The sequence below is a fragment of the Mercenaria mercenaria genome, chromosome 4 (assembly GCF_021730395.1).
Source record: "Mercenaria mercenaria strain notata chromosome 4, MADL_Memer_1, whole genome shotgun sequence".
Classification (NCBI taxonomy): domain Eukaryota; kingdom Metazoa; phylum Mollusca; class Bivalvia; order Venerida; family Veneridae; genus Mercenaria; species Mercenaria mercenaria.
In genome coordinates, this window is record NC_069364.1 from 59,331,256 (window position 1) to 59,475,434 (window position 144,179).

Consider the following 144,179-nt stretch of genomic DNA (forward strand, 5'->3'; position numbering starts at 1 on the left):
GGAGGAAGGGGATGTTAACAGTTTGGAGCACAAATGTTTAAGGCTTAGGGGCTTAGGTGGGGAGAAAACTGATTCAAATTGCTTATTAAGGATGTTTGCTTTAGTGACAGGATCAGTATGGGTGAAACCATCTGATTTGAGTGGAGCTATGCCGACATTTTCTTTTTTGTTATGTTTGATGTAGCTATAGAATTTCTTATTTCTACCAGGTTGGGAATCATGGCTAAAGATGACGTTTTCCATGTATGACCAGTAGGAGGCTCTTATTTGCCTTTGTATGTAGGATTTTAGGGACTTCAGTTTCTGGTTCTTAGCTTGATTTGGGGATTTGTTGAGTTTGTGATAGAGTTTATCACGCTTGTGGATAAGCCTGATAATTCTGGGAGTTAACCAAGGCAAGTCGGCACGGGATTTGGATATTTTAGTAGGGATATGCTTGATACAAGATTCATTTAAGCTGTCCTTAAATGAGTTCCAAGCCTCATCAGGGTTTGTATAGGCCTTACTAATAAAACTACTACTAAATGAGCGCATGTCAGATCTGATCGCCTCCCAGTTAGTTTTCCGATATTGTTTTATTAGTCTCTTTGGCTGGATGGGTCGCCCTCTGTTTATTTTGACCTCATGAAATACTATATCATGGTCAGAGGTTGCAAGGCCGGGAAGTGTCTTGACGAGGTGGACATGGGATGGGTGGGAGGTAAGGAAGAGGTCAAGGGTATTGGACAACCTGGTTGGGACTTTTACCATCTGTTCCAAATTTAGGTGGGACAGTTTTTCCATAAAATCTTCATAGAGACTTCTATTTTTACAATTTGGTTTGAGTGTTTCATTGACCCAGTTGATATCAGGCATGTTGAAGTCTCCGAGGAGCCATATTATGCTATCCTTCGGGATTTTACTTAAGGATGACCACAGTTCAGACAATGATAGTTCGTCAAGTTCATGTGGTTTATAGTATGCTCCAACATAAATGTTTTTTATACCAGTTAAAGTTATTTTTGACCATGTTATATTACAGTTAGTTTTAAGGTCAGGTTGTTCTTGACTGAGTAACGCTTTAGAGATGGCAATCATCACTCCCCCGCCCTGTCCACCACACCTATCATCCCTACAGACACTATAGTTTAGGGTATCTGGAAAAATTTCAGCTCCTATTTTGGTCTGTCCTATAGATTCTAGCAAACTGACATTAGGTCATTTACATATTAAATTGAAAAATCAAGTTAAATATCGGCGGAAAATGTACCTGTGTCATCAATTTAAAATGTAACCAGGAAATTTCGTGGAAATTAATGCCAACCATCAAAAATCGGTTTCCTTGGTTTTCTTACACAAATCGTCCAGAGCTATGTTTCAAAAGTTTCGAATTATACTGTTTAGTATATTTTTATATTAAGATTAGTTAACATCTGGTATAAAAATTATTGAAATATTCAATTTGCTGAAAGTCTTTGAGCAAAATAAAAAAAAGCATGTCTAAAGAAAAAATTCGAAAATTTAGGTTAAGGACATTCACTTCCGTTTCCTGGAAATTCAGGAATTTTTGCTAAAGTACGCTTAGATTTGATTTTACATGAATAATGATTAACAGCGTGATTATTTAGTGATGTATTTGTACATGCAAAGTAAGTTTTAGTTAGTTCTTGGTCTTGAATATAGAATAAAATGTAAAATTTTGATTGGATACAGTTTTCGCGATAAAATTTGAGTTTCACTCAGTGACCGTTGTCAGTGTTCTCAGATCCCACTTTTTATATTCCCGCACTATTTGACAGGGTAGATGGCAGCCGTATTATTTTAGAAATTGCAAAAAGCATGGTTGATTTCACAACGCTAATGTAGAGGAGTGGACGGAAAGTAATGTCTCGAGTTGCTAGCCTAGGGCTAATAACCAGGTCTAAGTTTTCGTATCCTAGTTTTTTAAGGACATTCAGTAAATATAAAAGGTGGCTAGGGGTCCAGTAACCAGACCTCAAGACCTGGAGTCTAGAGGTCCGCATCCTGTGTATGGCTGGTAATCCGGTAATCAATATGAATTACTGAGAACGGTAGCTCGGAAGCTTTTATCAAATTTGTATTTTCTTTCGTAATTTTAACATGGATTGTGCTCATAAATTGTTGAATTTTTATTACTACTTGAGTAGATAACGGTGACTACTGGAAAATCGCTGTTAAAATTTCATATTCAGCATGCACCCAACCCGAGTGAGAACTATTTATAAATAAAATATTTACAAAAAACACGTAATATAAGTTTAACGGCAACTTTATTCAGATACTAAAGAAAACATTAAGTTTATTATTTTAATTTATTACTCCTGAGAAAAACAATTTGGTAAAAGCTTCCAATTATGGCATACAAATTGCTCTGCAATGTACTGTTTAAAATGGCGAGAAAAATACAAATTCAAACTTTTGAAATCATCTCCCGTTTTTAAAGATAAAACATAGTCTCCTCTTTGTAAATACTGTTCTCAGTATTCATACTGATTACCAGACCTCTAGACAGCCCTGTACGGGTTGTGTAGAGGTCCGTAAATCTCTAGACTCTGGGTCTAGAGGTCCGGTTACCGGACCCCTAGCCACTGCCGTAAATATATGAAAGTATCTAGCCGTCTACAGGGATCGAATTTTACTTTTTTTCCACACTAGCAATTTTTGCTAGTACCATTTTTTTGCACTAGCAAAATGGTGGGTTCCACTAGCAATTACTTAAAGGCTGTTTACGTGCTAAAATTATCAAGTTGTTTTGTTGTTGTTTGGTTTCATATAAAAGTTTAATATTCAGCTCTGTTTCCCACTTTTTCACGGTTCGAACAGGCCAGGACTTTCTGGTTTCGGAAGAAGGAGCCAAAGTACTCGATGATTCTTTGGATTTTTGGCTGGACTCGGAAGTTTTAGGTTATTTCAGGTCACTGCCTGTGGTATCACTAGCATTTTCTGTCTCCAAGGCCTTTTTCGCCCAAAGAAACTTGTTATTTTCCTCTCCATTTTCGCAGTTGCGAATCACCGACCAAAACGAAAACAAATATCGTCTAGATGCTTACTTAGATATCCGATAATTACATTTGTATAAAGCGACAAGCGTCTACAAGCGGTCACATGATTATAGTGCCATGATTTCTTACTCACATTTTTGAGTCGGCTAAAGGCTGAAAGCCTTTTGACGAGTCCTTGCTGTTCAGCGATTCTCTAAATGGACTGAATAACACGTGAAGGGATGTAGTTCCATTAGATTTCTCAAACTTCAAACAGTTCACTGCATGAATGAAGTTAAGTTGTGTCAATTTCCTTTGCTATGACCAATATACGATGTAATCTGTCATATTTATGACTTGTAATTGTGCAATACTCTAATGTAACTCATTAAGCATAAATGTGCATTTTAAGAATTGCGCAGGCTTACAAAGCTTGGGTAACATCCAGCGAAAGACAAAAAATAGTTCCACAGGGCTCCAGATAAGATGCGTATTAGCGTAAATTACGTATAGAAATAATGCAAATACGCATGTCTAATAATTTCTAAGCGTATAAAAACGTATATAAAATTACAGAAACGCACACAATGCTTTTTTAAAAACAAAATCTGAATCGTTTGGATGCGTTAGGTAACATAGCCGATCAGCCTTAATTCTCCCACATTGAACGTAAACACGCATCGTATGATTTCTATAAACTTTGCGTGGGTTGAATTTTGCATTGTATTAATCACTCCATTGATAGCTCTAATTTCCTCACTATTAAGCAGCCAAGCTCAATGGGCCATTGTCTGTGAAAGCTAAGTTTACAAAAAGCTGAAGGGGCCTTGACCTATTATTTTGGGGGAAAATTGCTTGGAATTCTTCAATACTGCATGATTTGAAATGCATTTTCTGAGGGAAAGGGGTCCCTGCTATAGAGAAAAAATGCTTTGTATGTATAAAATTTATTTAATCTTAAATATGAAAAACGTTAAAAATTTTCTCCAGTCAACTTTGATGCTCTTCTCAGTTAAATGAGTTTCAATTTTTTTTTATCCCTTTGAATACACAGTCATGGGTGCCATAGTTTAGATACAATCAGGTATCTGAAGTGTGGAATTCATAGCAAATCTGTAGTTCACTGGTACAGCTATATAGGCAGGGTTGCAAGTTTTCCGGTTTAATCCCGATTTCCATTTTTCCGAAGGTCCGAAAGATCATTTTTCCAAATTGTGTAAATCCATTGAGAATGGTGGAGGGGGAGGGGGTTTATGGACGCCAGACCCTGAAGATAGAACTCTGACTGATTCGCAGAAGTGCAGGTGCACGCAATTTCAGAAGCAGTGTGAACTATAGTTAAAACCCATTAAGATTTTTATTACACCCCTGTTAAGATTTTTAATACACAAATCCTACCATGTATTTTTCACAGTCATTAATTTATAAATTAAAGAAATGTGTTAATACTTGAATTAATGACATTTCTAAAAAAAAGTAAATAAAAACCTGTGTAATAGATGCATTAGTATTAGAATTTTCAAGACGAAATACTCTATAGTGTGCAACCTACATTTTTGACCAATCAGAGCGAGTTATTTAAAAAAAAAAATGTGGCTTCTTATTCCTTAAGACCAATGTGACTGTGGCAGTAATTTTCGATGAACAGCTCTATACGCTGAAGAGCGTCGACTGAATGCACATGCATTCCAATGACCGCCCCTTCATCGTATTTCAAAGGAAGCCGACACATTTTTGTTAGTCAAAGATAGGCGGGGAGTTCGACATGACTGACTCTGCATTTCTGATTGGTCAGACGTAGATTTCACACTATGTCAGATAGAGTCCATGAAGAGAATTCTTTGAGAAAAAGAAACCTTGGTCGGTCAGTCCGCTAGGCTCCGTTCCCTCCCAATCGGTTTCTTTTTCACGAAGAATTCACTTCATAAACTCTATCTATAGCATGTAGATACACTCCTATAAGAACCTCAAAAAATTATTTGTATGGCTCTGAAATTGCTAGAATTTCACAGCTTTGGAGGCCCCCTGGACCCACCAAGATTTTCAGGTTTTTCAAAATTTTCTACTTGCACCCCTGTGTAGGTATTACCAGTCTGAGTCAGTTTGATGTGCACAGTTTATTGTTATTGCTGAAGTGCAGTTTTCTGTGTAAAAATGGGTATGAATAAAAACTTTCAAAGAAATCAGCTTTGGTATTCCATGAGATGTGTTTTAGGCCTTCTTAAGTTGTACAGACATATGTTCAACATATATTATAGAAATGATTTAACAATATGTTAGTTGGAGCTGTTCTGACCAAATAAATATAATGTGCTGTCTTTATTTTACAGGTTAGCAAGATGTCAGGAAATCCAGATATTGCCAAATTTGTACGTAAGAAAATTGCACAGGACGAAGTTTGTGAATGCATATCCTTTTTGATATACATGCTCATACATTTATTCAGTAGAGTTACAATTGTTCTATGTTCAGAAGTATCAATGAAAGGAAAAAAGGGAAGTATACTAATACAAAAATGTCCTTTTTGCTTAGACCTAAACAACCGGTTGAATTGGGAAAATGTCATTAAATTGAGAAAAATTGAAATTTATCATAATGTATATAAAGATGATTGGGGAAACTTAGAGCTAGAGCTATTAAATATCTTTGAATTATTTTCTGTTCAGAGGTGTAATTTTTTTCACCACTCGCACTGTAGTGTAGGACTTGTAGTCAGTATAATCAGCTTGCCGGCAGTGAACTCTCACTTGGCCAAATAAAATTTCTTGCGTCAGCCCACCTGCTGGGTATCTATGGATCTCAGATGTGACACAGTACGAAATATAAGTATATAGTATTCATTGTAAAGATTAGAACAAAAATACTGACAAGTGAATCACAGTTGTAACAGGCAAACTTATAATGCACACCTGTTAATCATGATTGTTGTACGATTGAATTTTAATGTGTCTACCAACTTGAATATTGTTATCATTTTTCGAGATGTAATTCAGAACATATGACTTGAACATTGTTATCGTTTTTTTGCAAGGTAATTCAGAACATATTTAAATCAATTTTGGAAATGCTGTGTCTCAAAAAAAACCACTCAACCATTCAGTTGTATATGCAAGAAGTTTCTCTCGTCCTAGCACGACTTTAACTGGCCAATGCCAGCGGGCTCGTGGAATTTTACACCTCTAATGTTGAAGGACTTAGTGGGTCTTTATCACACTTGGTTCATAGTGTCTTTATCACACTTGGTTCATAGTGTCCTCATAAGATCTTCTCTCAGAATTGTTCAGATTGGGGCCTCCACCTGTTTTATGGGTTTTTAGCTCGACTATTCATAGAATAGTGAGCTATTGCACTCGCCCATGCGTCGGCGTCGGCGTCTGCGTCCGCGTCCGCGTCCCGATTTTGGTTAAGGTTTTGTATGTAAGCTGGTATCTCAGTAACCACTTGTGGGAATGGATTGAAACTTCACACACTTATTCACTGTGACAAACTGACTTACATTGCACAGGTTCCATAACTCTATTTTGCTTTTTTACAAAATTATGCCCCTTTTTCGACTTAGAAATTTTTGGTTAAGGTTTTGTATGTAAGCTGGTAACTCAGTAACCACTTGTGGGAATGGATTGAAACTTCACACACTTATTCACTGTGATGAACTGATCTACATTGCACAGGTTCCATAACTCTATTTTGCTTTTTTACAAAATTATGCCCCTTTTTCGACTTAGAAATTTTTGGTTAAGGTTTTGTATGTAAGCTGGTATCTCAGTACTTACTAATGGGAATGGATTGAAACTTCACATACTTGTTCACTATCATGATCTGACATGCACTAAGCAAGTCCCATAACTCTACTCTCTTTTTTTTTCAAAATTATGCCCCTTTTTCGACTTAGCAGTTTTTGGTTAAATTTTTGTATGTAATCTGATATCTCAGTATCCACTAATTGGAATGGATTGAAACTTCACACACTTGTTCACTGTCATGATCTAACATGCACTGTGAAGGTCCCATAACTCTACTTGGCATTTTTACAAAATTATGCCCCTTTGACTTAGCAGTTTTTAGCTCATCTGATTTTTTGAAAAAAAATGATGAGTTATTGTCATCACTTGAGCGGTTGTCGGCGTCGGCATCGGCGTCTGCGTCGGCGTTGCCTGGTTAAGTTTTATGTTTAGGTCAGCTTTTCCCCTAAACTATCAAAGCTATTGCTTTGAAACTTGGAATACTTGTTCACCATCATAAGCTGACCCTGTATAGCAAGAAACATAACTCCATCTTGATTTTTGCAAGATTTATGGCCCCTTTTGTACTTAGAAAATATCAGATTTCTTGGTTAAGTTTTATGTTTAGGTCAACTTTTCTCCTAAACTATCAAAGCTATTGCTTTGAAACTTGGAATACTTGTTCACCATCATAAGCAGACCCTGTACATCAAGAAACATAATTCCATCTTGCTTTTTGCAAGAATTATTGCCCCTTTTGGACTTAGAAAATCAGTTTTCTTGGTTAAGTTTTATGTTTAGGTCAGCTTTTCTCCTAAACTGTCAAAGCTATTGCTTTAAAACTTGCAACACTTGTTCACCATCATAAGTTGACCCTGTACAGCAAGAAACATAACTCCATCTTGCTTTTTGCAAGATTTATGGCCCCTTTTGTACTTAGAAAATATCAGATTTCTTGGTTAAGTTTTATGTTTAGGTCAACTTTTTCTCTTAAACTATCAAAGCTATTGCTTTGAAACTTGCAACACTTGTTCACCATCATAAGCTGACCCTGTACAGCAAGCAACATAACTCTATCCTGCTTTTTGCAATAATTATTGCCCCTTTTGGACTTAGAAAATCATTTTCTTGCTTGAGTATTATGTTTAAGTCCACTTTTCTCATAAACTATCAAACCTATTGCTTTAAAATTTGCAACAGTTTTTCACCATCATATGTGGACACTGAACATCAAGAAACATAACTCTATCCTGCTTTTTGCAAGAATGATGCCCCTTTTTAGACTTAGAAAATCATGGGTAGGACAATATTTCTATTACACAAAAAAAAATCAGATGAGCGTCAGCACCCGCAAGGCGGTGCTCTTGTTTGTTAAGTTTTTGTATGTAAGCTGGTATCTCAGTATCCACAAATTGGAAAGGATTGAAACTTCACACACTTGTTCACTGTCATGATATGACATGCAGTACAGAGGTTCAATTCCTCTACTTTGCATTTTACAAAATTATGCCCCTTTTTCAACTTTTGTATTCATTCAATTGACAAGGCTGTTGAATAGTCGAGCGTTGCTGTCCTCCGACAGCTCTTGTTTTTATACTAAACCTATGAATTATTATTCATGATTGTGTCATATACTCAAGGTCAAATAATCGAGGTGAGTTGAACGACCGGGCCAATGTAGCACTCTTGTTAGGTGAATGTTTCGCACATACATGTAAGCTGTATGTCAGGAACTATCATACTAAGTGCTTCCAAACACTTCTTTATTCTTCAACATCGTGACATGATAATTGTGAATCAGGATCCATATCTCTAACTTACAAAATTATGACTTTGTTTCAACATAGAAAAACTTCGGTAAAGCTAGTATTATGTGGAACGGTTTTAAATAATCTTGAGCACTTTCATTAGACAACTCTTGTTGTATTAGTCCTTAACATGACCACTGTATAGAGGGAGTGCTGGTTGTTGACAGTGTTGTGAAGACAAAGAAGTGTATCAGTCTGATAGAGAGACAAGGAGACCATGCGTAAGTTACATTTTTTAGCTTGACTATTGGAAGATTAGTTTTTCTACTCACACTGGCGTTTGTTGGCGTCACACCTTGGTTTAAAGTTTTGCATGCAAGAACATATAGCTATTATTTAAAGGCATTTAGCTTTGAAACTTTTTTTTTTCTAGGTCTATAACCAACCTCAGAGGATCAAGTCCCATAACTCTGACATGCATTTTAGCCTAATTATGCCCCCATTTGGATTTAGAACATCCTGGATTAAGTTTAGCAGGCAAGGTACTATCTCAAAAACTAATGCAAATATTAAACTGAAACTTAACATGTTTCTTCTGGTTAATAAAACTAGGTGATAACTCTGATATGTATTTTGCAAAATTTTGTCCTCTTTTGAACTGAAAAACTTCTGGTTAAAGTTTTGCATGCAAGTTACTATCTCCAAAAACTAATGCAGATACTGGATTGAATCTCTAGGTATTTTAACATTTAGGGTAGTATTCCTGCTTCTAGGACAACAATTCAAATAGTTGAGCATTGCGTGGCTGACAGACAGCTCTTTTTGTCATACATTTGTTTAAGGGAATCATCATTAGAGATTTATGTCAAAATATTATAATTTTGAAAGCATATATATGAGAAAGTGTGTAGATCACAGAAAATCATAGATGAAAATGATTGTAAGTGAATAAAGTGATACATTTTCTGTATGCTGAAAAGTACCAATGAAAGCCTACATGTTACTATTCTCCATGGTGGCAGTTTCAGATACAATGTAAAATTTTATATGTTTTGAATGTTGCCCTAAATATCTTGTCACTTCTTATTGACATGGTTACTATAATTAAAAAGTGTTTTTTTCTGTGTTCAAATCTAGAATGTTCCCATTTGTCTATAAATACTTGACAATGCTTTAAGTTCCAGTAATAGAATCAAAGCTAGTTTGATTGACCCCATATTGTGTGGATAATAATGTCTCTGGGCAAGACATATTGTTTTTTGCCCTGTCTGTCTGTCCGTCCTTCCGTACGTGACACTTCATTTCCGATCAATAACTGGAGAACCATTTGACCTAGAAGCTTCAAAGTTCATAGGGTGGCAGGGCTTGTAGAATAGACGACCCCTATTGTTTTTGGGGTCACTCTGTCAAAGGTCAAGGTCACAAGGGTCTGAACATGGAAAACCATTTCCGATCAATAACTTGAGAACCACTTGACCCAGAATGTTGAAACTTAATAGGATGATTGGACATGCAGAGTAGATGACCCCTATTGTTTTTTGGATCACTCCATTAAAGATCAAGGTCACAGATGCCTGAACATGGAAAACCATTTCAGATCAATAACTTGAGAACCACTTGACCCAGAATGTTAAAACTTCATAGGATGATTGGACATGCAGAGTAGATGACCCTTTTTAGCTCGACTATTCGAAGAATAGGGGAGCTATCCTACTCGCCCCGGCGTCGGCGTGAGCGTTAGCGTCACACAAATGTTAAAGTTTGCGTACCATCCCAAATATTTTCAAAGTCCATTGAGGTATTGCTTTGATATTTTGCATACTTGTTTACCATCATGACCCAAGTCTGTAAAAAGGAGGAGGCAACTCTTTCAAGCATTTTGACTGAATGATGGCCCCTTTTTGACTTAGAATAAATGTTAAAGTTTACCCCAAATATTTTCAAAGTCCATTGAGATATTGCTTTGATATTTTGCATACTTGTTTACCATCATGACCCCAGTCTGTAAAAAGGAGAAGGCAACTCTATCAAGCATTTTGACTGAATTATGGCCCCTTTTTGACTTAGAATAAATGTTAAAGTTTGTGTACCACCCCAAATATTTTCAAAGTGCATTGAGATATTGCTTTCATATTTTGCATACTTGTTTACCATCATGACCCCAGTCTGTAAAAAGGAGGAGGCAACTCTATCAAGCATTTTGACTGAATTATGGCCCCATTTCGACTTAGAATATGCTTATTGTAATGTTAAAGTTTTACTCATTGCTTATATTATACTATCAAGCACTGAGAACAGTTGAGCGTGCTATCCACTGACAGCTCTTGTTGATTTTGGGATCACTCTGTTAAAGGTCAAGGTCACAGGGGATGGACATGGAAAAACATTTCTGGTCAGTAACTTGAGAACCACTTGACCCAGAATGTTGAAACTTCATAGGATGATTGGACATGCAGAGTAGATGACCCTTTTTGATTTTGGGATCATTCTATTAAAGGTCAAGGTCACAGGGACCTGGACATGGAAAACCATTTCAGATCAATAACTTGAGAACCACTTGACCCAGAATGTTAAAACTTCATAGGATGATTGGACATGCAGAGTAGATGACCCTTTTTAGCTCGACTATTCGATGATAGGGGAGCTATCCTCAAATGTTAAAAGTTTGCGTACCATCCCAAATATTTTCAAAGTCCATTGAGGTATTGCTTTGATATTTTGCATACTTGTTTACCATCATGACCCCAGCCTGTAAAAAGGAGGAGGCAACTCTTTCAAGCATTTTGACTGAATTATGGCCCCTTTTGGACTTAGAATAAATGTTAAAGTTTACCCCAAATATTTTCAAAGTCCATTGAGATATTGCTTTGATATTTTGCATACTTGTTTACCATCATGACCCAAGTCTGTAAAATGGAGGAGGCAACTCTATCAAGCATTTTGACTGAATTATGGCCCCTTTTTGACTTAGAATAAATGTTAAAGTTTGTGTACCACCCCAAATATTTTCAAAGTCCATTGAGATATTGCTTTCATATTTTGCACACTTGTTTACCATCATGACCCCAGTCTGTAAAAAGGAGGAGGCAACTCTATCAAGCATTTTGACTTAATTATGGCCCCTTTTCGACTTAGAATATGCTTATTGTAATGTTAAAGTTTTACTCATTGCTTATATTATACTATCAAGCACTGAGAACAGTTGAGCGTGCTATCCACTGACAGCTCTTGTTGATTTTGGGATCACTCTATTAAAGGTCAAGGTCACAGGGGATGGACATGGAAAAACATTTCCGGTCAGTAACTTGAGAACCACTTGACCCAGAATGTTGAAACTTCATAGGATGATTGGACATGCAGAGTAGATGACCCTTTTTGATTTTGGGATCATTCTATTAAAGGTCAAGGTCACAGGGGCCTGGACATGGAAATCCATTTCCAGTCAATAACTTGAGAACCATTTGACCTAGAACCTTCAAATTTCCTAGGGTGATAGGAGTTACAGAGTAGATGACCCCTATTGTTTTTGGGGTCACACTATCAAAATTCAAGGTCACAGGGGGCTGAACATAGAAAAGTCTTTTCTATCAATAACTTGAGAACCACTTGACCCAGAATGTTGAAACTATATAGGATGATTGGACATGCAGAGTAGATGGCCCCTACTGATTTTGGGGTCACTCGATCAAAGGTCAAATCACAGGGGTCTGAACATGGAAAACAGTTTCCAATTCATAACTTGAGAACCACTAAGCCTAGAATGTTGAAACTTTGTGGAATGATTGGACATGCCAAGTAGATGGTTCCTATTGCAGCCAACCATCAGTGTCGCTTTGTCTTTCGCTCCTGTCCCTTATTGACTTCCTGCCTATATGACTATGCATTGGGGGAGACATGTGCTTTTCTACAAAAGTATCTTCTAGTTTTCATTTGTTTATCTGTCTATCTTGGTAAAATATTGCACTTCTTCATATTCTGTTGTCTGCTTTCGGTCTGGTGATAAGCAGGTGATACATTATAATTTGTTTCATAACAGATGTATTATAGTACTTTTATGTATGAGAGTAGATCAGTTAATCTCAGTTCTCACATGACAAAGTTAATGTAAGTAACAACAACAAATTTATATGTAGGAATAGGACTTCATGTATTTAGCTGTTCACAATAAAGAGCAAAGTCATGAAATTGGTTTGTGACGGATTTGCAGATGGTGAACATGAACTGCTAATAGATTGAAACATTTTTTGTTTGTGAAGATATAATGTTAACCTTTAGCCTGATGGCAGCAAGTGATTTTTTCTCTGTGACCAGTGCAGACCAAGATGAGCCAGCAGGTCCATGAAGATGAAATAATTAAGCAAGCCTTACTAAATGATGGCAGACATGTACTGCCAAAAGCATATATCACTAGCAAAAGCAAGACCAGTTTTCACATTATATAGCCCATGTAATCACGAGGAAATAATGACCATATCTCCTTCAAAATCTATACTGCAAACAAACAAAAATATATGAGTACCATATTTACCAAAAATAAAACCCAAGTTATGAAATTGTCATGTTCAAAAGAAGTTGAATAATGCAAGGGAGATAATCTAGATCAAATGAAAGGAATAATTTGGCATTTTTATGTCAATCAATTGTTTGTTATATAAAACTGAATCAGATAACAGTCACATGTTATCCTACTGGAATTTTACAGCTGTATTTGATAGTACTTCCTTGTTTTGTTTTCTTACATGTGTAAACAACAGCATCCAGGAAGAATATTTTATCACATACTATTTACTCTGTACTGCTCAAATTAGATAAATTCTGTTGATATGAATGGACTGTTCATTGAAGTTTACACATAAAGTTTTAATATTTCCTGTAAAGACTTTAAGTTGATTCATTAAATAACTTGGTGGATTAAGATCTGTTCTGGATAACTGCAGCAGTAAGAGTATTTTCTAGCTATAACATTACAGTTTAAAGCTAGATATGCACTTTTTGGGCCATATATGTTTAAAGCGACTGGCCTCCAGGTCGTTCAACAACAAATTTTAAAATTTTTTTTAGATATCTTGAAATAAATGCTATATTTCTTAAGAAAGCTTTAAAACTTAATTACTGACAAACTTTATGTTACGGAAACACATGAGAATTTGCTGTTATTACTACTTTTTACGATGAAAATCGAAAAGCATTTGTCACGCTTTTACTGCAGGTAAACTGTCTCAGTTATAGATATCTATATTTTGAAGTCATTATTCACTACTTCAGCTATAGCGCTATTGGTTACGATGACGGGAAAATGTCTTTATTGCTGCAGCGGTCCAGGGTTTGATTCCCAATGCGATCATCTTTTTTTTTTTATTCAGAATTTTAAAAATATTTTAGAAACAAAAATTCATATTCTAATGTTCATAATATGACCAAACTTCAATTTTAAAGAAAGATTATTTTTTAGCCAAATCTGGAGGTCAGTGCCTTTAAGTTCATTTGAATCTTAAATTATCATTGTTATGTTCTTTTATGTTAAAATTAACTATTTAACACGGTTTCCAATTTTCATTCAAATCCGTCAAAATTTGGTAGAGTTAAAAATGTGGAATCAGAAAATTTGTTGAGTACTATATATGTATCTTGTCTCTAACACTGACTGGCCCTTAACATTACATTTGAACATATATCATGACAAAGGTTTTGGCTTATACTTGGTTTAAATTTCAATTTTAGAATTATGTCTTCCAAATTTCTAAGGAGACTTGTAAATATTTTTGTCCATCTTCAAATCCTGTCTACACCCTGTCATAATCTTTTCCCTCATTTGTATTGCATAAAATGTTTACCATAATTTTTTCGCATGCAGATCTCTCCTTTCAGACAAGTAAGTTCAAGGTTATATGGATATGTAATAGATCAACAGGCAATTTTGTGTTTTGACTAGATCTGATTTAGTCTTTATGCTGTCAGTGACATTGCAGAGCATTTTGTACAGTTTAGATTTTATCTCATTTTGTTAACCACAATACTGAAAATCTGCTGTTGTATTGAATTTTGACACAATTTCATTTCCCTGTTAAATTACCATAACTGTTCCAGCATATTAAACTCCGCCACAGGCGAAACATTTTGGGGCGGGCGAAAAGTTGGAAAAATCTTTGGCAGTATTCCCTGCTGGAGGAAAGCATAATAACAAATTCTTTATGTATTTCCAGTGACAGAGGGTTATACCCCCTTAACTGTACAGAAAAGCTCATCGAATTAGGCCACACCACATGGATCTGTCTTTAGCATCCCCATCATTTTTAGCTTGACTATTCGAAGAATAGTAGAGCTATCCTACTCACCACGGCGTCGGCGTCGGTATCAGCGTCACACCTTGGTTAAGTTTTTCGTACCAGTCCACATTTTGACAAAGTCTTTTGAGATAAAGCTTTGAAACTTTCAACACTTGTTTACCACCATCATGGCCAGTTATAGGCAAGAGCACATAACTCCATCAAGGATTTTGGCTGAATTATGGCCCCCTTTTAACTTAGAAATCATGGTTAAGTTTTTCGTACCAGTTCATTTTTTGACAAAGTCTTTTAAGATAAAGCTTTGAAACTTTCAACACTTGTTTACCATCACCACGGCCAGTTATAGGCAAGAGTACATAACTCCATCAAGGATTTTGGCTGAATTATGGCCCCTTTCAACTTAGAAATCTTGGTTAAGTTTTTCGTACCAGTTCGTATTTTGACAAAGTCTTTTGAGATAAAGCTTTGAAACTTTCAACACTTGTTTACCATCACCATGTCCAGTTATAGGCAAGAGCACATAACTCCATCAAGGATTTTGGCTGAATTATGGCCCTTTTTGACTTAGAAATCTGGGTTAATATTTCGTACCAGTTCATATTTTGACAAAGTCTTTTGAGATAAAGCTTTGAAACTTTCAACACCTGTTTACCATCACCATATCCAGTTGTAGGCAAGAGTACATAACTCCATCAAGGATTTTGGCTGAATTATGGCCCCTTTTTGACTTAGAAATCTGGGTTAATATTTCGTACCAGTTCATATTTTGACAAAGTCTTTTGAGATAAAGCTTTGAAACTTTCAACACCTGTTTACCATCACCATATCCAGTTATAGGCAAGAGTACATAACTCCATCAAGGATTTTGGCTGAATTATGCCCCCTTTTGACTTAGAAATCTTGGTTAAGTTTTTCGTACCAGTTCATATTTTTTGTAAAGTGTTTGACATATGACTTTGAAAGTTTTATCACTTGTTTAGTATAATAGTCTCTATCAGTAGGAAAGAGTACATAACTCTCTGTCATCTATTTTGGCTGAATTATGGCCCTTTTTGGACTTTGAAATTGGTTCTGTTTTCATACAAGTCCATGTTTTGTCAAAACTATTTGAGATATGGCTTTTAAACTTTGAACACTTGTTTATCATTATGATTTCCATTTGTAGGCAAGAGTACATAACTATTTTGACTGAATTATGGCCCTTTTTGGACTTTGAAATTGGTTCATACATTGCCATTTAGTGCAAGACTTATTGAAATCAACAAATACGGGAACATTGTTTGTCTAATGTATTTGTTTCTTTTGTCTGAATATCTGTAGAAATATTTTGACCCCATTCTTCAATCAATTCTTTGAATAGTCGAGCGCGCTGTCATCCGACAGCTCTTGTTCAAAATCTACTTCCGTGGCAGGAAATAACAAACAAAGTGTAAAAAACAAACAAATTTACCAGTACACCTATGAAAAACAATTGCATTAAAATTGTTTGATGCATGTCTCTGTGAAAGTGTTTGATAGCTAAACAAGGGCTAAATAAATACAAATAAATGGGCACATTTGAAGACTGAAGACAAGTTGCACATGTCTACTTGATGTCGATTTTGTTGTTTACTTAGCTTCATTTGAGAAACTATAGGCAGAGTTTAGTGCACAGTGGTCTTATGTAGATGTAATTTTTAGCTCGACTATTCGAAGAATAGGGGAGCTATCCTACTCGCCGCGGCGTTGGCGTTAGCGTGAGTGTGAGCGTCACACAAATGTTAAAGTTTGCGAACCACCCATAATATTTTCAAAGTCCATTGAGATATTGCTTTCATATTTTGCATACTTGTTTACCATCATGACCCCAGTCTGTAAAAAGTAGGAGGCAACTCTATCAAGCATTTTGACTGAATTATGGCCCCTTTTCGACTTAGAATAAATGTTAAAGTTTGCGTACCACCCCAAACATTTTCAAAGTCCATTGAGATATTGCTTTCATATTTTGCATACTTGGTTACCATTATGACCCCAGTCTGTAAAAAGGAGGAGGCAACTCTATCAAGCATTTTGACTGAATTATGGCCCCTTTTCAACTTAGAATAAATGTTGAAGTTTGCGTACCACCCCAAATATTTTCAAAGTCCATGGAGATATTGCTTTCATATTTTGCATACTTGTTTACCATTATGACCCCAGTCTGTAAAAAAGAGGAGGCAACTCTATCAAGCATTTTGACTGAATTATGGCCCCTTTTCGACTTAGAATATGCTTATTGTTATGTTAAAGTTTTACTCATTGCTTATATTATACTGTCAAGCACTGAGAATAGTCAAGCGCGCTGTCCACTGACAGCTCTTGTTTGAAAAAGGAGCTACATCTCCAGAAAAAATTATTGAAAATGAAAGTCCCGATAGCTTTATGTAGATGATATAATACCAAGTATGGAAACTGTAGGAGTTGAAGACACAATGTTCTGATATATTAGTGATAGTCTAAAAAGGGCCTTTTCTCAAAACAAAAATAACTGGACAGTAATATGTGCATGTGCACTTCATGTTGTTGATGAATACCAGGTTCCATTTATATTGGATGGAACCTGTAGGAGGAATGGAGTACACTTAGTTCTGATGTAGTAATGATATTTTAAAATCCACAAAAAGGACCATGACACCTGAAAAAGCAACCAGAAATGGAAGTCCTGACACTAAGCGTGTGTCCACTTCATGTTGATGATGTGTACCAAGTTTCATTTTGAATTGCGTTGAAACTGTAGGAGGGCTTGAGTACACAAGAAAGCGTGATAGACATAGAGACTGACAGACAGACAGTTGTTACAACATATGCCTTCCAGGTCTTCAGTACTGGCACCATTAAAACGTATAGTTTAACAGTAGATGTACTTTAAGCAGTTGAAACATAAAAGTGTAATGCTTAAAAGTAATGCTGTACTTTTTTTGAAGACATTGTTTTCATGAACTGCTTGATGGATTCTTACTAACTTTGGTCAAAAGCATCCTTGTATGGGCCTTTATAAAGTTTATTAGGTTCGGTGAGCTACTAATAGTATGATTTGTCACATGAGCCGTGCCATGAGAAAACCAGCATAGTGGGTTTGCGACCAGCATGGATCCAGACCAGCCTTCGCATCCGCGCAGTCTGGTCAGGATCCATGCTGTTCGCTTTTAAAGCCTATTGCAATTAGGGAAACCATTAGCGAACAGCATGGATCCTGACCAGACTGCACGGATGCGCAGGCTGGTCTGGATCCATGCTGGTCGCAAAGCCACTATGTTGGTTTTCTCATGGCATGGCTCACATATTTTCACAAGGTTAGATATTGTAAGACAGTGGAAACGTAAAGTGTAGCAAAACTTTTAATTAAATATACATTGAAATTACATGTTTCATTATAGATGTAGGGGAAATATCTTGTACTGTGGTATCATGTATACTGTATATTTGTTTCCTGTGATATTTCAGGTTGTTTATATTTTCAAGTCGGACCAGCCCCTGTTTGTCGGAGAGTGATTTAAGGTTAGAGCAGGTGTTTCCGGTTGATTCAGATCTTAGATGTGCCTCAGGTAATATGTTCATATATTGTCGAATTTCCTCACTGTTTTAAGTATTTCAGACTCAAATTTTAATTGCCACTATTGACTGATAATACTGTAAAATCATTAAATTTCGTGGGCAGGAAATTTTGTGGTTTTAGTCAAAATGGCAATTTCATGGGCATCTGAATTCGTGGATTTCAACTTTGAACATAAAATGAAGGGAAATTTTACTTGTTCCTTGGGATTAATTTTTGTGGATTGACTCAACCACGAAATCCACGAAAATTAGTTCCCCACAAATATTAATGATTTCACAGTATATTTTTTTTTTTCATTTTAGAAAATGTATCGTTTTCTGTCTTTTTACTTTTTATATATCTCTCTCTCAGAGACTGAATAGGATGTATATTTTCATGCTGTACTGTGTTGATGTACCTTAAACCCAAAATCAAATAAAAATTGTTGAGATAGGGCAGCATAGTGTATCAGTATGCTATAGCAACATAACATAGCTGTATACCATATGTGTCCAAAGACATGCAAGGTACAGATAAGTAGCCCTTAAACTTATCTCATTACATATATTTAAAGTATACACTCTACATTTCATATTAATTTTCAAAAATGCTTCTTTTGACAGCTTTGAAAGAAATTTAATATTTTGTAGTTTGATCAAACATAATTGAGGGTCAATTCAGTATTACTGGCCCTTACATTAGTTCGTCCATAGCAGTAATTTGTCTGAGCAGTACCGGTAATTCATCATAGCAGTAATTATATGCCCAAAGGGACATATTATATTGAAAAGGGTGTCCGTTCGTCCATCCATCCGTCCATCCGTTAGCAATTTTGCTCTGTAACTCTTGAACCCCTTGAAGGATTTCGAAGAAACTTGACATAAATGTTCACCACATCGACGCAACATGCAGAGTGCATGTTCTGGATGGCTCACATCAAGGTCACACTTAGGGGTCAAAGGTCATATGACTGTTTCTTGTCTGCTCTGTAACTCTTGAACTGCTTGAAGGATTTTATAGAAACTTTGCACAAATGTTAACCACATCAAGATGACACGCATGTTTCGGATGGTTCGCTTTAAGGTCAAGTTCACACTTAGGGGTCAAATGTCATACCTGAACCCCTTGTAGGATTTCGAAGAAACTTGACACAAATGTTCACCACATCGAGATGACATGCAGAGTGCATGTTTCGAATGGCTTGCTTCAAGGTAAAGGTCACACTTAGGGATCATACCTTCCGGCTTATATTGCTCCGCATTGTGGTGCTTTTGATAATCCTAGCAGTAATTTGACCTAGCAGTAACTCATCCTAGCAGTAATTCGTCCTATCAGTAATTTGTCCTAGTACTAATTCATCCTAGCAGTAATTTATCTTAGCAGTGATTCATTTTTGCAGTAAATCTCCCTAGTAGTTACTCTGTTAAACATGATGCAGTCCTTGAAAGAGAAAGAGAATGTAATGCTGTCATGGACAAGAATATTTAAAGTTGGTTTTACACATAGAGAAGTTTTATTGAAATAATTCCTGCTGAAGATAATTATGTTTCTATATGTGGAAGATAATTACCTGTATTGTAATTAGAAATATTTAAGAGCACAGAGACATTAGGCTCAGTCTGCATGCAACATTTGTCAGACCTTTAATGATTTATGATTGACAGGTCCTGATAAATGATCAATTTGTGCATTATGTCTTCAGCAAATATGTCTTTTAACATTTTTTGTGTCTGGTATTGATGAAATTAAAGCAGTCAGAAAGAAGAGGTTGTTAAGTCACTAAATGTTGTGTCTAGGACAGTGCAAAGTTTTATGCTGATTCTTGAAAGCACTATTACTGATATATGAGCCACGCCATGGGAAAACCAACATAGTGGGTATGCGACCAGCATGGATCCAGACCAGCCTGCGCATCTGCGCAGTCTGGTCAGGATCCATGCTGTTCGCTTTTAAAGCCTATTGGAATTGGAGAAACTATTAGCGAACAGCATGGATCCTGACCAGACTGCGCGGATGTGCAGGCTGGTCTGGATCCATGCTGGTCGCATACCCACTATGTTGGTTTTCCCATGGCACGGCTCATATGATGTCTGCTGAAGAATTTGAAGAAAAAATAGACATTAGACAATGCAGAAATATGTGCCCTGCATGGCTGAGTCTAAAAATGGTTCTGTTGACTGGATTTAAATCACTTGCCTGTCATCTCTGTCATGTGAAGGTCGCCAGTTATACTCAGGTGCTTGTCTGTACCTGAAATTATGTTGGGAGGGGCACTTTACATCTGTCTCATTAATAAAAGCTGGAAAGTTAATGTATTACCTGAATTGTGTCAGAGTGGCTTGTTTGTAGTCCATTGATTTTCATTGCCTGTTTTGTTTTTTTACAGAACCTCCACAGAAAGATGGTTCCTCTAATCAAGGTAATGATATTTAATTAAGAAAAGTATATCAAAGCTTTTTTTCTATATTCCTGTTTAGGCAGTGTTCTTTTATTTTGGAATTGTTGGGTAATTTTAATGTGCTGTCTATAAATCATAATTTGAGCTGCGCCATGGGAAAACCAACATAGTGGCTTTGCGACTAGCATGGATCCAGACCAGCCTTCGCATCCGTGCAGTCTAGTCAGGCTCCATGCTGTTCGCTTTTAAAGCCTGTTGGAATTGGAGAAACTGTTAGCGAACAGCATGGATCCTGACCAGACTGCGCGGATGCACAGGCTGGTCTGGATCCATGCTGGTCGCAAACCCACTATGTTGGTTTTCTCATGGCACAGCTCATTTATTGTTGATATTTATATTTCAAAACATTAAAGGGTTTTCACTATCACCTGTTAAAAGATATTTCGCTCTTAAACTGAAACAGACACATATCCTGTACATGCAATCAAGTAACAGTCTAATTACAGTTTATATAAAGGAATATTGATTGAACGAACTGTCGTCACATTATGTAAAATACATTGTTGGGAAAATTTAAAAGGTAGTGAAAATTGTTATAATGGGTAAAGGTCATCATTGATAGAAATAATAGATGTATGTATTAAGTGATTAACTGCATGTATTAGTTAATGAACAGCTGTAGGATTATACAGCCAGATCAATGGTAACATATGCTTTATGTATTGTAACCTTGACCTTTCACCTAATGGGCTTATAAAATACAACTTTGGAAAACGTATTTTTGTTTGAAAAATTGTATTTACTTGGTTATATTGGTCATAGTTGAAATATAACTATTATGTTTACACATTTTTGTGTTAATGTATTACATTTGTGAAATGCTTCAACTTTTGTAGTTTTAAATTGACGCATACACTTTGTTCTTAATATATATGATTGGATATGTCATTTATGACTCTTCTAAGTTTAAACTAAGCACCAGTTGTATGAAATGAATTTCAGATGATTTAATTATTAATAAATGAACGAAATTAACGTTATATAAATGAAGGTTTCATTACATTGTTACAGAAGCGTATCTGTTGTGGCTGCAGGTAAAGGATCAGAAGTTTGTTCTTCAATTTAAGCAGGGAGCAGAGGCTAAAACATTTGTAGCAGAATTACATAAAGCTATAGCACGTAGGTATAATCTTATGGTAATATGGAAGTCGTATCCTGGATTTGAGATTAATGAAAAACTTTGGTAGAAGTTTGTTTTAGACGAAGTCTGTTGTGGTATTTTTTTTGTCCACAACTCATGGGCTTGGTAGATATGTTTTGTGTTAGAGTTTCAGATGCGGTTTCCTTCATCATGAAAATTTGACCCGCAACATTTGCTTTTATCTTAAAGTCAGATAACTCTTTCAAAATTATGTTAAAAGTAGAAAGCAGGTTTCCAAATTCTAGTAGAGTTTGCATAATGACATGGTTAGAAAAGTCCTACTTTCAATACTGCACATGATCCACTATACGATCAGTGCCATAAAGGGAGGTAATCAGAAACAATAGATCCGATAAAATTTCCTACTAATTGAAACAACCATTCAAACCTGTGACAAATATATGAGAAAACAATTTATGAATTATCAATAATAAGATTTAACAAAAAAACGATGTATATTAAAGTAACAAAAATGTGGCAGCCACATTCAAACAAAGTCATTATAAGCCTTTAAGGTGATATATCTTTAAATCAATTACTTTACAGTTTTATGTTGAAATGGAAAACTTGTCCATTATTACCCAAAAAATAGTGCAGTGTTTGAAAAAATAAAGTACTGGTTAGAGAAAAACTTTGAGACTAAAATATTGCACCTGATTTTAAAAGATTTCAGATATATAATGTACAATCAATGTTTTCTTTTACAGTTCAGACACAAAATGCAGGATTTGGTTTGCCGTCCAGTTTCAGTTGGTTGGATAAATATCGGAAACAGACTGTGACATCAAGTACTGCTACTTCAGCGGAGGAGAACAATCCTTTTGCAACGGATGTTTTTGATCCAATTAAACATATGAATCTAGAAAACAACAGCTCCAGACAAACATCTGGTGGTATGTTCAGACAAATACAGAATGTTAAATTTCGAAGTGGGGCCTCCGTGGCCGAGTGTTAAGGTTGCTCACTTTGAATCACTTGCCTCTCACTGATGTGGGTTCTACAGAAGGTTGGTGGTTCTACCCAGGTACCCGCCCGTTCAAAGGGGCACCTGGGATCTTCCTTCACCATCAAAACTTGAATGTCGCCATAATATCATGACCTATAATTGTGTCAGTGCGACCAGACAAAAACAAAACTTAAATTTCTAAGGGTTTGATTTTTAATTTTTCTCAGATTTGTTATGTAAACTCTACAGGTATATCTCATGTGAACAAAAATTAACTTGGGTTGTCTTGATGTATAGAAATTGAAAGAGTTTCATACGAAACATTAGACAGCTTTGGAATTTCGCAGAGATATTATGATTAGTTCTTTAGTTTGATGTTTATGTTTCCAAAATACTGAATTTGTGAAAGTTCTGCTATGGTTCAATAGATTTTAAAAAGATCATGGATTTGAGTTGCAAATTTTAAACCTCAGAATTTAGACAGTTTATGTTACTGCCCTGATACCTGTTGAGTTTTCTGCGACTACCATTTTTTCTTGCGAAATATGGATAAAGGTTCCAAATTCAAGTCAGAAACTATAGCTTTTTATGAAAATTTGAATTAAATGCTAAATATAGCAAAAGTACAATGAATGCAGAATGTTTTTCAGACATATAGTTTCAAGAAGAACTTCCAGCATGGTACTGCAACACTATCGTAGTGCTACTTATTGTTAGAGGTGTTAAACTGAAGTATGTTTGATTGTTATATCAGACACTGATATAATATTTTCAGGCTTTGAAGATGATTTCAGCGCAATGAGCTCGGACATGATCAGTAACAGTTTTATGCTAAAAAAGAAGTCCTCCAGTAGAGACTCGCTGGATGATATTCTTGGCAGGTAAGGTCATGTGACTTGAGTTACTACTGTATATAAGTAGATATATTCCAAAGAAAAAAAATCGCGAATTGCCGATAAAAGGTGCCGATACAAGGTGCCGTTACAAGACGTTTTGTGAGTGGATATATTTGCAAATTACAAGAAGCTAAGTTTGTTTATCTTTACTTGACTATAATGATGTGTGTATGATATTAAGAAATTCGCGAAATTCATGAACATTTCCTCATTGCATTGCAAACTTTTCCACTTACACAGTACAAGCAAGAAATTGGATGATGAAAAGCATTTGTTAGTTTGTAAAATAGTGGAATTGTTTAAAAAAAAATGGAGAATGCTGCCATTAGACAGCTTTTGTTTAGTGGCGTTGTTACTTATTCACCCCATACCTTGAGGCTATCCCTCTCCCCATCCCCACATTACACCCTAAAAAATAAACTTCATTAGCTTCAGCTCCATTGTCTACTGACACGTTAACTCATTTTTAGCTCGACTATTCGAAGAATAGGGGAGCTATCCTACTCGACCCGGCGTCGGCGTGAGCGTTAGCGAGCGTGAGCGTCACACAAATGTTAAAGTTTGCGTACCACCCCAAATATTTTCAAAGTCCATTGAGATATTGCTTTCGTATTTTGCGTAATTGTTTACCATCATGACCCCAGTCTGTAAAAAGGAGGAGGCAACTCTATCAAGCATTTTGACTGAATTATGGCCCCTTTTCGACTTAGAATAAATGTTAAAGTTTGCGTACCACCCCAAATATTTTCAAAGTCTATTGAGATATTGCTTTCATATTTTGCATACTTGTTTACCATCATGACCCCAGTCTGTAAAAAGGAGGAGGCAACTCTATCAAGCATTTTGACTGAATTATGGCCCCTTTTCGACTTAGAATAAATGTTAAAGTTTGCATACCACCCCAAATATTTTCAAAGTCAATTGAGATATTGATTTCAGATTTTGCATACTTGTTTACCATCATGACCCCAGTCTGCAAAAAGGAGGAGGCAACTCTATCAAGCATTTTGGCTGAATTATGGCCCCTTTTCGACTTAGAATAAATGTTAAAGTTTGTGTACCACCCCAAATATTTGCAAAGTCCATTGAGATATTGCTTTGATATTTTGCATACTTGTTTACAATCATGACCCTAGTCTGTAAAAAAGGAGGAGGCAACTCTTTCAAGCATTTTGACTGAATTATGGCCCCTTTTCGACTTAGAATATGCTTATTGTAATGTTAAAGTTTTACTCATTGCTTATATTATACTATCAAGCACTGAGAATAGTTGAGCGCGCTGTCCACTGACAGCTCTTGTTTAGCTCACCAGTCACAAAGTGACAAGGTGAGCTTTTGTGATCGCGTGTCGTCCGTCATCCGTGCGTCCGTAAACTTTTGCTTGTGACCACTCTGGAGGTCACATTATGGTATCTTTATGAAAGTTGGTCAGAACGTTCATCTTGATGATATCTAGGTCAAGTTTGAAACTGGGTCACGTGCGGTCCAAAACTAGGTCAGTAGGTCTAAAAATAGAAAAACCTTGTGACCTCTCTAGAGGCCATATTTTTCAATGGATCTTCATGAAAATTGGTCAGAATGCTCACCTTGATGATATCTAGATCAAGTTTGAAACTGGGTCACGTGCGGTCAAAAACTAGGTCAGTAGGTCAAATAATAGAAAAACCTTGTGACCTCTCTAGAGGCCATATTTTTCATGGGATCTGTATGAAAGTTGGTCTGAATATTCATCTTGATGATATCTAGGTCATGTTCGAAACTGGGTCACGTGCGGTCAAATACTAGGTCAGTAGGTCTAAAAATAGAAAAACCTTTTGACCTCTCTAGAGGCCATATTTGTCAATGGATCTTCATGAAAATTGGTCAGAATGTTCACCTTGATGATATCTAGGTCAAGTTTGAAACTGGGTCACGTGCGGTCAAAAACTAGGTCAGTAGGTCTAAAAATAGGAAAACCTTGTAACCTTAGAGGCCATACTTTTCATGAGATCTTCATGAAAATTGGTGAGAATGTTCACCTTGATGATATCTAGGTCAAGTTCTAAACTGGGTCACGTGCGGTTAAAACTAGGTCAGTAGGTCTAAAAATAGAAAAACCTTGTGACCTCTCTAGAGGCCATATTTTTCATGAGATCTTCATGAAAATTGGTGAGAATGTTCTCCTTGATAAAATCTAGGTGAAGTTCAAAACTGGGTCAAGTGCCTTCAAAAACTATGTCATTAGGTCAAATAATAGAAAAACCTTGTGACCTCTCTAGAGGCCATATTTTTCAATGGATCTTCATGAAAGTTGGTCAGAATTTTTATCTTGATGATATCTAGGTCATGTTTGAAACTGGGTCACATGAGCTCAAAAACTAGGTCACTATGTCAAATAATAGAAAAAACGATGTCATACTCAAAACTGGGTCATGTGGGGACATGTGAGCGATTCAGGACCATGATGGTCCTCTTGTTTTCTGAAGACAACTTTTTACCTTAACTAATGATTAAGGAAGTAAAATATTAAATTTTTTTTCCAGTGAAGCTGGACATACGTTCACTGAATCCTTAGACAAGGTAGCAAAACGTCAGTTAAATCTGAACACAGGAACTGAAATGGCAGCAGGACTGAAACCATTAACTGCGAGAGAAACATTGGTGGAATACTTGCTGAAAGAGAGACAGTCTGAATATGTTGACCTAAATAATTTCAGGTAATATATTTATGTGATTTTCTGTAAGTTAGGTTGTCAGGTAGTATATTCGTTTGATGTTCTGAAGGTTAGGTTGTCAGGTAGTATATTCATGTGATGTTCTGAAGGTTATGTTGAAAGGTTGTATATTTATGTGATTTTCTCTGTAAGTTAGGTTGTCAGGTAGAACGTTTGTGTGATGCTCTGAAGGTTAGGTTGTCTTGTAGTATATTCATGTGATGTTTTGAAGGTAAGGTTGTCAGTTAGTATTTTGTTGTGATATTCTAGTGGTTAAGTTGTCAGGAAGTATATTTATTTGATGTCCTGAAGATTAGGTTGTCATTTGATATATCCACATGATGTTCTTGAAGGAAAGAATGTCGTGGCCTCAACGCGAAACTAGTCTATCTGCTTCTATTTCTATATACACATAGACTAGTTTTGCGTTGAGGCGACGATGTAAGGTAGTATATTTAGGTTTTCAGGAGTATATTCAGGTAGTATATTTAGGTAGTATATTTAGGTTTTCGGGTAGTATATTTAGGTTTTCAGGTAGTATATTAATGTCATGCGCTGAGGGTTAGATTGTTAGGTAACATATTTGTGTTTTTATGCCCCCGAAGGGAGGCATATAGTTTTTGAACCGTCTTGTCAGTCTGTCGGTCTGTCAGTCTGTCTGTCCGCAATTTTCGTGTCCGGTCCATATCTTTGTCATCGATGGATGGATTTTTAAATAACTTGGCATGAATGTGTACCACAGTAAGACGATGTGTCGCGCGCAAGACCCAGGTTCGTAGCTGAAAGGTCAAGGTCACACTTCGACGTTAAAGGTCATTTTTCATGATACTGCATTCGTGTCCGGACCATATCTTTGTCATCGATAGATGGATTTTAAAATAACTTGGCATGAATGTGTACCACAGTAAGGCGACGTGTCGCGCGCAAGACCCTGGTCTGTAGCTCAAAGGTCAAGGTCACACTTAGACGTTAAAGGTCATTTTTCATGATAGTGCATTCGTGTCCGGTCCATATCTTTGTCATCCATGGATGGATTTTCAAATAACTTGGCATGAATGTGTACCACAGTAAGATGACGTGTGGCGCGCAAGACCCAGGTCTGTAGCTCAAAGGTCAAGGTCACACTTAGACGTTAAAGGTCATATTTCATGATAGTGCATTGATGGGCGTGTCCGGTTCATATCTTTGTCATTCATGCATGGATTTTAAAATTATTGGGCATGAATGTGTACCACAGTAAGACGAAGTGTCGCGCGCAAGACCCAGGTCCGTAGGTCAAAGGTCCTCAACTCTAACATCGGCCATAACTATTCATTCAAAGTGCCATCGGGGGCATGTGTCATCCTATGGAGACAGCTCTTGTTTTCTTAATGTCAGGATTTTAGGTAGAACATTTATGTAATTTTCTGAATGTTAGGTCATGTTTTGAGGGTTTTGGTTTTGAATAACTGTAAAATTCAGATACTCTCCACGTGTAATGCAATTGTCTGATATTTATTATCAGTAGATAAATTGCACTTGATATTTACAGGGTATTTGTTGGAACGTGGAATGTGAATGGCCAAAATGCATCTAGTTTAGAAGAATGGCTGGCATGTGATAAAGATCCACCTGATATCTATGCTGTTGGGTAATTTATCTTTTCTTCTGTTTCTGAAGTACTGGAACGATATACCCATGTAGATGTAGCAGATTTTTCATGACCATAATGCAGATTGGCGCTTTTCTTGATATCCACAATTTTAATCAAGCAATTACCAATTTTCATTCAGTACGGATTTGATATTTTAACGGCTAATATGAATATGCCTTGTGTCTTGTGACATAAAATAGATCTTATTGTCAAGACACACAATTTTACCAGATTATCTTTTCTGGCATGATGAGTGAATAACTTCACAGTATGTCATCTAAACTATTGGCATGCGATTGGATGTTTGTTAATAATGTTGTTACTATATATAGATTTCAGGAGTTGGACACTAGCAACCAGGCATATATATTTAGTGATTCTGTAAGAGAAGTGCAATGGCAGGATGCTGTACATAAATACCTTCATCCGAAAGCCAGGTACCAGAAGGTAATTATAAATGTGGTTTTGCTTATTTCTGTAGAAAAAACTGGGCACCAGAAAGTTATGTTGCATTAACCTATACACAAACATTCTATACCAAGTTCTTTAATAGTCTTAGAGTTGATGCATGTGATTCACCACCTTTAAGTCATTTAAATGTCTGTATTTGAAACATCGGTAAATATTTCATGTAAAGTATTTTATTTAGAACTTTTGTGAAAAGTTGATAAGTTCTTTCTTTGTGATGTGATTTTTAGTTGGAAAAAATACCTGTTTGAAAATGTTAAATGTAGGGGAGCTGGAAAATGTAACATACTTTTGCATGGAATTGAATGTCACTCAGCATATTTCATAAAAGAAAGTTTTTACATGACAAAATGACTTATCTTGTTCACAAACTACAGGTTAATCACTACAGGCATGCATAAAATAATTGTATTTACTTGCTTTAATTTTGTTTCAGGTGAAGTCTATAAGACTGGTTGGTGTGTTACTCATTGTTTACATTAAAGAAATCCATGCAGAACATGTGAAACTGATAGATACAGATTATGTTCCCACCGGCATTATGGGAATGTTGGTATGTTCTTACTTTTCTGAAGAAAATTACATATAGCCAAACGTCTGTTCTATGCATTAGATATTTAACATACACTATTAATTAGAATCTGTTAATTTTATTTGACATTGATTGTTACAGTAGTGAAATTTCTTACAACTAATGTGAACTGTGCCTGGACTTTTGATCTGTACTTGCTAAGGTTTGAGATGGTGACAAAGTCCAATGTCACTGACTCATACCTTCATACACAAGGCATAAAAGTTGTGTTGCACATATCTCAAAAAGTATATGACATAGGGTCATGAAACATCCTCCGAATATTAGTCAGCATGTGAAGTTGTGCACATGGGATTTTGTTCTTGAATTTTTATCAGACCTGAGTTATGGCCCATGATTTTCAAAAATATGTGTAAATGGGATACAAGTTTGTGTCATGTGTATCTTATAAAGTATTTGACTTAGAGTCGTCAAACATTAGGGGATTCTTACATAGCATGTGGTGTTCTGTTTGGGATTTCATTCAGCCAGATTGGAGTTAACTGTCCTTGACTTAGTGCTTTTGTTGCATATATCTTAAAAAAAGTTTCACCTAAAGTCATGAAATCATGTAGGAATATTATCCAGCATGTAAATTTGTGCACCTGAGTTTTTTTTTTTTTTTTTTTCACTAAAAGACCAGAGTTATGGCCCTTGACTTAGTCAAGAAATAAAAGTTTGTGCTGCATATATGTCAAAATGTACTTGACTTAAGTCATAAAACATTAGAGGATTGTTTTATAGCCTTTGAAGTTTTGCACTGGGTGTTCTCTTTGAGATTTCACTCAGCTAGGCCAGAGTTATGGTCCTTCACTAAGTGAAAACTTCTCATAAAATTCTTAAAAATTCATGTTGCAAACATTTTAAAAAGTGTTTAACCTTGAGTCATAAAACCATGTACAGTGACAGGAATGGGGGCACCTGTGTCCTATGGACACACATCTAGTTATTATATGAGATATCAGTGATTGACTGTCAACATCACAAGGATGTAAACTTTATATGGTGGCACATTGAATTAGCGGTATTTTGGTATGTTCCCCAGAAATGCTTTGGCTTTCCTGTGCTCTTTGATGCATTTTGGATATACCTAAACCACTTCTAGCAATAGGTTGTGGGGAAAAATGTAGCCATATGCTTTATGTGCTTGTAAGAGGCAAGGCCATTTCTTCAGGTAGAATGTGTGACATACCATACTTACCCTATCTATCATAAGGCAGGTTCTAAATTGACTAAATAAACGGAGGGGCACCTTGGGTCTTCCTCCACCATTAAAGCTGGAAAGTTGCCGTATGACCTATCGTGTGTCGGTGTGACGTTAAATCCAAAAAATGAAAAAAAAAATAAAAAATTGACAGTATTTTACAAAATCGTATATAAATGCTTTAGGTCAGTGACACTCGCTTAAGTCTGATTTTTTTTTTTTTTTTGAAAAACCTTGTCTTATTGGAGACTAGATATAATGCTTTGTAAAAGGAAAGACCCCAGAATTTTAATATCTATATGTAGTTTTTTTTTGTATTCAGGGTAACAAGGGTGGTGTTAGTGTCAGGTTGTCTCTACATGATACTTCATTATGTTTCATCAACTCTCATCTAGCAGCACATCAAGGTGAATTTGAAAGGAGAAATCAGGTTAGTGCAACGTAAAATCAAATAATTTTGTGAGGCTTAAAATTTGTGGCATTTAACCTGGAACTTGTTTACAGGCTACAGTATGTGCAATATATGACCAGACTTGTGAGACATGAATAGCTTATTATAACAAAAAAAAAAAACCAAAAAAACAACATTTTGTGACTGTTTTCACATGGATTTATGGAACATAGAAAAAATAAATCCCTTGCAAAAGTTTCTGATTTTAGGATATACAGAAAAGAAAATAATTAGAATTTTTTGAGGATTTAGGAATTAATTTGCCACAAATTCAGATGTTTGCTAAGTTTGTTTTTTGTCACTGTTTTGCCTTGTCATTTTGACATGTTCATTATACCAGTAGTTTGAATTTTCTGCATTTAAATTTGTGTGTAATTTTATAGTTTTGAGCAAATGGCATATTTTGATGGAAATAAACAAGGAATTGGTTAACATATTTAGAAATAATTTTTTGAACAAAAGAAAGGGAAGAAATATGCTGGTTGATTTTTTAAGGTTGCAAAATTTGTAATGATCTTTATTAAATTTGTGTGGATTAATCTTTTTAGGCTCAGCTATTTAAAACCAACTTTTTTACCAGACAATAAAGACAACAGTTTTATGCCTTAAGCATAAATAATTATATAGCTAAATATCTTCTTTATAGGATACACAAGATATTGAAACCAGAATGAAGTTCAGACAGTTTCTTCCACCACTGACCGTGCAGGATCACGAGTGAGTTAATGTTAATTTTTTTTGTTAAACTGATGTAGTTAGGATATTTGTTCGTTTCAGTGTATCTGAATTTAATAAACAAATTTTTAAGTAGATAATTGAAATATGGGGATGAAATTTTATTGCAGATAGTTAAATACTTCATTACAACATTGTTTTTTGTACAGATAGTTTGAATATTTCATTACAGCATTGTGTTCTGGATTGGAGATCTCAATTATCGTATAGATATGGATATCAATGATGTTAAAGAACTTGTCAGCAGAGGGGCATTACATAAACTTTTACCAAAAGATCAGGTATTTCACCCTTAGTTCTTCCTTCATCCCTTTCAAATGTAACATTAATTGAAAATCAGAATTTGTGAACTATGTGAAAATGTAAAAAAATGGTACTGTGACCATTTTGTTATTTGAAAGCGTATTAATTGTACTTGTAGAATTACAAGGAGATTGTGTCAGATTGTGGGTTTGAAACTCTACATGGGATGTAGAATTCTTTATGAGAGGAAGTCATCCAGTTGACTTATTGATGGTCTTCGGTTCTGCCCAGGTACCTGTCCATGATGAAATATTGCCCACAGGAGCTCCTTGGGTCTTCCTTCTGCACCCAGCACCAAAGAGATTTGTGCAGGATATGACATTGTGGGCTTCCTCATGTAAAATTGTAAAAATCTGATATCATAGGTCAGTTTTGGACAGACCGTGAATACTGGGCAGAAATATATTTTTATACCACACAAGGTGACTGGTCTGTTTGAACAGTATAGTATTACAATAAAGACTGTGAAAAAATCCCTGATTGATAAGACAATTGTTGTACTAATAAAGTTTTAGCATAGCCATTAACAGTAATTAAAAATGTTTATTTTTATATTACCTTTATTATATTTTTGTGTACATGCTTTCCTTAGATTGTGTATCATGTCTGCCAAAAGATGTTTCATGATCCTCTGGAACACAGCCCCCTCATGATTTTATCAGTACATGTTTGAAAAAACACTGTGCTACAGGAAGTAAAACACACCTGATTACACAGATAAATGTCATATATTTCAGCTGTATAGCCAACTAGCCACCAATGTGGTATATAAAACCTACACAGAAGGAGAGATCAACTTCCTACCAACATATAAATATGATCCTGGCACGGATAACTTTGATTCAAGGTGTGTCTTCAGTTATATTTGTATCTTCCACATTTATTGTATGTCTGTGTTCTGTTTATAGCTCGCCTGTCACAAAGTGACAAGGTGAGCTTTTGTGATCTTGCAGCGTCCATCATCCGTCCGTCCGTAAACTTTTGTTTGTGACCACTCTAGAGGTCACATTTTTCATGGGATCTTTATGAAAGTTGGTCTGAATGTTCATCTTGATGGTATCTAGGTCAAGTTTGAAACTGGGTCATGTGCGGTCCAAAACTAGATCAGTAGGTCTAAAAATAGAAAATCCTTTTGACCTCCCTACAGGCCATATTTTTCAATGGATCTTCATGAAAATTGGCCCGCTTAGCTCAGTAGGGAGAGCGTTGGTCTATGGATCGCAGGGTCTTGAGTTCGATCCCTGGGCGGGGCTTAAGTTTTCCGTGACGATTTGATAAAAGACATTGTGTCTGCAATCATTCGTCCTCCACCTCTGATTCATGTGGGGAAGTTGGCAGTTACTTGCGGAGAACAGGTTTGTACTGGTACAGAATCCAGGAACACTGGTTAGGTTAAGTGCCCACCATTACATGACTGAAATACTGTTGTAAAACAGCATGAAACAAAAAAAAAAAAAAAAAAAAAAAAAAAAAAAAAAAAAAAAAAAAAAAAAAAAAAACACCTCCCTAGAGGCCATATTTTTCAATGGATCTTAATGAAAATTGGTCAGAATGTTCACTTTGATGATATCTAGATCAAGTTCGAAACTGGGTCATGTGTGGTCAAAAACTAGGTCAGTAGGTCTAAAAATAGAGAAACCTTGTGACCTCTCTAGAGGCCATACTTTTCAATTGAACTTCATGAAAATTGGTCAGAATGTTCACCTTGATGATATCTAGATCAAGTTCGAAACTAAAAATAGAGAAACCTTATGACCTCGCTAGAGGCCATACTTTTCATTGGATCTTCATGAAAATTGGTCAGAATGTTCACCTTGATGATATCTAGTTCAAGTTCGAAACTGGGTCACATGCCTTCAAAAACTAGGTCATTAGGTCAAATAATAGAAAAACCTTGTGACCTCTCTAGAGGCGATAATTATCATGGGATCTGAATGAAAGTTGGTCTGAATATTCATCTTGATGATGTCTAGGTCAGGTTTGAAACTGGATCAACTGCAGTCAAAAACTAGGTCAGTAGGTCTAAAAATAGAAAAACCTTGTGACCTCCCTAGAGGCCATATTTTTCAATGGATCTTCATGAAAATTGGTCAGAATGTTTACCTTGATGATATCTAGGTCAAGTTCGAAACTGGGACATGTGCGGTCAGAAACTAGGTCAGTAGGTCTAAAAATAGAAAAACCTTGTGACCTCTCTCGAGTCCATAGTTTTCAATGACCATAATTGTGACCTACTGATCTACTTTCTAATATTTTAGCATCAGTTTGCCATTTGAAACATGTGGTTCAATATACTCAGGTGTGCGATTCAGGGTCATTATGACCCTCTTGTATGTATGTTGATACAATGTCATATTGAGTTGTTTGTTATTTAACTGATTTTGCAAAGATGTAGTTTACACGGCCAGCTAGTCTCTAGAATTCAAAATCTTAAATTTGTGTAATTTTTCATAATTATGAGCTATCTAGAGGCACCATTGAGTTTTTACATCTATGAATTGTTGTTTGTCTGTCTATCTTTCTTCTGTTGATTAAGAGTCATTTTGCCCCTCTTTTAAAACTGACAAACTTTATTGATATTACACTGAAAATATTACTTCATTATTTACTCTTTTTAAAACAAGAGTCTTCATTTCAGCTTGGGGTATAATTGCTGTTTGAGTTATCAACAACATTAAAAATCTTAAGCAAAAAATAGTAACCACAGTGAAAGGTAATCGTTATGGCATTTTTTGTCTTTATTTGCAGTGAAAAAAGTCGAATACCTGCATGGTGTGATCGTATATTGTGGAAAGGAAAGGGTTGTCGTCAAATTATCTACAGATCTCATCCAACGTTAAGAATAAGTGACCATAAACCTGTTAGTGCTCTGTTTGATGCTGGGGTATGTATATTATGTTATCCTGTCTCTCTGTAAACATGTAAGGCAGCTGTTTCACTAATAGAGAGTCAAGCAATTCCAGGGGAGTAACTCACAAAACTGGTGTTCTTTTATATTTCCTAGTTACTTCCCCTAGCAAGATAAATGGTTATGCGTATCAGGAAATTAAGCTCAATGAAAATAACCAACTGGGTGTTAAAAACCAAATCAGTGATGATAATCTGTTCAGTGATAATAACCAATCAAGTGATAATAACCAACTCAGTGATAATAACCAACCCAGTGATAATAACCAACCCAGTGATGGTAATCTACTCAGTGATAATAACCAACTTTGTGATAATAACTAACTTAGTGATGATAATCTACACTGTTAATAACCGACCTAAGGATAATAACCAATTCGGTGATAATAACCAACTCAATGATGATAATCTACTCAGTGATAATAACCAACTCAGTGACCCTGTGATAATAACCAACTCAGTGATAATAACCAACTCAGTGATGATAACCTACTTTGTAAAAATAATCAACTCAGTGATAATAACCAGCTCAGTGATGATAATCTACTCAGTGATAATAATCAGCCCAGAGATAATAACCAACACAGTGATGATAACTTACTCAGTGATAATAACCAACTCGGTGATAATAACCAACTCAGTGATAATACAGTAAACCTCGCTTATAAGGAACAGCTTGGGACCTCTAAAAATTGTTCCTTATAACCGAGGTTCCCTATATCCGTATAGCGAACTAATTCCTTGTAACCGATGTTTGTATAACGAACACAATTTGTACAGCGAACACTATTTGACTGACGTTTGAAAAGGGCTCCGGGTCGACCATGAATCTTTATGTGAGAAAGTTGTGAGTCTAGTACCGGTCCTATCCTACAGAGATTGAAATAGTGTTGAAACACAGCGTTTAAACCTAAACTAAGCCAAAATCGGTAAGGATGACGTGATTAGTGATTATTTTTCGTTGGCTATTTCTATCTTCTTTTTTAGGAGAGCACTACATTATGATTAAAAGATATGTTGCAGCCCTTACCTTGCTCGACAGCATTTTATGTGAATGTGCATCAATACTAATATAAAATAAATGTTCAAATAATTAATACAAAATGTCAAATTAGCCTCCAATTCAAATCAAGTAGGGTGTTTATGACATACAGTGCATTACGACTAGACAACGGCGCCATACAAACGGACTAAAATGTAAATTATATCTATAGCTTTGCTATTGTCCATTTTAGCACCTGCTATAATTTTTACAATTGAAAATTGGGTAAACTGGACTGTTTGTCATTGTTAATCATGCGTAATTAACACATTTATTTAGGATAGTATGACATGACCGTGTCCACGACTGATTTTCGTTCACTATTGTTAACATGAAATACCTAATACATGTAGCTCTCAAACATAATCTCGAGTAAATATAAGTTAATTATGATATTTTTTATTTTCCTTTATCATATCCGTAGTACATTGATGGGCGTGTCCGGTCCATATCTTTGTCATTCATGCTGCATTGCATGGATTTTAAAATAACTACGCATGAATGTGTGACACAGTAAGACGAGGTGTCGAGCGCAAGACCCAGCAAGACCCAGTTCCGTAGGTCAAAGGTCGTAAACTCTAACATCGGCCATAACTATATATTCATTCAAAGTGCCATCGGGGGCATGTGTCATCCTATGGAGACAGCTCTTGTTTTTTATCTCTGAGTAATTTCCAATCAATAACTGGAGAACCATTTGACTTAAAACCTTTAAACTTCATAGGATGGTAGGGCTTCTGGAATGACGGCCCCTATAGTTTATGGGGTCTCTCTGCCAAAGGTCAAGGCCACAGGGGCCTGAACATTGAAAACCGTTTCCAATCAATAACTTGAGAACCACTTGACCCAGAATGTTGAAACTTTATAGGATGATTGGACATGTAGAGTAGATGACCCTATTGTTTCTGGGGTTACTCCATTGAAGGTGAAGGTCACAGGGGCAGAATCCATCATGCTTAATTTCCGATCAATAACTAGAGAACCACTTGATCCAGAATGTTGAAACTAAATAGGATGTTAGGGATTAAGGAGTAGACAACCCCTATTGTTTTTGGGGTCATTCCATTGAAGGTCGAGGTCACAGGGGCCTGAACATTGAAAACCATTTCTGATCAATAACTTGAGAACCACTTGACCCAGAATGTTGAAACTTCATAGGATGATTGGACATATAGAGTAGATGACCCTATAGATTTTGGGGTCACTAGATCAAATGCTGATCCCTGTTGCATTTCAGTCACTAAGCCAACCATCGATGTCTCTTTGCTTTTCGCTCCTGTACCTGATTGACTTCTTGCCTATTACTTCTATGCTTTGAGGGAGACATTCCCTTTTCTACAAAAGCATCTTCTAGTTGGCTCATCTGAACCAAAGGTTTAGGGTGAGATATTAGTTTAGGTGGATAGTCAAGCATCCAGCTTCTTGTGTCCGTAGAAAACATTTAACATCTTTACTTAAACATCTTATTCACTGAAACTACTGGCCAGAAGTACACAAGATTTGGTTTGTAGCATCCTGGCAAGGTCCCCTCTCAACTTTGTTCAAATGGGGGCAATTGGCCCCTTTTAGCGGCTACTAAAGGTAAAAATAGAAAAACCTTTATGCAACTTCTTATCATGAACCATTTGTTGGATCTTCATTAAATTTGGTCTGTAGTATCATTACCAGGTCCTTTTTCAAATTTATTTAGACAGTGGCAGGTGGTTCCTTTTACGTGCTACTGAAGGTAAAACTTGAAAAAAAAATTAAATGACTTCTCCTCATGAATCGATTGATGGATCTTCATCAAACTTGGTTTGTAGCATCACTGTAAGGCACTCTCTCAAGTTTGTTCTAATGGGGACACTTGGCCCATTTTACAGAATATTCTTTTGGCAAAGCTATGCCCCTTTTTGGACTTGGAAAATACAGGTTAACATTTTGCATGGAAGTTACTATCTCCAAAACTAATGCAGATACTTGGTTGAGACTTCACACAGATGTTGGGATTGAACATGATCTGTGTTTTGACAATATACCAGTCCTATTCTTAGTTAGAAAATCCATTTTACTGACAAGCCTTCGAATAGTTGAGTATGCTGTCATGAGACAGCTCTGAGATAAGATAAGATAAGTTTTATTTTAAGGACGTATGCTAGAATTTGGTGCGAAAATTTTCCCAATAACAGAATTTCTTCAAACTTTGGATATTGAAGGACAATCATCTAAGAAACAAAAAAATGCAATAAAAATCATAGGTCACCGGTATCGAAAAAGAGTTATCTGCCCTTGAAAACGGCATTTCCCCCCAAAAATGACGTTTTCAATGGTCCTTCCGTCCGTCCTTCCGTCCTTTCGTCCTTCCATCCGTAACTAAATCGTGTCCGGTCTATATCTCCTAAACCCCTTGAAGGATTTTCATGAAACTTGGGTCAAATGATCACCTCATCAAGACGATGTGCAGAACCCATGAATCAGCCTTGTCAGTTCAAGGTCAAGGTCACAACTCAAGGTCAAAGGTTTGAGCCTGCCATTTTGTGTCCGCTCTGTATCTCCTAAACCCCTTGAAGGAATTTTATAAAACTTGGGTCAAATGATCACCTCATCAAGACGATGTGCAGAACCCATGAGTCAGCCATGCCGGCTCAAGGTCAAGGTCACAACTCAAGGTCAAAGGTTTGAGCCTTCCATTTTGTGTCCGCTCTTTATCTCTTAAACCCCTTGAAGGAATTTTATAAAACTTGGGTCAAATGATCACCTCATCAAGACGATGTGCAGAACCCATGAGTCAGCCATGCCGGCTCAAGGTCAAGGTCACAACTTAGGGTCAAAGGTTTGAGCCTTCCATTTTGTGTCCGCTCTATATCTCCTAAACCCCTTGAAGGATTTTCATCAAACTTAGGTCAAACGATAACCTCATCAAGGCGATGTGCAGAACTTATGAGTCAGCCATGTCGGCTCAAGGTCAAGGTCACAACTGAAGGTCAAAGGTTTGAGCCTTCCATTTCGTGTCCGCTCTATATCTCCTAAACCCCTTGAAGGATTTTCATCAAACTTGGGTCAAATGATCACCTCATCAAGAACTCATGAGTCAGCCATGTCAACTCAAGGTCAAGGTCACAAATGAAGGTCAAAGGTTTCAGCTCTGTATCTCCTAAACCCCTTGAAGGATTTTCATGAAACTTTGGTCAAATGATCACCTCATCAAGACGTTGTGCAGAATTCATGAGTCAGCCATGTCAGTTCAAGGTCAAGGTCACAGCTAAAATCAAAGGTTTTACCCTTTCACTATCCATAGCAGTGGCGGGGGATTTAGCTGTCATTCAGACAGCCTTGTTTATTATGGGATCAGTATGTCAAAGGTCAAGGCACAGTGATCTTATACTGGTTAAACCATTTCCAGTCAATAACTTGAGACTGCATTGTCCTGCAGACATCAGAGATTTTTATGTTGTCACTGACCAGTAGATTACCTGGACTAGTTGCGGAAGCAGTATGCCAGGGATATTTTATTTTTACCAGTATAACAATGGTAGAAAGAATAGGGCTTTAGTCCTCAAATTTGGAATATAAATTCAGTGCTTCTTTTGTAAATACACTCTCTTAATGTTTGCACATGTGTTTAACCAATAGCTATTTATCTTCAAAAATATTTGTGGTTATGATAATACAATAAAAGTAATAGAATACAGATGTTTGTAATAAAAACTTGCAGTACAATTTGTTTACATAAACTTTTATCTTAGGCCAAACAATTTTGGCTCTTGGCAAAACTTAATGAAAATTTCTAGAAATATGTATGTAATAGAAGAGATATTCTTGTTTCATTTTATCACTTTTATAATGCTTCGGGAGCCTCTGTGGCTGGGTGGTTAAGGGTACTGACTTCATATCACTTGTTCTTCACTGCTGTGGGTTCAAACCTGGCGTTGGGTGTAGAATTCTTTCATGTGAGGAAGCCATCCAGCTTACTTACAGAAGTTGAGTGGTTCTACCCAGGTACCCACCTGTACATGAAATAATGCCCTTAGGGGCACATGGGGTCATCCTTCACATTCAAAAGTTTGAAAGTTGTCATATGACCAGTAGTTACGAATTTATGTTGTGACATTAAACCCAACAAAAATAGTGTTTGCAGTGCTTAATTATGTTTTATACTTTTAAAAACTGTTTCAGGAATATAATTGGCCTGAAATGGGGTACGAGAAACTAGTTTGTGACTTTATTTTGCCTGTTACATGCAATGATTTATAATGTTGTATTTTGTAACATTTTTTTACTTCCTGTTAGATTAAAGTGGTGGAGAGACATCGCTATAAGAAAGTGTATGAAGATATCATGAAGAAACTGGATAGACTAGAGAATGACTACCTACCTCAAGTAACTCTAGCACAGAAAGAGGTCAGTTATAGTTCTGTATTAATTATTTTAAAAAATGCTTGTTACATGCTAATATATTGACTGAAGTCAGTCTATCTGAATTCATTTTATACTAGATTTTATTGTTATTACACTTTTTACATTATTTTCCCTATTTCCATGATATATTGTGAACACATTTAGGCTCGAGTATACTTTGCTTAAAATAAGCTTACTTGAAAAGATTTGATTTTACATTGATCAGCAATGTATTATTTAATTTCAAATGATTCATTCAAAACAAGGATGAGCTGTTTTCATTATATTAAAATGATTCATATAGCATGATGATTTAAGATAAGAATGTTTGCTTAAGTGTTAAAAATAAATATATAAGTGTCTGTGAGTGCCTTTTCATGATTTTAGCTGACATGTTTCTATATATATTTTCAGTTTGTATTTAAAGATGTGAAGTTTGCTCAACCTCAGGAACAGATTCTGGCAGTCGCTAATATTGGACAGGTATAATTTCATAGTTATCAAATCTTTTACTTTGAGCCATTGTCCTTTGGCACTGCCTTAAAAAATAGCAGTCATCTGTATATAGCTACTTTTAAAGTCGCCATATGTCATATACTGTGAAATCCTTTATATTCCTGATACCTGATTTTCGTAGAAGTAAAGATAAAAATGCTTTCATTCTGTTTGTATTATACAGGTTCCTGTAACATATGAGTTTATCAATAAACTGGATGAAGATTCCCATTGTAAACCATGGTTGAAAGTAAATCCTGTCCAGGCAGTAATACCACCAGGTAAGTGCCAAGCTTACATTGCTGTGGGGTATAGTAGAGGTTTAGCCCTTACCATGCTGGACACAATTGATTCTGCCTTTGCAACCAGTGTAGATCATGATCAGCCTGTATAACCATGCAGTTTGATCAAGATCTGCTTTGTTTGCCATTCAGTCCGTATCTTTTTGGTAAACACCTCTTTTTACAGTTAATTCGGACAGTTTCAATTTGGACAAGTTCATTATAGAAATTTAGCTGGGAAAGGGTTAAAAATGTTGTAATGTTTTTTGCTGATTTTTATCTCCCAACTTTATAAGATAATTGGATTTTATGCTCAGATCCGATCCTTTACTAGACAGTAAATTATATATGTGACCTCACATATGGTTTGTTTACAATCTTTGTACCACTGTTTTGTTCACTAAAATAAAAAAAAAATTCAGTTCGCTTTTATTTTGGTGATGAAATGTAAATTTCTATTACAGTATCAACAGAAGAAATTGCAAGGACACATCTCCATCATCATGGACAATGTGTCCCACTGTTATTTGTCCCTAAATCTGTAACAAGTGAAAAAATTCCTCAATTACCTGCAGACAGGTTTCTCATCCTTAACACAAGGACACAAGCATCTTTCTTTGTATATCTATAAATATTGCTTAAATACAGAATGCTTTATTCTTAACATAAAATTTCACTTGTATCATCCACATGTGATAAATGTGCGTTTTTATATTTACAGGGGATAGTTGTGAGATCAGCCTAGAGGTGACGGTGGATAAAACATTAGCGTACAGATTTAACTGTGGACATGAAAAAATAGAAGATATTCTAGTAATGCATCTACATGGTGGCAAAGACTTCTTCATATCCTTTATCTTAATACAGCATTTCTAAGTACAGTTACTTAAATTACAAGTGATGATTTTACTGAAAATATAGCAAGAATATAGGTCCTGGCCTAGGCAGATGTTCAGTTTTGTTTCATGAGGAGAAACTGAGTTGATGAGGAAAATTGAGAACATGCCAGAACTTATAGTACCGTTGTAGAAAAATAAGTCATATAAATAGCACATATATTTACTACTGAACATTGTTGTTTTTTTTTATTTGGTAAAAACAATTGTAGGTAGTAGACTCTCTCCTCACCCCCCCCCCCCCCCCCCCCCCCCCCAAACCACACACACACACATCTGGCCCATGCTGAAACTGATGGCCTGATTTTAAAATAATTTCACATATTATTAAATGGTCCTTGTTTGGCCTACTACCATGATTGTTAAAATTATTTTGATTTGTCATAAAACATGTCCACCAGGGGGAGTTGTCACTTCCCTATATGTATATATTGGAAACTTTAAAAATGCTATTGTCAGAAACAGCAGGCCCTACCGTATAGCGGGTTATTTCTGCGGTCAAAATATTCTGCGTTTTGGTCCCAAAAATTATGAAAGAAATTTCTGCGTGTTTAATTTCTGCGTTTTCACATAAAAGGAAGTGAAATTTCTGCGTTTTCGATACCAAGGAGGAGGTAGTTCCCCGCATGATCGGACGTCGTGAGAATGATAGCGTATGAAAACAATAAACTAAATTACCGGTAACTGCTGTTAAGTAGATTTTCTTTTAATGAATACATTGTAGAATATAATAACATGTGAATTGGACAAATATAAGTCCAACAACTGCAAACTGCGGTATATCGGCATAACGTTTACATAAGTATAAAGGTTACTAAGGTATAGTTCGGAAGATGTTAATAAGAACAACTCAAGTGAAATTCACTCAATTTATCACATTCACAAAAAAAAAATCAAACAAAAAAAAAAAGAAGAAACGTTTTCTGGGGGATTAACAGTTAGGACTTTGATTGACCATCACACCTTATTATACCATTATCGGTAATTGTTAGATGACGACGGTAATTTCAAATAATTAGACCATGCCATTGTGATCTTCGGATTACCTCGGGTAACATATCGTGAAACAACGTTGATGAAAAAATGCAGTTTTTTTTTGCGTTTTAAATTTTTGCTGGATGAATATTCTGCTGGAAATATTTTTGCGATTCTACTGAGAGACCGCAGAAACGCAGAAATATTGCCCCCGTAGAAATAACCCGCTATACGATATTTTAAAACAATTTTACACAGAATGTTTCTTGGATATTTGGCATGTGATATCGGGGTTTGACTATCTACCATAATTGTTCAAATTATTGCCCTAGCTTCAAAAATGGCCATGCCCATGTGTAAGATATGTATATAATATAGGCTGATATAAAAGAAACCTGAATCCATAATAGCTAGTGCCTTGATATTGCCTTGATATTTATATAAACCTAACTCTGTACTTGTACCATTAGGTTATACAAACACACTTAAAGCCTGTTACACAGGTGAGCGCTTTAGGATCCATTACCCTTTTGTTTTTAATATCTTTTTGGGATTTGTCAGATGTAGTGGGATGTAGGCTGCCATTGTGTAAATGTTGTTTGTTTGTTGTAACAAATTTGATTTAGAGGATATCTTGCCACAGATATAATTTACAGATATTGACACTGCTGTTTCAAAATGGATCCAACAATATATTTAGATACCTTAACAGTACACACATTCCTATAACGGGTAACTATGTTGTGAGTAGTTTTGGTTCCTCTGTAGAAGCACTTGTACAGATGCATGGTCCAATACGAGAGGTTCCCACAGAGCAGCTGGTAGATCTGGTAAGACAGCACTCACAGCTTCTTCTTCCTTTCATATGCAACACTTTAGTATATACAGTGAAACCTGTGTTTAGACCACCCTTTGGAAAATGAAAAAAAAAATGTGGTCTTTGTTAAGAGGTGATTTCTCAACACACATTCATTTACACTATTGTCAAACAGGAAGAGAAAATGATGACCTTTATAAGCAGGTTTTATAGTAGTGGTCTTCATTCAGAGGTGGTCTTTAGTACAGGATTAACTGTTCATGTGTCTTCTTAACCTTTAACCCACTGAATTTCTAAAATGGAATGGTCCATCATTCAACCTGGGCAATACCATTCATTATTTGAAGGGGTGTTCACTGAAAATTTACTGACTGGATAGCGAACAGTGCAGACCATGATCAGCCTGCACAAATGTGCAGGCTGATTTTGGTCTGCACTGGTCGCAAAGGCAAAATTACTTGCTGCCAGCAGGCTAAAGATTAATCTTGGTTGATGGTAAGAAAAGTTATGCTCCTTTTTTCATAACTACATCTTGAGTAAAGTTATTGTGCCCCAGAAGGGAGGCATATAGTTTTTGAACCGTCTGTCTGTCGGTCTGTTCGCAATTTTCGTGTCCGGTCCATATCTTTGTCATCGATGGATGGATTTTCAAATAACTTAGCATGAATGTGTACCACAGTAAGACGATGTGTCGCGCGCAAGACCCAGGTCCGTAGCTCAAAGGTCAAGGTCACACTTAGACATTAAAGGATAGTGCATTGATGGGCATGTTCGGTCCATATCTTTGTCATCGATGGATGGATTTTCAAATAACTTGGCATGAATGTGTACCACAGTAAGACGATGTGTCACGCGCAAGACCCAGGTCCGTAGCTCAAAGGTCAAGGTCACACTTAGACATTAAAGGATAGTGCATTGATGGGCGTGTCCGGTCCATATCTTTGTCATCGATGGATGGATTTCCAAATAACTTGGCATGAATGTGTACCACAGTAAGACGACGTGTCGTGCGCAAGACCCAGGTCCGTAGCTCAAAGGTCAAGGTCACACTTAGACATTAAAGGATAGTGCATTGATGGGCGTGTCCAGTCCATATCTTTGTCATCGATAGATGGATTTTCAAATAACTTGGCATGAATGTGTACCACAGTAAGACGACGTGTCGCGCGCAAGACCCAGGTTAGTAGCTCAAAGGTCAAGGTCACACTTAGACGTTAAAGGATAGTGCATTGATGGGCGTGTCCGGTCCATATCTTTGTCATCGATGGATGGATTTTCAAATAACTTGGCATGAATGTGTACCACAGTAAGACGACGTGTCGCGCGCAAGACCCAGGTCCGTAGCTCAAAGGTCAAGGTCACACTTAGACATTAAAGGATAGTGCATTGATGGGCGTGTCCAGTCCATATCTTTGTCATCGATGGATGGATTTTCAAATAACTTGGCATGAATGTGTACCACAGTAAGACGACGTGTCGCGCGCAAGACCCAGGTTAGTAGCTCAAAGGTCAAGGTCACACTTAGACGTTAAAGGATAGTGCATTGATGGGCGTGTCCGGTCCATATCTTTGTCATCGATGGATGGATTTTCAAATAACTTGGCATGAATGTGTACCACAGTAAGACGACGTGTCGCGCAAGACCCAGGTCCGTAGCTCAAAGGTCAAGGTCACACTTAGACATTAAAGGATAGTGCATTGATGGGCGTGTCCAGTCCATATCTTTGTCATCGATAGATGGATTTTCAAATAACTTGGCATGAATGTGTACCACAGTAAGACGACGTGTCGCGCGCAAGACCCAGGTTAGTAGCTCAAAGGTCAAGGTCACACTTAGACGTTAAAGGATAGTGCATTGATGGGCGTGTCCGGTCCATATCTTTGTCATCGATGGATGGATTTTCAAATAACTTGGCATGAATGTGTACCACAGTAAGATGACGTGTCACACACAAGACCCAGGTCCGTAGCTCAAAGGTCAAGGTCACACTTAGACGTTAAAGGTCATTTTTCATGATAGTGCATTGATGGGCATGTCCGGTCCATATCTTTGGCATTCATGCATGGATTTTAAAATAACTATGCATGAATGTGTGACACAGTAAGACGACATGTCGCACGCAAGACCCAGCTCCGTAGGTCAAAGGTCCTAAACTCTAACATCGGCCATAACTATTCATTCAAAGTGCCATCGGGGGCATGTGTCAGCTCTTGTTTTATTACATGTTTTTCAGTGAGTTATTGTAATATTAGAATGAAATGTATCTGGTATTTTTGCACTGAAATATAATACATTTTTTCCCCAATAAGAAACAACTTAATGGGTATATTATAGTTAAAACTTGAAAAAAGGGTAAATTTGTTATACGTGTTGAATCAAAATATCTTTCACTCATGATCACCATACCTTATAATTTCACCTGTGGTTACTACAAAATGTATAAACAGTATTGATTTGCTGTTATGGTCTCTAGTGTATAATTATCAAATTTCAAACAAGCAGGATAAATACATTTTATATACAAATGGTGAGGTATCGTTTTTACTGAAGGAAGATAAACTTTCACAGAAGACAGATATTAATTTATCTCCTGTGGTTACACATCATTCTGGTGTTCTCTCAGTGAAAAATATTCCAATATTAAATTGAAACAAACAAGTCATATATAAATCTGTAGTGATATTGGTGAATGGTGTAGATCTCATTTATCATGTAAGACCAAGGTAGTATTCAAGTCCAAATCAAGGGTAAGGTGGGATGTAACATGAAAAATTTGTTATTTAGTAAAGATATACATACAAGTAATAAACTGAACGAAAATAATTCATGAAGAATTTTCTTTGTTCTTACAGGAGCGACCTGGTAGCTTAGACAATGTAGACATTTTGAAGGAAGGTGTAAGACTTTATGCTTGTCCTAAAGAGATATTCCGTCTAGTTGACCATATATGGCAATACGGAAGACACCAGGTTTGTTTGTTTATCATTGTAATCCTGTTCAGTGAAGCAGAAAACGTGGATGATGTAACAATACTAGAAAATTTTATCAAGATCATGAAAAGAATCTAATGGAAACCAGAAACCAAATCCTGACACTTTCTTCTTGTTGGAAAGTAAGATTTTTTTTCCCCTTTATTAGAATGGAGCAGAATTTTTTCTCCTCGTAAGTAAGCAGCAGTTAGAATAATGGATAAACATTGGCATTTGTGTCGTCTCAGCTCTGACACCACTCTCAGACTTATGGTGTTTCTTATTTAGTGTAACATTGATAGATTATCATGCCTTGGCTTGAACATTGGCTCCAGTTGCGCTGAAAATGATTACTCAGATATGTTTTCTGGGCTCCACATATTCTTGTTTGGCCTTGTAAGATCCCTTGAGCCACTAAATTGTAATGAAGTAACATGCTCAAAGAAATCTTTTCTCCAAAGTAAATGAGAGGTTTTAGCATATTGTGATGTAGTAACAATTATAATGTATGGGTAAATTGATGTAATTTTATAGAAACAGGACTGAACATTGTGTAATGACATTACAAATATGTCCATAACAGAATTTAATAGACAGATTGTCTGATGCTAGTAACTGAAATACATACCCTTTATGGTGGCAACAGAAAGCTGTCTTGTGAAAATTTTGTCTCTTGTTATGTCAATTTACAAAAGTGTGTAGTCCTAGATTTCTTGCCATTTATTTATCTCTAGGGCACACTGTTACAGATGCATTATTTTGTATTCATGGCCTCATTTCTTTATAATTTGCATCAAGTCTCATAAAAATATATTTAAATAGCATTTATGTCTTATAAAATAGATACAAATGATTTACTGCAACCCTTGTAGACCTATACGGTAGACTTTATGAGATGTATTAAAGCCATTTCAATAAATTTGGTTTACCCTCTGGCCTGTCTGTCTAGACATTTAGTTGCCAGTTTTTATAAAAAACAGATTCCAGATTCAACTTACATTGGTTTTTGTGTTGAATATACTTTGTAATGCAGACCTATAAGAAAGACATTGAATGTCAGTTTCACACAGATATTTGAGAGAACTGGTAGTTTATCCTTCTTTTAATGTCTTTAATCTTATTTCCAAGCACAGACAGGTCAGAAAAATGTGGAAGGAATTTTGTTAAAAATGATACATCTCAAACAGTGATTTCATTGTGGAAAAGGTCATTGATTACAGTTCAGATGCAAAGGAATTACCTCTCTTGGACTGCACCCATGTGATAAAGTAATACACATCTTAATGCCAATGCTTTTTTTCCAAGATAAAACCACTGTTTGGGATATATTATTTCAGTTTTAACATAGTACCAATGATAACTATGTATTTTTTTTTATGACCTCAAAGAATAAGTACCTTTATCTAAAGAAAAATAATCTTTTTTTTTAGCTCACATGAGCCAAAGGCTCAGGGTGAGCTATTGTGATCACTCACCGTCTGTCGTCCATTGTCCGTCTGTAAACTTTTACTTTAAACGACATCTCCTCATAAACCGCTAGGCCAATTTCATCCAAACTTCACAGGAATGTTCCTTGGGTGAAGCTCTACAAAAGTTGTTCAAAGAATTGAATTCTATGCAGAACTCTGGTTGCCATGGCAACCAAAAGGAAAAACTTTAAAAATCTTCTTCTCAAAAACCAGAAGCCCTAGAGCTTAGATATTTGGTGTGAAGCATTGCCTAGTGGACCTCTACCAAATTTGTTCAAATCATGACCCCGGGGTCAAAATTGACGCCACCCAAGGGGTCATATGATTTTACATAGGAAAATTTTAAAAAATCTTCTTCTCAAAAACCAGAAGCCCTAGAGCTTAGATATTTGACATGTAGCATTGCCTATTGGACCTCTAGTAGAGTTGTTGAAATCATGACCTTGGGGTCAAAATTGACCCCGCCCCAGGGGTCACTTGATTTTACATAGATTTCTATAGGAAAATCTTCAAATTAAAAAAACCCCAAAAAACCGGAAGGCCTAGATCTTAGATATTTGACATGTAGCATTGCCTAGTGGACCTCTACAAAATTTGTTCAAATCATGACCCCCGGTGTCAAAATTGACCCCGCTCCAGGGGTCACTTGATTTTACATAGAAAAATCTTCAAAAATTTTCTAAAAATAAACCAGAAGGGCTAGAGCTTAGATATTTGACATATAGCATTGCTTCATGGACCTCTACAAAATTTGTTCAAATCATGACCCCTGGGGTCAAAATTGACTCCGCCCCAGGGGTCACTTGATTTTACATAGGAAAATTTTCAAAAATTTTCTAAAAATAAACCAGAAGGCCTAGACCTTAGATATTTGATGTATAGCATTGTCTAGTAGACTTCTACAAAATTTGTTCAAGTCATGACCCCCGGGGTCAAATTGACCCCGCCCCATGGGGTTACTTCATTGTACATAGAAAAATCTTCAAAATTTACTAAAAATAAACCAGAAGGCCTAGAGCTTAGATGTTTGACATGTAGCATTGCCTAGTGGACCTCTACAAAATTAATTCAAATCTTGACCCCCAGGGTCAAATTGACCCAGCCCCAGGGGTCACTTGATTTAACATAGGAAAATTTTCAAAAATTTTCTAAAAATAAACCAGAAGGCCTAGATCTTAGATATTTGATGTATAGCATTGTCTAGTAGACTTCTACAAAATTTGTTCAAGTCATGACCCCCGGGGTCAAATTGACCCTGCCCCATGGGGTTACTTCATTGTACATAGAAAAATCTTCAAAATTTACTAAAAATAAACCAGAAGGCCTAGAGCTTAGATGTTTGACATGTAGCATTGCCTAGTGGACCTCTACAAAATTAATTCAAATCTTGACCCCCAGGGTCAAATTGACTCAGCCCCAGGGGTTACTTGATTGTACATAGGGAAATCTTCATAAATTTGCGAAAAATAAACCAGAAGGCCTAGGTCTTAGATATTTGATATGTAACATTGCCTGGTAGACTTCTACAAACTTTGTTCAAATCATGACCTCTGGGGTAAAATTGGCCCCGACCCAGGGGTTACTTGATTGTACATCGGAAAATCTTCCAAAAAATTTCTAAAAATCATCAGTTTGACATTTGAAACATGTAGCTAATATTACTCAGGTGAGCAATCCAGGGTCATTATGACCCTCTTGTTTTTGCTTCTTAAGCACTTTCAAGAAATTACTAGTAACTTGGTCTTGTGTAATTTTAATGTAATTTCAGTCAATGAAAATAGTAATACAGATAAAATTTATGGTATGAAAGGATTGTCTGTATCCTTCATTTTACCTTTCTCTGAGAATCATGGGCAGTTGTGCTTCTTTTAATTCGAAATTTATAAGACCTAATGAATATTTTCAGAAATATTATCAAAATTTTTCTTTGTAACTTCTACTGTTACTGTACTAATTTCACTTTCCTTCTGTAGATATAAATACTTACAGTATATTTATATTTGTAATTCCAGGAAGATCTATTTATGCAGCCAGGTCTCAACACGGAGATACATCAAGTCAGGGACTGCCTCGACACTGGAGTACCGGATATGTTGCGTATCCTTTACACACTGTCACAAAATTTCTGTCTCAGTTTATTTTAATCCTTTAATGCAGTTTAGTCACTAAATATTCAAAGAATGGATTTGAAGTTTAAAAAATCAAGTGGCTTTCAAAACAAGAAAAACTACATTGAAACACTGCGTAATTTACCATTGATGACTTGAGCATTTTGTATGGTACCCAGCCATTTTCCTTATATTTTCTGTGTAAGGATTGCTCAAAACCCAGGATAAATCATGCATGTTCCTTATCCACTTGGGACTGGGAGCCATCAATGTTTAACTGTACATCTTTATATATTGTGGTCATATTGAAATATTGCAGGTTAGGATTATTTGAAGCACAGTTTGACCTTAACCTTTATTCAGCTGGAAGTATACATTCAGTGGTAGAGGCCCTTGTTCTGTTCCTTGATGCCCTAGCAGAACCTGTCATTCCATATTGCCTGTATGAAACCTGCTTAGATTGTGCAAATAATTACCTTCTTTGTAAACAGGTAAGCTGCTCGTAGTAAAATTTTCGGTGATATTTACTTGCTACCAAACTGAGAAAAAATGTATGAAGCTCTACTTTGGTGTATAATACATGCCCCTTTGTGAAAATGAAAAAAAAAACTCTAAAAAAGTACGTAATATATTAAAATGTTTATGGTATAAAGTTTGGTGATTTTTAGCTCACCTGTCACAAAGTGACAAGGTGAGCTTTTGTGATCGCGCAGCGTCTGTCGTCCGTCCGTCAGTGCGTCCGTGCGTAAACTTTTGCTTGTGACCACTCTAGAGGTCACATTTTTCATGGGATCTTTATGAAAGTTGGTCAGAATGTTCATCTTGATGATATCTAGGTCAAGTTCGAAACTGGGTCACGTGCCCTCAAAAACTAGGTCAGTAGGTCTAAAAATAGGAAAACCTTGTGACCTCTCTAGAGGCCATATATTTCACAAGATCTTCATGAAAATTGGTCAGAATGTTCACCTTGATGATATCTAGGTCAAGTTCGAAACTGGGTCAACTGCGGTCAAAAACTAGGTCAGTAGGTCTAAAAATAGAAAAACCTTGTGACCTCTCTAGAGGCCATATATTTAACAAGATCTTCATGAAAATTGGTCAGAATGTTTATCTTGATGATATCTAGGTCAAGTTCGAAACTGGGTCACGTGCCATCAAAAACTAGGTCAAATAATAAAAAAACCTTGTGACCTCTCTAAAGGCCATATTTTTCATGGGATCTGTATGAAAGTTGGTCTGAGTGTTCACCTTGATGATATCTAGGTCAAGTTTGAAACTGGGTCACGTGGGGTCAAAAACTAGGTCAGTAGGTCTAAAAATAGAAAAACCTTGTGACCTCTCTAGAGGCCATGTATTTCATGAGATCTTCATGAAAATTGGCCAGAATGTTCATCTTGATGATATCTAGGTCAAATTCGAAAGTGGGTCACGTGCTGTCAAAAACTAGGTCAGTAGGTCAAATAATAGAAAAACCTTGTGACCTCTCTAGAGGCCATATTTTTCATGGGATCTGTATGAAAGTTGGTCTGAATGTTCATCTTGATGATATCTAGGTCAAATTCGAAAGTGGGTCACGTGCCTTCAAAAACTAGGTCAGTAGGTCAAATAATAGAAAAACCTTGTGACCTCTCTAAAGGCCATATTTTTCATGGGATCTGTATGAAAATTGGTCTAAATGTTCATCTTGATGATATCTAGGTCACGTTCGAAACTGGGTCAACTGCGGTCAAAAACTAGGTCAGTAGGTCTAAAAATAGAAAATCCTTGTGACCTCTCTAGAGGCCATACTTGTGAATGGATCTTCATGAAAATTGGTCAGAATGTTCACCTTGATGATATCTAGGTCAAGTTCGAAACTGGGTCATGTGCCTTAAAAAACTAGGTCAGGAGGTCAAATAATAAAAAAAACCTTGTGACCTCTCTAGAGGCCATACTTTTCATGGGATCTGTATGAAAGTTGGTCTGATTGTTCATCTTGATGATATCTAGGTCAAGTTTGAAACTGGGTCAGCTGCGGTAAAAAACTAGGTCAGTAGGTCTAAAATTATTAAAATCTTTTGACCTCTCTAGAGGCCATATTTTTCAATGGATCTTCATGAAAATTGATCTGAATGTTCATCTTGATGATATCTAGGTCAGTTTCGTAACAGGGTCACGTGCGGTCAAAACTAGGCCAGTAGGTATAAAAATAGAAAAACCTTGTGACCTCTCTAGAGGCCATATTTTTCATGAGATCTTCATGAAAATTAGTGAGAATGTTCACCTTGATGATATCTAGTTAAAGTTCAAAACAGGGTCACGTACCTTCGAAAACTAGGTCAATAGGTCAAATAATAGAAAAACCTTGTTACCTCTCTAGAGACCATATTTTTCAATGGATCTTCATGAAAATTGGTCAGAATTTTTATCTTGATAATACCTAGGTCAAGTTCAAAACTAGGTCACTATGTCAAATAAGAGAAAAAACGATGTCATACTCAAAACTGGGTCATGTGGGAAGAGGTGAGCGATTCAGGACCATCATGGTCCTCTTGTTTAGATTTGAATGCCACAAATTAAATTTATACACATTTTTGTATCTATTCTTACGTGTAAGCTATATTTTAGGTGGTATCTAAAGTGCCAGATTGTCACAGGAATGTCTTCAAATATCTCTGTGCATTTCTACGTCAGCTCCTTGAGGAAGCTAAATTTAATAATTTAGATATAAAATACCTAGGTAAGTGATTGCTTCATTATTTATTAGCTGGACGATTCGCCCTATTGATTTGAAACTTCACAATTCTCTTCGGGATTATAAAACTAGGTGATAGCATCCTGTCCCATAACTCTGACATGTATTTTGGCCAAGTTATGTCCCCTTTTGAACTTTAAAACTTCTGGTTAAAGTTTTGCATGCAAGTTACTATCTCCAAAACTAATGCAGATACTGGAATGAAACTCTATAGACATTTAGGGTAATATTTCTGCTTCTGGGACAACAATTTGGATAGTCCATTACTGGCTGTAAAGGACAGCTCTTGTCATCCATATTTTACTGAACTGTGTAGCTGGGTACCAGCTGAATTATATTTAACAGTCTGACAGTGAAAGTATGAGGATATTATCTGCTGTTTCATTGAAAAACTGGAATTGAATTTTTTTTTATCACTGAATATGCAAATAACTCTTAAAATTCTATGCAGAAAGTACTTTAAATTAGTGTTATATCTTACCATTTATCACCCAACACTCAAAAACCTTTCCATTTATCCCCAGCACATAATACTGTAAATAATTTGTAAAAAGTAGAATTACCAGTTAATGCCTTTATGTCTTACCCAAATTTATAATGAAGTTTGTTAAAATCTTGTTGGAATTTGAATGTGACTTGTCTCAACATTGTTAGTAGATTATGGTTTGAATCATTACAGACTGTTGTCAAGTGTGCTAATCTTTACTTTTTAGAGATAATTAAAAGTAATCTTTTATCATAATTGTTTACATGCCTTTTTTGTTCGGTTTTATGAATAACAAATGCATATAAAATAGAAGTATTCAAGCCCATAAAGGAGAAGTAACTGCAGTTTAAATATCTTTGTTGTAGATGTAGTTCTGTCCCTTGAATAGTTGAATTCTGATAGCCTTTGCACAACTCTACAGCTGTATTCTTTGGTGAAATCCTTTCCTAAGCGCCACATTTTCTAAATTGGATATTTATAATGAATTTTATTATTTCCAAGGAAGTTTATGTAAAATAAACCCATCGTTATCTCTATTTTCTTGAATAATAAAATCATCAAGGGATTTGGATTTATATGCTGTTTTATAGAAGTTCTACTAAAAAAGACTGACAGTTTATAACCTTTGCCTATAGTCTGTCTGCATTCCCTGCCTATATATTGCATTAAATGCTCTTTTCCAATCATAAATTCCCATGTTAATATGCTAATTTTGTCTCCAATGAATAAATAGATCAGATTTGTTCCGCATGATATTTTATAGCAGACATATTGCCCATGTTATATATGTAAACTAGCATTTTATAACATTGAATTTACATAATTTACATAAAACCAGTAAATATGCCTGCATTTCAATGTATTTTATATGTTTTTATAATGCTGCTGCTTTAATTGCATCTAGTAACAGCTCATTCTTATCCATCAGAGGTTTGTCATAGTCCATAAATGAATCTTTGATTTATTTCTTTTTTAATTTGATGAGGATGCTCGTAATAGTCCAGCAGGAGTGGTTTCAGCCAGTCAGTGTTTACCTATATTCAGCCAACAGAATTGGAATTCGAGCAGCATCTAAGAAAAATACTTGCAAATAATGAATGAAGATGAGATCAATAAAAAAATTCCATTAAACTAACTATATTGTGAAAAAATCACCTCGAGAAATAAAAGTATTCATCATAATTAGGTGTTGGCGGTAATGCTTTTCAGTGAATCAGATGATTTTGTTTGGTTCATGTAGATCTTGTCTCGAAATGCTTCTGATTGGCTGAAACCTTTATCCTGTCAAAAAGACTAGGAATTTAGTCGAAATGTGCCAGAGGTTCAACCATGGTAGACCTCTGATATGGGAAAACGGTAACAGCTGTATTTAACGAAATATAAATACTGCAGTTTTGTTATAAACAGTTGTGAAGATGACCCATTTGACAGTGTTTTTAAATCATGGTTTGCGCAAGACTTTCATTTAAGTGGTTGTAGGTTCATTTTATAGGGGAGGTGTACATTCCCTGTGATTCTGTTTCTCAGGGAGGGGTATATTCCTTATGGTTCAGTTTCTTGGGGTAGGATATGTATTTTGTATTGGTCAGTTTCTGGGGAAGGGGTATGTTACCAGTCTTCAGTTTATTTTGGGATGGATATGTTCCCTGTGATAACTGATTGAGGGCAAAATGTCTCGGGTGTCATTCGTCTTCTAACTCTGATTCATGGAGAGAAGTTGTGAGTTACAGTGTTACAGTTTGATACTGGGAATGGAATCAAGGAACACTTGCATGTGACTGAATAGTTGAACTGACTGCCTTTATATATCTATTCTGCTGAAAACAGGTGCTCAGTCATGCATAACAATCGAAGTGAAAAAAGTGTAATATATTGCTCCTTTCTTTATCAGTCATTGATGAAATTTTCAGATGTAAGTTCTCATGAAAAAACATGTATCCTGTCCTCAAATTTGATTTGACATTGTCTAGATGTCTAACAAATCTTGTGATATGATTTCAGCCCAGATGTTCGGGGATGTATTTTTACGGCCTCCGCCAGTGAGGATGTCTAATGTATCAAAAAATGTCCGGCGGCAGCAAGCTAGATCTGAGGAGATGAAGAAGGCAGCATTTCTCTATCATTTCCTCGCACATGAGTATGATGAATAAACAAACACTATGTGACCTTGACCTTATCAGAGCTGTGTATGAAAGCTGGGAAAACAAAGCTGTGATGCCAAAGCTGGGATATCAAAGCCGGGATATCAACCATTGAGAGATGAGAACTTCCATTGAGCTGGCAACTAGTAGATCTAAACTGACATCTGAGTGGAAATATTTCTTTTTGATTTCTGTGAAATTTCTGTCATTTTATCTTTTGTTTTGGCATATCCGCTCAGGAGTAACGTGATATGATAAGATGTTGTCTAGCAGGAAGAGTAACTTGCTGTGTGCCTAGATGCAAAACTTGAGACATTATGTGTTTAAGGCTTCAGTATCTTGCAAAGCTGAAAGTTGTACTGCGTGCTGTAATCTCTAAATTGTAGAAATCTGTGGGTTGTACCTCACAGCAAAATGGTTTAGAAAGGGTCTATTTTGCCTGACATTAAAGCAGAAAACATGATGAACATAGATTTTAAATTGTCAGTAAAAAGAAAAATGTTTGTGATTTCAAGTGTTATATTATTCAGCATGTTGTTGTGATTTCCAGTATAATTCAGTTATATCATCTGACGTACTGGATAGCTTGTGGTGCTTTTGGAATGGTCATCTATTGTTAAAAAGTTACACCAGTTAAAATTATAAATTTTTGTAATTGGCTTTTACCCTGTATGTGTAGATTAACAAACAGTGATTTATGTCAACATTTTAGAATAATTAGAAAATATTCATAGTACATGTATAGTAGGGATTGTAAATGGCTTATGTACAGTCTAATATATATACAGTCCAAGTTTGTTTGCCAAAATACCTCCCTTTGCACTAACTTATTTTTAGGTCCTGGAATATTCTCACCTTAGATCACTTAAACACATAAGACAGGGAATGTAGAACCATATCATTTGTCCCAGCAAGTATATTGCAGTGTAGATCACACCTTTTTGCTTGAACAATCCACAGGGATGAGTTGAATCTATATTTTTAGCTCATCATACATGAAAGGTTATGAACAGAACCTACTTTAAGTTTGTTATATTGTGCTTTTTAAAAAGATATTGCTGTTACATGGTGTGCATCAGGATTACAAAATGTTCAATGAGAAATGGTTGTTAAAATGGTGTATGAAATTTACATCAATTTTTAATCAAGACTGGTATAAGATGCATTATAAAATCAGGAATTGCAACATAATTTTATGTGTAGAAAATAAAAGTTTTTACATTAAAGTATTAATGATTGGCGATGCTTCTCGGACTCTGGTGAGCTTGATCCAATGACATATTGAAAACCAGCATACGGCGTATAACTAAACTACTGATCATTCTGTGATTCAAATAAATGTTTATGAGCCTTTCGAGTTTGAGACACGGAAGTTGGACTGTTATAGCAAACCACAAGCACTTGGAGAATAAATATCCCATAAACTATTTTACAACATATATGATGAGATTATATAATTGTTTCATAACATTCCAACTTCAAATGTAAGTTCAAGGTTACTGTGTATCCATACATGTCTGTGTTTTTAGATGCAGGAATTCCATATCAGTTTGTGATGTTATTTTGGTGTTGTCTTTTGTTATTGTGTAACAGTCTAATAGTTCAGTGGAACAAGTATGAGGAACTTAACCTTTAGCCTGCTGGCGGCAAGTGATTTTGGCTTTGCGAGCAGTGCAGACCAAGATCAGCCTGCACAACTATAAGTAAATTTTTAGTGAACACCCCTTCGAATAATTAATGGTACTGCCCAAATTGAATGATAGAACAGTCCATTCTAAAAATTTAGCAGGTTAAATGTTAAAGAGGGTCCAAGGTTATAAAACCAGTCTCAGAACTCCGGCATCTGATTGGTTGTTTCTAAGCAGTTTTTGAAATTGACCAATGGCAAAGCAGCAGTCTTGGACTGGTCTTCAGTCTGAAGTTTAACCTGACCCTGCTAAATTTTTAAAATAGACTGATCTATCATTCAATTTTGACAGTACCTTTTATTATTCAAAGGGGTGTTCACTAAAAATTTACAGACTGAAGAGCGAACAGTGCAGACCATGATCAGCCTGCAGGCTGATCTTGGTCTGCACTTGTCGCAAAGGCACAATCACTTGCCACCAACAGACTAAAGGTTAATAACCTTGGATCCAGATGTTCTTGTGATTATCATCTTTGTGAAATGTGGGTCAGGGAGAATATCACCTCTGACTGGTATTTTTTTTCTGAAGAACATATTATCTAGATTGTATGTTGAGTATGATTGTGCTAAGAATGATTGAGATGATTGTGTAGAGTGATTTCAATCATGATAATATAATCTGTAGTGATTAAAACCAGTGTAATGTGTTTACACTTCTATGATAAGGCCATGATAAATTAATTCCTAGATTATCATCCAAATTTTAGATAAAAAGGGGGCGGTGTGGGGGGGGGGGGGGGGAATTTTATTTTTTATTAGCTCACCTGTCACAAAGTGACAAGGTGAGCTTTTGTGATCGCGCGGTGTCCGTCGTCCGTGCGTGCGTCCGTAAACTTTTGCTTGTGACCACTCTAGAGGTCACATTTTTCAGGGGATCTTTATGAAAGTTGGTCAGAATGTTCATCTTGATGATATCTAGGTCAAGTTCGAAACTGGGTCACGTGCCGTCAAAAACTAGGTCAGTAGGTCTAAAAATAGAAAAACCTTGTGACCTCTCTAGAGGCCATATATTTCACAAGATCTTCATGAAAATTGGTCAGAATGTTCACCTTGATGATATCTAGGTCAAGTTCGAAACTGGATCACGTGCCGTCAAAAACTAGGTCAGTAGGTCTAAAAATAGAAAAACCTTGTGACCTCTCTAAAGGCCATATTTTTCATGGGATCTGTATGAAAGTTGGTCTGAATGTTCATCTTGATGATATCTAGGTCAAGATCGAAACTGGGTCACGTGCGGTCAAAAACTAGGTCAGTAGGTCTAAAAATAGAAAAACTTTGTGACCTCTCTAGAGGCCATATATTTCATGAGATCTTCATGAAAATTGGTCAGAATGTTCATCTTGATGATATCTAGGTCAAGTTCGAAAGTGGGTCACGTGCCGTCAAAAACTAGGTCAGTAGGTCAAATAATAGAAAAACCTTGTGACCTCTCTAGAGGCCATATTTTTCATGGGATCTGTATGAAAGTTGGTCTGGATGTTCATCTTGATGATATCTAGGTCAAGTTCGAAAGTGGGTCACGTGCCATCAAAAACTAGGTCAGTAGGTCAAATAATAGAAAAACCTTGTGACCTCTCTAAAGGCCATATTTTTCATTGAATCTGTATGAAAATTGGTCTGAATGTTCATCTTGATGATATCTAGGTCAAGTTCGAAACGAGGTCATGTGCGGTCAAAAACTAGGTCAGTAGGTCTAAAAATAGAAAAACCTTGTGACCTCTCTAGAGGCCATACTTGTGAATGGATCTCCATAAAAATTGGTCAGAATGTTCACCTTGATGATATCTAGGTCAAGTTTGAAACTGGGTCACGTGCTTCAAAAAAACTAGGTCAGTAGGTCAAATAATAAAAAACCTTGTGACCTCTCTAGAGGCCATATTTTTCATGGGATCTGTATGAAAGTTGGTCTGAATGTTCAGCTTGATGATATCTAGGTCAGGTTTGAAACTGGGTCAACTGCGGTCAAAAACTAGGTCAGTAGGTCTAAAATTGTTAAAATATTTTGACCTCTGTAGAGGCCATATTTTTCAATGGATCTTCATGAAAATTGATCTGAATGTTCACCTTGATGATATCTAGGTCAGTTTCGAAAGTGGGTCACGTGCGGTCAAAAACTAGGCCAGTAGGTATAAAAATAGAAAAACCTTGTGACCTCTCTAGAGGCCATATTTTTCATGAGATCTTCATGAAAATTAGTGAGAATGTTCACCTTGATGATATCTAGGTAAAGTTCAAAACAGGGTCACGTACTTTTGAAAACTAGGTCAATAGGTCAAATAATAGAAAAAACGACGTCATACTCAAAACTGGGTCATGTGGGAAGAGGTGAGCGATTCAGGACCATCATGGTCCTCTTGTTTTTAAAACAACTGTACGCAGGGGTTCCATTTGACCCGGACTTGAGATTTTGACTCTTGAAATAAGCAAAAGTGTACATACAGACTCTTAGGATTTCAGCTGAAGGGTTCTTTTCATCAACATGAGATTTATTTCAGTTTAAACTCACAAAATGAAGCCTTATATATTCAAAATGACAGCTATTTATACATAAATTGAACCCCCAGAGTACAAGTCAAGACAAATGGCAAAAACAGAATAAAGTAAAAACAGACTTGTAGACTTTCATTTTTACTCTCATATTACCTTTATCAACAATTCAACATTCTATTTAGGAGCTGGATCGACCTGCGTCTTTGATGGGCCCACTTAGTTTCCTCGAAAATAAAACTAGTAAAATTATTTTATAATCTGGATATCCAAAATTGTCTGTCCGGATACTGTTACGCATTTGTAAACATTGCCCATATCTCCAATTTAAAGGATGTGTTTGACAAACTATGATGATGTAAAGACAGTTAAACAGCATTTAACAGTTAATATTAATATTTACCTTGACATCTTCTCTTGCTAAAATTATTTAAGAGAAATGTTTATCAAAATCGGCACTGCGGTAATCTACTTTCAATTTCAAAAACTTATAGAAAAAGGCAGGGCCAATATATTTTCTGATCTAAATTTGATTGTAATTGATTTTTATTGATATTAGATACATGTTTCAGTTGTGACACATTAATCAACACCTGGCTTTGTTATATCATGCAATAAACAACAATCAGCAGGGGCAAATAGGTGTGAAAATATCCGAAAACTGTTGTTTACAGATTATTAGCAAAGATTAATTAATGTCAAGGATTGAATCTTTTTTTTCCCGTTGTTTGATTTTTTTAAATCTGGAGATTTGGACTTCTTACCAGGGTGATCGGGTTTTACATCTAGAATCGGGAGAAACCCGACGGCACTGGGAGAGGTGGTACGACTAAAAATATTGTTATATATACTTCTTTTATTAAATATTTTTAATAAATAGAAAGCAACTGTTTCAATATTTCGGAATCGTATCGTTCAAAATGACATAAGCTTCTCAATTCAAACCGATAACAAAAGGTGTGATAGTCTTTTTGTTATGATAAAAAAAACCCAGTAACTATCGTCAATTAGCTTGTCACCTGTGTCAATTTTGTTGTTCACAGTTTGATCTTGGTTAAAATATTCTCCATTTTTTTATAAGTATCCTAATATTTGTAATTTTTAATATCTCTTTCATCAAGGTACTTATAAATTTATTTGAAATTAATTTTGTTTGAAAAAAAAAAAAAAGTTTAAACTACTCGATGTTTTACGGGAACGTAACGGCAGTCTTAGATTTTAGCGCAGACAGTAAGCGCAGAGAGTAATTTCCCTTTATCAATAGGCGAATTTGTTTTGGTTTGAAGTTGGAAAGTCGTCTATACCTGTGTGTCGGGGCTGGTCCCAGGGGTGAAAAAAATGCATTATTTATGGTATTTTGCGGCAGCATTAAAACAAATATACGGGACCCTATCGTGGTTCGTACATTTTTGTTTTGTTGTTATTTCTTCGTTTTTTTAGAGAGAGAGAGAAATAAAAAAGGTCGGAGCGGCTTAAAAAAGAAGGGGCGGGCGGGGATGATAATCTAGGAATTAATTTGTTATGGCCTAATATAAATTTGGATTAACCTTTACCATGCTGGACATGATTGATTCTGCTTTTGCGACCAGTGTAGATCATGATCGATCTGCAGTGTACGCTATTCAGCCAGTATCTTTTTGGTAAGCACATGGTACTGTCCAAATTGAAAGATGGACAAGTTCATTATAGAAATTAACCAGGTTAAGGAAGAAAGGTTATTTCAAATGATCACTGTTAAGTTTTATTTTTTAATGGTATTGCTAACCTCTAGTGAAAATGGTGTTAATATTTTTAGCCCTGATTTCTGTACAGTTAAGCTTTATCTGTGATATACTTTATTTTGCCTACAGTACTCCTTGCATTTCCTATTGAACGTGTATATAGGTGGTCATATTATAAATTATTATAGTGCTATAAGTGTTATGAGATAATATGAGATTTTGCTTGAGGTCAAAGTTCTGATTGGAAAAGTAACAGAATCTGTCTCGATACTTTAATTCTTTGTGAGATGGTTTCATGTTGAGGATATACAGCTTATGTTTGACTGTTTTTATTACACGAAATAGTGTTGAAACAACAAAAAGCATATATGATGAACTATAGACACCCAGTACTTGCTTGCAAAAATCTGTCAAAATAGAAATAAGAAAGTTGTTTTTGCTTGCATGCTTGTTTGGCTAACTTTGAGAGATCTAGAACACTACTAGAATTTTATTAAACTCCATACTCAAAGGAATCCGTACTCAAATGAATTATATTTGTGTTTGTAATGCCAAGTTGATCACTGTGTAATATGAGGGCATTGCAGTACTTTTCAATAAAGTAAACACATGAATTTTGATCTTGACTTTTTATGAAGACAAGTTTATTCAAGAAGCGAGCTGTATAATACATAACTTGGTTAGCTAGCAGCAAATTCAGATGCTGTTCCAAGTTTATTGCGCAAAAGTTTAGTACAATATCTGATCTTACCAGAGGTTTAAATGGAGTTATTTGTAATTATAGAATTTAACATCATGAGAGTCTGACAGTGATAACCGCAATTATGTATATATTCAATTAATCAGTATTGTGACTGATTCTTTTAAATCATTCTTTTTCTTTGAACAATTTTCCTCTCACCACTGGGAGCCCAAATGATATTTTGGATGTATAATGTTTTCAAGTTAGGAAGCTCTTAATTTGTTTGTAGAATGCCTGAGATTCCACCAAGATGCCAGCTTATACTCGAAATAATGTGTGTAAGAATACCGTGGTCTTTCTGCATGGAAGTTGCCATAGAACTTAAATTGTACCAGTGTGACTGAAAGCCCAACACAATAAATCAACTACTTACTGCTGTGTTAAACCAAAAAACTTTCTGTTTTGCATTTTTCTTTTATTGTAATTTGTGAATTACCCACCTATTTCAAGTTTAACTTTATGATATTGATCTTTCATCTACTTAATTATATTGGAAAGGAATTATGAGGTCATGGGCACATTTTTGAATCTCGTCCATTTTTGTTTCTGTTTTATTTGTACCAAAGTGAAAGTATAGCATTATATTGCATATTATTTATTACGTTTTTAATAGATATTTCTTAATTTTTCATTAACTTTCATTAAAAAGGTTGGCACTTGCAGAAAAATTTCATTCACATTTTTTTACAACATAAATTTATTACTTAACAGTGTATGAATAAACCTTATTGCAAAAAATACAACATATATTTTTGGGTGCTGTAAATCACTGTAAAGTATGGTAGCTACTACATCGACTTGTGCAAAACTTAAAACTGGTATAATGTGTGCTTTTATCTGTGGCTGAATGTTATAAGCAGATGTATGTGTTGCTATAATGATTTTATTTATTGATGGTATTGTTACTTTATTTTAATTATGTGGATATCTCAATAAACAATATAAAAACAGATCCTTGTTACATTGACCTAGAACAGACTCATTCCAACTGCTTTCCATGCTTGCAATTGTCAGTTGTATTACTTGCATTAAAACAGACAGTACATTTCTTAAAAGAAAGTTTTACAGTTAAAGAAACCATTTTACCCACAACGAATAATATGAAAGGTTGATGGATTTCATAGTCTGATACATCATCTGGAATGTTGTGACTCAATTACTGGATCAAAGAAAACATCAAAAAATATCTGATCTTGTTTCAAAATTTTCACAGAAATAAATATCTGTTAACAACAAGCTGAATGAAAAGTATATATAAATTACACATCATCAAGCCCCATTTCATATTAATTACACATCAAGGCCCATCTTATGAATTACATATCGTCATACATCATCTTCATATGAATAACATATTATCTTGCTCCATCTCCAGGAGTTGTACATCATCAAGCCCAATCTTCATATGAATTACATATCACCATTATTCGTCATCTTTTGAATTACACCTCATCAAGCCTCATCTTTGGATCAAGCCCCATCTTTGTAAGAATTGTACATCATCAAGCCCCATCTTCATACGACCTGTAAATATCATCAAGTACCCACTTCATATGAATTACACATTATCAAGCCCTATCTTCTTATAAATAACATATTAACAAGCCCATCTTCTTCATTACACATCAAGCCCTAATTTATGAATTACACATCATCAATCCCTATCTTCTGAATTCAGTACACATATTCAAGCCCCATTTTCTTAAGAATTACACACCATCAAGCCCGACACATCAATGAGCCTTATCTTCTTAAAAATTGCACATCACCAAGCCTTGATGAATGACCCTACTTTTCATGAATCACACATCATGACCCAACTTTGTACAAAAGCTTGACCAGTAGACAATACATACGCAGTTAGCTTGAAATTAATCTTGATTTAATTTGATAATTTACATTTTTACGTCGATGGTGTCTTTACGCTGATGGTGTCTTCGCGCTGATGGTGTCTCGGGATTGTGGAGAACATTCAATTTTGTTAATTACATTTATATAGTGTATAGTACTGATTCTTATAAAGCTAGCAGTAAATAAGAGAAACACATTTATTTCCATTTACTTATTACTTAACGTTAACATTGATGCACGAATTTTTCGTCCGGAAGTAGATAGAACAGAAACTAGATAGAATTTAAAAGAAATCTGAAAAATCATCCAGACTGTGGATGAAACGAGAGACAATCCTGGGACAGAATGCAACCCACTTAATCATTCCTTGGAAAACAGCTTATTTAAGATTAAAAGTACATTGTCATTTATTCGGTGAAAATATACTCTATTACTCAGGTAAACACCGAGTCGAGATACACATTTCTTAGTTCATATTTTCTAGCTGCTTCGAACAACTTTTCAATCCACTGCTTTAAAGTTTTGGCAACAGACCTTCCTCCGCCATCTCGGTCCAATCTAGCATAAAAAGCGGCATCCTCAGCCTTTTCTCTTTCTCCTAAACTGTTATAGTGATTAACTGCAAGGTCTTGGTCTTGAATATGTTCTATCAGATGCATTGCCTCTGATAGTTTGCCATTATGTTTGAGAAGCTGAATACGATAATGAAAGTAAAGATCTTGACCAGTAATTCTAATGACTCCAAAGTCTTTTACAACAGATTTTAAGATATCATCCAGAATATATTCATCTGCTGTACAGAATACTACCCGCTCTTTAAATATGCAGAGTGGAGTTTCCCAATCATCTTGTAAAGTTTCTTCATTTCTATATGACATATAAAGCATGTAATCGTGATCTAAGGCTTCCATTGTAACATCTGGATTTTCATTTTGTCTTTGAAGCAGCTTCTTATTTAGCTTTTGAAAAACCTTTTCAGCATTGTCTTGTAACCCTAATTTCTTAAAGGCCTGAAAAAGTGCATACTGATTTAACAAATCTTGATTGACATGCCTATCGATCAGTAGTCGAACAGTGTCTTCTTCAGACTCCGTTTGCATACTTTCTTGTAAATGTTCATCTTTTTGCTCCAATGAGCACGCATTTTCTGCGTCTAAATCTGTATTCACCTTACTTTCTGTACATGGTTCTCTTTTATAAATGATTTCTTCAGTATTTTTACTGCATGTATCCATTGCAATGGCTTCGTCGTTTGATTTGCAAATAACTTCATCTGCATCCAAACCTGAAGTACCTGTTTGTGTCGAATCCTCGAGCATGTCATGTTCAAGTTCTTCTTCCGAGTTACAGTTAGTCTGTGTCGGTGTGTAACCAGGTTCTTGTTTGTCATCAATGCTCTCTTCAAAGATTTCTGTCGTGCCCTCAACTCCTAGAGAATCTCTTATGTTATTCAATATTGTATCTGCTTCTTCATACCGACCAAGATTCATGAGGTAATTCACCAGTTCTAAATAAATATTCGTTGGAACATCGCTACTGTTTACATCAGCAATTCCGAGTAACAACATTTCTGTTTTCGACAGCAATATTTTATTTTCTTTACCAGCAGTGTTTTGAGATAATGATAATAGCGTGCGTGCGAAAAATGCGGAATAGATGTATTTGTTTTCTTCTAAGTAGGTGTCTTTTGTAGTCTGAAGCGTCTTTTCTATTTCTTCAAACAAATTCTTTGCAGTATCATAATCACCCACGAGATATGCACACACTGCTCTCAATATCTCTAATTCTCGCCTTTCGTTGTCCGTTAATTTTGGTTGTCCGAGAGCCATGTAGAATTTTAGCGTGTCTTCAATATACAGATAAGCTTCTCTGAACCTTAACTGGAAGAAATGAGCCTTCGCTAGTCTCAAAACTGTCGTAAGATACATCTTTCCTTCAACCTTAGACGAAGATTTGGCTTGCATAATCAACGGCTCAAACACTGCTTTGCGAATAGCCCCAGAAAGTTGTACATATTTATTTTGTAGAAGCACTTGGTTCAAAGGATCATACCGTACTCTCATGACTGTGTACAGTGCGAAGTCAATATATTCGTCCACGTCCATCATTTCATCGAAGTATCCCATCGTAAACTCCCCTTTACCAAGCTTGACAGATTGAAAAGTTAGTTTATGAAGGAGATTATTATTTGGAATAAAATAATGAGGAAGATTTTTACTCCTGATACTATCTTCCAGTCTGTCAAGTACACGAAATAGTAGATTCGCGATATTATTTTCTGTCCACTCATTTGCGTTCGTATTTTCACTCTCAGTGAAAAGCAAGTTAATAATAAAGTACGAGTCGAGTTTTGCTTCAATACCTGTAAATCCCGTCTCATGTCTGTCAGATATAAAAGCTTTGAGAATATGTACTATTTCCCTTTGCACACGACTGAGTGATCTTGCTAATTTGAGTTCAGCAAGAGAAAATGATATTCTCCATTCATATTCTTCTACTCTGCTACCTTTTTGTCCCTTCGGTACAATAAGGCATCCAGATGCTAGAATATTTTGCTTCAGCTCTAAGCTTGGCCATCCACTTTTCGCCTGCCGGTTTTGCCATTCTCTTGCAATTTCAGGCCACCCCGGATACGGTAGAGCAAACACTAAATCAGCATTCAGCTGAACGTCTAGAAATATGTTTGTAAATGTCGAACTTGCGGCTGGACCCTGTGATTCGACGTCCTCAAAAACAAGGGTTTCTGAACCCCATTCTTCATCAATACCTGATCGGAAAATATCCGCTAGAACTGTTTGCATTTCGTCCCAGTATTCAGTTCTTGATCGTGCTGTTTCCGCACTGCTTACATAACGATGTGACAAAGACATCTGTACCGGCAGTTCATCTTTCCTACACTTTCTCAACATCACATAGCCAGGATAAGTATCTTCCCATGTCTCTACATTAAGATAAAATGGTGGTGATTCAATGGTAGTATTTTCCTTTAAGGTGCCCTTGCATTGCCTAGCATTCTCCTCTTCATTTCGTTCTTCGGTTTTCACTTCATTGATCTGCTTTTTGTCAAACTCGCACTGATTTCGAACATCCTTTTTCAGTATAGAAACTATATCAACATCTCTTGCATCGAAGAAGTCGTTCGTATTAAGATAAAAACCTTGTGCTGCACTCCCAGCAAGATATAAAGATGTGCTTTTGTAATCTCGAAGTTCTGGATTATAATTTTCTACAATATCTTCTGATATATTCAACAGAAAATGTTTAAGCTCCAGACCGTAGTAAAGCATAAATACGACAGCTGATACGGGGACGTTTGACAGTGGATCTACTGATGTGTCTGACAGTATCCACCGGATCGTGTCTTCGTCCATTTTGTGTCACATGTCCTACAATATATACACCATACTATAAAACGTACATGACCTTTAAATATTTGTTCTTGCTATTCAAATATGGCTTAATACTTGAAAAGCGGGTTCCCATAAGAGCAAATAATTCGAGGATAAGGCTATAACAGTACTATAACCATGGAAAAGTTCGCTCACTAATACTCGGTTTTGACTTCATCATATGTTTATTTTAAATTGCTGTCAAATCTGATATTAAGATATACGCTCTTGGTATATACAGTGATATACCAGTATATTTTATCCATACTCACTGATCCATTTCTTTACATAGCATATGTAAGTATAGTATAGTATTTATAAATATGCTAACTGGTAAGTCAGAGAAAATAATCTGAACAAGAAATAATACAATAGTACTTACCACATTGCAGAGAAACACTACCAAACAATATGCATATCTCCGATCAATAAAACGTACACTGTTTAGATTTCCACTAGATCTACATGTATATTGAAATGTTTAAGTGTTCTCTCAATGGCTGAATGCATAAAACCGATAGACTGTGGCAAATGTATGCCAGCCAGATCCAAAGGGAAATAACTGTTGAAGAAGTATGTTAAGGGGACGCATATTGCTACATTCACAGTTCATACAGCAATGCGGAAGGGGTGCATATTCAAGAAATCGATGGTGGGAAAATAAAAATCATATTTCTAAACTGATATAATACTGATGGACACCTGTAATATTCAGTATTTTGTGGATAAGGATGTGGTACTATGAATGTAATAGGAAAACAGAGGTCTTTGTGAAAGTACATTCAACACAAAATGTTAAGCTTTTGTATAAGGAAAATACAGGTTTTTTACAATAACAGTGTTCCAAATAATGTTGAAGGGATGAGATTTTCTTTCTAACACACCAGGTTTGCTTAAACATGTAAAAATTTAACGCCACGTCTGTTCATCTCGGGATGGACGCCATATTTCTCATTGATAAAAAATGTAAACAAAAAAAATCAGAGTGGGATTAGCATTGCAAGGGCATAACATGACATTCTACACAATGAATACCTTAGAACAGATATCTAAGATGTTACACAGGTCAGGCGGGTAAAATGCATAATGTCGATCACTTGAAATTCATCTTGAAAAGGTGGTTAATTTTAGTTTGTTTACATGGTTTTAAATTTTCCCACGACTTCTCGGCGATTCACTGCAAATGTATTACTGCGCCGGACGAAAGGTAACTCTAATAAACAACGGGAGACAACTTAGGTGTCAGCACGTGTACGGTTTTTTAAAAAACATGTCGATGATAATAATTTCTTATCAAATAATGAATCCTATTCAGATATTCGTCTTTATTATTAGAAAATTATTAATTTCTGTGGACATTTGTCAAAAACTATTACTTACAGTGGACTACTTTGCGCATCAAACTGGTTTCCGCTTCAGTTGTGAGGCACTTCCGTTATACTTTTTGACAACAATAACAAAAGACAAAATGAATCAATAAAGTCACTTATAAACCGACTGCTACTTAAATCAGTGTAAGTAAAGTTGTTGTTACAACATTATACATGTTCGTTACGTTATGAGATAAAGTTTATCTTGAACTGCATAATCCATTAATTACGTTTAGATGATATTGCATTTACAACTTATTTGACCCCGTTTTTTTACGTGAATGACAGCATTCATGTGCAACTCGTGCAAACAGAGTTATGAAAAGTATGGTGGAGAATTCAAGGACAAATTATAAATGACATTAAAGTGAGGATAACTGTATATTCGTCCAGTTTTGATCATTGACATGCCTGCTGTGTATTAGTAACTTTTGTGAACAAGATTAGAATGTTGCTTTTGCACATATACACATTGATTGGACCTCTCAACCAAATTTCATACCTTATTTTAGGGAATTTTAAGACAATACATTTTCAAAAGTTTGTTGAATGTGTTTTGATATTTAAGTGCATTGTAGTTCATGAATACCAAGTTAAAAATTAATGATGGCAACATTTCTAGGCCTTTATTGTAAGCCACTAGACTTCTGTAACGATAAATGTTTAATGTATTAAGGGGAATATACTCTTTTAGTTTTGGAATGTGGCATTCCTTGACCACCGTATCTTTTCTTATGCACTACTTTGTAAACAAACTAAATAATGCTTTTAGCTCACATATGCGAAATGAAAAGCAAGACAGTGAACTTATTTCACTTTCTTTCTTTAAATTAGAATCAGTAGGACATTGATAAATGTTTGGACAAAGTGAAGCACTATTATTTTCGGACCAAAAAGTCTTAATTGTTGACTTTGAATGTACACAAGAAGTCTTATGTAATTCAACAATAACTTTCTTGTTTCAGTTTTTCTCATTTTTACTTTAGTGAGCAATCCTTTGTGTACTTATAACAGTTGAAACAGTATTCATTTTATTTACCAAAACCTTGTACTTTTTTGCAGGTAAATTTTATAATACCCCACCCACTTTTTTCTAATTTCAAAGTATACGTCCCCTTAATATCATTAATGTATAGGCCTAGATATTTTTCTAGTATTTTGTGTTCTGCTTGAATGTTTCATAAATTTTTATTGGTTAAAAATTGCAGCAATTACTTTTTAATACATAAACTAGTATTACAAGGCAGGTGTTCCGAACTTCCTATATTTTCCATGAATAACGGTTAGGCTTTTTTTGAGAAGTATTCAACTTAGCCGAGACTTGTAAGATTTGTACCTTCTGTAAAAAAACCCGGAATTCGGTGATAAAAGTTTGTCATTCATCTACTGCTTTATTCTATAGATGACTAAATCTTGATGACTAAAAGTTTAGGCGACACATTCTATTAGGAGAGCATTTCTACAACTTCATACCATTAAAGGAGGAGAAATGTCAAGTTTTACTTCAGAAATAAAATCTTATATAAGGAAATCCTTTGTAAGCATAGCTTGCAACCTGGCAAAATAATAGCCGACTCGATTTGACTGAGTCTGTACTTGAAAAATCTATACCAAGCTTATCCTTCAAGTTTTCTGAAAAAAAATCACAACAATATTGAGTTGGCAGACGTACGCAACTAAAACAAATTGTAAAAAAGGACAGAAATCAAACAAATTTGCAAATAATTTTGGTAATATGAACAGCTAATTTAATGGTAATGCACCGAGTCAGCACAACTGCATGTGATACTAACTATAACAGTTTATTAAATTATCGAGTTTTTTTAGCAATCAGTAATCAAGTATATTTGAAAAACATTTTAGCTCCGAAACTGTAGTATGACCAATATATAACTTAGAGATATCATGACAGATGCCACCTCAAGCAATTTTGCGAACCGCGAGCTTCTTATAAAGCAGAAATATATATTTCAATGGACTGTTATCATGATGAGAAATAGGTTTTGTGATTGATTTATTGGAAACTGTATCCTCGTACAAACTCATTTCATAATTTAAAGGGAAACTGTTACTTTGTACAAAATGTCATCATTTCAATAATCTTGCAAACAATGAAAGCATGACCAGGATACAATGTAATTTGAAGGGACCAGGATACAATGTAATTTGAGGCACGTTTAATATAATTTTAAATACTTGTCAGTCAAAGAAATATGTTAGGTGATGTTTCGAGTATCTTATTACTGTATCAAATTGTTAGAATCTGTTTATTTCATTTTTAGAGCAATGCTCTTTGAAATCTGTCTTCATCATGTTGGTTACTGTATCAGAAATATTTGAAGTCTGACTTGTCATTTTTTGCATAAAAACTATTTGCTAATTCAAATTCAAGAACTTAGAATTACACGGTTGGATGGCAAACGCTGGCTTACTTTTAGATTGAATTGTAAATCATTAATATAAGAATGTATAATTACTGAAAAAAAAGATATGAAAATAAGATAATTCAAACATGTAATAATACTGTAAAAAAGCAGTGGAATTTTTAGAATAATATTCTTTTAAAACAATTTACATGAACATCATAAATTATATAAGATTTGTTTTAGTTTATATGTAAAGCAGTCTACTCCTACAAATTGATCACAATTTTCGAAAAATTCTCCATTCTGACTGGGTTTAAAATAGGAGATATTTCGTATTTTTAATATTCTTTGATAAATACGTTTATTTATTCAAAACGATTTTTAAGCATCGATGTTACAACTATTTCCTTTATTATTTGAATATTCATGGCAACAGTGCATCATTTTATTCCATTTTTGCAGGCACAGAGCCCATATTTTGTTTTAATATTTGAACATTCATATAGTAGATAAAGTGTGTATTTCAAATTGTCAGAGACGTTAGTGAACTTTTCCGAACGTAGTAACTGTGGTCTGAAGTGAATACAACAAAATTTATAAAAGATTTCACCTTCAAACAACTTGCAATTGAATCGTTAATTCGACCTGTTTATGAGACTATATGTAGTTTTCTAAATATACAGCATGTCTATGTTATAATATTTAAAGAACAATCAAGTCATAATCCAATAAAGACTTTTGTGAACATCTGATATCCTTTTCGTTCTTTCCAGGGCTATTGATTGGTACAGGTAGAAACAGTATGAATAACATACATTTTAAAAGCAATTATCTTGCATACACACGAGCTATGATAGACTGCTAGTTACTAAAGAACGTGGGGTGCATTCAGCATATGCTGTGGAACGTACTATCTGTCTCTTGTAATAAATAAAAAATGGAATTAAAGAAAACACATATATTTTCAAATAGTAACCATACAAAAGTAGACGATGATAACTTAAGGAATTAAATTATTTTATTTCAAAGTACGAAATACTTGTATGGCCAAGGAAGGCCGAAATTAAAAAGATACGATTTAGTGGCAAGTGGGGAGGATGGGGGCTGGGGAGAGGGGAGTATGTTTTGTTCCCCACCAATCACTACTGTTCGCTTTAAACTTAATTCTTACAAGAAAAGGTAAATAAAGGTAAAAAGTAAGCATATTGTAAGACTAGATAGAGGTAATAGTAAATGATTTTATCTATAAAAATCTGTTGGCAGTAATGGCTAGAAATAAAGAGATTTTTTTATAGGTTTGAAAGGAGTGTTTTTTTTTGTGTTTTCTCCCCCTTTTAGGAATAATTTTGATAGAATTGCTAGTTCCACCACTTAGTCCCCAGTTTTGAACACGCTCCATCGCTAATCCACAGAGTTAGATGACAGCGTATGTCTTGGGGACAAATATCGTACTAAAAACCCACAAGCTGATATAAAATAATTTGTATACCAACTTTTATAGCATAATTCACAGACACTTGGAGGTCAAGCCCCCTCCCCTTCCGCCCCTGCCAGGTATCAGACAATATTCATATTTATAATACTCTTTATTGCATTAATAGTAAATGGCAATTTTCAAAACATGCTGAATTTGTAACAAAACATATTCAATGTTTAGATATGTGCTCAGTGTCTTTAAACATATTGACTGATATCTGGGAAGCGGTGGGGGTGGGGTGGGGGTGGGGGTGGGTGGGGTGAGGTCCCCAGTGGGGGTGGGGTGGACTGATATCTGGGAAGCGGGGAGAGGGGGGGGGTGGGTGGGGTTTACCTCCAAGTGCCTGTGGCATAATTCTTTATTTTAGACGGTTTTGCTGTATCTATGATAAACGAACTTTTGTATTTAAGATATTTTCGTATAATGATGAATAGTTCATTTGTCAGTGTGTGTGATCAATTCTGTTACTGCTTCCTTTCTGTGTTACTTTAATATTTCAGGAATAAAATGAAAAAGTATGATTCTATCTCTTTTCATAACTTTCATATAGTACAAACTGTGTCTTTATAAAACTGTCAGGAACATTTGTGTGATGTTTTGCCCACTGAGGTCCAAACTAATAACTCGTCTGTGAATTTAATGTATTTCTAAATCCCAACGGGAGACAAAAGAATTAGGTCTACAAGCTGGGAAATGTAGCGCTGTAGTTCTTTTCGCATGACTTATAACACATTTAGAGGATTACTGTATTACCCTAAAGTAACATGTGCACATAACAGGTTTTTGAGATGTACTAAACGCATATCGGGTGAAACGAACACCTATTAAACAATTCTTATGGTTCATGACACTACTTCTTAACTTTATTGTTTGATTGATACATATAATGGTTATACATTATTATTTGATTGATACATATAATGGTTATACAATATATTGTATTGAGAACTCTCTCAAATAGGAAGATATAAATTGAAACAAATTTGATTATTTAAAATTATCTATTTCGGAGCGACATACTTATATACTTGCATATTATTGTAAGGTCACTTCCTGAACTGCGAAACAAACAAAGCGTCAAAAGTCACTTGAACAGCACATGAGAGTCCATAATAAACTTAGCCCGAAGGTCATTTCGAAACTTGCTTCAACTTAAAGTTCAATATTTGTTTTGCAAGCGTACGCCCTTAAACCCTTTAAAGAATATATCATCGTTATAGAAAGAAAACAATACAAAGTGAAGCATCAAAACATCTCTAAAGCTGAAATCTGAATAAGAAATACTGAACAAGCGATATACGCATAGTTAAAATATAATGCATTTTCTTTGTCCAGTATATCACAATTTCTCTTTGTTCAAGACAATGCATTTCACCGGAAGTACACTTTTCTAAATTACTTTGTACTTTGATCGGTACGTTACAGTCAAAAAATGTAATGTGAATCTATGTTCATGTTAAAGATGCTCTGAGAAAGAGAGCACACACACTTCCAAGAAATAAGTGTAAGAAAGATTAAAATATCAAATTGCTAAGTCAGTAAGTGTGATTGAAAGAAAACTGTTTTTCCATTGTTTGTATTGTATTCTAATATTACATTGATGGCACGTGACGTAAAGCTAATTTTTGAATGAAGCCTTTTTGCACTTATAAATTCAATATATTTAGGAGAATGATATGCAAAAAGGAATTATCGCTTGACGTGAAATAAAACTCTCTTATATTTCTTGAAAGACAGCTAATATAGCAGTTTGACAAGCTGTTTGTCTATTATACTGATCATAGTTATAGATGTAAAACTTGAAACAGTTTTTTTCTGGCAATGCCTTAGAGATTGCAAAAATGAAATTGAAAATTTTCTCTTTCAAAAGTTTATATGAACAGACATTTTATTATATCTAACTTGAACATTTACAGTTCATCGTTATATACAAATAAAATCAGCATTGTACATTATTCACAGGGGCACTGTGTATGCTTACATACAGATTATTACTTTGTCACCAAGATTGTGGCGTAACAATTTTAATATTTCAAATAAACATTGAAAAGAGCAGACTGTATTCAACAACAAGACATTTAGAATTATCAATTATAGTCAAAAATCAAAATTAATCATTAATATAATAACTGCGAAAAGGAAAACTATGAGTGATTTGATAAGTTAACAGCAATTCATTTATTTTGCTATATTAGAATGACGACTATTTAAAAAAATATATATTAATAAGATATTAAATCACTTTCAGTTTTTAAGCAACTCCGCAAGTTATTTGCCTTTGGTTGTGACAAGTACGACACAGATATATCATAATACAAGAAACTACAACAGATACATACACAACAATTCGAAATAGTGTTTTCTTAACCAAGAAGCAGGTAAAAGTGATTCTTTTCACAGCTTCAATATTTTTAATTCTGTCTACATATTTCACTACCTGTTTATTTTTATCATCTGAAGACAATTTGTTAATGCCTTTCCTTTTCATACTACGGATAAAGGCAAGCAAAGCTATACCTATTTAAAACAATTTCATTGATATTCTTGAACAAATTGTTTGTTTCTATTTCGAACTCTAACACGATCCAGTTGTTTTTCTAGTAAAAAAGAAGTCTGAAACTGTGACGTTATTTTGCAACAAAATCAACGCTTGTACGTCACAAGTATTACGTCATTCTGTCAGACGTCATAACAGCGCGCTGGAACAAAATCGCACAAACGGCCAAGGCTGTAGATAGCAGTCCTAGATATCGTGTTAGGATCTAAATGATATATCCAAAATAGTGATTTTCCCTTGAATAAAATCAATGTTTGTCTTTCAGATGCATACTTTTACATAACTCGGGTTAAGTTTTCGTTTGTCAAAACAATAAGACAATAACTCTGTTGGCAATGTATTATTTTTTTTTCCGCCCACTCAGGTCCAAAAGTAATTTCTTGTCTGCGAACTTGATACATTTCCTAATCTTAAGGGAAAACAATACAATTAAACCTACATGTTGGCAATTTGGTGCTGTCATTTCCTTCCTCAAACAATGTAACAAACAATAGAGATATAGCTCTAATAACCGCCTCTAAATGATTTTGCAAACAATTCAGATTTTCGATATGTACACAATGCTTACCAGGGCTCGACGAATCCTTCCATCTGTCACAAATTAATTTGATATTTGTTTTAGTTTTAGATTTCAATATGATCGATATAAATCAAGGTAATAATATGATGTACGCTGAATCGAGCAACATCGTGGACAGTGAGCTCTTATAAAACAGAAGTAAATATTTAATATGTCTTTTTGTCAAGGCAGGAGACACCTTTTCTGTTTAATTTATTAATCTCATTGGAGTCTTCTGCATTCATGCTTATAACAAACAAAGTATTGTTATAGCCAGCTAATTCATGGCTAGATATTTGGTAAGATACATCGATTGGATACACAAGACATCATTTTTCCATTTTCAATATAAAATTGTCGAAGGCGAATACTCAAGAGGTGACATAGGTATATACAATACTAGCTGCTAGACAAATAATTACTAATTTCCAGTCTTGACTTCATTTGCAAATCCAGAAATAATTATGTAACATTTGACTTAGCAGCAGACATAAAAAATCACTACATTGTTTCAGACAATTTCTTCAGAAAGGAAATTCTTCATGTTATTATGAGACTGTTTTTTAACATTTATTTCCAAGAAAGCTGAACATATATAACTAACAAAGCTTAACATATATAGGAAAGCTAATCAGTCATTGATTGAATGTATGAACTGGAGCTTCGGCAGACGCACATTTGTAACTAAGATAGTATTCAACGAATATTGCACATTTATCAAAAACATGCTATATTTGTGATTCAAGCAGTTATATAAAATGGATCAGATAATGAGTTAATTTACAAGAAATAGACTTATATGGATTATGACGTGTGGAATGTAATTTTTCTTTTTCTTTTGACAACCCTGCACACCAAACAACAAGGACAAACGTCCGGTTGCCAAAAAAACACCCTTAAATCAAAACCATGTAACAGTGTTTGTTTTTTGTAATATTCGCGCAGATAAGTCTCAAATATTATAAAAGTATGGTTAATTTTTTCTGTTCACATACTAGAACATAGACAAAATATACCACACTTATATATTTTCAGACCTATCTGTTCGTAATGTAAATAAAAATAGCTTTTCATTATTTTGTACTTTGTACTTTATATAATTACCTTATATTTCAACGCAACGACACTTCCAAATAACGTTTCATTTTTGGAGTCATTTGTTACAAGAAGAGCAACTGTGTTCTGGCCCCATGTTCACAAAACGCGTTTCAGTCTTAGCTAAATAGTCTCTTTATTTCATCTTATTCAGAGATTACAACTTATATTATATAAACAGATACATTTATAGATTATAAATGGTTATAGGATATGTACACTTTGTTACAAATTGTTTTGAAATGATCGAGAGAGGTGACGATCGTGAAGGGTAGACGTGTTTATCGTTGCTCACGCTTTCCAAGTTATTTATGGACATAATGTAGTTGTTTCAATAAGTAAAAGTTTGTGGAACTTACTAACACTGGAAAACTTTAAGATGGTGTTAACAAATTTGTGATGGATTTTCCCAAAAACGTGATTTAAAAGACAAAATGGATATTTCTTTGTGTACACTTAGATACCTTGCCACCTGTGTTCACCTGTCTACCTGTGATCAGAAATATCAGTGCTATATGAATGTAAATCTGATCATTGTTAACTGACAATAAAGTATTTATCTACTGAAAGAATCTAACGGATTAACTTGTTTACTGATACGTAGTGCACAGTGCTTAAATGAAAGGAACAGTATATTACATTTCAAACTGAATGTGTCATACAAAATATATCTATATATACTATTGAGTGAGAACAGTTTTCAAATGTCTTTTCATACTCCGTCTTCCAATAATTCTAAGAAGAGAGTACTAAGCTCACCAGACTTTGATAACGACTTAAAAAAGAATAAAACATACGCAGATATTGTTATGAGTCCACCACCTTCAACGGAATGCAAAGGAGTATCCACTGTGCCCAGTCGGGAGGCCGCCGCCAAAGGTGACTCCTCCCGGTTGGGCACGGCGGATCTCTCGTCTCATATAGGTACAGACTCAGATGCAGAAGAGACACAACAACCACCCCAACCACAGACAGTGCCTTGCATAACAATTCCGCAGGAAGAAATGGAGAAGCTCTCAAATCTCCTCATCTCAACTTTCGAAGGTCAGATTGAAAATTTGGTTCGCCGAATTGTATCAGGTGTTACTGACAAACTAAACGAAAAAATAGAAAATCTCGAACATGCCAATATGGAACTTAATAAAGAAAATGCGAACCTTCGCAATCAGATTCAAAGTCTAGAGCATACGCTAGACGATCATGAACAATACTCACGAAGAAATAACATGCGTATATCTGGTGTGCCAGAAACTGCGGACGAAAACACCGACACTATTGTGGTGAACATGTGTAGTGACATCGGGGCTAGCATTTCTTTGAATGACATAGATCGCAGTCACAGGGTCGGTAAACCAAAACAAAATTCCACTAAACCAAGAGACATTATCGTCAAGATGTGTTCATACCGTTTTCGGCAAAATGTTTTCTCACGGCGGTCTGCTCTAAAGGATAAAGGCCACGCCGGGGTATACATTAATGAAGACCTCACACGAAAACGCAGTTTGCTTTTGTTCCAGTCTAGAGAGCTGGTGCGTTCCAGACATTTGATTGGAGCATGGTCTGCCGACGGGAACATTTTAGTGAAAGACAATAAGTCTAAAGTGCACCGCATTCAGTCCGAAGACCAACTTGACTCTTTCTTGATTTACCAGCCAAGATCGAAAGACTAGGCTATACTTCGTCAGAAAACACTAACTCAGTTTTATATAATTACAATGTAACAGTCCAAAGTGCATCTTTACTTATAACGACGAAAGTGCTACAGTAGAAATCTGTTATTTATATATGTAACCACACGTTAATACGTTCTATATATGTGTGTATATATATATTGCGATTTGAACATTTTCCTGGTTTATAAATTAAAAAAAAAAAAAAAAAAAAAAAAAAAAAAAAAAAAAAAGCAACAGATTTTCTCTGCCATATGTTTACATGTTCTATATATTTTGCGAATTTAGCATCTTTTCCTTGTTTATAATTATTTTCAAAAAGTAAATAAACAAGTTTACACTTAGTATTAAAACTGTAACAATAATACGTTTACTCTCATAAAAGTTAATCGGTCTCGTGACCTATAAACTCTGTCAGACAGCCGAAATCTCGTGAATTTTCGTGAGTAACGTTTCTAAAAATAGTCGACAAATTTCCAATATTGAACATATATACAGTGTCATGTTACTAAATATAGAGCTAAAATTTCCAGATTTGACAAAATTATTTGCGGTAACTATAAATAGCGTTTTGTCGCTTGCCTTATTCAGGCACAGACAAGTCAATACTTTACACATGTATAAACGATGCAGACGTTCTTTGACAGGATATTAATTATATTTGTATTTTTGTACGTCTGGCCTCAAGCCGTTTATAAAAATAATGCATATGTAGAGCTATATGTGCATATACGTATGTATATATTTGTGTACACATGTCTATATTTCTCTTAATAGGCTGTTATATCTCTCCGTGACTATTTCTAAATAATTGATATTTACATGCTTTGTAATACAATAACTTTTGGTCATTTTTATGTATATAAATACATATATGAATGTGTATACATGTATGTAAATATTTGTGTACCTGGTCTATATTTATCGTAACAGGCTGTTATATTTCCGTGACTTTCTTTAAATAGTTGATATTAACACGTTAGGTAAATCAAAGTCACAATATCTTTTAATCATTTGTAGAGCTATATGTGTATATATGTATGTAAATAGTTGTGTACACATGCATGTCTCTATTTCTCTTTATAGGCTGTTATATCTCCGTGACTATTTCCAAATAGTAAATAATACATGCGTTGCAATTCAACGGCACAACAACTTCAGGTCATTTTTTTATGTAATAAATACATATGTAAATGTGTATATATGTTTGTACATATTTGTGTTCACGTGTTTATATTTATCGTAACAGGCTGTTATATCTCCGTGACTTTCTTTAAATAGTTGATATTAACACGTTATGTAAATCAAAGTCAAAATATAACTTTGATCATTTTTCAAACCAGTTACACTAGTAGAAGTTCTTCAAGCTTTTACTCAACCATTCCTCTTCACTAGAATATGTTTTTTACGTTTTTGTTTCTAGTATTAGTTATTTTTGTTTTCTGTTTTCCTGCTTGTTTGTATTTTTGTTTTTGTCCAGCTTATACAATTGTCTTGTCTACGGTGAATACTATTATGTCTGCTTGTACTGTTACCCTTCATTTTTGGTCGCATATCTCAAGTGATCAGCTGTACATATTACCCAATGGGTAATGATTTAAACCTCTATAGAGCGGCCATAGGGTTATTTTACGGTAAAGTTCAAAAGCTTTTCAAGAAAGAAAAAATGTACATGCACTTTTTTTGCTCTGACTTGCTAATTATTTTCTTTACATCTTGCATTACTTCGCTTAAGAAATTATGTCACATTTTAACATATTGTTTTCTAAACATAGAATTTGCATTTATGTTATTTACTCTAGTACTAATGTCTGGAGATGTTGAACAAAATCCAGGCCCTCAAAATAATGAAAACAAAAATCCCAGTATATCTATTCTTCACTTAAATATAAGATCTTTAAGAAATAAAATTGAATTTATACAAGAAAACCTCCTTGATTTTGACATACTCTGCTTCACAGAGACACATCTTACTGACATTGTTGAAAATGAAAAATTGTTTATTCAAGGTTATAACAACTGTTTGTATCGTCGAGATTCTACTGCACACTCAAGTGGAATTTTGATATACGTTTCTGAAAAAATAGTATCTTGCCGAAAACTAGAATTTGAAAATCCTTCAGTAGATGCTATTTGGTTAGAAGTTAAATTAGGTATTATGTCTTTTTTACTGTGCTGCGTTACCGACCGCCAAATAAGCCTGTAGCATTTTGGAACGATTTAGCGGTAATGCTAGACAATGCTTTAGATATAAAATGAAAACTTAATTGTCGTTGGAGATATAAATGAAGATCAGTTTAAACATAATTGCCACTTAAAACAAATCATGCTTTTATATAATCTAGATAATGTAGTCACAAATCCGACACGGGTCACGGCGACCTCATCTACACTTATAGATCCAATTCTAGTTTCTGATGATTTATCGTGTCTACACAGTGACGTTTTTACAGTTCCTGACAATATCAGTGATCATAAAGCGACTTGTGCATTTTTCAAAGCCCCGTTTTCTTGTCAAATGTCCAATAAAAGGAAAGTATGGTTATACATTAGAGCCGACTTTCAGTCCCTAAATAACTATATTGCAAATGCTGATTGGTCGTTTCTTAACTCTATTAACGTTAATGATGGTGCAGTTTTATTTACTGAAAAACTATTAGATTATATGAAAAAGTGTATACCATATAAAGAAGTCACTATCAGACCATACGACAAACCATGGTATGATTCAACCATAAGACTGTATTCTCGCAAACGTGATAGACAAAAATCCATTGCAATTTCTACTCATAATACAAACCATTGGAATACTTATAAAAAATTAAGAAACAAAGTAAACAATTTAAAAAAACATGCCAGAGAAAAATTTTATGTTAATTTGGAGGACAGCCTTGTCGATTTGAATACAAACAATCAAAAACAATATTGGAAGCTTCTGCGTAGTTTTCTTAAAACTAAAAATTTTTCAGAAGTTATCCCCCCTTTGAAAACTTGTAATTCTGACGGCACAGAAACGTACCACTTCTCTGACTCTGAAAAAGCTAATTGTCTAAATGAATACTTTGCATCAATATCACACCTTGATGACGTTGATGAAGTGCCATCGCATATGCCCGACTATACAGATGCTAGTTTATCTACTATAGAAATACAAGAATCAGAAATTCAGGACATAATTAAAATCTTAGATATTAATAAAGCGGTCGGTGAAGACCTAATTAGTCATAAAGTATTGAAAAATATTTGCAAAACAATTTCCAAACCTCTTTGTACATTATTCAATAGGTCTTTGTCAGAATGTGTTTTTCCTGAAATTTGGAAATCAGCAATTGTAATGCCACTTTTAAGAAGGGAGATAATAAATTGACTTCTAATTATCGTCCTATTTCACTTTTAAGTTGTCTAGGAAAACTTATGGAAAGAATTCTACACAAACACATGTATAACCATTTGGTAGCTAATCAACTTATTTACTCTAAACAATCCGGCTTTTTGAAAGGACATTCTACGGTTTATCAATTATTAGATATGTACCATCAAATTGTTCAATCTCTAGATACCAAAACTTATACTTGTATTGTATTTTGTGACATCTCTAAGGCCTTTGATAGAGTTTGGCACAAAGGTCTCCTTTATAAACTACAACTAAATGGTATCAAAGGAAATTTGTTAAAATGGACCAAGAGTTATCTTGAAAACAGAAACCAGAAAGTTTTTGTTGGCTCTTCTTTATCTGAACCTCTCAGCGTCAATGCCGGGGTGCCCCAAGGCTCAGTCCTTGGGCCCCTTTCTTTCTAGTATATGTTAATGACATCATTGAGAATTTGTTATGTATTGCACGTCTTTTTGCGGATGACACTTCTTTAGCATGTACTACATCTTCTTTGACTGATCTTGAAGGAATTGTTAACCATGATCTTGCCATGATAAATGCATGGTCTAAAAAATGGCTTGTAGATTTTAATCCGAATAAAACAGAAGCAATGTTTTTTACATTACAACAAAATATCAACAAACCATTTTTGACATTTGATAACGTACCTGTAAGATTTGTTGAACGACATAAACACTTAGGTTTAACACTAAGTTCAAATGGAAAATGGCATGACCACATTGACCAAATAACTACATCAGCTTCAAAATTGTTAGGTATGATGAAAAATTAAAGTATACTCTTAATAGACAGACTCTTATCAAATATATATATCTTTCTTAAGACCTGTTTTAGAATATGCTTCTGTAGTGTGGGACGGCTGTACTCAGTACGAAAAAGAAACACTAGAAAAAATTCAACATGAAGCAGCCCGTATTGTAACTGGACTTACCCGGTCTGTCTCAATTCAAAATTTATATCAGGAAATTAACTGGCTCTCACTATCTGACAGACGATTATATCAAAAACTTTTAATCACATTTAGAATTCGCAATGGTGATGCGCCCGAGTATTTGAATAATATTTTTCCAAACATTGTCAACAATTCTACACATTACAACTTAAGAAACGCTGAAAATTTTATAATCCTCAGTCGAAGAACTCAGATATTTTCTAATTCCTTTGTGCCTTCTGCTATTGATATTTGGAACAATTTGAGTCCTGAAATAAGAGCCACTAACACCTTATCAAGTTTTAAAAGATTGTTAAAAAATACCGTTTTTCCAACTACAGAAACTCCAAAATGGTATCTTGTAGGAGAAAGAAAATTTTCTATAATTCATGCAAGGCTTAGAAACGCGTGCAGTAATTTGAATTTTCATTTATTTTGCAACCATCTGTCTCAGGACTCAATCTGTTCTTGTGGAGAAGATATTGAAGACGTTAAACATTTTCTTTTCACTTGTACGATATATACAAATCAAAGGATTAAACTTTTCCACGATCTAAGGCAATTTCATCCTTTAAATACCCAACTTCTTTTAGTTGGTAATTCCGAATTGTCATATGAAGACAACTGCAAAATATTCTGCTCAGTCCAACATTACATAAAATCAACCAAACGCTTTTGAGACTCACCATATTTAGCAGGCAATATTATTCAATTTATTCATATATAATTATATAAGTTTATTATTGACAAGACCCCAGTTGTTTCTTTTTATGTTCTTTTTTTCCCAAATGTAGTACATGTTAATGCAATTGAATTGTATCTTCTTTTTTTGTACTCTTATATCTTTTTGTACACTGACTAGTCACAAATATGTTTGTCTATATAAGTCACATGTACTCGTTTCTCCTTTTTAAAGTTTTTTTCCCTAATGTAGTACATGTTAATGCAAATTAATTGCATCTTTTTACTCTTACATCTATCTATACATTGCCACTAATCATAAATGTGATTGCTTTTATAAGTACACATGTACTTGTACCTCATACTTATTTCAACTCTTTTTTTTTTCTTTCCATTTTTTTGTAGCTATTATATTGTAAATTTATTATTTACCACACATGTATCTGATTAGTTGTCATTCTTGTAAATTAAATATGTAAACATTTGCATCAGGGAAGACCCGTTACTAATGTTGCGAGAACTTGTGGGTCGACCCTTTTGCCTATTATATGTACAATTGACGTAGTTATCTGTTTATATATGTATATATTGGCAATAAAATATGTTTAAACTACTTCCAAATAACGTTTCATTTTTGGAGTCATTTGTTACAAGAAGAGCAATTATGTTCAGGCCCCATGTTCACAAAACGCGTTTCAGTCTTAGCTAAATAGTCTCTTTATTTCATCTTATTCAGAGATTACAACTTATATTATATAAACAGATACATTTATAGATTATAAATGGTTATAGGATATGTACACTTTGTTACAAATTGTTTTGAAATGTCGCAATTTTACAGTCTACTTTTTCAGTACAAACATAATACGTACATATATGTAAATTGTGAAATATGGAAAGTAATTGATATGCTGAAGATGGTATTCGGTATCGCGTGAGATTATGGTATGCAGGTTCCAAAGTGTTGTTTCTTCTTTATTCGAAGGACTACCAAGGAACGTGTGTGCTTTAATAACTCGTTTAGGCTGGAGTTCGGTATGCTTACGCGAAAGCGAAATATAAGCAACCCGACCTGTTGATTGAGCAGCTTACAGTCTGCGGATTTCAGCATATCAAGTACTGATATCCAAATGCTTAGATATACAAACATTTAACAATATACTTGTAAGACATAATAAGGAACTTCTTTTGCATATCCCAATTATGTGCACTCATTATGAGTTTTCCAAGTAGAGTTTGATACAACGTTTCTTCATTCGTATGTGGAAGTTCTTGGATGACTATATCACTATATCAAAAGTTTCTATCAGTAGTCTACATAATTCACATCTTAGTGTAAGTAAATTTGAACATTCTGTTACCTTATGCATATAAATGTCATTTACGATATTCAAGCAGTATGGACACTGAAGTTTTTCGTCAGAATTCGGAACTTGTACCCAAACATTTGCAATACACTGGGCCATTGCCGGTGTAAATTCATTGCAAATACACTTGTAAATAACAGCAGTCTCAACCTTTGCATGGATATGCTTAAACCTATCGAAATCTGCTGATAAGTTCATTCTTGCTATCCATAGTGCTAAATGACTTCGATGCGTTTATTAAGTATTGACTTCCATTTACCCTTTGGCGGGAAAGACATGCCATGTTAATAGCCATTTAAATAATTTGCAAGATCATAATTATTTACACAAGATACGATACAAATCGGGAATTACTCCAGTTTGGTTACATATATTTTTTGATATGTGATGACAGAGTCAGAAGTCAAATATTTTCTTGGTAAGTTTATCACTTGATAGACTACATAGCCTTTGTAAAAACATTAATTTTCATTTTTCAATTTCTAGTTCAATATTGAGCCAGCCTAGCATATTTAAGCACATGTCTGTTCTTGTTCGGGTGCTCATACGTTTAATGATATATTTCTTTCTTACCCGTAAAATATATTCAAAAATGAACATATAGTGGTATTGCTGTCCGGCGTAAAATGATATTCATTCTTAATATTTTCTGGATGACAGCTAATACAACCGTCTTATTAACTGTGTGTCATGTTAAGGATGTACGAGCGTTTTTTCAGGATATCCGCCATTTTGAAAAATGTTTCTTCAAATATTGCTTTCTAACAAACGTTTGGTCAAAAATTTATGCTAGATAATTAAAATATGGCTAAAAATGTACCATTTAACCAAATATATTATGCTTCTTGCGAAAAAATATTTTTTTACCCTTATTTTTTGCTGGCATTTGCCTAAAATTGACGTAAGATTTACAATGGGGTAGGGGTAGGTAATTTCAAATATCTATTAAAGTAAATCAGGTTTGGTTTGGATATTTTTCTGACTGATACATATAATGTTAAGCTATAAATAAAATAAAAGTTTTCAAGATAGCACTTAATATTATCTAGAAAATATAAATTAAAACAAAAAGAACAAAAAATATCAAAATTCACCACTTTTTAACAGTTTTTTCTTAATAAATCTCTTAGATGCATGGTGACCCCAACTGTTTTTCTTTCCATTTTGAAGCATTTTTGTGTGTCATTAATGCTGCAAAATATTTTGAAAATCTTAACGTCAGAACTTTTTTTGTAGATCTAAATACGTTTTTTCCATTGAAAATAAAGTGGGTGGGGTAATTATGTCAACATGTAAAAACTAAAGAGATTTGTTAGTGACATTTATGCTTATATAATACTGACATCACCATATATTCATATTAACCTGTAAGACCTGAAATCCCTATAAGATTAAGTAGGATATTATATGTTTTATAAAGTACCAACATTTTTTTAATTTTACAAAATTTCAGAAATGCGTAAACAGTGGGTGAAGAAAATACCCTATAAAATCAAAACTAGTTCGGTGACCTATGTTTTTTCTGCTCTTGTTTGTCTTAGAAACTAAACTTCTTCAAGCTCACACGGTAAGAAAAAATTCATAACGTAAGAAAAAATTCGCTCGTACATCCTTAACTGATTATAATTATAGATATATAATGTGTAAAAGCTACCGCCGGTACAGAGGCAACAGGGCAAAAATGATAAAGTGTGACATCACTAGGGAGACACGTTTACAATTATTCTACACTATAAGTAAAAAGGCGCTTTTATTGCTAGTTGATGGATGGGCTTAATATATACCCCAACATTTCCATTGAACCTTTATATACTTTCACTATTGTGATGATCATACAGTGTTTTGATCCATTTGTCTACAGGACATTCTAAAATATGTTTGAGCAAACACTTAATAGCCGTCTCAGACATGACTAACCTCATACTTCTGAAATAGGACACAGTCCATTAGTAATATAACCGTCAGAATGAGAGTGATATAAATTTCATTTTGTAAAAGTAACGGACCTGAAGGCATTACAAATTGACACATTATATGACGAGCATTCGTTGAAAGCAAAGAGCACAACCAAGCGTAGCAAACTTACTTTGATTAACATTTTGCGCAGCAGCCCGCATATCCCGTGACACTGCGATAATTATGTAGGAATTTACTTAATGTTTATTCAATGTTACTCATGTGAAAAGTAATCCAAAATTCTGTATAAATATTTGTCCATATAAAAAAACAAAACTTTTACTAAACATAACAAGCTAGGTGATATCTCTGGCGATTGACTCTTACTTCATGTTTTAGAATTCTTTAATAAAAAACCAGAATCATCAAATTAAATAGCGTGTGTACATTTTAAATGATATATCTTACTCTAGAAAAAAACATGATAGATAAGATCATATAAACCCGCAAGTTCACATGTTTGTGCTATTATTTTTCTTTGCATAAAACGATAGCAATCTATCAGGAGTAGCCACGATTCAAGAAAGCAACCTCCTCCGAACAATACCTTACAGTCGTGTAGACGAGAGATATTTACACAAAAATATTCCAGTAGACAACGTTATTCAGATAGAAAACAGGAACAAAAACAAACAAATACAGGAATGCAATATAAACAACACAATGGAAAGATGGAAAGATAAATGGCAAACACCACTGGCGATTCGTCTGGCTTTGCCCCTTATTTTCAGAGTTATGGCCCCTGAAATAGTAAAAAATGCACATTTTCACCTTGTGACAAGCATAGCTCAAAAAGTATTTGATATAAATTGATGAAACCTTGCATATTACGGGTTAATTGCATGCAGACACTCTTGATTCTAACCAAGTTTCTAGTTTACAGGACAACGTAAATAAAACGTTTCCCTTAATGATGAATCCCTTACATTACGGTAACATATAACACACTGTTACTTCCACCGTATTCCTGAGTTACAGAACAGTATTTAACCTTATCTTGCTGGACAAGATTGATTCTGCCTTTGCAACCAGTGTAGATTATGATCAGCCTGCACATCCGTGCAGACTGATCAAGATGTACACTGTTCGCCATCCAGTCAGTATCTTTTTGGTAAGCACCATTTTTAACAGTTAATGGTACTGTCAAAATTGAAAGATGGACAAGTTCATTATAGAAATTTAGCAGCGTAAGGGTTAAAAAAAGTTATCACCACGCGGTGAGCCACTAATACACGCAGTGATGAAAAATACATGGCATGACTCGTGTAATATATGTATATATATATACGAAACTAAAATCTCTATATACACAGGTACTCAATGCATTTGCAGAGTGAAGAGCAACAAGAGAAATACCATTAACAGTGCGACAGGATAATTCATTTCCACTGAGATTTGGAACTGCTTATCAAGGTTCAACAGCACAGGAATAAGTATACAATACTGACCGAAGACTCAAAAGATAATAAAGGATTTTAGAATACAAAAAGGTGCAGGTGGTTTTGGAGGAGATGTCGATAAAAGAAATTGATGACAACGGACGCACGGGTGGACGCACGCATGCACGACGAACACAGCATGATCACAATAGCTCACCATTAACATTTCGTACTCAGGTGAGCTAAAATTCGGGCCATCAGTTTCATACATGAGTTTTCTTAAGTTATATACGTATAGGGAAAAGTGACCACGCCCTCTGGCTGTCATGTTTTTGACAATTAAGAATATCTTGAACAATGTTTGTAGAAGGTTACACAAAATCAATTTTTGTGAAATTATTTAAAAAACGGGACAGCAGTTTCATACAAGAATATTTTTAGGTTTCTACTACCTATTGGGAAAAGTGACAACGCCCTCTGGCGGCCACGTATTTTTTTATGACGAATCATATTAATTTGAACAATCTTGGTAGAAGGTCACACAAGGATCATTTGTATGACATTATTTTGAAATCAAGCTAGCAGTTTCACACAAGAAGATTTTTAAATTTCCACTATGTACATATAGGGAAAAGTGACCATGTCCCCTGGCGGCCATGATTTTGACGAATACATATAATTTGAACAATCTTGGTAGAAGGTAACATAAGGACCATTTGTGATAATATTTCAAAATCGAAGGAGATTTCGTTTGAAGATTTTTCTATTTTTAGCTCTGACGGCCCTTATGTGCAACCAAGCGGAACCGTTTGAAAAAAAAAAACTTTGGTAGATGACTACCCAAGGAATAAGGATGACGACCATAACGTGATCATAGGTTCAAGAAAGACCATTTAAAAAAAATTATAATCGACTTTATTAAGCACAATTGTTACTTCTTTTCCAGACGGATTCTCTTATCTAAATCGGATAAAAACTAGTAGAAAACGAGAACCCTATATCTGTTTTTAATTTGAAAAATAAAATATTTCCTCAAATAGATAATGAAATCTATAATCACCCCTTTTGCAAAATACAAAAAAAAAAAATGGATTCTAGATTAAAAAGAACAGATATTCCTTTCGCTGTAAGAAAGTTACTTAGTCTATTCCACAAACATAGTTCATGATTACAGTACCAAAAAAGGTGTTCTATACTCTCTACTTGCATGTTACAAAAGTCACAAAAGTTTGTTCTAGACAATTTCACTTTGAACAAATACTTCTTTATTGGAACTATTCCTATTAATTTTTTCTAATTAATTCTGTTAAAATATGTAATTATTCGAATTAGTATTAACGTAATTGTTACTAATATATTTGTTCGAGACGCAGAGGGTAACCTGTAAACATATATGACATTAATAGTTTCTGACATTTCAAACAGCAGGTCAACAAATGACCCTTGCCGACGAAACATATGAGCCGTGCCATGAGAAAACCAACATAGTGGGTTTGCGACCAGCATGGGTCCAGACCAGCCTGCGCATCTGCACAGTCTGGTCAGGATCCATGCTGTTCGCTTTCAAAACCTATAGCAATTAGAGAAACCGTTAGCGAACAGCATGGATCCTGACCAGACTGCGCGGATGCGCAGGCTGGTCTGGATCCATGCTGGTCGCAAACCCACTATGTTGGTTTTCTCATGGCGCGGCTCAATTATTATAATTAAATGATACAAGACAAACATTTGGAATAATATGATTCTCAAGACAATATTATTAAAAGCGTCCAAAATTCTTAGTTAGGGCCTCGGATATAAAAAGCAGTTCGTTATTCTCTCTGATATAATCAATATTTAATATTGATAAATACACTATGATATATTTTGTCTCCAGCAGCCTCTTGAACTGCGAGCTACAAATAAAAACTAAGCAAATATTTAACGTGTCAGTTACCCAAGTCCAGAAGCATTTTGTCTGATTGATTTATTACATTACATGACATTTCCTAATTTGTGAGGCAAACAGAACAGCCTAGTGATCAGTGGGAAGTTCTCCACAACCTCAGGTATCTTGGATGCATTCTTACATCAATAGCTCTTAGATATTATTTAGTTGTAACTGTTTAACAATTTGGCTATATTTGCAGCCACTTTGGACACCATTCATGTTACTGTATGGTTTGAGATGATTAGTCCCTTTTTATACACATTTATACAAATGTATTTAACTTCACTAAATATATAAATAAAGTTTGCAGACAGAGCTAAATTCACAACTAAATGTCATGCAGTAATAGCTGAGTGTTAAAACAGTTTAGTACACATCTATATACTGTGTTTATCTATACATATACACAGTGTGTACTACTTAATGCATAGTACTGTTAATACACATAAACTTGTTAATTTTATGTGTACATAAACTATATGAGTAATTGTTCATATTCTTAAATATGAAATTTGGACCTAATATACCTTTAAAGAAAAATTTCAGACATCCTTTTTAAACTGAAAATAATTAACCATATTTAGTATAAGAATTAGAAATAAATTTTCATGGCAAAAACTTTTATGCACCCAGATTTATCCAAAATTAGCTTCTTTTGACTTAGGAAAATGGGGACATTTTTTTTACGTTTAATTGAGACTCGATATGACATAAAAAACAAAGTTCGACAAGTTACGAAAGAAATGCGATTTTAGTCCTAACAGTTATATATAAAGGTTTGAATCCACATCGGAGACTTTAAGTTGTCTCTTTCAAATATAACTGTTGCATTTTGAAAATAATTCATTGCATAAATCATTAAAGGAATGCTTCTGTTCAATGATTATTTTGGAAGAGTGGAGAGCTGAAAATGATGGAGATGATAGTATCAAGCAACTTACTAAGAAGCAGATGGGATGGGTCTAAAGCGTATTGCATCGTAAATAACAAATGTCCTGTCATTTGCACAATTGAAAAATATGTTGACTTCAATCAGCAAAAACGTTTGAGAAAATTGCTGCCAGGACAGGCTTTTATTTTAATAACATTTCTGGAAATGAAACGGGACATTTCCTTCCTACTTCACAGTTTTGCTTCAGGATATTTTGTATTATTAGTTTGATCTTTATCATCTGCACAGGTTTGTAATATTGGAACATAATATAATATTGGAACATGGTAGGGGTTGGCACCAGTAAACAAGTTTAAACTTGCCAGTGGTGTTTTTGCCACTTACCGTTCCAAGGCAGTACCCTACCGTGTTCCTTCTTCATGTATACCTGTTTGTTTGTTACACTTTTGTTATCATTGCATTTGTTTGTGTTAACGTGTACATGTGCTAAGCCGCTGTGTACCTGTGTTCAGTTTCACATAATGTTTTTTGTCTGTTGAATGCTGAATAGGCGGCTGGGTTATTTAAATGTGGCTTTTCCTGTTGGACTTTTATCCTTGTGTTTTAATATTTATTCAACGACTTTTCAGAAATATACATAAAATGAATTTTAAAAGGTATTTGGATATTCAATATTTGTTAGCCTGAACTTTGAGTAATTGGGCAATTTGGTCTTAAACCAAATCAATAAAGGTAATGCATTGTTTATCTACAGTAATCTCTACTTGTTAGTTATAGGGTTCTCCGTGACCCAGTGGTTAAGACTATGCTGGCATCAAAACACTTGCCTCTCACCGAAGCGGCTTAAAAAATTAGAAGTCCCCGAAAGCACAGAGCACAGCAACACACAACTAGAGACATACATCGCATAGTTGGCCTGTCACAAGTAGAAACTGAAGTTGAAAGATATAGCAGACGGGTTGATTCAGAAATCCAACAACACGTACATTTTCGTATGTGAAAGATTCAACAATGGTGAGAGAGTAAAGAAAACAGTGGGTTGAGGGAAGTAAAATAAGCAGGGATGAATATTTAATAGGGAAAGCTACGCTCTAAACGCAGCCTGCCCAGACTACAAGCCACAGCAGTGTAAGTATGGGCGCACTGAAGACCGATCCACACACCGTTCAGAGACGGTCGGTGGCCAAACCTCGTTTGGGGTCTACATGTGAGAAAACCATTCAGCAGACTTGTGGAAGTTCGGCGGTGCTACCCAGGGGCTCTTCCGTAATAAAATAATGCCCGGACGGGCATCTAGGGTCCTCCTCCACAATGAAAAGCTGTAAAAGTCGCCATATGACCTAAATTGTGTCGGCTCGACTTTAATCCAGGCAATAAATTGTGAGTTAACATAATGTTCTGATGATTTGATTGAAAGAAAATATGTTGTTTACATATATTCGTTTACTTCGATTAAAAGCACAGTGCAATAATTCTACTGCAAAATAAAGGAGATACAGGACGATGCACTTGGGCGTGAGGGATGTTGCACATTTCATTAGCTCTCATGAGAGATGCAATCAAACCGAAGCTGTAAAAGATCTTCTTACAGATTCCATTTAACAAAAGCTTCAAGAGAGCATGATTAAGTCATTAGAAAATTAATATACAGTTTGTATAAAAACAGGTATTGAGCTTCACTTGACATCTGCACTTACATAGCTGATTATGAAAAATGTATTCGTTCATTTAAGTCATCGAAACTTTTCCGACGTCTTAAAATACAGAAGTATTTTACCTTTGTCATATTTTCACCACATAGAGTGCTCTATAGAGAGCTTTTCTTCACAAGTATTTTCACCGAAATAGACTAGTGCAATATTATATACCCTACTACTGAAAATGTAAAATCCTGTATTTAAACGTTAAATATCGGTGTTGAAACAGTCTTTATGCCTTTTCCCATGGTTTTAAGCAACTATTACCCCCGTATCCGCGCAATGTCCGACAACATGAATTCACGCGCAGCAAAATGACGTCACAATATGTATGCTGTATTGTTTTTAACTTTGTAGATTTCTATTTTGTTTAAATAATTTGATGAAAGTGCGCATATTAAAATTTGTACAAATCTTCCACAAAATCATGATAAAAATACAAATACAGTTTTAGCGACCATATTCCTATTTCACCTGTAAATAAAATGCAGTGGACTAGAAAGGGGGTCTGTTGTTAATGAACTCGATTGGAGTTTAGGAATGCTATCATGGGTGGTCCGGTGGTCTAGTGATAACACGCTTGACTGTCGGTCCAGAGGTCCGGTGTTCGAATTCCGGTCCAAGCACTGGAAATTTCTGAGATGCTCCTGAGTATTTCCCACCTAACTAAGGGGCTGGCTCTTCACAGGAAAGACGGCTTTGTGTGTATCGGTGTTATACACTGGCCAATTTAAAAACCATACTGTCTATTCGCAATGAGCTATGCTTAGTTAGTTGAACCGTTATGTATCTAAAGGATTTCTTTCTTTCTCTCGCTCTGTCCCTCTTGTCAGATCGCTCAGCGTCTGTACTAGTAGAGGAGGAATTTGGCATCCGTAGCGGCTGCGTTTACGCTATGTAAAGCGTCTTGTTTTCCTTTGTTTGTTCGTTCTGTCCTCTTGTGTAGGCTTTGTGTGTATGCGCGTGTATGTGTGTGTGTTCCTTTGTTCGTTTTGTCTTCGTGTGTTGGCTTTGTGTGTGTGCACGTGTATGTGAATGTGTGTGTGTTTGTGGTGTGCACGTCTGCGTGCTGTAGGTATCGTTTTGGGGAGGCTGCGATTTTGGTGCGTGGCATTCCCTGTTTGATATTTGTCTTTGTTTTAATACGTGCTTATCATGAAAAAGTTTAAATCTGGTATAGTAATAATAAAACTAGCAGCCCGCCCGCTTAGCTCAGTAGGTAGAGCGTCGGTCTACGGATCGCGGGGTCGCGAGTTCGATCCTCGGGCGGGGCGTATGTTCTCCGTGGCTATTTGATAAACGACATTGTGTCTGAAATCATTAGTCCTCCACCTCTGATTCATGTGGGGAAGTTGGCAGTTACTTGCGGAGAACAGGTTTGTACTGGTACAGAATCCAGGAACACTGGTTAGGTTAACTGCCCGCCGTTACATGACTGAAATACTGTTGAAAAACGGCGTTAAACCCAAAACAAACAAACAATAAAACTAGCTTTGCTGTAGACTGTAAACATGTATGATATATCCGGATGAATGTCTGTATTTTTCACATTTGATCAAATAATGAAATTGATAAAAGCTGAGAAAAATGTTCCACTAATAAGATGTGATTAAAATTTTCATTTGTCTTTTAACATATTTTTGACTATTTCTAACGTTTTCAGTTTATTTATTTATGAGGCATCGTATTTAAATTTAACTAACTTTCTAAAAACACAAAGAAGTGGCAAAGAAACTATAATTACGTATGCATAAATTCAATGACACGCTCCTGTATGTACTTGCCAGGAATTGTATTATACCTTGCCTGTATTAACAAAACAACAACAACAACAACAAAACCCATTTGGTACAGATTCTTGATCATTTATAATCAAAATTCTTGAACCGCGTCCGTTGTATTGAAATAAATATATATTAATTTGACTACGAAATTATCAGATTTATATGTAACTACTACATGTATTTTGTAATATTCTACTGAAAAACCTGTAATATTATCATACCGGGGTATAATAAATGAAACGCTACTTGGTCTATTCGTTTGGTATGATGTTTCCGTCGGTGCTTGAAATTTGCTAGAGCTCTTTCAAATCGAGGTTTCTGCCCACGGTAAAAGTAAAACCTAACTTTCACGGGATATATGATAATGAGTCTATAGGACTGAAAGAAATATTTAATGTGATTAGTACGGCCCACATTTCGCATCAGCAAATTGAACACTTGTAAATTGTGTTCATTTACGTTTCTAGTTCAAATTTGGTCTCTGATTGACAATAATGGTAGCAAATTGATGACATGGTTTCGTCGCTAACAATACCAGCCTTAACAACACACTGTCGAAATGGCATTAAACTAGCCTTTCACATATCATATGACAAACATATTATTACCTTATTTTCTTCCGACTCATTTCATAGATACAATTAATTTGCTAACAGCTTTTTTCTTGGCTCGGTCTTTTATCATATTGACACGAAACAGGACCACACATTGTGACATTTCATTTGTTCATATGAATCCATTACATCAAACATAATATTACAATCAATCGTATATCAGTTCTGAGTTCTAAGTGCCTTTATTTATCCCCACACAGTACAACTGCGTGAGGAATAGTCACGCACTTCGTAACATATCATTGTGCGGCTTTAGCTAACTTTTCGATTTCAGCTCTTTCAAGTCATCGGTGTTTGAAATACAGACAAAAATATATATTTAAATGAGAAAATTACAGATAGTTAATCAGATTTTGTTCTTGTAATACGTTTGTTCAAAACTCTAAGATATGATCGTTTGCACATCGTTATATTCACTGAGCTGTTAATACATACCTCAATAGAGGTATTTCTAATATTTGATTTTGCTGTCCTCGTTGAATAAAGTGGGAAGCACAAATGTTTAATTTGCACGTTATTTTAAAAAGAACCATGCATGAAACTCTACAAATACAGAATCAATCCTTAAGTCCAATAAAACACAACATTTTTTAAATGTTATTTTTTTAGTCTAGAAACGAGGAATTAATTGCCGTTTTTCCAATTTTAATTTTGCTGCCTGTTCCATACAATCGTGGCGTCAAATTTTGTTTTAACTTTATTTTGATATATATTTATCTCAGTACAACAATCTATAGTGCAATAACCATGTGAAATTATGTTACATTTCAACAGAAATAATTGTTTTTACAGTTATTTTCAAATCAGCTGTGCAATATATTGAAGTATAAAATGTAACATGATCTCTTTCGACAAAACAAATGTCTGATAACAAATATTTTTTTTGTTGGATTTAACCGACACATGATAGGTCATATGGCGACTTTCCAGCTTTGATGGTGGAGGAAGACCCCAGGTGCCCCTCCGTGCATTATTTCATCACGAGCGGGCACCTGGGAAGAACCACCGACCTTCCTGACATGAAGAATTCAACGCCCCGAGTGAGGCTCGAACCCACATCGATGAGGGCCACGGAGGCCCCTTATAACAAAGATGGAATTACAGCTATATTAAATTAAAGGTCACATGGACCTATCATTCTCTATATAGTCTTTATAAAATGGACACTCTTCTAAGAGATATTTTACTAGATTATCGATAAGGCAAACAATGTGATTTGTGTCTAATGCAGTATGCATAACAATGCTAGAAAAAAATGGCATTAGAATAAAACATCATGGAATAAGCCAATTCTATGACCAGCAAATCTTAGTCAGAAGTCACAATATCATCGTTTCTATTTATTTTCAAATGATCAATATATAACAGACATAAATATAACAAATGTCATCTCTTAATGACTTATGAACTAAAAGCAATCAATAAAACTCCAGGAATTAGTTCGCAAGACTGCAAATATAACATAGCAAGAGTAGCATTTTCATTTACTTCACTTGAATATATCTCTAGACCCACCTTGTCACTAAGTGCAATAAATATTTTGTTACTGCCGTTCCATTCTGACATAAAAGGAGTGATATAAACTATGTTGCTACAATGCTGTCTGAAGTGTTCTTTTTTAGCTTTTCTAAAGGTTCATCTTACAAGGAAATAGTAAATTGAACCGATATCAATATAACCTTTAGCTGAATCATTTGCATGATCTTGGAAAATCGAAATTAAAATGAGAGATTGACCATAGCTTTAATACAAAATAATTATTCACGCATCTCTAAATACTCCATATTACCTCTTTTAAGTCAATTTACGGCAGATAGAAACTATAAACTCTTGCACGAAACTAAGCTACAAGTACTACGAAAAGTATATGGTTCATTTGATTGGTTATAATGTAAAGCAAAACAATGTTAATAATGTCTTTCATCTTTATTACAACTGATTATATTAATAAATATAAAAGATACATATTGGTTATACACTAGTAAATATTTTGAACATAATTATTATACTAGCTATATATTATCCTATAGCGCTCCACATGGTTGAATAAATCAGTACGTCATCAATTAAAATGTTATACAATTTGTATAAAATGACAATCTGCCTTGATTACATATTTCTGACATGTGTTCCTAGACAATCAGAACTTGTATAATTTTGAACATGAGTATGAATGAATAAAAAAGCATGCCGGCTGGTCACTGTTTTCGCTACAAGACTTACAAATTGTTCTCAGTATGAAACAATTTTTTTCTGTTGACTGTATATCAAAAGTCGCTTTGAATTTGTAACCGTGGGGACGTGTATTTGAACAAAGCTTCCCGTTCAATCCGCTACTGTCCAGTTTTACAGAAATGTTTTAAATGACATGACGGTTATATAACTGTCGTTTTTGCTACGATACTCCCTGAAGTTTATCACATCACTTACAGCTGAAGTTTACAGATAGCATTATTATACTCTGCGGCCACATCACACATACTTTTTTTCAGGCTCCAGATCAAGCTATTCTTATATTCCGTATTATTCAGTAGACGTTCTAGAGTACCCCTCTGCTACATTTGAAGGTACATTTCTAACAGAAAATTATCAGCATCACAAGGTATATTTTCTATGGGCAACATCAAGTAATGTTCTAAGATAATTTCTGAAAAACTTTCAAAGATAAATGAGAACGGTTATAAATAGACCTTTACAGAACATATACATTATTTAATTGACCAAATAGAGAAGACAAGCCTAATAATTGTGCTCTCAACAATGACAGGACAGTAATAAATATTGTATTGACCAGCTTCAAACGTTGTTAAAATATTTACAAAAAGTATATATATTTTTTTTTGCAACAGAATGCATCTCACATACTTCCAGGACGACAGCAAATACAGCTATATGATGGACTGTTTGTCGTATTAGCAGATTATGATTAAAGATATTTACTAAACATGAGGTCATATCACAGAAGCAAACAGGTTTTGCATAATACCGGACGATATCTGTTGCGAAACTTGATTACAACTCTGGGACGTTATCAATAAATATGTCAGCACTTGTAATTACTTCCAGATGAAGGATGGACGCTATATTAATGAACAGTTTGTCGTTTCGGTTATAATTCTTATAAGACTTCAAATGTTATTGATATCCCGTATAGTAATATCAAGAAAGTTATTTACCCAGTAAATTGTATTGAACATACAATAAATGATACAAGCGCTGCCATAAGTGAACATTTTGTATCACGAACCATTGCATGTTTTCAATTTTTTCATGATTGAAATTCGACTAGTTTTGAATTTCTGAAATGAATATGTAATATAAAAAGGAAAAAATACAATTAAATGATCTCATTTTCAAATTACTTCGAGTCAAGATTTCACAATTTGCAAATGGATTTTGAACTTTGTCTATAATATACATTTATTCAAAAAGATAAAACTGAGAATCGAATTCCAAAAAGTAGACACAGCAAATTAGATGGAAAGTTTGGCATGTAAAATTTATTCTTAATGCAGAATAATGAACCTATTTGGCCTTTGTACAATTTCTTTGTTATAAAGGCAGCCTAGATAGAAGGTTATTAAACTAATTCTTGGCTATTCAAAGACCATTGTTTGCGTAGGCTTGTGTTAAATATTTAGCAACCAGAATACATGAAAAGAAAACATACCATGGCTAAAAAGGTCATCCATTGAATTGTTCTGGTCAAAATATTTTCCGTGTCTGCAGTTCGGACCTCAACAAATGTACAGGTTCACTAAGTCATTCTTCTTTAGTAAACATTTCAAAAACATTTCTGCCTTTTTGTTCCGTCATGTCAAGACATACATCATATTCGTCGACAAATTAAATAATGTTCAACGTCTATGAGGAACGAACTTTAATGTTAAGTTATGTAAAGTTGTCTCTTTTCTAACAGAAATGTCAAGTAGCATAGTTAATTCTAGCTTAAAATTAGTTTAAACGAATTTATTTTAGCCTAACTGAGATGAAAGTCGCAAACTTATTTGAACCACTTTTAGGTAATCCACTACTGGATAATAAGAGGATGTGCTCGTGATTCAGATGGACTCAAACCCATGACTCCTTTGTTGTGCGGCCGGCATTTTAACCACTAGATCATCCCTCCTTTTAGCTTAAATTTACTTGTTTTCATCCAAGATGTGCAATAAGTATACATAATAAAAATCAACAAACAGTATGAACTGAGCTTAACTATAATACCTAATATGCGTGTTCAACGCGATATTTTGATTTATTTGTTTTGTCTTTGTTGGATTTAACGTCACACACACACAATTATAGGTCATGTGTTGGCTTTTCAGTTCGCCACAGTCGAAGCCGAAGAAGACCCCAGCTGCCCCATTCGAACATTATTTAAGGCAAACACGGGTACCTGGATAGAACTACCGCCATTCCACAAACCAGCTGGATGGCTTTCTCATAAGAAGAACGTATTATACACTGCAACGAATTTCGAGCACTCAACGGTGTTTGGCAAGTGAATTCAAGCCAACAACTTTTAGCACTCGGCCATGGAGGTCATACTATATTTTGACTGTTTCTGCAAGCGAACATTTGTCAAAGACATCCGTTATATCATGATTTTTTAAGACTCTACACCTGCTGTTCAAGCTAGACTTATTAATGTTAATCGCGTACTGTGAAAACGCCACTTTAATTGTAGCATTGTTAAAAAAACTACGAGCCATCCAAGGCGTAGATCATATTATTATATTTATCTATAATTCCATTTTGTAATCTTATCTTGACGTAGAAAAATCATGAAACCATTATGTAAAAGTCATCAAATTATTATTAAGACAAGGGACCCAAGTTTTAAATACCTTACTTACTAAATGTATCTGTTACTATATGTATACTCCATGTGGAAAGACTTGCAAAAACTGTACTCATAAAACTAATATAAAGACACATTTGAAGAATCCGTACATTAGAATTCCTTTCAGAATAATTTGAGCCGTGCCATGGGAAAACCAGCATAGTGGGTTTGCGACCAGCATGGATCCAGACCAGCCTGCGCATCCGCGCAGTCTGGTCAGGATCCATGCTGTTCGCTTTTAAATCCTACTGCAATTAGAGAAACCGTTAGCGATCAGCATGGATCCTGACCAGACTGCGCGGATGCGCAGGCTGGTCTGGATCCATGCTGGTCGCAAACCCACTATGTTGGTTTTCCCATGGCACGGCTCAAATTATTCTGAAAGGAATTCTAACAAGTTCTGTAGAAGAGTGAAAAACAGTACAGATGCGAACGCTTCCATCAATATAACTGGTGATCGAAGCGACTGATACTGAAACGTTTACTGACGTTGAATTTCATGCAGAAAATGTTTGGCGGTCAACAGCCTATGATATGATGGTTGTAATTCGCCGGATACGCCTCCTCGGTCTACTCGAACGTGACATTTTCCCGTCTGGTAAGGTTCATTTCCATGCCGCATATAAGTTTCCGTCAATCCGAGTCTGCTATTATTTTGCTTGCTTGCATATATGCTTCTAAGGGGTCTTCTAATAGATTTTATTACATATCACAACATTAGTCTTAAGTGCCGTATGGCGGTCGTAAAAAGTCACCCCATACTTGGATTGTAAAGAGGGATGTGTGTGGATGATTTTAAGCTATCTTTATATGCTGCAAATGTTTTGTCTAAGATTCTGGGAAAAATAAAAATGAACGAATGTGTTTCCTGCTGTCTACCTACGCAATAATTGCGTTTTTAGTCCCCTACCGGTTGAACATCGGAGGGGACTATAGGAATACCCTTTGCCTGTCAGTCCGTCTGTCCATCCTCAAATCTGGATCCTGCAATAACTCAAAAACTGTTCAAGTTATGTTAAAAAAACTAGGTATGTGAATACGGGGCACTATGTAGATTATGTACAAATATGACATATGCATGTAGATCAAATGTCAAGGTCACTATTGAAGGTCAAGTAAAAATTGTTTCTGCTCCATATATGCATTGATGGATTATCTTAGTGCTACAAACAAACGTTCCCCATGATGAGACAATGTGTCAACGCATGATATATGCTTGTCGGTTAAAGGTTAATGTCACTGTTCAGGTTCAAGTAAAATTGTTTCTGCTCCATTACTTTTAACTTCATCGAAGGATTTTATAGTACTACACAGAAATGTTCCCCATGATTAGACTATGTGTCGCGCACATTACCCATGGTTGTCGGTCAAAGGTCAATGCCACTATTGAAGGTCAAGTAAAATTGTTTTTTTCACCGGTAGGGGACTACTGTATTGCCACTGCAATACTCTGTAACTTGTTTATCAAGTCCCTCAGTCGCGTGACCATGGTTGTATTGCAATATGATCAACCTCATATTTTGGGGGTATTTTTTGTGATTGCCTATAGAGAAACCTATAAAACACAAGGTTATCCTTGAAAAATGTTAAAGGCTGGAAATGCTGACAAAAAGAAGATGTTATACATTGTTATGTTTACACAGAAATAGCATCAAAGAGACTTCTTACCTTACTGTTTCGTTAACAAGGGAATTCATAAAAGCTATATGGGTCAGTATGGAATATATTGTATCCAATACGGAAATATCTTGCACGGCCAAATTATTCAAATTTGAAACGCTTATTAGATCAGATATATAGGTACAAAATAGATAACAAAATCGTTAACAGTTTTGTTTCTGCTGACATGGATTTGTCAATATCTTTTAACTTAAGCCTTTTAATCGCGCAGTGTCTTCTTGTATGTCTGAATTTATACGCCAAAGTATTTGCCATATTAATCTGTTAACAGCACTTTTACAACTTCAATCCATTATAGTGAGACAGTTTAAACATTTCTTCCTCTGTGGAGATCAAAAGGAACCACAGTAATCTTAATATTGTATTGTCGCTATCAGGGATTGTTAGTTGATGTGTATTAAAACAGTAACAAGTACAAAGTCAAAGACATTTGAACATTGACAGTTATAGAAAGAAAATAGTACTAAACACACCGGCGAATGACACAGATGTTCTGCTAATTATAACAGCAGAAAAGAAGAGAAAAACTGCAAAACTTGAATGTTCCCGTAATTCTGGAAACTGTAAACCGTGGGGTCAGTGTGTAAATTACTGCGCTATAAAACACTGATAATAAAAGTTGTATTATGGCAGCTTTTGCATTAGCTAAAATTACAGTGTATGTCTAGCATTATTATTTATAATGGTCATAGATGGTATGAGTAATTCAGAAACTTACTTTTTTCATTCGTGACAATATCAAAGCATATCTATATCGTAAAGGCACAAGTTTCTAGATATTTCCTTAGCATTTCATATATCGAACCTGTCTGTCGATATATTTTTATTTTGTACTTGACCAACAAAAAATCTATTTACAATAACGATTATAATGAAAATATTCATTCCAACGAAATATCAAAAGATTATACTAAAATGTTACATGTTCTTACACAACTTGACAATTGCCAGCCAAATGAATATCTATGTCAATCTGAAATAAAAAGTGTGTCTTCTGTCATACTGTATATATACTGAACTTTAATATGCGCAAAAATTCTTGACATGAGATTATGTTTAATCATTTGTAGTGTTGGTGTATAAGGTTTACATTATCAAAAATGTTGTATCTGTGGAAAGGTGAAGGTGATTTTTCAATCAGTTTACACTTCATTTGAAATATCCTGTTATAAACGATGACAAAGAATAAATATGGTAACAGTGTATGTGTTTTATTTCTAAGCACACTGTAAACGATGAAAGTATATCTTAAGTCAGACTTAATATTAAAATAATTTACATAAGTTGTCAAGTAGATACATGATATTTTGAAAGTCACTGACCAGCTTTAACTGCTTGGTGTTAATAATAAAACAATAGTGAGAGGTCTCGCTCGGGAAAGACCTTACTGGACATTATCATTAATACGCCGCGTTTGTAATTATTTCGGATAAATGAAATACAAACCTATATATTGATAAATTGATATGAATAACATAATCTGTTATAATAATGAAATTACAGTGAAATATTGCAAACTCCCTATACACTATGCACACATTTAATATAATATTGTAATCTGAAAGGTTAATGTGACTCATGACCTTTTATAACACAAAATATAGAGTAAATCCTGACACAAAATGAGTTACATGTATAAACTTGTGAAATTCGATTCTTATATAATTTTCACATTAAAAATTGTTTCTTCTTTCTGAAATGTGCAAAGTAGAAATCTCAACTTTCACATGGAAAAATAGCCAAGATAAAACTAGATTAATATAAGAGTTGGAAGAAGTAAACCTAACCTAGCCCGGAGGGGGCGCAAAAACATAAATTCTTTATGATAATTTAATATTTCATTTAAATAAGCAGGCTATATTGTTGTTGACATTTACTTTTTAATAATTTAAAACTTCTAGAATGCTACTGAATTTGAAATATGAGAGCTGTTAATTTTTTTAAATTTATTTGGAAAATGTAAACAACTCAGTGGTTAAGTATTCATTCTAATGTGTATTGTTCCTCGTTACTGCTACACGTAGGGAACGGCAAACAAAATTTGAGTGAATTGCAGAGAGAAAAAGCGATTACTGAAGATAGCTTGGCACAGAACAATAATAATACTATAAAAGAACAACTCAAGACAATTGTATGATTACATTATTTCAATCTGACTAAAGTACTTGATCTTCTAAACGAAGATCTGAGAACGACCCATTCACATTCGTCTTCTGTATATTTTGGATTTCCATTATTGCTATTTTTATGTTATCCAATCAGGCGACTTGTTCGATTGTCAAAGAGTAAGAAAAATATTCAGTTATTCCAGGACTCGAACCCGGGACCCCTCACTTACAAAGCAAGTAGCCTACCGACTGAGCTAACCGGCTATCTGATACATTACGACATAAGAATTGTAAATATCAAAAGTCAATGCTAGAGGTAGATTTGCAAGATGTTGTAAGCTAGGCTCTGATTGGCTAGTGAAAGGGCCGTCAGAACGAGGCAATGAATAGGTCGTTTTCAGATCCTATGCGTAGCGTAATAGGAGATGTACTTTAGTCAGATTGACATTATTTTTACTATTAACAAAGTACTATAACAATTAATATCTTATTTTGTTTTGAATAATGTTTGGCAGAAATTGGTCACAGCTTCACATAAATGTCAATATAGAAATACATATGATATAAAGTATATGGTTAAAAATGCAGATGTCGAGGCTCTGGGAACAGAGGCCTAATACAGTATACTTGAAACAAACAAAATTCTTATTACACAAAGTTAAGATATACTGGTGGAGGCGACATAACCGCCGAACCTGGGATCAGAATTCAACGGAGATCAGGTATATGAAAACAGGCATACAAAATAAGCCACTACTTTAAACGTTTATATATGTCACATACACATTTCACAATTCTTTAAAATAAACACTGCCTTGTCCTTAAATAAACATGTGAAAACTGTCAATGTTCCTCTATAAGTCAACATGTGAAAACTTCCAATATTTTATGTGAAGAAGTAACGACTGAAGGCAAGGAAGTGGGTAGGCTGATCTCGAACACATTAGGTGTATCTGAAAATATAAAGAAAAATAACACGGAGAGCATTTAACAAGCAAAATAAGGGGCATGGAGGGAGGGATATTAAACATCAGCACGTATAAACAATCGAGGATTCCTTCGATTAGAAGTAAAAACAACTCTGACTTTATTTGCAAACGACCTTCTTCCATGTGCAGAACTGAAAAGACCCAAAAGGAGTTATAATCGCAACAAGTATATTAATATACCAACAAGACATTAGCTAAAACGGGTCCTTACAACAGGACTGGAACTCCTTCAATAACGGGTTTGAATGGTTAACATTAAAAACACATTACTGAAGATAGCTTGGTACAGAACAATAATAATACTATAAAAGAACAACTCAAGACAATTGTATGATTACATTATTTTTACTATTAACAAAGTACCATTGCAATTAATGCCTTATTTCGTTTTGGTTAATGTTTGGCAGAAATTGGTCACAGCTTCACATAAATGTCAATATACAAATTGATATAATAGTAAGTATATGGTTAAAAATGCAGATGTCGAGGCCTTGGGAACAGAGGCCTTATACAGTATACTTGAAACGAACAAAATTCTTATTACACAAAGTTAAGATATACTGGTGGAGGCTGACCTAACCGCCACATGTCGAGATTTTGGAACAACGTGGAAAAATCTTGACAACTGTCACAGCGATTAGTTTCGACATTTTCATACAGGAAATAGGTCCATAAACTAATGTATAACAACTATTGTATAATGTACACAATAATGATTGGAAACATACATTTTGCAAATCATTCGTGTATATTTACATTATCTTTGGATGGTGAATATTTGTTTTCATATGCTTGTTAGTTGAATAGAATGAATAAAACAACTCGCAGACTGTTTACTAAGGAAACACCACATTTCGCGATATTCAATATGTCATTTTCAAACCTCGGACAGGATAAGATCTTTAAGCATATTGTAACACCTCTATCCGGTATCAAAGATATCCTAAGCTATGTGGAACATTGCACTCAGTTAAATACACTGGCTACCCAAAAGATACGAAATTTCACACGATACACTCCATAACAAAGTTGACGTTTACAATTTTTTCAATAAATTATATTTCCAGGAAACTTAGTTAAGTTATTGAGATACGCTTTTCAGAAAAGTTCGAAAAATCAAGATGATTTTTGAAAATATCGAGATAGCTTATGAATGGCAGTTGTGGGTACTTACTCAAAAAGTATCGAGATAATAATGTTAATTACCGCAATAATATTTCCAGAAAAGTTTCGACTATTGAGATAATCGTTTCAGAAAACTTCACTTTATCACGACAGGGGCCGTATTCGTCAAGCATCTTTAGTATAAGTATAAGAAAACTGATTATTTACTTAAGTATTACTTAAGTAAGAAATTAATTTTACTTAGGTATATTTGTTATTCATAAAACAACTTAATAAGTAATTCTTGGATTTTATTGTGGACGAAAACATTAAAAAAACAACGTACATTATTTTCAGACAGATACAACATGCACAATTATGTTTAAAGTGCTTTTATCTGAAAACAACACTTTATTCGTACTCACGACGCCATTTTGTTTTCTGACTTAAGTAATTTCTTACGTATCTTAAGTTTAAGCTGTTTTATGAATAGGACTTAAGTTTTTTACTTAGACTTAAGCTGAAATCACCACAAACTTAAATAAAATCTTCAACTTAAGTCAAAACTTATACTTAAGATGCTTTATGAATACGGCCCCAGAACTATGCCTTCATTTTATATCGATACTTTCAGAAACTTGACATTTCGGACTTTTCTGAAAAGTTCATCTAAATAGCCTAGAATTTCCTGGAAATAAAATGTATCTAGAAAAAAATCATTCATTGCGATAATGTTTTCAAAACAATGCACAACTTTGCTGGAAAATTTAGAATAATACCGTGATAGCTATCGAGCGTCTAGTGCCAGCTCAAATTTTGAGCTGAAAACATTTTCAGAATTTGATAAAATAGCTAAAAAAAATTATTTATTTCTAAAACATGTTAAGAAATATGTACACATTTCCTTAATTATCGCGATAGTTACCTAGATATATCGTGACAGAAATATGTAACCATAATATTATATCTTTTTTAGTATTTGAATGATATAAAACAAAGAAATGTCAGTTGCATTGTCATTACTTCGTGATTTCAACCAATAAGTTTCCTTTCATATAAAAATATCATCTGACACTGATGTTTGCAGGCTTTATAGAGATGTTTAATGGATAAGTATATAATCGTAACATATGTAGCATAAAATAATACTCTTACAAGAGACAATGAAATGAAATGTATCTGAACAAATTTGAACTCGCGCCACTCACAAATGTTAAAGTGCTAAATTTGAAACTTGTCGTGAAGAAATGTTCTATGAACTACTGCCTTACTTATTACAGTGCAATATCAGAGTTACCCATTGGTTTCTGTTTAAATGGTTTTTCGATTACTTCTTACGCTTATAGTGCTTTAACCTTTGTCTGAATGCTTGCTAAATTAATATGTTCCCAGCACTTTTGCAACTTCATTCCATTACATGGAGACAGATTACTTTAGAGTCTCGTGAAAAAAAATACTTATAGAAGCAAAATAGAATTAAAACGTGAGACACATGACTGACGAATAGCACAGACATTCTGGTTATTTTAACCATGGACGTAAAGTAGGCATGTTAAGCAGATGTATGAATAACTATGTGACAGACTAGACTATATATATATATAAATGTGCCATCTACTTCGTATGATAAGGTTACGACAGTTGTTTTTCTTTTCATTCAGGCTGATGCCAACACAAAACCTTGATTGTTTAGGCATAAGATGTCTTTCTAGACAACTGCTTATGTATTATTTTGCATTACCATTATTAACAAGGAAACATTGTTAAGCAGTTGTTTGAAATTTGAGTACGTTAGGAGGGTCAACTTTTGTTTCTTTTTCTAGTTTATTTTGCTTAAATTGATTTAAGGTCTTCAAAAACATTTAGGAAGCAATCCAACTGGTTTTTGTCTACCCAGGTGCCTGCCCGAGTCTAAACTCATGTCCAGAGGGTCACCTGGGATTTTCCTCCACAAACAAAATTTGGAAAGTCGCCATAAAATCAAAAAAACAAAAAAGAAAAAGAAAAAAAAAAGGAAAAAAAAAAACAAAACAAAAAAGAAAGAAAAGAAAAGAACAAAGGCATATATCGGCGTATTGGAACGGCTAGATCAAAAATGATTCATGAGCTGAGAAAATTTAATGATTGTGCAAGCCAACTTCATACTTCTGTGCATCATATATAACTTTTTCTCCAGCAGAAAAAATACAACCGTGTGTCATCCGTCATCTTAATTAATTCAAATATGTAGTACACTAATTTCCGAATAGCAGTTTTTTATCAAGGGAAATCATTTGAGTAGTACGTATTTTGTTTCCATAGTTTCTTAAGCAAGACAGTGTAGTTTACTTTTCACTTGAATTAGATACAACATATCTGAATGACATTGACAATCGTCAACTTTCTGGTATAATAAATTAGAAATATTTGTCCTATTATAACCAAACAAATGATATAATGTTTATCGTTAAATGGTTCTTCCTGTCTGCTATCTTTCCAGGAGCTAAACAAATACAGCCGCATGGCATGTCGTTTGTCTTTGTTACAGATAATATGAGGCAGCAAGGTCAACAAACACACTACTGTGCGATATATCTGATGTAATACATTGACACGCACTGGTCATTACTTGGACATGTTACTTATTATGTTCGTGTTTATAATTGTTTTCAGAAGAGATAATAACAAATAACAATTTATTGTATACTCATGAATTTCAATAACAGGTGATCTGTAAAAACATCATCCAAACCATACTACTGCTTAATGATACTCATGAAACATTAACATTTACAAATCACATCATATATAATAAAACCAGTTTCTTAGACTTTTTTTCTACATAGCGGTAGACTTTTTATCACATTTTAAAGTGATTTGCCTTTAGGTTCAGGGGACTCTCGACGTTTTACAACAAAAGGTAGATAGTACAACTTGCATTTAGAGGGAGAAAATGCATACCCTTGACGCAACTGGTCTCTTTATACTATATTGTTTGTTCTTTGAACTGAAAAATGACAGTAGTCTCTTAATAGACGCAGTCTTTCGAGCAAATTCATCTGCATTCAAGTATAATTTAACCAGATGATTGTAACATTTTAGATATACTAAAACCGTACAATAGAAATTGCTAAAAAGGGGGATATAGAAATCACGATTTAAAAATTGCTTTCGTATAGAAAATCCTCCATTAAAGTAAAAGACAAGAGAAAAGGCTATAAGTTAGTGCAAAGTGCATTAACATTCCTTGAATTAAAATTCAGTACATATACGAAAGATCGAATATAACTCTTTTCTAAATATAAAACTGTAGTATTTCATCACATATTTTTCTTCATGCTGTTTTTAGAATAGCGCTTCAGTAGTTATTTAGCTGTTTTATTTAACCAGATCCAATGTTGTCCAGTACTGCTGCATTAACATATACCTCTGTTAAATATTTTGAAATAAGTTGCACAATTTCCTAAGAGCGATACTATCATGACGATACAAAATAAATAGTTTAAATGAATTATTTCCACAACAGTTGTACAATACAAAATGTTCATTACTGCTTTGTTAAAGTATAAATAAAGTTAACATGACATCGAGGTATCTCAGAAACGTTTTAAAAGATATATGTGCATATTTTCAATATTAAAACAACAATGGTGTTTGATTCTATTTTCTATTTTCTTTTTACAGAATGATTGATTTAGCAACCACTCTCCTTTACTTAATTTAAACGGTAGGTTTTAGCTGCTGTTGATGCATTCTTCATTTGTATAAATTGATTATATTTGCCTAATATAGGCTTCATAGATACAGTGTTTCGTCATAACAGGTTGTGGCATTTAAATCAACATATCAAACAACGTGAGAAATCCATTTGCAGGCAGCGCATTACTTTCCTGTCTTAAACTAAAATAGCTTCATGAAGCTGGTTGATGTATTTCCTGTCTTGATCTTTTTAATTTACAGCACGTCCCAGCATTCAAAATGTAAAACATTGTCCACATAGCAGCTAACATTAACAAAGAAAATAAGACAAATCAATGTTAATAAATTCACACTGAAATGTACGAAACGTTAAATTTCAAACAAAGTCATAAAGGTAATCAAAACTAAACTTTTTTACTTGCCTAAATGCCGTATCAAAATTCAGTATATTGTTATAAACATTATAATTTAATACGTGTTGTTATATTGTCTGGTCCTTTGGGATCATGGAGTCCATTCAAAAGATGTGTAATAGAGTTCCTTTTAAGCCGGTGCTAGGGGCGTGAGAGGTGTTGCACATTTTTTAACTTCTTATGAACAGACTCAATCAAACCGAGTCTGCTATTATTGTTTTTTTGGTTGCATTCTATGCTTCCAAAGGATCTTTGTACAGACTTTATTAACTATCACAGCAGCAGTCTTTAAGTGCCTTGTGGCGGCTGTAAAAGTCTTCACGTACTTGGATTCAGTGTTGTTATATTTTCTGGTCCTTTGGGATCATGGAGTCCATTCAATAGATGTGTAAACAGCGTTCCCCTTAAGCCGGTGGTAGGGGCGTGAGAGGTGTTGCACAATTTATAACACCTCATGATCAAACCGAGTTATTTTTTTTTGGTTGCATTCTATGCTTCCAAGGGATCTTTTTACAGATTGTATAATTTTATATTTGTATATTATTATAAAAGTTATAAATACTTTTATATTGTATCATTTTCGTTGAAATGACAAATTTGTACTATTAGAAAATGACTGTGGCGTGCAATTTATTTCGAAATGCCACAGGGCTTTATTATAAAACTAACGCAACTGCACATAATGCTATAAAAGGGAACAATTCTCAAATGAAAAAAAAAAAAAAAAAAAAAAAAAAACAAAAAAAAAAAAAAAACAATGTTTCCGACGTATAATTTCCAGGCAAGCAATAAATAAAAAGTCGCCACATAACCTATAATTGTGTCGGTTCAACATTTAATCTAAGAAAATATATTCTCAAACAACTAAACTATTATATAGTTATTAATATTTTAATTTTCCTTTGAATATTTTATTCGATGAGAGGATTACTTTTTATATGAATTAATTATTTTTCTTTTAAGTACTAAGATACATCTGAAAACACCGATATTTTTCAAACATTTAAAAGGTGTGATTTGTTTTCTCATTTCTCGCCTATAGATCAAGTAACGTGACATGGGTTGAATATAGATTTAGATATGCGAAACCGGTCATAAGATGTATTTCTATGCATGTTATTTGTGATGTGTTAAATAGCCTGTTTCTTTTCTTTGTCTGGTTTAGAAAATGTTCTGCCAGCCATAATCGAGATTCCAGGTTAGAGTGTTTCTTCTTGGCTTAGTGCTGTTTTTCAATAGTATTTCAGTTATGTATATCTGTGGATTCTGTACCAGCACTAACCGGTTCTCCGCAAGTAATTACCAACTTCCCCACATAAATCAGAGGTGGTGGACGATTGATTTCAGTCACCTTGGCCGAGGATCAAACTCACGACCCTACCATCCGTAATGCTGTGCTCTCCTTACTGAGCTAAAATGGCAGGTAGACTCCAGTTTTAAATTAAAAGAGTTAAGGTATATACAAAGTAAAAATCTGTTTTGCCAACTAAGTACGGCATTTTATATTTGCATGATCTGTAATACTGCATTGGCAACCTTTTACGACTTTAAGTATTACAATTTTTGTTCACAATTATGACCGAAAATTCCTACTTTTTATAACATACGTACACGCTAATGCCATACCAGACACGCAGTATAGAGATATTATATATTTTATAAATATTTAACGTAATAAAACTTGCACTTAAGTGAAAAAGTGTTGTTTGTCTAAGAAATTGAATCCTGTTCAAGAACAAGAAAACATTTTACTTGGATGTCAAAATGCCAGACGATATTACACTTTTTCTAGACACGTCTGCCGCATTATGCATATCTGAGCAAATATCGTTTATCTGTATTTTTTTTAATGTAAAAAGTTCACTTTTCTGTATTCTTAAGCAACTTGATGCAACATACATACAGAAGTTCTTGGTAAAGAATAGTATGTAAAATGAAGTGTTTGTATTATTTCACTGTCGCACATGTTACATTATGAAGCAGTTTTGCTGTCTCATTGCAGATTAAATATTCCTTAATATATTACCTTAAACAAAAGAGTTAAAGTGACTGGCCAAGACTGACACATATAACTCTGAAAATATATCACTTTGTATATCATGAAAAACATATCACACTACCAGTTCTACAAAATGTGCAGTAATTCTGTTACGTAGTTAAATATTGTAAAAGTATGTAAATACATTATGCAGTCTCAATCAAAATGGTTGTGATCAACCCTTGCATAAATTTATATGCACGACGAACAGTATAATTTTATGTTTCAAATGAATAGTTAAAATATAAAAATGTTATACAATGGACCAGAGCAATATTTGTAATTGATAATGCCGTTAATATGTTTTATATTGAACATGGTAACATACTCATTCAATTTGAACATATTATTGTTTTGGAAATGATAATTATACTTCGGAACAGCAAAAGTTTATATCGGCTGTTCAGAATACATAAAGGCTCAGGGAGAAGAATACCAATTATAAAACTAATATGAGGAACCAATCGGTCTTTTCTTTGCACTGTTTGTAAAAGTTATTTGTTTATTGTATATCTAGAGGTTATTATACAAGACTGGTGTGCCGTAAGGCGAAATTGGCATACTTGTAGAGGTATTGGCCCGAGGGCAAATACTGGGCTTGTATGCCAATATCGCCTTAAGGCACACCATCCCTGTTTTATAACCTTTTTATTGCATATGTTCTACTGTTAATGTGAAAACGAGATTAAAATAATCTGTTGAAATGTTTGTTTTGCGGAATAGATATGGCAAATTGTCAATATTCTGTACATCGTCAAATAAATGCGCCATTTAAAAGAAATACGGATCTTAATGAAACTTACTATTTCAATATTACAAAAGATTCAGTTAAAATAAGAGATATGTATTTCAGACAGCATTTAAGTTTAATTATTTTATATCTCTCCTTTTTGTGTTAAAAAGATACGAACTTATTACACTTAGTGTCAGAATGGGGTCTACCGGGGTAAAATTAGATGCCAATATTAATGTTGCTGCGTCAAGTTTACAGACACGTAAAATAATTCTTCGAGTTTTATACATTGCTTTTAGTTCATAAGTCATAAAGAGATGACATTTGGTGCATTTCTGTCTGTTATATATTGACCATATAGATGTAATTGAAACAGAAATACGGTTTCTCTTCTCATCAGAAATTTCATGTGTGTTTGATATGTATAGCGTGATGTGGAGTCAGGGAGTAATATTGTTGTTTGTGAACGTCAGCTTTGTCGTCGAATGCATTTTGTGATATATTGTAAAAGTAATGCCTTCGTCATTAAGTGCACCGATAGATCTTAAATAAGCTTACTTAACGTAGAGAATAAAACATGACACCACTTAAAGCAATTGAGAAATACCAGAAAGAGATAGATTTGATAAGGTGTCCAGCGCTTTAATCTAGCCGGAAGGTTAAATCTTTGTTCGAAGAATCAAACTGAATGTTTAACAATGACGTCATTCTTATATCCTATCTATAAATGGTCGACGTTTAAGAAAATAAATCATCACAATTACAACAGAACAACATTTCATTGGCATATGCGAAACTTTTAGAAATATGTTTCGCATTTTTTGTTTTCCTAATGGATCTTAGTCATCATGAGCAGACATTTCTTTGATGTTGTCTGTTTGTTGTTTGCTTTCTTAATATTGTCACTAACAGCATAATAGGATATAAATGGTGATTGACTACTATAAAAGTATGAAGGTCTGTTGCGAAAGCAGAGAAAAACTGGAGTGTTGTTTTATTCATTCTTTTTCATATTTTATGTTTTGCAATATCATGCCTGAAAAAAAACCATATGGTAAAAGTACAGAATTTAGACAGTATTTTCATACAAATTGTATGTATTGTGATTGATAACATACTTAGTGTATCCAAGTTTCTTTTGAGAACACAAATGGGACTGTAAAAGGTATTGCTACGCAGAAGTATAATTATTATGTCCAAAACTTTTTTAATATTCAGAATGAATGAGTCTGTTGTCTTGTTTAATACTTCATTTCATCAGCTGTTATGTACGGCATCATCGATAACAATTATTGCTTGCCTTTTACCTTGTGAATTACTTCACTATGTTTCGTTAAATCGTATAAAACATTAACTGTTTTCCATGCTTATTGTTTAATTCAGGGTTGACATTGATTTCGGAAGGTAATATGTTATTTTTCCAGCTGAATGATTTATTATTTTATACAAAAGATTATATAAGGTATATTTTCCATATATATTAATTCCATGATTAAAGATATACTTCTGAAACGGTACATTTAGGTCTTGGTTAAACTTGCCATATTAGATTAGATTCATTTAAATCATCATATTGTTAAGGTGTTATCACGTTTTGAATTTCCGGTGAATGATAAAAAAAACAAAGAATATTCAGTTCTTTCCAAAAGTCGTTATGTTATGATTTAACCAAATAGTTTCCTTTTCCCACCAGAAAGGAACAATTCTTACATCTTGATATCGAGGTTTGGTACCTTTATTACCGACAATAAACTAAAACAATAGAAATTCTTACTTGATAATCAGTAAGCTAAACAAAGCAATTTCAAGCACTATTGATGTGGAATGTAAATAAAGTTACACAATACATTGTCCTACCAAAACACTTACAAAAACAATGCATAGAGATAAAAATAATTTTGACACATCGTGAAAACTAGTTACAAATTTTGACAGGTGTATGATGATTCATGACCTAAATAAAAGGTTTGCTGTTATTTCTACCTTCCAGTTTGATTTTCTTAAAATGCCTCTTCTATAGTGTAGCTTACAACTTATAAATTAAAACAATAAAATAATACACTGTTACCTTACTGTCGTTTCGTCTATCCAAATCACGTAAGAATTCCTTTTGTTTCAGTCATTAGTCACTAATTAGAGCAACTCACAGTGTTGCAATCATACAAAACACATCCCTTATTTTCAAATAGATATTGAGGATTTATCTAATGTACGCATGTATTTGAAACACAAGTTTAATAGCGATTGTGTATTACAATACAATAATACTAAAATGTATCAGCCTTGAAGTGTCCTTAACATCATTTTCATTTCACCCCTTTTGTGTCCGACTGTAACTGTGGATAATGTAATTTATTACACTTAGTTACAGGGTTCATCTTCGGATGCCTCTGGGCTAATATTAATGTTGCGGTATTGCATTTACAGACGTAAATAATTCCTGGAATTTAATTAGTTGCTTTTAGTTCATATTTCATAAGAGATGTTATTTGTTGTTTCTTGCATGCTACACATGGTTTTCCTGTGTTTTGCCAGTGCTGAAGAAAATGTCTTACACCTCAGAGTGTAAGATGGTTTTCATGCTGTAATTTAAAAATAAGGGTCATACGCTGCTGAAATTGAATAGTGCTTTAAAAGAAAACGTTCGTTTAAGTTCATTTCTTGTATTAATTAAAGAATACAGTATGCAAGGAAAGGAATCTATCACTAGTTGAACGTGCGATGGAAATATCTGGCTTACGAGTACATGTTTTATTGTTGCATGGCAGCGCCATATAAAAGTCAGGTAACGAGTACATTGCAATCTCCATATTAAACTGTATCTGCTCGAACCCACATCGGTGACGGGCAAGTGATTTGAAGTCAGAGACCGTAACCACTCGGCCACGAGAACCCCTTTTCATGATTGAAGAAAGTACATTCTAACATACCATCTTTTACCTTTTTATTCTAGTTTCACTTTCAATTCATGCTATAGTATGCTATGTGTGCATTTAAGGTTTTAAAGTCAGTCTAATTTCCTTTACACCGGACTCTGAGAGTCTCGTATTGACCTAAATGTATTTGTGCAGTTTTTCGTAATATCTGAAAATGTAATAATTATACATGCTTTCAACGAGACTAGAAGAAAATTGCTTTCTTGCATGACATATTCAAGGTTTGGCAACTATAACACTTCTTAAACCAATATTCATTTTCTGTAAGTAATGACACAATATATCCATCCCGACTGGGTTCAAATCCTGGCCTCATTTATTTACCGGGATTGAAAATTTCGCTACGTGTAAAGGGCACTTTGCATGCTTTCCACTGACAAACAGTTTGTACAGATGTTGCCATGCCTTCTGTTACCATTTGGCGTGTAAGGTAAAAGTGAGGTTTTGTGTGATTTGGTATGATATTGTATGATGGTACATGGTACATGAAATGTACTGTGAGAAATATGGTATATATTGTGAATATATTCACTCATCATTTCTGTAATATACCAGAGAGTGGCACTTTTCAGGAAACGATACCGAAGGTAGCACATTTCACAAGATGATATCAGAAAGTGGCACATTTCACGAGATGATATCAGAAAGTGACACATTTTACGAGATAATACCAGAAAGTGGCACATTTCATGAGATAATATCAGAAAGTGACACATTTTACGAGATAATACAAGAAAGTAGCACATTTCACGAAATGATGTCAGAAAGTGACACATTTTACGAGATAATACCAGAAAGTGGCACATTTCACGAGATGATACCAGAAAGTGACACATTACACGAGATAATACCAGAAAGTGGCGCATTTCACGAGTGGATACCAGAAAGTGACATATTTTACGAGATAATACCAGAAAATGGCACATTTCACGAGATGATACCAGAAAGTGACACATTTTATGAGATGAAACCTAAAAGCCGCACATTTCAGGAGATAGTAGGAGAGAGTGGCACTTTTCACGATACACCTAAAGCACTTATCTAACCATGAACAATAAACGATTTTTGAATTATAACGACATTCTCAGTAGCTCATTGTTATAAGGTGATTAATAAGACTTTGATCAATTCATAGACTTGTTCAAAAGTTCAATACAGTATTGCTTACATTTTCAATTGTGTTCACTGAGTGCTTAATGTGTTAGATAACACTTGAGTTACTTTTCCTATCCTGGTTGCCCAATAAGGACAGAATTATTTTAGCATGGGTATAGATTTAATAAACATACTTTGTTTAATGAATGATATGAATATACGAACTACTGCAGTATATTTATCAAAGAATTACATTGAAAATATATAGACAGCAGATATTCATTAGAAATGGAAGTTTGTAAAATTATTATTACCTCCATTAGCTTGATTGCGCAACCAGGATAGGCTGGAAATTATTGAATTCGAAAGCTACACACTGTTTTAAATATTTCCTTTTGGTTAAGATTGTTGAAATATTATATTATCTATCAAATGTTATTGTAAAACAAGAAATTATAATTTGATTTAAATCAAATGAAATATTCCACTTTTTGAATACTTTCTTTTGTTCAAGGGGAGTAATAACAAAATTTCATCAAAATAAAAAACATATATTATGTTTATTTCGCAATAAGACAGGAACGGAACTATAAGAGCCTTGTCACCAAAACAGTGAACAGTCCGTGTGTTGTTTTATTTATTCACCTCTGTCTTTTTGTCTGTCTGTCTATTTCGCCACTTTTTCTATTATGTTAAAGAAATCCAACAGGGACTAAATAATTTCCAATAAAATATTAAACGCAGAAACAAACAGAACTGTTTTATATGCAAATTACGCAAATACTGCTCCTTGCTTTCAAATTGAAAAACAAACAAAAGGAAAAATTAGATTTCCCGTCAGCCCAGACTACCTGAAATACAGCCTGCAAAGTAGGCCCGCAACAAAAAGAAACTGTAAAGGAAAATTATAGCAGACGGGTTGATTCGAAATCCAACAACAAAATCAAAGAGTAAAGTGCCATTTAAGTAGTGTTCAGGTAGTATTCCTTTGTTTTGGGGCCAAAAATCGAGGGTTGGTCTTGAATATTTTACGAACTTTCGATAAATATAACGGTCACACTCAAATGTATTTGTAAGTTTCACTCTAAGACCATTTAAGATACAATGGTAAGGACATACTGTGCCAGATACGTCTAGAAAGAAACAAATCACATTATCTGATATTCTGATTTCCAATTCAAATGTCTTCGGACTTGAACTTAATTCAAAACTTGTTACAAACAAAATTGCTCTTCGCTTCTCTGCAAATATCGCAATAAATATTTATAAAATAAAAAACACCCCCGAATTGTGTGTCTGCTTTAGTGTTGATATAAATTAATCAATAATCTCATTGAATACTACACAAAGAACATATTTTCAGTCATTGTGGTACACAGAAATGCTTTAAAGTATTTTAGACCGTGCAAAAATATCGTAAAGATTTGGTACAACTAGAAAACTAAACAAATAGACTTTTACGCTGCATATTCTACTAGTATTTGGTATTTTTATTTCCGATTTCGATCTATGGTAAGCATAAGTATCTAATTCAAGTTATTCAAAACAGAGCTAAAGGGCATAAACCTGACCATATTATGAATATGGAAATACATTTCAAGATATACAATTCCAGGCTATTTCTAAATGTCGTGAAATGTCTCTCATTATAATTTTATACATTTATTAAATGGTTCGCAGATCAGTTGTCAAATCTATTGCCCGGGGTCCGTCCGAAGGACCGAGGGGCAATAGATTTTACTATTGACAGGCACGCTGTTGAATAAGTGTTTTTCCCCCATTAAACAGAAATTCATTTTCAAAGTGCTTTTTGTTTTTTTATTTATTAGCACAGTAAACATGTGTTGAATATAGACCGGTCATATAGCAAAAACTATAGACTGGCAATTTATGTAAGGAAACATATAATAAATACATGTATATTAAAATTCAAAACCATGTTACTAACTACCCTGAACACAACATCAAGGATAAAGGACCATGTTACCAACTATCCTGAACACAACATCAAGGATAAAGGACCATGTTTCCAACCATCCTGAACACAACATCAAGGATAAAGAACCATGTTACCAACTATCCTGAACACAAAATCAAGGATAAAGGACCATGTTGCCAACTATCCTGAACACAGCATCAAGGATAAAGATGAGGATATCTGTGACATTTTGCCACCTTTCTGATGTATTTAAATGAAACGTTTCTATCAAACGTTCGCTTCTAAGTTGATGAAAATGGTTAAAACTGTGTTGCGACTAAAAAAACATAACACATTACAAGCGAATGTGTACCTAGAAAACATGCCAAACGTTGTAAAATTGTTAGAACACATCTGTTCAGAGCATTAGAACACAGCATGTTTTATTGCAAAGTGATATAAGACAACCATTCAACACTAGGAAGGAAATGTCTCATTTTGCCTACAGAAATATGGTTAAAATAAAAGCGTGAAGTGTCTGCAATTTGCTTAAATTGTTTTGCTGACCCACAAAATGTGAAAACAATGGGTAATTATACATGTAGACTTTAGAATAAAACAGAAACGACGATACCATTTCAACTATTAATTTGTATGTTTGATCTATATCTCATTTCTTCAAAACTGAAAAAAAAAACCATCAGTTTAAAGTTATATTTTAGTACTTGTAACATGGGTAATTTTAAATGTTGAGTTCTTCTTAACCCTGGGCTAGAGGACGTGGACAGTAGATTTCATTACCACTACTGTCCATAAACAGGCACACTCAGGCTTAGCGTGCAGCATTTCCTTTATGCCGTGTTGGGTGACCTTTGGTTTTCCACATTCTTTCTTTTAATCAACAGATGTTTTATTTGTATCTAAGTATTAAAATGTTAAAAGTAACGAAAGATGTAATCCTCTAATTTGACTGGAGCACTATTGTAACCATTAGATTCTGACTGTTAAGCCATGTATGAAAGTGTTTCCATTTTAAAAGAATTGTCAAAATATGAAAGTTTTACAGTGAATTTTTATCAGCATTACATGACTGCAATTTTTATTTTATTGTTTAACATAATATAGAGCATAATGTATTGCACAACAATAAAACAAACTTAATTTTTGGCTACTTTTAACAGTTTGATATTTAAAGGAACTTTCGGTAACTTTTTTGTTCCATACTTCTTCTTACATTTAAATATTTGAAAAAGCGAATATCACCCACTCAGAATGCACTGCATCTTAATACGATGAATGCATTGAGACATCACCAAATAATATGATATTATTCGTGATAATAGATTGATTCGAACCAATGAAAAGCTACAATATGTGTGGTCCTGCTTCACTTCATTACGATAAAAGACCAACCATAGGAAAAAGCTGTTAGCAAATTAATTATATCTATGAAATGAGTCAGAAGAAAGAAAAATAACACATTATTTGTCATACAATATACCATTAATATTAATATCATTTCGGCATTTGTGTTTACCAGGGTCTATTGCTACCCACGAAACAATTCTATTTTGTACTATAATAGCCAAAAATATCATTCCATACTAGAAAAATAATGTAAATAAAATTTTAATAAGTCGTTTCCATTTTCTCTAAACGCACATTATGTAGCAATTTATTTTTGGTCGTAGGGACTGATGAGTTAACCAGCAAATTTTTACATCATTTGTAAAGGTCAGTTTTCTGTTTCTATAAAACAATTTTTACAGTTCAAATGCAATAGAGCAGACTGCATTATTTCATGATCTATTCAAGTTTTTGTCTCATGGCAGTCCTTAATTCCAATCTGCGAGGAGGAAAACCCTCTCTAACAATTGCCATCGTCGGCGCAAAGTAATAAAGTGAATGCCTTCGGCATCCTAATTACCCACGAACCAGTGCCATTTCCTATTTGTCTCGTTTAAATAAGCCCTGTTATTTCATATTTTTCAGTAGACGAGTATTCAGTAATAGTAAAATATATCTGGTTATATTACAGTGAACATAAATTTATCTGAACATTAAACGACGCGGAGAATGATGGATAATACATCATTTGGAATTTGTATCAAAATTTTCTTTTATAAAAGCAAAGATGTAGATAATTTTTTACATAGCATACACATGCGTAATTTGTTCACATGTATATATTTCATATGTCATTGTCGCCCTCTATGTGTTTTAGACATCATTATCTACACTTTTTATTTGCAATGAAAAGGGTATAAAAAGACTTATTGCATATGTTACAAAATATAGATACAAATTTGCACTGAATTTAAACGTATATGAGCAGCGTGGGGTCGATATTAATTGCCGGGTGAGCTGGTGTTCCTGATATCGATATCAGACACACTTCCGGTCATATCAGGCACTTCCGGCTATGCAAAACATTCCGATTTTATACTTCCACTGACACAAAGTCAAGTATATACAAACTAACATTTATTTTACAAAAGAATGCGTGATAAATTAATATAATTTCGTTAGCTTCCTCATAGCGTTGTTGAATAAGACTCACACAAGAATCTACGGCCCTAGAATGAAAGGAAATGACATCAGCGTCATCACACAACGTTGACGTTCCCGCGCATTACATGAACATTCAATGACGCTGTGTAACTTTAACTGATAATATAACATGTTCTTGCATAATAAATATATTTTCACTGCATTCGGGCATGTATTAATGGGAGAACAACGAACGTTGAGCGCTGCTGTTAATGCATTTTCAAGCTATGTGCCAGGTCTTGCGTAATTGAACATTGGTATGAAAATCTTGATATCTTGCGTTAAAGTCAATCCAATTCAAACAAATTTTCACTGCATTAGCTACCAACCCTTACGTACTACCACCTCACAAAGATTCGACCTAGTGATGTGTTTACTTGTATACCTCCCTTGTTTGCATACTTATCATCTGGTTATCTGAACATAACGCTTCATTAGACACATCTATTCTGAGTTGGTTCATAACTTTAGTTTTAATAAACTGTATTCACTCTCTCTCTCTCTCTCTCTCTCTCTCTCTCTCTCTCTCTCTCTCTCTTTAAATATTTCAGGCAGCAAATAAAAAGGAACAGGACTGCCAGACTGCTATAAAATAAAGCAATAAATAAATTGATAAGGATAACTTAAGTATCAAATTACATTTTAGGACTTTATTTTCCGCGTTCCCATGGAAATGAGAGAAAGAAACATTTTCGTTTTCAGCACAACTTCAGACTAGTAGCTTTATAATATGTATTTTTGTACTTGAAAAGCACTGAGTTACATTTGATTTGTCTGACTCTCATCATATCTATAATTAATTCGCTAACAGCATTTTCCTATGATTGATCTTTTGTCACACTGGCATGAAACATTTCCAAATATTGCGTCGTTTAGTCAAATTATTCATTACAGAGTATGAATACAAACTACTATTGCTTTATTGTTGTATAGCCATTTCGTGACTTTGTTGCCAAATATGTAATTTATCTTTGTCGGACAAACTAAATACAAGACAAAAGTCATTCTTTGCTTTCTTGAGAATTATAACTTAAAGGTTAAAATGAATAATATAATATTTATTTCAGATGTAATTGACGTACTTCATGCACTAATGGAAATAACAATAATCGGTCGTTGTGACCAAAACAATTCTCCTTGTTCGCTTTCATTAGCATTTTTTGTAATTGATTCGGTGGTCCATGTTGAAGATATAATTCTCCGTTGTTGAAATAACAAATATTCAAGCATAGCATCACAATTCATGCTTTTTACGGGCAACGGGTTTCTTATATGTGGACGTAAAATATGTGATCGTTTTTGTAATATTTAAGAATAAATTACACAGAAAAATACTTGTTTGGGTTTTAGTGAACTCGAATCGTTAAATGATCTCCTTGTCAATCTAATATCTTGCAATTTTTATGGACGTACTTTAGATTCTTTTTTTGAGATAGTGAAACATCACATTTACACAATTTTGTGGCTAAATTGTTTGAAAAAGGCTATTCTTATTGAATATTAGTCTTGTAATTTTTCGTTAATAGGCTTCGTAGCCACAGGCATGAAATTGGTTAGCCTTTCCAAAATTTTATAATTTATATTTCTTAAATTACAATAAAAGTGCGGTTTGTGACTGAATCTACCGCAAGGCTACTTAAAGTAGAAATAAATTTACAAAGGGATTTCATGAGAGAATTTGTGTTTAGAAATAACATTGTCATTGCCTGATGCATACTGTTGCTATGTCTATAAACATTACATCCCACATACTTTCCCCGTGGAATACTTGTAGCGTTAGTCTCCAGTTTTTTTCTGTTTAAGTAGGTGAATCATTTATATTTTTACCGTACTCCAACATAAACAAATGAGATATCAAGTTACTATTCATGCACAGCGCAAATTCTGTAAATGTTTCATATAAATGTGCATATGACGAAAATGAGAATATTCTAAACAACCTTTCGAATATTACACATGTTATTTTTATTATCTCTGCCTAACAATGACACTTTCTAAATAACTGGGTGAAACATTTTCTTGTTACTTTATTTCAATACAATCGAATAACAATCATGATGTGTTGCTATACTTTCGCGTATTTTCTGGTAAACATGTAAACAGTGTAAACATTAGCGGTCGAGTTCAAATCATGACTGATGAAAAAATGACTGCACCGGTTATGGGTAGCCATGCTAATTAAAACGTTCTATGCATATCGACTTTCAGCAAATGTGTTACAAAATTGTATCACACACACACACACACACACACACACACACACACACACACACACAAAGATTGCGAATTACAATGATATATTTTCACATTGCACTATACTCAGGTCAAAACCATACTAAAGCGCGATATGTCTAAGGTAAAACATTAACATTTATTGGTTATTATTGGACGTTCGTGTTTGTAATTGCTCTCAGAAGAGGAAATAACTAATTACAACGTATTTTATACTCATGAATTTCAATTTATGCCAAAAGCAAAACCGTTTCCTAAGACTTTTTATCACATGATATAATTGTAAAGCAACATATTTTTTATCACATTTTAAAGTGAATTGCCTTTAGCTTCAGAGTTTACAACAACAAAAATATATAGTACAAGTACAACTTGCATTTAGAGGGACAAAATACAGTCTCTTAAACACAGCTGGTATCTTTATACTACATAATTTATTCTTTAACAAAAAAGTCGGTGGTCTCTTAATAGAAGTTCGTCTTTCGAGCAAATTCATCTGCATTCAAAGTAATTTTAGCCGGATGATTGTGCCATTTTAGATATACTAAAATTGTATCATAGGAATTGCAAAGAGCGTGAGGTAGAAATTACAATTTAAAAATTGCTTTCGTATAGCAAAACCTTTAAAGCTAAAGATAAGAGATAAAGTTGTAAGTTAGTGCAAAAGGCATAAACATTCCTTAAATCAAAACTCAGTACATATATGAAACATCAGATATAATTCTTTTCTGAAAATAAGACCCTAGTATTTCAGCACATAATTTCTTCGTGTTGTTTTTAGAATAGCGCTTCAGTAATTAATTAGCTGTTTTTAAACCAGATCCGATGTTGTCCAGTACAGCTGCAGTAATTTACTTATATACCCATGTATTATTTTGAAATAAATTGCACACTGTGACCATTTCCTTAGCGATACAATCGTAACAATACCAAATAGATAGTTTTAATGAATTATTTCTACAAAAGTGGTACGATACAAGATGTTTATTATTGCTTTATAAACAATACAACTAACATTGATATGGCACCGAGGTCTCTCAGAAATGTGTGTGTCTGAGACTTTTAAAATAAATAGGTGCATATTTTCAATATTAAAACTGCAACGGTGTTTGATACTATTTTCCATTTCCTACTTACAGAATGATTGATTTGGCGACCACTCTTCTTTATTAAATTTAAACCTAAAAACGGTATACTTAATTTAAACCTAAAAACCTAGATTTTAACTGCTGATGCATTCTTCATTTGTATAAATTGATTATATTGCATCATAGATACAGTGTATTGTAATGACACGTTGTGACATTAAAATCAATATATAAGGCAACATGAAAAATCTGCAGATAGTACTGCTTTCCTGTCTTTTACTGAAGTAGATTCATGAAGCTGGTAGATGGATTTCCTGTCTCGATCTTTTAATTTACAGGACATCCCAGCATTTCACAATGTAATACATTAAACATTGTCCGATAACAAAGAATAATCAGTGTAAATAAATCCACATTTTCCTTTAACGTACAAAACATTACAAATTTCAAACAAAGTCATAAAGGTAGACGGATTGTAAATTGTACAATTCTTGTATGATAATTGAAAATAAAATGAAACATGTTACTTTTTTCAATTGTTTAAACACGTTAAAATATAGATATACATCTTTGTCATACATTTACAACCTGGCTGATTCTACAAAGAGCGTACAGTTGTATATTCGTTTTATTTAATGTAATCAAGATTAAACTTTTTTTTACTTGCCTAAATGATTATCAAAATTCAGTACATTATTACAAGATAGTGATAAATACTTTTATATTGTATCAGTTTTGCTGACATTTTAAATTTGTAATTTTTACTTTTCTCGTTGTAAAGTTATTGCTATTAGAATATGGTTGTTGTATGCAATATATTTCGAACTATTTGTTTTGTTTTTGTTGTGTTTAACGTCTCACCGACGCAATTATAGGTCATATAGCGACTTTCGAGCATTGACGGTGAAGGAAGACCCTAGATGCCCCTCCGTCCATTATTTCATCACGAGCGGGCACCTGGGTAGAATCACCGACCTTCCGTAAGCCAGCCGGATGGCTTCCTCAAATGAAGAATTTAACGCCCCGAGTGATACTCGAACCCACATCGGTGTTGATTGGGACAAATGATTTTAGACACAATGTCGTTTATCAGTCGGTCGTAAAGTAGAACATACCCCTCGCCCGGGGATCAAACTTACGACCCCAGTCATCCGTAGAGCTTCGCTTTCCTTACTGACATAAGCTGACAGGTAGTCTCTAGTTTGTGTATACAAAGGAAAGTCTGTTTTTGTCTTCTAGTTTTGCCACTTACGTACGTACGACATTTTATCTTTGCATGATCTATAGTACTTGGCAACATTTAACAACTTTAAGTATTACAATTTCTGTTCACAATTATGACATAAATGCCTAGTTTTGTAACATACTTACACGCTAATGCCATACCAGACATGCAGTATATAGACATAATATATTTTGTGAATATTTAACGTAATAAAACTTGCACTTAAGTGAAAAAATGTTGTCTGTCTAAGAAATTGAATCCATTAACATTTTACTTGGATATCAAAATGCTAGACGATATAACACTTTTTCTAGATATATCTGCCGTATTTGCGCGTGCATGTGTATGCATGTGTGTGTTTGTGGTGTGAGCGTCTGCGTGCTGTGGGTTTCGTTTTGGGGAGGCTGCGTTTTTGGTACGTGGCATTTCCTATTTGATATTTGTCTTTGTTTTTTATGAATATCTGAGCAAATCTGTTTATCTGTAATTTTTTTAATGTAAAAGTTCAATTTTCTGTATTGTTAAGCATTGGATGCAACCACATACAGGACTTCTTTGTAAACAATGGTATGTGAAACGAAGTGTTTGTATTATTTCACTGTCGCACATGTTACATTTTATGAAGCAGTTTTGCTGTTTCATTTTTGATTAAATATTCCGAAACATAAATTTATGTTGGATTTAGTTTAATCAAAAGAGTTAAAGTGACTGATCATTACTGATACATAAAACTCCGAAAATAATATCACTTTGTATGTCATCAAAAGAATGGCACACTACCAGTTCTACAAAATGTGTGGTAATTCTGTTATGTAGTTAATTATTGTATGAGTATATAAATATTTCATGCAGTCTCTATCAAAATGGTTGTGATCAACCCTAGCATGATATTATAAGAACGACGAACAGTACATGTTTCAAATGAATAGTTAGATTATAGAAATGTTATACATTACAATTTGTAATGGATGATGCCGTTAATATGTTTATATTGAACACGATTACATACTCAGTCATTTTGAACATGTTAATGTTTTAGACATGATAATTATACTAGGAGCAGCAAAAGTTTATTTCGGCCGTACTGAGTACAGAAAGGCTCATAGAGAAGCTTCAATATGTGCAATACCAATTATAAATATAATATGAGGAGCCAATCGGTCTTTTCTTTGCACTTTTTGTAAAAGTTATTTGGTAATTGTATATGTTTTTAATACCCTTTTCATTGTTTTCAGCCATTTGTAAAATAAATAGTTTAGATAATGACGTCTTAAACACTTAGAGGGCGAAAATGACATATGAAATATATGCATATGAACAAAATATGCACGTGTATGTTATGTCAGAAATTATATACAGCTTTGTCTTTACAAAAGAATATTTTGATACAAATTCCAAATGCTGTATTATCCATAATTATCCGCGTTGTTTAAAGTTAAGATAAACTTATTATAAAAGTCATATGTTTACTGAAAAATAACCAGATATATTTAACTATAAGTGAATACTCGTGTACTGAAAATTATGAAATAACAGGGCTACCTTAATCGAGACAAATCGCAAATGGCATTGGTTCGTGGGTTATTAGAATGCCGAAGGCATTCATTTTGTCGATGACAAGTGTTAGAGAGGGTTTTCCTTCTCACAGATTGGAAGGAGGAATTTAGGAATGCCATGAAGAAAAAAAAAATTGAATAGATCATGAAGTAATGAACTAATGCAATCTGTTGTACTGCATTTGAACTGTTAAAATTGTTTTAGAGAAAGAGAAAACTGACCTTTTCAAATGATGCAAAAATGACCGGGGCAAATGTTTTGGTTAACACATCATTCCATACGACCACAGATAAATTGATACATCATGTGCGTTTGGTTTCAAAATAGAAAATGGAAACGACTTATCAAATATTTATTTACATGTTATTTCTAGTATGGAATCATATCTTTGCCTGTTACAGTACGATTTACCCAGTTTTATGGGTAATAATATCACCCTGGTAAAACACAACATGCTGAAATGATTTTTGCCTTTGTGATACTATATGACAAATAATGTGTTATTTTTCATTCTTCTGACTTATTTCATAGATATAATTAATTTACTAACAGCTTTTTCTTAGGCTTGGTCTTTTATCGTAATGGAGTGAAGCAGGACCAAACATATTGTAGCTTTTCATTTGTTCGAATCAATCTATCATCAAGAATAATATCATATCATTTTGTGACGTCTCAATGCATTCATCGTATTAAGATACAGTGCATTTTGCGAGGGCGATATTCGCTTTTCCAAATAGAAATATAGACCTAAAATAGTTACCGAAATTTCCTTAAAATATCAAACTGTTAGAAAGTAGCCAAAATCAACTTTGTTTTATTGTTGTTCAATACATTATTCTCTGTGTATGTGCATATCTTATTAATTGTCGAATAAAATAAAAATTGCAGTCATGTAATGCTGATGAAAATTCACTGTAAAAATTTCATATTTTGACAATTCTTTGAAAATGGAAACACATTCATGCATTAAAATCAGAATAAAATGTCTAGAATTGTGCTCCAGTCAAATGAGAGGATTACGTCTTTCGTGAATATTCCCTTTTTAGTACTTAGATACGTATAAATACTTTGCTGATTAAAAAAAAAAGAATCTGGGAAACGACAGGTCGCCCAAGACGACACAAATGAAAATGTTGCATGCCCGGCCTGATTGAGCCTGTTTATGGACAGTAGTGGAAATGTAAGCTTCCGTCCACGCTCTCTAACTCTGGGTTAAGAAGAACTCAAAATTTAAAATTATCCATGTTACAAGTATTATAATATAATGTAAAATTGATATTGTTTCCAAGATATATGTCAAATAATACAAATAAATAGCTGAATTGGTATCATCGTTAAAGGCCTAGATCTTGGCAGTGGGCCAAGGGATTTCTGTCTTCATTAGCACAGTTGGGGGGTACAGATTATAACAGTATGGTTCCAATAAAGAGGGGTCATTCTTTATTGAAAAGTCAGTCCACCTGATACCTCTATCAATAAGCGAGAAGAGGAAACAGTGTATTTCATTACCAAACTTTTATTTTATACAATTGTGATAACTTTGAAAATTATATCTATTTTTTTTGCATTTCTTTTGTTAAAAGAAAAATGTTCGTTGTCAATAATAAGAAATTTATTTAGGAATATATCACAAATTTTACCATGCTTTTAGGAATAAAAGCAACTGTTTAGATTTTCAAGTTCTATCTAGAGGTGTGCATAAATTCAAATTTGATATTTAAGAAAAACGTGACATTCATCATCTGAAGTTTGATTTTACTGCTTTCTGAATATTGTAAAGGACATTTGTATAAGAATGAAAACCAAATGTGCATTTCAGTGTTATAAAGTAAAGCATGCAAAAGAAGGTACACTTTATGCAACTTATTATAAAAATTGAAAATTCAGTATTGATGAAACACAATAATATGATTTTATCCTGTCATATTATATACCAATAATGGTGACTGCATGTATGAGAGAAAATCATTTTCCTATTCTTTTTGTAAGTATTGTATATAAATATAATGGTAAGATCACTTACGCTGATTATTATGATATTGACAGATACTGTTTGCCAATACAAAAATCTTATTGAGTTTTCACTATACCTGTGTCTTATTATCATTATTGTTATAACTTATTATTATTATTTAGAATAAAAACAATATAATGATAATAACATTCACTGACGGAATATAATTTTCATTCAATCCCAATGCACACATATTCATGGTTTAGTGGGGACCCCTGTTGTGCTAATTGCCCTCTAATTAGCTAGTGTTACATAATCGCTGATAAGCAGCAGATAAGACGGGAGTTGTATATTGGGTTGTGGGGTGGTTGGGCGGGGGGAGGGGGGATCTAGACCTTTAAAATGAACCACTTGTTCTGTTTTTATTCTAAAGTCGTCATGCTAAATTCCTTCCCTACTGTCAACGGCCAAAAATTATACATGGGTATATGAATTAGAAGTCATTTATTTTACAGTAAACACGATAAACAAACTGAAAAAGTAAAAAAAAAAATCATTATATTGCAAAAAATGGTGATTTTGTAAATCGTTTTCTTCCGTAGCGCGCTTGTTAATTTCCGCCGCTTTTTTCGATGATGACATAGGAATATCCCCAGCGTAGTTGACCTTGTGACCTGTTCATTCGCATGTATAATTTTCCCGCGGATACATCACTTTCTACACGGTGACATTTGTGTTTTTACCTATTTTGTGTATTAGTGATTTAATTTGGATAGTTTGTTGTTTAAAGTGAATACATTTTATTAATCGAAACACAAATTATGATGCACTCTGTTTCTTTTGGGTGCAACAACAAAAGTTACGATGGCACGAAAAATAGTTTAAATTCTCTTTGCAGTGTTGATGGAAAGTTAGTCCCGTTTGTGCCAAGCAAGACCTCTCGTGTCTGTCTAAGACATTTTACGGATGACAGTTTCATGCATTCGCCCAGTGTGATGAAATCAGTTGGGTTGACACTGAAGTTACAGTTAGTGAATGGGGCAGTGCCAACTGTTTCCCAGAGACAGTTTCTTACAAAGAAAACATGAAACAAGTGCCCAACTTTCTTGATCCAGCAAAGAGAAAAAGGACCACCTATGGTGCCTTCGAGAAAAGGAACCGTAAAGCGGTAAGCATTTGCTTTTCCATTCTGTGCATGTAAGATTACCATGAAGTCAGTGTATCGCAGGTAAACAATTTTGAATGAGTGCAAAATATAGTACTGAGTCTGTATTCATTCGACTCGTCAGAAATCCTTATTTTATGACTCTGTTATTTTATAATTGCCATCCCTCTAAGCCATATGGAGGGCAGTATCAATCCAAAAATCATAATACTGTCTGAAACATACTAAAATTATAATACTAAGCCAGTAATCATCAGATGTAATTATTGGGCTTCATAGTTTCTTAGATTATTTATCGCAGACACATTGCAGACTTGAGAAGCTGTTTTTTTAACCAGTTTTCTGAAGGCAAAATGACACATTTCCTGTCTAGTGTTGAATGGTTGTTTTTATATCATTTTGCAATGAAACATGCTGTGTTATAGTGCTTTGACCAGAACAAAAAGCAATATCCTACAATGCTGGTAATACTCAACATCATTGAAACATTATTTTGCAACGTATGCTTGCTAGATAAAAATGTCATGTGTTATTTTTGTTTTCAAATCGTAAGCCATTTTAAACTATTTTCATCAACATCGAGGCGAACGTTTGGTAGAAATTACCAGAAAAGTGGCAAAATTGAATAAATATCCTAATCTTTATCCCTGGTTTTGTGTTCAGGATAGTTGGTAACATGGTTTTGAATTTTAATATATATGTATTTAAATATGTGAATTTATTATATGACTCCTTACAACATTGCCAGTCCATAGTTTTTGTACATGTTCTGTCTATATTCAACACATGTTTACAGTGCTAATAAGTCAAAAATTAAAAAAAAACTCTGAAAATAAATTTCTGTTGTCATGAAGGAAACACTTATTGAACGGCTTACCTGCCAATAGCCAAAACTATTGACCATTCGGAACCCGGGGAATTGTTTTGGCTATTGATCTGCAAGCCATTTAATACGTGTGTAAAACTAAACTGACATACATTTCAACACTTTATCATTTGAACAAAATGTGTAAAACTTGCAATGTATTTCCATATCTTTAATCTGGTCACGTTAGTACCCTCAAACATTCAAAACTCGAAATAAAATCATCGCATAGTGTATGGGGCGTAAAAGCCTCGTTGTTTTCGTTTTCTAGTTGTACCAATTCGTTACGATATAATTGCACGGTCTGTAATACTAACAGGCAATATTATGCGACTTTAAAGCATTTCTGTGTACCACAATTATTATTATTATACCAGATTTATATAGCGCCCTTTTCATGATCAATTTCACGTTCAAAGGCGCTTTACATAATTCAAATGCCGCCACACAGGGCGCATAATTCATCCTCTACTAGTACAGACACAGAGCGATCTGACCAGAGGGACAGAGATAGACAAAGCCCCCACGACAGAGAGATCAGAAATCAGATTCAGGCTTGTCCGGCTAACTTAGCCTAGCTCGTTGCAAATAGACAGCCTGGTTCTTTAACGTGCCCAGTGTATAGCACTGATACACGCAAGGATTGCCTGGGTTCCTGACTAGTACACCTCAAGTTGGGTGGGAAACACTAAAAAGCGTTTCTGAAAATTCCCGAGTAGCTGCCGGGGATCGAACCCCCGACCTCAGGATTGGAAGGCCAGTGTGCAAACCACTGAGCTATCCGTCCACCACAACAATGACCAAAATATGTTCTTTGTGTAGCATTCAATGATTCATTTATATCAATATTAAAGCAGACACACAGTTCGGGGATGTTTTTTATTTTTATAAATATTTATTGCAATATTTGCAGCGAAGCGAAGAACAATCTAGCTTGTCACAAGCTTTGAAGTAAGTTCTAGTCTGAAGACATTTGAATTGGAAATCAGTATATTAGACAGTGTTGTTACTTTCTAGACGTATATGGCACAGTATGTTCATACCACTGTATCTTAAATGGTTTTAGAGTGAAACTTACAAACGCATTTGAGTGTGACCGTTTTATATATCGAAAGTTCGTAAAGTATTTAAGACCAACCCTCGATTTTTGGCCCAAAAACAAAGGAATACTACCTGAACACTACTTAAATGGCACTTTGCTCTTTGATTTTGTTGTTGGATTTCCGAATCATCTCGTCTGTTTCTTTTTGTTGCGGGCCTACTTTGCAATGCATAGATATGTGACTGTATTTCAGGTATTCTGGGCTGACGGGAAATCTACTTTTTCCTTTTATTTGTTTTATTAATTTGAATCTTCATAATTTGCATATAAAAGAGTTCTGTTGGTTTCTGTGTTTAGTATTTTATTGCACATTATTTATTCCCTGTTGGATTTTTTTAAATAATTTTATAGAAAAAGTGGCGAGATAGACAGACAGCCATACAGACAGAAAGACAGATGTGAATGAATAAAACAACATACGGATTATTCACTGTTTTGGTGACAAGGCTCTTATAGTTCCATTCCTGTCGTATTGTGTAAAAATATAGCAATAATAAACAAATCAGCAGACAGGCAAACAGAGAGAAAGATAAAATCGTGTCAGCACAGACGCTATCAAAGTAAAATACCCATTACAGTTAGATCCCTATTACAAATATATGGTTTCTTTATTTTTATGAAATTTTGTTATTACTCCACTTGAGCAAAAGAAAGTATTCAAAAAGTGGAATATTTCATTTTATTTGAATAAAATTATGATTCCTTGTTTTACAAGTACATTTGTTAGATACTCCCCATGAACAAAAGAAAGTATTCAAAAAGTGGAATATTTCATTACATTTGAATAAAATAATAATATCTTGTTTTACAATTAAATTTGTTAGATATTGGAATATTTCAACAATATTAACCTAAAAGAAAATATTTAAAACAGTGCGTAGCTTTCGAATTCATTAATTTCCAGTCTATCCTGGTTGCGCAATCAAGCTAATGGAGGTAATAATAATTTTACAAACTTCCGTTTCTAATGAATATCTGCTATCTATATTTTTTCAATGCAATTCTTTGATAAAAATAATGCAGTAGTTCATATATTCAATGTTTATTAAATCTGTACCTATGCTAAAATAACTTTGTATTTATTTGGCAACAAGGATAGGACAGGCGAATTTAAAAACTAACTCTAGTGTTATCTAACATTTATTTAGCATTCGGTGAACACAAGTGAAAACGAAAACGAAAATGTGTTAAACTTTTGAACATGTCTATAAATTGATCATAATTTTATTAATCACCTTGAAATAAAGAATGTCGTTATACTTTTAAAAAACGCATATTGTTCCTGGTTAGATAAGTGCTTTAGACATATCGTGAAATGTGCCACTCTCTCGTACTATCCCCTGAAATGTGCGGCTTTCAGGTTTCATCTCGTGAAATGTGTCACTTTCTGGTATCATCTCGTGAAATGTGCCACTTTCTGGTATCATCTCGTGACATGTGCAACTTTCTGGTATTATCTCGTAAAATGTGTCACTTTCTGATATCATCTCCTGAAATGTGCTACTTCCGGTATCATCTTCTGAAATGTACCACTTTCTGGTATATTACAGAAATTATTTTTGAGTAAGTAGAGTGAATGTATTCGCAATATATACCATATTTCTCACAGTGCATGTACGAATTTTCTCTCCATCATACAATACCTATTTCGCAGACTTTCCCCTAGGAATACTGGTAGCAACAGTCATTATTTTAGCTTGTAAATGATTGATTCATGTCCTGTAAAATATCATTTGCATTGAGCACTGTTGTTGTGTTATTTGTACGTTAATAAATCAAATTACTTATGCGAACGAAAGTAACCCTAACAAATGTTTTATTTGTCTATTGCATTGTCGACACATGTGTCAGAGAAATTTCCGTATTCATCAAAAGTGAAACGTTCAGCTATCAAAATATTGTTTTAGTTTATAAGCACAACGGTATTGCTTATTCATGATGCTGTGTTTTTCTTTTAGCTAAAAAAGCAAAGCAATTTAGTGGTGTCTACAAGATAAATAGACTTGGAGGCTGATTGCCTTCATACGAGCTTTAAACGCAGCTATTGTATTTCATACTTAAACAGTAATTACATAAACCGTTAATCAGTTATACAACTATCCGTTTCTTTCAATGGATAATCAGGTAGTTCATGATGAAATAGATTCATGATTAGTTTATTGTATTATGCTTAGTCAATTATAGGACACTAAAAGATATTTCTCTGACCAAATCTCACTTTAATCATTGCATATATAAATATATGTGGAGTCGCTATTATAGTTAAAATCTGGTTAACAAATTTTAATTATTGCATTTTGTCTTTGGTAAAAGAGGTTATATGAAAATAAATGTGGAATATGGTATTTGACAGCAATTATCCTTTATCTTGTAAGAAGACATGTCGTTTATAAACAAACATTGCTACAGTATCTGGAAATAAGGAATTTATTAGATTTTTCTGGGTAAGCTACTTGCTAAAACATTCAAAGATATGAGAACAATTATAAAAAATCTTAGTGAGTCAAGTTTATGATTGACAAAACAGACAAGATAAACTTAATGGTATTCCCGTCAAACTTTGAAAGAACAGTAATAAATATTTTATTGATCAGTATCAAATGTTGTTAAAACGTGTATTGTTTTGTAATAGTATTCATCTCAAACATTTCCCGGAAGACAGCAAATACAACAGTTAGATATACCGTTTGTCATGTTAGCAGATTATAATTATAGATATCCAATAGTGAGAAAATGTCATCAAAGAGGCGAACGAGTTGGCAAAATAATACTTGCAAGTATCTCTCGGGAAACACGTTTACAACTATTGGACGTTATCAGTTAATATGTCCACACTTGTAATTGGTTCCAGATGAAGGACGAAGGATGAGCAAAATATTAACGAAAGTTTGTTGCTTCTATATCAAATCCAATATTGATAAACAGACGGGATCTTACTGACCTCCCGTAATCAATTACCAGGCGAGTGTTTTGTCAATAGGTTTGTTTGGAGTATGTAAGAATTCGTCAGACTCGTTTTGCCTTAAAAAACAAGGGTGAACTGTTTCCGTTTGATTTAATTTCGAATGAAAATGTAAATATGTTATACTTTTCCTATGACTAATTTTATTTTTGTTTTACCTTATATATGTTCCGAAAATCTTCCGGATCCATTATAGATTGTATCAACAAATAGACGATATTTTTGTTTCAATATAAACTAGATGTTGCATGAAATTTTAGAGATACTCTGGATTGTCTCCATCACAACTTGTTCTTCCGGGGAGAGATGGCTTCACATGTTTCAGTACCTTACACCGGACACGTGAAAGAACCAGGCTGTCTTTTCGCAAAGTGCTAGGCAAAGTTAACCGGACATGTGTCTGTACCTAAATGATTTATCTCTTGTAACACTTTGTTGTTTTCCCTAAAAATGATAATGAGTAAGAAAATATATTTTAGCCTATTATATGGCCATAAATAATGGATTGATAATAAATTAGAAAAGTAGAAATATGACACTTGCATCCTCGTTATTTTAACAAAGGTTTGATGGTAACTTTGTCAAAAAGACTATGAGCAGTACATGATATTTGACCAAGTTCAAAATCGTTGTTGTGAAGTTACAACCAACTCATACTGGCAAAATTACAGATTACCATTTTGTGATCTTATTTTAAGCCTGCGTCAGAAAAATATAATTCATGTTAAAATTTGTACACTAAAGCAAGGTCATTCTGAAGAACTGTATTCTTCACTTGAAAAATGTTGAACATACTGATGAAATAAATTCAGGAACAAAAAGTAGAGGGAAAGTTTCTGTGTGTATTATTCCAAAGCAGAGAGCAGATGCTAAATTATTCACCTAAAATCTTTTATTAGATACGGGTTATTTGAAAGCCTATGACACTCTTTTATTTCTTTGGTACTGAGTTGTCCAAATATAAACAGAATAAATATAAATAAAGTGTCTTTCCAAGAGTTGGAACGATACCACTGTTTTGCAGGCCGTTTGTCTTTGTTACTGATTGTCATTATACACAAAGGTGGCAACCCATTTACACCAATTTTGTATTTGAGAGACTGCATTTTATGTTCAGTTCGGCCATACGTATGCGTACGTATAGTATAATTTCTATACATAGCAATTACAGTCTTCTAGATTTATCCGAAATTGCTCAATACAGTAAATCAACACCTCAAAACATGTAAGATTTCTTGTGCAGATACAGTTGGAAATGGACATAATACAAGAAATGAACTAAAAGGAATGCATATGAACTGACGGATTTATTTTTAAATTACAGCTCGAAAGCCATCCTACACTCCGAAGTGTAAGACATTTTTTCAGCACCGGAAAAAACACAGGAAATTCATGTCTAGCATGCAAGAAACAACACATATCATCTCTCATGAACTATGAACTAAAAGCAACTAATTAAACTCCAGGAATTACTTTACGTCTGTAAATACGATACTGAAACATTATGTATTAGCCCAGACTTTCATTAAACTACATCCGTAGACAAAGCCTATTACTAAGTGTAATAAATTAACATTATCCACAGTTACAGTATGACACAAAAGGGGTGATGAAAAATTAATGTTAACGATATGATGATTTAACTCTTACCCCGCTAAATTTCTATAATGTACTTGTCCATCTTTGAATTTGGACAGAACCATTAGGCTGTTAAAAGGGGTTCTTACCAAAAAGATACTGACTGATGGCGAAGATTGTAGATCACGTTCAGACTGCAAGGATATACAGACTGATCATGATCTACACTGGTCTCAAAGGCAGAATCAACCGTGTACAGCATGATAATGGTTAACTGAATCTAATCTAACACTAATATGGTAAGTTTAATCAAGACCTAACTGTACCTTTTCAGAAGTATAAATTTAATCGTGGAATTAATATATACGGAAAATATACCTAATATAATCTTTTGTATAAAATTACAGTTCATACAGCTGGAAAAATAACATAATGTCTTCCTTAATTATTGTCAACCATTGAACGAATAAATAAGCATGGAAAACAGTTAATGTTTTATACGACTTAAAGAAACATAGTGATATAATTCACAAGATAAAAGGCAAGCGATAATTGTTATTGACGATGCCTTACGTATCTCAAAATTCTCTCTCGATCGCAAATGAAATGAAGTATAAAACACGACAACATACTCATTCATTCTGAATAATAAAATGTTTTGGACATAATAATTACATTTCTGTGTAGCAATAGTTTTTACAGTCCCATTTGCGTTCTAAAAAGAAATTTGGATACAGTAAGTGTTATCAATCACAATACATATAATTTGTATGAAAAGACAATCTGTCTCAATTCTGTACTCCTAACATATGTTTTTTTTTCAGGCATGATATTGCAAAATATTAAATATGACAAAGAATGAATAAAACAACACTCCCTTTGCTTTCGCAACAGACCTTCATACTTTTGTAGTAGTCAATCACCATTTTTATACCCTATTATGCTGTTTGTGACAATATTAACAAAGCAAACAACAAACAACATCAAAGAAATGTCTGCTCCTATTTTCACGATGACAAAGATGCATTAGGAAAACAAAAAATGCGAGAAATATTTCTGAAAGTTTCACATATGCCAATGAAATGTTGTTCTATTGTCATTGTGACTTTTTTTCCTAAACCTCGACCATTTGTAGATAGGATATAAGAATAACGTCATATTTCAAAATTCAGTTTGATTCTTCGAATAAAGATTTAACCTTCCGGCTAGTAATCTGTCTCTTTCTGGTATTTCTGAATAGCTTTAAGTGGTGCGACCTGTCATGTTTTATTCGGTACGTTAAGTAAGATCTATCAGTGCACTTAATGACGAAGGGAATACTTTACAATACAATACAAAATGCATTCGACGACAAAGCTGATGTTCACAAACTACAATATTACTCCCTGACTCCACATCACGCTATACATATCCAACACACATGACATTCCTGATGAGAAGAGAAACTGTATTTCTGTTTCAATTACATCTATATGGTCAATATATAACAGACAGAAATGCACCAAATGTCATCTCTTTATGAGTTATGAACTATAAGCAATGTATAAAACTCGAAGAATTATTTTACGTGTCTGTAAACTCGACGTAGCAACACTAATATTGGCATCTAATTTTACCGGTTGACCCCATTCTGACACTAAGTGTAATAAGCTCGTATCTTTTAAACACAATTCTCTACTGGCACAAAAAGGAGAGATATTAAATAGTTACACTTAAATGCTGCCTGAACTGCATGCCTCTTTAAGACTCTTATTTTAGCTGACTCTCATTCAATACTAAAATAGTAAGTTTCGTTAAGATCCTTGTTTCTTTTAAATGAAGACAATTTACCATATCTATTCTACAAATCAAACATTTCAACAGCTGGTAATATAACATGTTCTTGCATAACAAATACACTTTCACTGTATTTGGACATGTATTCATGGGAGAACTACAGGTATAACAGTGAACTTTGTGCGCTGCTGTTATTGGATTTTCTTATTTTTTCAAGCTCTCTGCCAGGTCTTGCGTAATTGAACATTGGTATCAACGTCTTGATATTTTGCGTTAAAGTAAATCCAATTAAAACTTTTATATAAAGATAACCGGATGATAAGTATACAGAAGTATATCGATGACATAAATTCATAAGTATACATAAGTATATCGGTATTCGTCTCCTCATACATTAGGCTACTGATAGTGTAAAGTTTGAATACATGTAGATTGAAGTTCTTTAGAACTTTTGCAAACGTTCACGGTATCCAAAACTTTTTTTGACATATTCTATTCACTTTTTAGAATGCTTATTTAGTTGTAAGAGTTGTGAAAGCATATGTTTTAGTTTGCAATAAAACAATTGTTCAGTTACATATTCGGTACCTAAAACTGACACTGTGTATGTTAAAGTAAACTGTATGTAGTTACATGAAGTAGTAAGCTTGTCGCAATTATCTCCGTCATTTCCTATCACCACTTTGCTACGTTGGTCAGGTTATACATCGAGGAAGTTTATAGATTGTTGTTAGAAATGTGGATAATACTGTTGTTCCTGTCCTGACAAATGAGTGACTCTAATCATCTTTAGCTGATGCATGATTACAGACTAGACGTTTCGGTGGAGTAGCAGTTTGTCTTTATTCAACATTGCCTTATATGACCAATATATAACAGACAACAAATGCATCAAAGGTTTTAGTTTAGTGACCTATGACAAAGTAACATTTCACATGTCTGTAAATACGACACTGACATATTGGTGTTGCATTAGAAATACGGATCTAATTATGAGAAAATGAATGTTATAAATCTTTTGTAGCTACAAATAATCTGCACAAACATTGTTTTACGAAGTAATATATTTTTCCCCGAAGAAAATAAAAATACTAGAAATTAAAAGGTTAGGAAATATTTCCCGGAAGCACAGCGCACCCCAAACACAGCCAGAGAAGTTGTTTCTGAAAAATTGTATTTTAGCATATTCGCATACTCTAACATTCACATATATTTTAAGCTGTACAGTGTATATTTAGTGAATGTCAATATAAATACATCTGTTATTGACCACATATTGGCAAAAGAAAGATGAAAACGCTAATGAAATCCTTGAACGATCTCAAAATTAAATTAGTGTCAATGTCAATGGTATAATTGGAATGATCAATACCATGTCTTTGTCACGAACCAGGAATTCAACATGAAAATTATTAAATATTTTGATGCCTTTCCAGAACCAGACTCACTTCATATATATAATTAATTTGCTAATAAGGCTTTCCTCAGATTGATCTTTTGTCACACTGGCATGAAACAAAACCACATATTACGTCTTTCAGTCAAATAATCCATTATAGACTATGAATACAAACGACTGTTGCTTTATTGTTGTACAGCCATCCTATATTTTTCATTTCGTGACTTTGTTGCCAACTATGTAATTTATCTCTGTCGGACAAAGTAAATACAAAACAATGATCAATTCTTAGCTTTCGTAGACATATAACAATAATGTTATCATGACAGGATAAAAGTCATTCTTTGCTTTCTTGAGAATTATAACTTAAAGGTTAAAATGAATAATATAACATTGATTTCAGATATAAACCACGATGTGGTATGACATATTTCATGCACTAATGGAAATAACAATAATCGGTCGTTGTGACCAAATCAATTCTCCTTGTTTGCTTTCATTAGCATTTTTGTAATTGAAGATATAATTGCCAGCTGTTTAAATAGCAAATGTTCAAGCAAAGCATCACAATGCATGCTTTCCAAGGGTAACGGGTTTCTTAAATGTCGACGTAAGATATGTGACCATTTTGGTAAATATTTAAGAATAACACAGAAAATGAAGATCTTTTACTCCTCGAATCGTTGAAGGGCCTCCTTGTCAATCTAAAATTACAAAGGCACGCAGCTTTTGTGGACATACTTTAGATTCTTCAGTTTTATGAAATAGTATAACATCACATTTACGTAATTTCGTGGCTGCACTGTTTGAAAAAGGCTATTCCTGTTGAATATTAGTCCTTGTAATTTTTCTATGAAGCTACGTAGCCATAGGACATGAAATTGGTTATTCTTTCCATACTTATATTTCCTAAATTACCATAAAAATGCGGTTTATGACTGAGTCTAGCACAGAACTATTTGAAGTAGGAATAAGTTTACAAAGGGCATATCATGAGAGAATCTGTGTTTATAAATAACCACTATCATTATCTGATGCATACTGTTGCTATGTCTGTAAACATTACATCCCACAGACTTTCCCTGTGGAATACTTGCACCGTTAGTCCTCAGTTTTCTCAGTGTGATATGTACAAAGTACCTAAGATTCAAAAGGACACAAAACGTATAGTGTAGTAAAAACATGAATGTAACGGTTTGGATAACAAGTGTACACCGGTTTGGATGACTTAATCTCCTAGGATGTTTGCGGTTTGGACTAACACTTTTAACTGCTTATTTTAAAATAATGTTTGTTTCTAAGTAATGTTTTCATATTTTACAATGGTACATGTTCAAATATGTCTTCCGGCAAACCAAACATGGCCATTAATCATTTATTTTAGATTATTTTATATATATATTCTTACAAAATAGGGATGTATACTTTAAAGAAGTAAACTCATATGTTGATCAATAAGAAGGCTATTTTACTAGTGTATTTAATAGAACTGATGTTACTGTTAACAATTTTGAAATCAATAATTTTTGAAATGGGTATACACATATCCTTGCAGATGACCATGAAAAAAATGTGTTAAAACTGAGCAAATGATCAATGTATGCTGAAGATTGCTTTAGTTCGCTACACATTGACGCACATCTCACAAGTAATATTTGCGTAAGCACTTGCCCAAATGAATATCCTCGTGGAAGTCATGCTCCATGATCTGCCGGAAATACGTTAAGCGATATGTTTAATATATAGTGTTTAACATGTTTAACACACGACCGGTACACCTTATCACCTTTCTGTATGTACGAACATAGTTATTACCCCGAGATGGTTTTGCTAATAACAGTTCCAAGGCGATGCCCAGATGTTTGTTTTTTTCTTCTACTTTACAAAATTGATACATTATAGTATGTTTTTATATTTTGAGAATAGTTTAATAATGTACATATCCGTACATACACTGTTCTTTGAAGAGGCTGTGATCTTACATCGTGGTTTTTCCTATTGGATATTTCCCCATTTTATAATTTCTTTTCTCAAGCGAAGCAGTGAGCTTTTCCATTCTAAAATACCAGTGGGAGAGGCATGGCCACGAAAAACAATGGTCGACACCATTCATCTTTGTTGGAAATTTAAACGCACAGGCCTAGTACTACATAAGATAGGCTGCAAGTGCAAGAATACGTAATATTGTTAACTATGCATGACAGTTAGGTAAATAGTTGGGCCCCATTAAAAGCTTTGTTTCCTGTCTCCCGATCATACATTTCAAAACAGAGTTTTTAAAAGGAAATGATTCACTTGTTTGTTTACTAGTAAACTGACTTCAGTTCTAATTTCACGACTGGTTATAAACATATCGATAAAAGGGCAAATATCAAGTTTAATAGGGGGCAACGAAGATCAGCTAGCTATTCAAATGCTATGTCACTTAAGAAAGCTAACTGAAAACAAGTACAAAAGGGCCAATAATTTTGGTAAGACGTAAGTTTTAGTCATAGAAATTTCCCATCTTCTGATGCTAAATAAGATACCTGCTTACATACATGAACTTAACCATAACTTGCTAAGTCGATATAGCGCCACAATTGCTTTGACTTAGCAGGAGATTCTTGTAGCCTGTGCACTGCATGTCGGATCATTAGAGTAAACAAGTGTCTGAAATTTCATTTCATTCTTAAAAGTGATAAATGAAGTACCAGCTTACATACCAAAGCTTAACCAGTATTTTTAGTTGAAAGAAGCGGCATATCTCCCAAATGAATTTAAAGTCAGACTTTCAGATCCTAATCTATATAACTTTGCATGTTAGATCATTTTGAAAATCGGTAAAAGGATCATACCTTTGTAAAAAAGCAATGTAGAATAATGGAACATGTACAATGTATATTGCCAGATCATCACATTGAACAACTTAGTTTCAATAAATTCCCACTAGTCATAGCTGATATAACATCTTACAAATGATTAACAAGAGTACGCGGAAGCTGACTTACGGATGTAAGCAATAGCCCTTCGTATCCTTCAGTAGTCGAGATAAATAATCTTTTGGAATGGTGAAAAAAAACTAAGGTGTATAGCTTTTGAGTTGGTAGAAGAAAAGGCAAACAAACGTTTTTATTTTATTATTATTATTTTGGACCTTTTTCTAAGCATTTACTAATTCCTGTTCTAAACAAGCATTTGACAAATAGGATAAACAAATGAGCATTTATTTGGCACTCAAACGTACTTGCGTTGCTTTTTGTTAAAGGCGTTTTATCCTATCTATCAGGATATATAGTGATTCATTTCGAAAATGTTTCCGGAAATAAATTCGTTATCAAACGTAACACATTTTTATGCACCGGTAGCAAAAATAATTACAGTAGGTACAGTGTTCGTTTATACACAGTTCTTCATTTTAGCTTAGATATTTAGTTTTATGACCTTCATTTTATTTATTTATTTAGATTTTATGCAATCCATACAAAAGGTTACCTCCGATATCCCAGAAATGAATGAAGGAGATAGTATGGTTTTATCAACTTTGATACCGATCTTTCGTGCAGAAATGAGAATTAAGTTGCTGTCCAAACCGGTGCATATACTAATTCAAAACTGTTTACTGTTTTTCAATTAATTGTATCCAAACCGTTACATACTTGCTATGTGTGGTTGACTTTGGATGGTACATTTTCGCACACATACTATACTTTTAGATTAGAGACCGATGACAAGATATGTAAAAATGTTTCTTCTTTCTTCTTACTTGATTTTTCTAATTTTACAACTGCAAGAGTTTTCAAAAGATAATTTTAAAAAATCGCTTTCGCTTTTTGATAGCCATAATCTGCACGTTTTTATCACTTACTAACTTAAACTGGCATGATTTGATCTACTATATCGAATAACTTGCACCCTAGAAAGTAAACTGAAAACGTAGTAAATTTTTATGCATAAAGATGTGTTAAATCGTACAAAATATCAAAACTTACTTGATGTTTTTGACATTTTTGCTCGGGAAAGGCCATATTGGACAGATCCAAACACACGGCTACCGGTGTAGTTACCATACAGTGATAATTGTCTCTGCTTAATAATGACACTTTCCAAATAACTGGATGGAAAAT

At 34.3% G+C, this 144,179-nt stretch overlaps 2 protein-coding genes across 2 annotated transcripts; one reads left to right on the forward strand and one right to left on the reverse strand.

Moving 5' to 3' along the window:
• The first annotated feature begins 1,508 nt into the window (after positions 1 to 1,508).
• Positions 1,509 to 63,078, forward strand: LOC123551873 (inositol polyphosphate 5-phosphatase OCRL-like). Its single transcript, XM_053541419.1, has 27 exons — positions 1,509 to 1,628; positions 5,312 to 5,388; positions 8,649 to 8,732; positions 18,201 to 18,301; positions 20,678 to 20,710; positions 21,761 to 21,868; positions 22,598 to 22,783; positions 23,612 to 23,717; positions 26,255 to 26,428; positions 27,957 to 28,055; positions 28,391 to 28,505; positions 28,963 to 29,079; positions 30,624 to 30,731; positions 31,399 to 31,469; positions 31,660 to 31,768; positions 32,528 to 32,637; positions 34,539 to 34,674; positions 40,009 to 40,119; positions 40,531 to 40,599; positions 40,796 to 40,892; positions 41,614 to 41,738; positions 43,483 to 43,593; positions 46,434 to 46,550; positions 50,032 to 50,116; positions 50,491 to 50,618; positions 52,735 to 52,846; positions 55,350 to 63,078. Exons 2-27 carry the CDS (start codon positions 5,321 to 5,323, stop codon positions 55,496 to 55,498), a joined length of 2,829 nt encoding a protein of 942 aa, XP_053397394.1. The 5' UTR covers positions 1,509 to 1,628; positions 5,312 to 5,320; the 3' UTR covers positions 55,499 to 63,078.
• Positions 63,079 to 64,167: 1,089 nt separating this feature from the next.
• On the reverse strand, positions 64,168 to 67,888 carry LOC123553417 (uncharacterized). Its single transcript, XM_045343134.2, has 2 exons — positions 67,749 to 67,888; positions 64,168 to 67,363 (listed from the first exon to the last, which is right to left on the reverse strand). The coding sequence occupies exon 2, from the start codon at positions 67,346 to 67,348 to the stop codon at positions 64,412 to 64,414; it is 2,937 nt and encodes a 978-aa protein (XP_045199069.2). The 5' UTR covers positions 67,349 to 67,363; positions 67,749 to 67,888; the 3' UTR covers positions 64,168 to 64,411.
• Positions 67,889 to 144,179: the final 76,291 nt, after the last annotated feature.

Excerpts from the sequence above, each read along its gene's own strand:
- LOC123551873 (XM_053541419.1), top strand. The coding sequence starts at position 5,321 with ATGTCAGGAAATCCAGATATTGCCAAATTTGTACGTAAGAAAATTGCA. Across the intron at positions 8,733-18,200 it reads GAGAGACAAGGAGACCATGC|GTTGTTTATATTTTCAAGTC; the intron begins GTAAGTTACATT and ends GTGATATTTCAG. Across the intron at positions 50,619-52,734 it reads ATTACCTTCTTTGTAAACAG|GTGGTATCTAAAGTGCCAGA; the intron begins GTAAGCTGCTCG and ends GCTATATTTTAG.
- LOC123553417 (XM_045343134.2), bottom strand. The coding sequence starts at position 67,348 with ATGGACGAAGACACGATCCGGTGGATACTGTCAGACACATCAGTAGAT.